Here is a 121,896-nt window from a genome sequence, read left to right as displayed (position 1 = left end):
GAATTTGTAGGCTTTTGGAGGGAAAAAAAGTCAGATTCAAAGAAAAGTGAATATCCTATTTCTTAGGTTGGTATGTAAAAATCCCAGATATGGTTACAGAATGTTGTTTTTTCCAGATCTGAGACTAAAAAAAAACAAAAAAAAAAAAAAGGAATAAAATGGTCATGGTGTAATACAGACAAAGAGGAAGAGTCACAAGTTCATATATGGGCTCTCACTCCTCTCTTTGTCTTGAAGTGAATCGCTTAAACTTAGTAATCAAATCAGCTGCTTATTATCTTGGAGGAGAGGAATGAATGGGGATTCATCTCACACACACGCGCACACACACGCACACACACGGTGCTCTCGCAACAGGTCTTGCTTAAATATACCTCGGATAATCATAACTTGTGAGCAGATCTTCTTTCTTTCCTAACCTGGTCATTCTGCACTTATTTTTGGCCGTTCCCCCACCCACTTGGGAAGGGCTCGGAGAACGGGGCACTGCGCCGCCTGGGGGGGCGCCCCCCCCCCCCAGGAGCCCGGAGCCTGCAGAAGGGCCGAGGCCTCGGGGGCGGGGTAGTGACCGGCCCCCAGTCTGGTTCTGGGCACCCACGGGGCGGGGCCGGGGAGCGGCGGAGCGCAGGTGCCCGGGGCGGGGCGGGGGGTGCAGGGACCCGGCTGGCGGGGCGGGGCGGGGCAGATCCGGTGTGCCGGGCCGGGGGGCGGGCCGGGGCGGGCCTTGGAGCCCCGGGAGCTGCCGGGCGACTTTTCCCTGGCCTGGGCCTGGCGGGACGAGGGAGCCCTCGGGACGGCGGCTGGAGCCCGCGGTCCGGACTCCTGTGCACGGAGCGAGCAGTGCTGCCCCCCGCCCGGGGCAGGCTCAGGATGCGGCCGGGACGCGCAGGGGGCGCGCCGCTGCGGCTGCTGCTGGTGCTCGGTCAAGGTAAGCGGGAGTCCGCGCCGCAGCCGCCGCCGCCGCGGGAGGGACCTGCGCGGGGCCCGGGGCCGGGGCAGGCGGCTCGCGGCTCGCGGCTCTGCTCGGGTCCCACGTGGGCCGGGGCTGCCCGGCATCCAGAGCCGAATAGGGAGAGGCTCCCCGCTCCTCCCCGCCGGGTTCGCACGGGGCACGTCCCGCCCTGTGGCTGAGGCGCCTTCGCAGCCGGGCCCCGCGCGCCCTCGCTGCACGCGCGGAGCGGGGACTCGGGGTGCGCGGAGCCGGCCGAGCCCTGCACCCCGGCGTGGGCAGCAGGTGCTGCCCCGAGCCCGCCCCGCAGGGCTCTTGGGGTGCGGGGGTCCGGCTCCGGGAGGCGGCGTGCACCGCCCCAGCGCGATGCCGACGCGCCCCCGGGAGCCCCCGACGCCCGGTTGCACCCGCGGGTGTGAATTGCGCCCCCGCGTCTTCGGGCTGCAGCCCGGATGTCTCCAAGCCTAGAGGACACAGGAAAACCTAGCGCTTCTTCAACACTTGGCAGAGGGCATTTCTTCCTTCCCTTCTGCCTTCCTCTGATTGTTGTAGCGCTGCTGTCCGACTTAACATCGACTCAGGCCGGGAAAAGTTCCTTTTTTTTTTTTTTTTTTTACTTTCTTGAGCTTTGCCGCTGCCAACGAGAGAATTAACGAAGCGGCACCCCCGGCTGCGGGCGCTGGGCGTGAGGCCCACCCGCCGCCTTTTGCACCAAGTCGTGCGACCCTCGTCCCTGGAGCGCAGCCTCCTCCCAGCCGGGGTGCGCTCAGTCTAAGAACTTCAGCGGGAGGAGGGGCGGGAGAGGTCACGTTCTATGCTGTGGCTTGAACAGCTCTCAAAACAAAAAATGGTCTCTGTTTTTCAAGTGTTTTTACAAAGAAAATAAATATTTCCTAATACATATAAATATTTCGTATCTTCCTTTAAGGGATGTAGCTGAGCTCTCCTTTACTACGGAAGAAACCTAACCCAGAGAACCCTGTAGCATTTTCTCCCAGGCAGAGTTAAGAATAGCGCCACCATCCCCACTCCCAGGAGAAAGGAAGCATCATTAGGTTTTCAGTCTAACCCTTTAGACAAAGGTGCCTCGTGGGTATTCTGTGCCGGTGCCCCAAGAGTCTTTTGAGGGACAACCAGCCCTAACTGAGGAGTTGCCAGTAAAGTTGGATTCACTTGAAAATCAGTCTCTGGAACAGCACAACCTTCCCAAGAACTAATACACATTTAAATCCGAGCTTTTCATCTCTCTTTAATTACCCATTATTAACAGAAGCTATGGAAACATAACATCATTTTCTTATCTTTGAAGTGTTGAGGCTTGTTTTTTCAAGAGCGGTGAGAAATACTTCAGTGGAATGTGTTGCTGCCAGGCATAAAGTCAGGTATAGAGATTTTTAACCTGGAGGGAGTTAATAAGGACAAATCTGTGCAAGAAAGCAGAGGTGATTTGAAATGACATGTGTACAAATGATTTTTTTTATATTTATTCCTTCCTTTCGTTCCAGTTATCTGCACACCCAAGAAACAAGTTTTCTCTTAACTCAGGATGATCATAATCAAGCTCTGTCGTTTGTGATATCAATCCAGGTTCCTAGGGAAGCAATATCATTTTCTGATACCATGAATATCCCAGATTAACATGAATAATTAAGCCTCTAGGTCAGTGATAGCTGAATCTTTTTGGCATTACCCTATGTATGTAAAATTTTTGAGTATTCATCATTACTCTCCACATACACATATAGATGTTTATAAATCATATACAGGTACAACTGTGTAATACCAAAAATGGGAACGTAAAAAGCAATATGTGTGTGTGTGTGTTTATACATCTCACATCCTCTCCAGCATACATGCAACCAATGTAGACACTTAAAACTCTCAAATCTCATTTTAACATTTAGAGTCAAATTTACTTTCTATAAACCTTCCCATGGGTATTTAAGAAAAAGCAGTGTCCAAAAAGAAAAAAAGAAAAAGCAGTGTCCAAAGTTCAGTTTCCTATATATCACCTTGCATTGATCACTTCTTGGTTTAAGTGCCTAGAGTCGTCAAAATGGTAACTGGCAGATGAAGGATGGAAGAGAAAGACCCAAAGGGGCCTATTTCATCCTTAATCTAAACAATAGATACATAGAGGAAAGGAAAATGTAATTTTAAAATGCATGATGGCACTTACATTCTACAGTGTGCTGCCAAGCCACAGACGATCCTCACCTTCTCTCCCTATCTCTGGCACCTTGGCCTAGAGTCACCGCCTCTTTAATGAATACCTTCAAATCCTCTCCCTAGCTCCTGTCAAGCTGTAAATACTCTAATTTCTCTCAGAATAAGTTAATCCTTCTTTTAACATGTAATTTGGAAGCTCTGTCCTCCTGGAACACCCTCCACCTCTGTCTTCTATTCTCCCTATTTTTCTCCTGCTTTCCAGGCAGTTCTTCCTCACTCTCTTTCACAGGCTCATCTGTTTTGCCCAGTCCTAGGTGTTTTGGGTTCCATCCTGAATCCTAGTCTTCATCTTTACCAGTTCTCTCTCTCTGGGTTAGTTCCCCCCTCAAGTCAGGATCTCCAGCCAGGCTTCTCTCCTGGTTCCAGATCAGTATTTTCATCTGCTACCAACAATCTTCACCCAGATGTCAAATAAGCATGGCCTCAATGCGTCCTCAACTGAAGTCAACAAGTGCCCCCCAAAATTCTCTCCCGTATCGTCCACTGTTGTTTACCAGCAGCAGTATTAGCATGAAGATGCTAAAACCAGGAATCTTCTCCCTTGTTTCAACCTCACAGCCCATTTCCAAGTTTTATCCATCCTCCCCACCTTATGCAGCTCTGCCACCACCAAGTTCAGACCCTTACTTTCTTTGCGTCTGGACAATGGTACACTGGTTTTCCTGTTTTTATCTCTTACCCCTCTAATCCATTCTTGTCATTGTCACCAATGTTATCTTTCTGGACACTTAGTTGTATCCAATCAGCCCCTTGCTTCAAACGTTTGGTGGTTCCCCACCTCGTATTGGGTGAGGTCCACATTTCTCGGCAAAGGTTCTTTGCCATCTGGCTGCAGCCTGGCCTGCCCATTTGGGCTTTTCTCTGCTACACTCCTCATGCACACACATAGACACAAGTACACCTACTGCACATAAACACAGACATGGCACACACACCTCAAAGCCATATCTATACACCTGTGTACACCCTTCTGTGTTCTGACTGCACTTGATCAGACCATATTAAGTGCAATTTTCCAGGCTATTCCCTTTGCCTTCACTGCCTTCATGATTTTCCCCATTTCTTCTTATCCCTTTGCAACTCACAATTTTCCTACATTAAAAGAGACAACCCCAGGCAAAATTATAAAGTAGAAAAAATTTTCTTTTCTGACTAAAAGGGAAGTTTGAGATAATCTTTCATTTCTGGGACCAACCCTAAAGTGCCTCTTCCCTCTTATCCTCAGCACCTGTGCAGCTGTAAACCCACCCTTTTAAAAAGTAACTCCCCACCCCATGGCTCTCCAGCTATACCTACCCGACTTCAAGGACGCTTTGCTCTCTTAAGTCCTGGTTCATGAACCTCTGTTTGATTTAAATTCATGCACCAGGGCTCAGGATCACTATTTAAAAACAATTATTCATGCACTTCTGACATGCAGCCAGATTTGCAAGTAATTGCTTAAATATTAGAGCTGTATCTTGTCTTTCCTAACAAATTAAAATTCCGGTATTGCCTGTACCACCTTGTTGTGAGATGACCACCAAGACAGGTATGTTTCAACACCAAGACAGGCAGTGAATGCGTCAGTTCAAATGAATTCCCTCTAAGGTGGGTGATGACTAGTCCTGTCTTAATGTGTTAATAGCCGTGGGCCTATCAGAAGGGAGAGAAGCCTGTTAATGTAAAGAGATGAGCTTCTAGTGATGGAATTTTAGACATTCCGTGAAATAAAAACAAATTCAAGTCAGTATGTCAAAAATAAAGTATTTCAGGAAAGATGGCAAAGGACCAAAATATCATTGGTGATATAAATTGGTGATAAAATCACATTGGTGTCATGTGAATGTTACCACTTAAGTCAAAAGCTTTTGTCTGGACTATCAGCCTTGGGATGTTACTGAAAGATTCAGCACAGCACAAAAGAGGAAGAACCACATAAGGCTGTCATTCTAATTGGCAAGTCAAAGATCGGAGGATTTTTGTGTTTGTTTGTTTGTTTCATTTATTATGGTGACTAATGATTAACCTGAACACACAAGTCCTGAAACAACAATAGATTCTGTATGTGAAAGTGATTCCTTTGATGCCTCTTCAGATGATCCATTGCTGTTTGCTTTGTTCATCCAGCTGTGGTGAATTCCATAATACTAGTATTTGAACATTTTTTTATGGAGTAACCATTTTAGGTAAGGCAATGTGCTAGGCCCGGCCATAGGAAACTTGAAACATGGTCCAGAGAGTTTATAGTCTATTTGGAAACCAGTTCAAATATGAGATGATGACATTGTCTCAGTCCCTGGAAGGTACCAAAAGAGGAAGAACCACATAAGGCTGTCATTCTAATTGGCAAGTCAAAGATCGGAGGATTTTTGTGTTTGTTTGTTTGTTTCATTTATTATGGTGACTAATGATTAACCTGAACACACAAGTCCTGAAACAACAATAGATTCTGTATGTGAAAGTGATTCCTTTGATGCCTCTTCAGATGATCCATTGCTGTTTGCTTTGTTCATCCAGCTGTGGTGAATTCCATAATACTAGTATTTGAACATTTTTTTATGGAGTAACCATTTTAGGTAAGGCAATGTGCTAGGCCCGGCCATAGGAAACTTGAAACATGGTCCAGAGAGTTTATAGTCTATTTGGAAACCAGTTCAAATATGAGATGATGACATTGTCTCAGTCCCTGGAAGGTACCAAACCAATTTCAGACCCTGCCGTCCTCCTTTCTGACAGAAGTCCAGTTATGGGGCCGCCTCTTCCTCTACACAGCTAAGAGAGTGGAGTGAGAGGCAGGGAACCTCGAGCTGTGATTGCACTGGGCCATTCCTGATGGTCTCATACTTCTCTCCAGGGTTTGTGTTAGACATGGGCATGTGACTGCAATGAGACATGGAGGGAGATAGGCTTGGAGACTTTTGGGAAAGAATTTTCATTCGTAAGAGAGACATTGGTTAAGAAACATACTTCCAGGTTGAAATGTGGAGCTTGGGATAACTGTAGCCATCTGATAGCCTTAATGTCAGCTATCTGGAGGATAAAGCCAGTACACTGGCCCAGTGGAAAGACAGAAAGCAGGTCTTTGATATTCTCTTTGAGTTTCTGAATTATTGATATTTAGAGCCATCTCCTTGTGCCTAAAAAAAAATGTGTAATTTAAAACTTGGTTATGTTGTTTTCGTCATATTGTTTTGTTGTCTATGCTTATAATATATATATGTAATATAAGTTTCTATAACATAATAAATATCATTTGGTTATATATAATTAATTGCTAAATGAGTGGTACAGAACTTAATATTGAGTTCAGAGGATGGAGAAATGTCACTGTGATGCATTTAAGTATTAAGCCTCCCCGCACATCTTCATGGGAACAGCAAAGAATCTTTACAGTTCAAATCTACTGTGAAGGGCCTCAAGGGTCAGAGTCCAGTTTTCACCTTGTAAACTGGCTATTAGTGACAATATAAGATAGAAAGTAACATAACCAGGAATGGGACACAAGTCTCCTAGATCCTAGATCAATTGTTTTAGATGCTTGAATGGGAAAGGAGAAGGTCATTGTGTCCAGAACATACTGGTCAAGGTATTCACAGAGGGTGAAAGCTGAGAGTTAGCAGGCATCTGACCCGAAATGGCCTTATAAACTGCAGCAAGAAAAATGGACTATTTAGGACAATTGGATAGTTTTGAAAGGCCTTAAGCAGGGGAGTGACATGATCAGATTGGCTCCTTGCATAGATCACTGGAGGCAGGGAGGATGGTGGATTGAATAGAGGCCATACTGAAGGCCCCAAAAGCACTAAGGATAAAGAACTGGTTCTGGTCTTAGTTTTAACTTAGTACACAATTGGGGGACGATGGTGCCAAAGCTCAGTAGCAGTAGAGAAAGGTAACAGGGGACAGGTTTGTAAAGTAGTTAGGGAGAACAGACAGGATTTGGCAAAAGATTTACTGTGGTGCAGCAACTGAAGGAGAGGAAAAGACTGAGGCCTAGGTTTTGGATGTAGAGAACCCAGGAGCTGCTATTGACTGAGACAGGGGGAGATGAGTAAAAAAGGCAACTTATTATTATAACATAATATACATATTATTACATATAACATAATAATCTAATATAGACATATATAGACATGTTTTATAGACATGCTATGTAATAGCATGTATTATTAACATATGCTAATATAATTATTATCTATTAATCTATGTTAATATGGACATGTTATATTGTACATTATATAATTATAATATATAATATAATAATATAATACTGCTGTATATACAACTGTCTACTACCTAGACATGTGCATCTAGGTTGTTTGAGACATCCAAGTGCATGTCTAGGTAGGAGATAGTTGCATATACAGCAGTATTAGAAGCAGGAGAGAGAACAACAGGGGATAGAGATTTAGGAGTCAGAGGAGACTAGAGTCATTGAAGACATGCCATGGGTGAGTCAGGCAGAGACCAGCAGATGGCTTCGGTGACAACACGAGGGATTACCTGAGAGGGTCAGGTGAGGAAGAGGAGATGCCAGGGGCAGAGGAGCGGTGGGAGTAGTAAACAGAAAAAAGATCGCAGGAAGTGGGGCGCCACACAAATATTTTGAGAGGGAAGAGTTGGTCAGTTGGATCATCTTCCTCACAGAAGTCAAGCATGTTGGACAGCCTTGATGAGGGCAGTCTCCATGGGGTTCCAGGGTCTGACATGGAGAAGACATGAACTGATGAGTCAAGGGTGAAACTGATGACTTTGAGGACTGCAGAGGGAGGCAGCCAAGCTGTGGGCATAGGCACCTCCCCACCCCCCAGTGTGGCTGCTTGGATTGATGAGGGAGCCCTTTTATATATTTGTTTCAGAACAGATTTACCACACTAAAATAGCTGTAATTAATAAGCTTCGCATGGTTTTTAGGGTGTGTAATATGTAAGAGAATTCAAATTCTGGTCCCAGAATTAATATCTGTGCTTTAGTCAGATTTCCTAACAAAGAAGGGTTCTTTGGAGTTATAGGTAGGTTTCTCCAGTTAAACTTTTAGTTCTTTATTTCTATCCAGTATAATAAAGATCCTCAAAGTCATTTCAGAAGTCATAGTCCCATATAACACAGAGAATTAGAGCTGGCTTTGAAAAGCTCTGTTAGTAAAATATTAAGGCCTTTTATTCTGTGTAACTCAGGGTGTTTTCAAAGTGTTTTAAAACATTTTCATTTAATCATATAAATTAGAAAAGAAATTAATGCCAGTGCTTAATTTTGTTAAACTTACAATTAGTTCAAAGTGCTTATATACAAGTATTTTTTTCCAGTCTGTGCCTGCTGACTCTTGTACATATAAATGACACTAACCAGTATAAACTTGAACTGCATATTTTGCTAATGTTTTCAGGTCCACAGAATATTGGGACTGTTAATAGTTTTCAAATATATCGTTCTTCCTTTGAAAGAGTTGTCTGTTCTTGTTGTCCAAACAGTTCACGGCAACTGTGCAATTTTGTCGGTGAAGATTCCTGCATTATTATTCTATGTTCTGAAAGAATAACCGCAATACTTCCTTTTAGGAGTTTAAAGTGACTAGAGATGGTTTTTCTACAGAAGCCATACATAACTCCTGAGCATTGAAAGGCTTTCTGTATAAAAATGAGGTTGGTGTTTAAACAGAGCAATGGAAATAAAGGAGTGATGGACACTGTATTGTCAGTGTAAGAGATTATTTCATTGTGTTTTGAAAAGCATGAGCAAAGCTCTTGTGCCCATGGATGCCTTGAACATTGGCAGTTGTCATTCCCTCTCATTCATTTGAAGGTGGCCTTTGTTTGTCTTTGTGCACGCCTGATCTCATTCCCATGGATACCGTGTCCAAATACAGACTGAATGCAAGCTGGCCTCTGGTCAGCTCAGTCAGATAACTCTATTCCAAACTGTGTACCAGTTACCTTCAGGTCCTGACCAAATAGCTTCATGGACACTTGTTAGAATATGGACACTGAATCTTCTGGATTTTATAACCTTTCTAAAGTCATATTCCAAATGCTACTGTATAAACAGATCTTTCAGAACAATTGACTTAATTTTTCTGTGTACCTATTAACATGGTTGAGGAGAAAAAAGAATAATTTAGTCTTGAAAATTGGGATACTTATATGCAATGTCTATCTTCTTTTCAGCATAAAAATGTAATAAATAGCCTGAATTAAAAAGCCTTAATGAAAAATTAAAAGATGATTAAATAAATAATTTATGTAAATGTCAAAGTGTCTTAGTCCATTTGGACTGCTGTAACAAAATACCACAGACTGGGCGGTTTATAAACAACAAAAATTTATTGCTCATGATTCTAGAGGATGGAAGTCCAAGATCAGGCGCCAGCATGGTCACATGCTGGCAAGAGGCCTCCTCCTGGTTCATAGCTGGTGGAAGGGGCTGGAGTCTCTCTGGAGCTTCTTTTATAAGCCACCAATCCCATCCATGAGGGTGAAGCCTAAGCACCTCTCAAAGGCCCCACTCCTTAATACCATCATCTTGCGGGGGGGGGGTTAGGATTTCAAGATATGAAATTGGGGAGGGGCAGGGGACACAAGTATTCAGACCATAGCACATAGTAATTAAAAACCCCTTTATTATGACAGTATTTAATTTTTGCCCCCAAATTATCAGACATCATTTTATCATTACTTTTTTGTTATGGTCTAGGTGAGATATGACCCTAACCCTTCTTAAGAGTACAGTTTCATGCCTTTGTCTGTGCTTTCTCTTTCTGAAATACTCTCTATCCCCACCCCTATTCCGCACATCATTTATGTGTCAATTTCATTCCCAACCCCAATCTGAGTGTCCTCTACACGTTCATAGCACTTGTCACTTTCTATTTCAAGAATCCATTTACTCAGCTCTAACCCCCATTGATTGCAAACTCTGAGAAGACAGGGCCCATGTCCTTGTCATCTGTGCCCAGTTGAATTCTGTTGAATTGAGTGATGACAGCATGAGACATGTATGACAGCCACTGTAACCCGGGGCAAAAACATTCTAAATAAGGCCAAGCCAAAAACTTCCTAGTTCTTTCCAATTAGAATATGCCAAAAAAAAAAAAAGTCTCTATTTGTTGATTTATCTGAATTGGCTAAAATATTAAAATATTACTTTCATTGATCTTTTTTCTTCACTTCTTTGACAGAGTTTGTTTGCTTTTAAGATATCTCTTCTTTGCCTTGAAATGTCCAATTAGAGTATTGACAAGTAACAAGATCAATAAAAGCATGAGGGCAGTGTAGACATCTTTTTTTCCCCAACGTGCTGTCTGGGTTTCCCTGTTCTGTTCTCATAAAGCTAGCACCCATAATTTAGCTTCAGTTGGACTATTTCTCTTACTGAACACATTCTTCTAAATCACCTTCAATCTTATTTATCACAGTATTCCCAGGACCTGGCATATAGTAAGTGCTCAGAAAAATGACTGGTAAAAAAATTAAAAAAATAAACATAAAATGAACATTCAGATAACTGTGAGGTATATATGTCCATTGAAATACTAAGCGTGACTAATAATTTCAGAATATTAAAGCAGAGTGTTTTAATATCCTTATAGAAAAATGACACATACTAAAATAGTCACCTTAACAGAAAAAATATTTGTATTTCTCTCTTTTGACATTTATAAGTGTGAAAGTAATTTTTATAGATATACTTACCATTTATATGAATATGAACAACTTACTTTTTTTCACTTAATATCTTTGTACATTTCTATATGGGCTTTGTATTTACAGCTTTGAATTAATGCATCCTGCCATATCATGGCTAACTATTGTTTCATTGTTGGATATTTAGGTTGTTTCCTGTGGGCTTTTTCCCCTACTGTAAATAATGTGGCTATAAATATCATTGTGCAAGAAGCTTTTTCTTTCCTTTTTCCTTTTGGACAGTTTCCAGAGGAGGCATTACTGGGTCAAAGATTATGTGTATTTTTTAGCTCTTGTTCCATATTGAACAGTTTAGTTCTCAATAATGTGTGAATTTACAAATTTCACCAATATTAGGTTCTAATTTACTTGCTGTAGTTTTTTTTTTTTTTTAGCTTTTTGTAGTTTGATGGATGTAAGGTGATTCTTCATATTTATTTTAATCTTCATTCTTCATATTCATTAGGGTGCACTTTTTATGTTACAATTTAAAAATGCCTATCTTTTGAAAACTATGCATAGATTAGGATAGTCTAGAATCTAGGCCTGGGACAACATCAAGAGATCATCTAGTAAATGCCTCAGTTTTATAATAATCAGTTTTCAAAATGACTAAGGCCCAAGACTCCAACCTGCAGTGTGTTCTCCATAATTTCAAAATGTTCTTCAGAACTTCTGTAAACCTATTTAACAAACTACCCCTTGGTGACCTATTTTCCATAGGCTGATTATAATCCATTTCACTTGAGGAGTGGCAGTTCTCTAGTTAAGATTTCATTCTTTCAGACGGTTTAGAGGGAGAGAGGATATTCTGTTTACTAGAGCACTTGATTTCAAGTAACTGAATTTGGAGATTGTTCTGGTTAGCTATTGCCATGTAACCCCTCACCCTAAAACTTAGTGGCTTGAAATGACAACCACCATTTGTCATCTCTGATGGTTTCTTCAGTAGGACTTTGGGAATAGCTTGTCTGGGCAGTTCTGGCTTGTGGTTTCTCATGTGCTTACTATAAGAGGGTAGGCAGTTCTCTCTTTGTGTGGCCCCATCAAATGGCCTTGCTATCATGGCACCCTCTGATAGCCTGACTTCCTGCAGGATGACTCAGGGATCCAAAGACATATGTTTCCCCCCCCCCCCTTCCACCAAACTGGCAGAAACCATATGGCCTTTTGTAACATAGACTCAGAAATCATGCAACTGCCTCTCTGCATCAAAGCAATCACAAAGTCTCACCTAGATTCTGAGGGAGAAGACTTTTTTTCTTGAGAGGAAGAGTATCAAATAATTCCCAGACAGATTTTAAAACCACCACAGTAACCTAATCAACTTAATTGTGCTTACAGGGCAGTTCATTGTTTACATCAGAGTTGCTCAACATGGACATTATTGACATTGGGCCAGATGATTCCTTCGGTCAGGGGGATAAGGTGGGGGTGGGTGGAGGTATTGTCCTGTCCACTGTAAGATGTTGAGCAGCATCAATGGCCTTCACCCACTAGATGCTAGAAGCCGCCCCCCTTCAAGTGTGACAACCAAAAATATGTCCAGGCCTTACAAAATACCCATGAGGAACAAAGTTTTCCCAGCTGAGATCCATTACACTAAACAAACATGTATAGATAGATGTACCTCAGAGATCATAAGGCTTCAGCTCTAGACCACCACGATAAAGCAAACACTGCAATAAAGTGAGTTAAGTAATTTTCCAGTTTCCCTGTGTATATAGAGTTATATTTATACTATAATCTATTAAATGTGAGATAGGGGATCCCTGAATGGCTCAGCGGTTTAGCACCTGCCTTTGGCCCAGGGCACTGATTCTGGAGTTCCGGGATCAAGTCCCACGTACCCGCGTCGGGCTCCCTGCATGGAGCCTGCTTCTCCCTCTGCTTGTGTCTCTGCCTCTCTCTCTCTCTCTCTCTCTCTATGTCTATCATGAATAAATAAATAAATCCTTAAAAAAAAGGTGTGAGATAGCATTACATCCAAAAAAGTACATACCTTAATTTAAAAATACTTCATTGCTAAAAAGTGCTAATCATCATCTGAGCTTTCAGCAAGTCATATCACTGACCACAGATCATAACAAATATAATAATAATGGGAAAGTTTGAATCAATATTGCAATATTGATTATTGCAATAATCACCGAAATATGACACAGAGATATGAAGTGAGCAAATGCCATTGGAAAAATGTACCAAATAGACTTGCTAGACACAGGGTTGTCACAATCCTTCAATTTGTTTGTTCTTTTCTTAGATTATTTATTTCTTTATTCATGAGACAGAGACAGAGAGAGGCAGAGACACAGGCAGAGGGAGAAGCAGGCTCCATGCAGGGAGCCTGACGTGGGACTCGATTCCTGGTCTCCAGGATCACGCCCTGGGCTGAAGGTGGCACTAAACCTCTGAGCCACCCAGGCTGCCGACAATCCTTCAGTTTGTAAGAAACACAACATAAAGCTCAATAAAGTAAAGTGCAATACAACAAAGTGCCAGTATTGAGCACATTTAATGTTCATGGCTTCATGGAAGAACTCCAGCCCTGAAGAGTAAACTAATTGCCATTTTTCCCAGTGACTTTGCATATCACAGGCAAACTCTTCCCTACCTTTCTGGGCCAATGGGAGGATCAAAGGGGATGATGAATGGCAAAGTAATTTGCAGACTGGAAAAGTATATATGATGCTGTTTTTAAAATATCCATATACTTGGTATTCATCCATTTTTATCATCATCCATTTATTGAAGAGATCTGTTTTAAGGAACATTTATGTAGTGCCTGTCCTGTGGCAGCTGCATCAGACCCTGGGGGAATTGGAGGATTCAAGTCATCCCCTCAGGAGCTCTGCTTTTCATTTCTAAAATCACCTGTGGAGGAAAAGGGTAGCATCTAGATCCTTACTGATTATAAAATTTAACACTCAAAGTCCTTCAGAGAAAAATTGCATTTTTCTTTCCTAATGAAAGCAGGAAGATGTTATGCCACTATAATCCAAAAGCAGTTGTAAAGGTCATCTTATGCTTTTGGATTTTGCACTACCTTTTTTCTTTTTTTTTAAGCAGTATAGCTATAAGCCAACCATCATAGTGCTTAAATCTGTGTATGATATATGGTTATTTCTAGAGGGCCGGTAATTTCTAAGTTTACTTGCTTTGTGTTTTTTTAGGAACAGAAGAGGACTTTCTACATTATTTCTGCATTTTTGTCCTCTTATCATGAAGACAATGCTATTGAAAATGAGTTCCTGTGGTTGTGTATGTGTTCAAATTATCTAATGTAACCTATGACCATTTTTCATTGTCATACGTATTCTAAGTAATGATTAGCTACACTTTAGAGTTTGAAGTCTGTTTTCAAAGTGTAAAGTCAGGATCTGAGTAACCCCACTTCCTGATTGTGTTACTTCCTGGAGAATCCACCAACTGATAATGTTTTCTTGGCTTTCCTGGTATACTTTGAGTATGCCTCAGCAAAATGGAACAATGTGTCGTCCCCCTACCTAATACACATCAACTCTCAGAAACTTAAATGGAAATTCAGTTAGAATATGCTTTTCATGATAGAGGTGAAGGTGGGATCACAAATTAGTATGCCTTTATAAATTTCACAAAAATTGTGCTATCCTTGGTAATATATAATGACATTAATAGTGAACAAAACACAACCAACGAAATCAGCTGTCTTTACTAAGTGCTCATCATTTACTAGGCACTGGGTCGAAGAGTTTTTTGGTTCTTTTTTTTTTAAGATTTTATTTATTTACTCATGAGAGACACAAAGAGAGAGGCAGAGACATAAGCAGAGTGAGAAGCAGGCTCCCTGCAGGGAGCCTGATGCAGGACTCAATCCCAGGACCTGGGATCACGACCTGAGCCAAAGGCAGAAGCTCAAACACTGAGGCATCCAGGCGTCCCTGGGTTGAGAGTTTTAAATGCATTGTCTGATCACAATGAGGTAGATTTATGTATTATATCTATTTCACAGGTGAAAGCTTATGTAGGATGAGAAACTTGCACAAGGTCACAGAGCATTCACACCCTAAGTTCTTAGGTACTGTGAGATACTATTAGACTTGCCCAGCATGTGGATTTTTCAATTTAAAAAAAATCCTCATACTTCTAGCAATGGCATACTTCTGCTACTCCATCACCCTCCCAAAATAATCCACCTCTTCTTTATAGGGTTCACCTATAACTAGATAAAAAACAAAGTTAAATGTTCTCTAAAATTCTTTATTGATCTCCCATTATATGTTATTCTTAGAGAGAAAGGTGAAACAAGGGGCACCTGGGTGGCTGAGTGGTTAAGCATCTGCCTTTGGCTCAGATCGTGATCCTGGGGTCCTGGGATCAAGTCCTGCACCAGGCACCCTGAAGGAAGCCTGCCTCTCCCTCTGCCTTAGTCTCTGCCTCTCTCTGTGTCTCTCATGAATAAACAAATAAAATATTTTTTTAAAAAAAGAAAGGTGAAACAATCAGCAGTTTCTTGATTCAGTTTATTGACAACCATGTCTTGGACATTCTTATGAATACTGAGGAATATAGCAGTAAACAAAATAGGCAGATTCCCTATTCTCAGGGACAAAATAGATTTACTATTAAACAAGAGAAGCTTAAGTTTCAAGGACTCTCACTCTGCAGGCACCTTCCGAAGTGTCTACACAGCCTGACATGCAAAAGTTGAGGTCATTGTCTCTTTTGTACCCTAACATAGCATGTTTCAACAAAGATGTCAACAACAAACTGGTTGAGAAATGTCACCAATTCAAAGGTTTTCAGGATTAATCCTTGTAAAGAAAACTTGAGGGAACTTAAAATATTATAGCTCCTTTATGATACTGGAAAACAGTCCTAAATATTCACATGACATTACAGATAAGAGATATAAAAATGAAAAGAACTCTTAACTATAAATAATAAATATTTTTCAAAATTCAACTTACCATCCCTGGGCATCTGGGTGATGGAGTTTGTTGAGTATCCTACTTTTGGTTTTGGCTCAGGTCGTGATCTTGGGGTCATGGGATCAAACCCTGAGTAGGGCTTAAGACTCTCTCACCCTCTGCTCCTCCCCGCCCCCCCTTCTAATTAATTAGTTAGTTAATATTTTTTAAAAAGATTCAATTTACCATGCCAAAAAATATTGAATACTTTTTAGGCAATATGATTTTATAAATTGTCAAATGAAAAGGTCATTAAAAGGTATAGAGCCAAAAACTGTAGGAAAAAGATATTACAAAAGTATGTTAGACAATCAGTAAAGTGTATATTGTTTTTTCAGGTTTTTCAGCTTTTAAAAGTATGTAATTTGCTAGGATTGCTTTTCTCATCCTAATTAAGTATTGTTTTTAAAAAAATATTTTATTTATTTATTCATGAGAGACAGAGAGAGAGAGAGAGAGAGAGGGGCAGAGACACAGGCAGAGGGAGATGCAGGCTCCATGCAGGGAACCTGACGTGAGACTAGATCCTGGGTCTCCAGGATCACGCCCTGGGCTGAAGGCATCACTAAACCGCTGAGCCACCTGGGCTGCCCCTAATTAAGTATTTAATACCTGAATTTTGTTTCATAATTTTGTAATTTTTTCCTTAAAGAGTCACTCTGCCCTAAATTGTAGAATTTTCAATTCCACAAAACTTAGATCTTCCTGTATAGATTCTAATAAGGGAGGCAGACAAATACAAGAGATAGATTTATAACATGTGAGGTAGTGATGCCTCACTAGGGGATAGAGATTGCTGGACAGAGGGTGATAAATAGGCAGTTATTGTTTTACATGGGGTTATTTATTAGTTATCTATTACTACATAACAAGTTACCATGCAGGCAATGACTTAAAATAATATACCTTTATTATCTTACAATTTCTATGGGTCAGGAATTCGGGCCTGGCTTCACTAGATGCTCTGCATCAGGGTATCTCTTAAAGCTGTACTCAAGGTATGAGCTAGGGCTGAGGCCTCATCTAAATGACCAGCTAAGGAATGATCCATTTCTGTTCACTTTGATTGTTGGCCGAATTAATTTTCTCTAGGGCTGTTGTACTCAGGGCCTCAGTTCCTCTCTGGCTTCCACTGGAGGCTGCCTTGAGTTCCTTGCCCTGTGGACTTCTTTGCTTTATCAAAGACAGAGAGCATCTGCTAGCAAGACAGAAGTTACAGTCTTATGTAATATAATAACAGAAGTGATTTACCCCAAACTTCAATTCTATGTTTTGAATCTCCAGTTCTATTGGTTTGAAGTAACAGGGAAGAGAATCACACAAAGACATGAATAATAGGAGATGGGGATCATTGGGAACCCCCTGCCCATCACAGGTAGTGAGGAAAGACAGCTCTGATGGATTGATTTTTGATGCAAACAGAAGGGCAGTGAGAGTGAACATGACCCTTTTTGGGAAAAGAATATTCCATGCCAAGGGAATGAATGCAAAAGGCTGGGGATCAGTGTGTTTAAGGAAGAGTCAGAGTCCAGCTGAATTGGGCTGAGAGAATAGGCCAGGAGGTAAGACACAGGTAGGGGAGAAAATGATGACAGCTCTCCAGGAGAATGAATATATGAGAAGAGAGGAGTAACATTTCAAGGCAGTACACCACAATAAGAGCTGCAAATGGTGAGTATCAAGGAAGTTAGAAGAGTGTGGTGTGTGCAGGCTGGAATGGGAGGGGAAGAACCAAAGTTTATAGAGAAGTGGCCTGTGAACAGAGATTTAATAGAGGAAATATTCACTTCAGTTATGCCTGTTATTTCCATATATTGCCTCAGGATATGTGAGGCATATCTTGTTACTGAGCAAGTTATTCAGCAGGCATTGACTTGCTAAATGCACAAAAAAATGCTATTCTGTGTGTGAGAGAATGACACACAGAGAGAGACAGAGAGACAGAGAGAGAGGTGGGGGGGGAAAGGAGAATTTCTTCTTTCATAAAGAGGAAATTTAGGAATAAAGTGTGAAACTAGAAAGTGGATTGATAAGTGGGTATTCCCAGTCCTCTTGGCCACTAGGAGACAGTGAGTCTGCCAGATGGCATCTTTATGAAAAAAAAAGAGAGAGAGAGAGAGAATCTATCGAGTTATCAAGAGGCACTAAATCATAATAAATGAATTTAAGAAGAATTCTGAAGATGTTCATAGCCTATAAGATCAAAAAATATGAAAGGATCTCAAAATCATCTAACTACATGCCACAGTAGCCCAAGACTTGATGCAGTTACTTTGTCAGGAAGAAACTTGGATTTATTTTTTCTACAAAAAATATGAACTTTATATGACATAAGTGGAATTAGTGTATATCTCTCCTGTATTTGTATATGCACATATATTAATTGACAGAATTATCTTTCAAACTCAGAATAGTAAATTGAAATTTTCTGATATAATCTGATTGTTCCCTGTCTTAGTCTACTGGGGCCACTATTAACAAAATATCACAGACTGTGTGGCTTTAACAACAGAAATTTATTTTCTCACAGTTCTGGAGACTGGTCATCCAAGACCAAGGGGCCATCAGAGCTGGTTTGTGGTGAAACCTCTCTTCCTGGCTTGTGGACTGCTGTCTTCTTATTGTGTCCTCACATGGCCTTATCTCAGTGATCACACAGTGAGAGAACTCTCTGGTATTTTACCTCTTATATGGACACTGATCTTATCAGATAAGGGTCCTACCCAATGTCCTCTTTTAATCTTAATTACCTCCTTAAATGCCCTATCTTTAGATATAATCACATTGAGACTTAGGATTTCAATAGAGGAATTTGAAGGGATGCAATTTATCTATAAGGCTACCCCTATAGCCTTAATATTCTATTAATGAATTTATCTCTGGCCATGGAATTGATGCACATGTTTCTTTAATATGAACACAGAGTAATTGCTAAATAAATGATACATGCATACACTGTTTTCTTTTTTCTTTTTTTGTTTTTGTTTTTTTTAAAGATAGACACAAACCATGAGGCAGGGAATTATTACTCAGATGTCAGCTGGAGTCTCTCTGCTTCTTCAAACTGATATAAGACTCCTTCAAATTTCTATTCCACCCTTGTAGGAAAATACAATGCTCTCCCAAGATTTCTCTGAACTCTCAGGAGGTATCCATTTTCATTGTCATTCAACCTCCAACTTCCCAACTGTGGCGTTTTTGTTCTCCATTCTCTCAGGTCCAGTATTTGATTGCACCCCAAGTACAAGCTAATACATTAGCCTGTTACTGTTTCATTGATGCTGACAGATGACACAAGATAGATTCCTGAGTCAGAGACAAAGAACGTTATTACCACACAACATGCACCATGCACATGAGCGTGTTTACATAATTAACTCTTTTGCTTCTCCATGAAGTCGTATGGGGACTATGTGAAGGGGTCCAAATGTATGCCTGCATTCACACTAGGTTGCATTACAAGAGAGGAACCTGCTATTTTACAGCAAGAAGTCAGCAAACTTATTCTTTACCCTGGAGAGAGATCTTACCTCAACCATCAAGGCTGCTCCCTGTAAACACAACCCCGAGAAATGGCCCAGGTAAACAGCAGTTAGGATCTTACATTCTTGGCCTACCCACTGTATGAAGCTGACTGCTGCCCCAAGAAAAGATATGTCTACATCCTTGCCCCCCAAAATCTGTGTATATTACCTTATTTGGATAGAGAGTCTTTGAAGATTATCTTGTGGAGAGTGTTGGTAGAAACATGAATATTGAAACTGCTTCTGGTGAAGTTCTCAAGAAAGAAATGAGAAACATGCTATTGAAAACTTGAGGGAAGGTAATTCTTTTTACGGTGGCAGAAAATGTGGACTAATTGTGCCCTGTAGTTGTGTGGAAAGCAGAACTTTCAAGCAATGAATTTGGATGTTTAGCTGAAAATTTTCCCAGCAAAATGTTGAAAGTGATGCTTGCTTTTTCCTTGCTGAATGTAGTAAAGTGCAAGAGGAATGAGATAAATTGAGAAATTCAGCAAAACAGAACAGTACCTAATGATGAGACACTCTCAGCCTATACAGATTGCAAAAATGAAAGTTAATATTAGGAGACTCATTGTTAAGAAAGTGTTGTTCTAACGAAAAGGCCAAGGGTGTGGTTGGTAAACTTTGCATAACAGATTAGGCATGTGATTCATGGATCCTCACAACCATCTCAGCAGAGGTCAGCAATAGAGATGAGGTTATCCAGGAAAGGTCTGTGGAGAACTCTCTTGTGTAATGGCGCAGAACCCCATGATGTACACAGGAGACCTATGAGCTTTTAGGACTATTGTTTCAGCAGCAATGCTGCCACCTTGGACTAATGGGACAGAGAAGTAGAGGCCAGTAGAGCTGTTGTAGGCTCAGGGGACAGAGCCTTGAGCCACAGAGGATTATTCTCAGGCCCTTAAACCTAATGGAATTTGACCTGCTATGTTAAACTTTCTTGGTACCTATGACCCATCATTCCTTCTAATTTCTTCCTTTTGAATTGGAAATGTCAGTCCCATACCTGTTACACCACTATATTCTAGCAGCAGACAACTCATTTTCAAGCTTAGACTTGAAGATGGAGAGACCCACAGATGGAGAGAAATTTCGCCCCACAACAGACCAGCCCTGGAGTCTCACCTGTCCCTGATTTAGATAAGAGTGTTTCTCCTGGTCTCTTAAGCACAATTTTCCTGGGAAATGTGGCTTTCCCCTAAGAGCGTTCCCCAGGGTCTTGGTGATTGCTAGAACTTCCTGCTGCCCCTGCAATCCCTGGTTCACTAACCTATGCCTCTGCTCCTGGCAGTCCCCTGTGGCTTCTGAGGAGGACCATTTTATATATCTTTATCTAGATTTAGATATAGATATAATGATTAATTTGGATTTTTTTATTGAGATGTAATTAACATGACATTAAGTTACTTTCAGGTGTACAACATAATGATTCTATGTATGTATGTATTGTGAAATGATCACAATGAGTCTAGTTGATATCCATCACTACATGTAATTTTTTCTTATGATGATAACTTTTAAGATACACTTTCTTAGCAACTTTCAAATATACAATACGATGTTTTTAACTGAACTCACTGTGCTGTGCATTATATCTCTGTGACTTATTTATTTTTTAACTGGAAGAGTTATTAGGTTTTTATTTACTGGTTCGCAGAGCTATTTCCCCCCTAAAATGCCAGCATACATCTGCAGGAATGGGCCAGAGTATAATCTGAGCATCCTAGTTAAAAACACCATGCTCTTCCCAAATCTACCTCCTGTTACTGACCTTGAGTCTCTTCTCTTAAAATGAATTTCTTCCCCTATATTTCCCTGGACCTTTTTGCAAATGAACCCCTTCCATGAAAAGTGGGCCCCACCAGCCCTTCAACACATGTAGACATTCTTAAATTTTGCATTGACCACACAAATTAGACCCTCCTTCTGCCATCTTTTACTACAAACATGGGTCATTTGGAAGTCAATAAACTTCCCCTGACAAATTTTTGTTGGCAAATATAGAATGATCTGTTTTGTTTTATACATTTATTTCTGCTCTTGTTTTCAAAAGATTTCTTTCCTATCTGAGCTTCACTACATTTGAGAACAAAACTGGATTAACTATATCTAATCCCCAAACATATATTTCTCTTTTGAATTATCTCATAACTTAAAATTGGGTTCCAGAATAAAGTGGGAGAACAAATTTCATATTTGCTGAAATTAATTCTTAAATTATTAAGACTCCCCAAACATCATTTTCAGAGATGAGCAGGAACTCTCAGGGCAGGAGGTTCTCTAAAAATTTTTTAAACGAATGCAAGAAAAAATAATTCTATATTAATCAAGGTGTGCTTATCTATCTGGTTTGCCTGTGGATATTAAAATGATAACAAGCCAAGTTATAATCAATTATTTTGGGCATAGAGGAAATGAGTTAGACTTCCAGAGGATACAATGCTTAAATTTGCAGTAAATTCCAGTGAGATTCACTGGAATACTTCGACTGAATTACTGTCAACAAATGCACATCAAGGTCACCTTTGATCAATACTTTGAGTTTGCTGCACTGTTATTGTATTCACAGACATTCACGTAAGGACACAAAGGGAAGATTTACATTTTGGGTAATAATATGTCCCTGGCAGGACAAAGCTCAAGTCACCTTGAAACTCACTATGTCCAATGCAGAACTGCAAACATATAAATTAATAAAACAATCTATGATTTTCTGTGCCAATTTTTTTTATCCCCTCCTCTTCTCTTTCACATCTCTATACTGCTGAGCAGGATGTCCCTTGTGCCCTATGACTTTTGCCTTTCTCTTTATATTATGAATTTCAGCTTGTCCTTCAAGGTCCAGATTAATTACCACCTCTTCTGTGAAGCCTTCAAACTTAGATTTACCCTCTTTTCAACTTTTGGTTCAGGGTTCTTTGTAGTTCTCTGAAATTTAATATTCATCCCATTATGATGTAATTTTTTGGTTGTCCTCAAATTATCAGGAAGAAGCTCAAAGACAGTAGAGATCTTGTCTGTTTTGTGCCAAGCATTTTCTAGTTCCTGAAGATATAGCAATGAACAAAAGGGCTAGATAAATATGTTTTGAATGATCCATTTACTGGATAATTCAGTGGGTACAGACATATGGGCTTGGTTGTAGGGGAAGGGATAATATGGTTGTTATTTTCCACATTAGCCAGTTAAGTTATGAGAACAGATATAGAAACATATTTCTATGCATAATGGGACTTCAAAGAAAGGATAGATATTGAATTAGACATAATACTTACATCAAATTTACATAAGCTAATTAGTTATCATAGGCTAAGTGTGAAATGATGACATTGTTAGTGAGTTAGTTGTAGGTATGTATTTAAAATGATATAAGTGATCTTCTGTCCCTTAAACTTCCCTATATTCCAAATTATCATTGAAGAGCATATTAATTAAAAATTCATTTCATTCAACAAATATACTAGATGCTGAGATAATAAGAATGAATAAAAGAAATAAAATCTGAGCTCTCAAGGAGTTTAGGTCTTACTAGGCAGGAAAAGACACAAAATAATGCAGATACAGAAGATAATTTCAGATAATTAGTGCTGGGATAGTGGTATATTAATGAAGTAGAGTGTTGCTGCTAGAGAGAAGAGTCAGGGGAAGTCTCTATGAGGAAAGCAGAGACCTAAATAATGAATAGGTGCCAAGACATAGATGCTGAGTTGGGAGGAAATGTGGTAGGCGGTGGGTCAAGCAGTTGCTAAGGCCATAAGCAGAATGAACTGCTTGTGCTCAAAGGACAGAAGGAAAGCTAGTGTGGCTGGAACATAGTGACAAAGGAGGGTAGTAAAACTGAAGTCACCAATAATATAAGGTCAGATAATGAATAACATTTGAAACCATGGTAAGAAAATTGGATTTTATTCTTGGTGCATGGATAAGATACTGGGATATTTCTATGACCAAAGGAAGCAAGAACATAAAATAGGAAAAGGACAGTCTCTTCAACAAATGGTGTTGGAAAAACTGAACAGATGCATGCACAAGAATGAATCTGAACCATTTTCTTATACCATACACAAAAATAAACTCAAAATGGATGAAAGATCTAAATGTGAGATCTGAAACAATAAAATTCCTAGAAGAAAATATAGGCAACAATTTGTTTGACATCACTGTACAAACATTTTTCTAGGTATGTGTCCTCTGGGAAAGGAAATAAAAGCAAAATTAAACTATTGGGACTAAACCAAACTAAAATGCTTCTGCACAGTGAAAGAAACCATCAACGAAACAAAAAGACAGCCCACTGACTAGGAGAAGATATTTACAAGCAATATATCCAATAATGGGTTAATATCCAAAATATATAAAAAACCGAGAGGGTGCCTGGGTGGCTCAGTCACTTAAGCATCTGCCTTCAGCTCAGATCATGATCCCAGGGTTCTGGGATCGAGTCCCACATTAGGCTCTATGCTCTTCAGGGTGATTGCTTCTTCCTTTTTCTCTGCCTACTACTCCCTCTGCTTGTGCTCCCTCTCTCTGTCAAATAAATAAATAAAATCTTTTTAAAAAATCTTATAAAACTCCACACCAGAAAAACAATCCAATTAAAAATCATCAGAAGACACGAACAGACACTTCTCCAAAGATGACATCCAGATGGCCAACAGACAAGTGAAAAGATGCTCAACATCACTCATCATCAGGGAAATGAAAATCAAAACCACATTGACATACCACCTCACACCTGTCAGAATGGCTAAAATCAAAAACACAAGAAACAACAAGGGTTGGTGAGAATGCGGAGGAAAAAGAACCCTTATGCACTTTATGGGAATGTAATTTTGTGCAGCCGCTGTGGAAAACAGTATGGGGATTCCTCAAAAAATTAAAAATAGAGTTACCATTGACCCAGTAGTTCCACTACTGGTATTTATCCAAAGAATACAAAAACACAAATTCAAAAAGATGTAAGTACCCCAATGTTGCAGCATTATTTACAATAGCCAAGATACGGAAGCAACCCAAGTGTTCATCAATTGATGAATGGATAAAGAAAATGTGGTACATGTGAATATGTATATAATATTTGAAAAAAATAAATGAATAAATAAAAGACACTGAGATATTTTTAGCAGAGAAATTAAATGATCTGAAATGATCTAATTTATATTTTTGAATAATAGTTTATATGCATGTATTTACATGTACTTATGTGTGACATACATATGTATGTATAACATGTATATATTAATGTAATATATAAATATGTATTTATATGTAACATATATAAATTGAAATTTAGCTGCTAGATGATAAAATGAATTCCAATGTGATTTTATGTCATGTGATCTGCTGAAGTCTAATTAATAGTCTAATTAATCAAAATGACATCATTACAGTCATATGTGGCCTTTCCAGTGTTAGATATTAGAAAAGTAGGGGCATTTGACATCATCTCCCCAAGATTTTGCTGGTATGTTGGAGCTTTGGTAACATATTTAAATAGCATTTATTAAGTTCTGCACCATGAGGTGAAGTTAAACTGGGTTTTTTTTGTTTGTTTTTTGGCTGGGTACAGTATACTTTATTGATGATACATGACAAGGTAGGGCTCCCCAAGCCCCTCCCCTTCCTCGGGGTCTGGGATGTAAATTGGAGGTCAGGAGATTCTCAGTGTGTTGGGGGATTAAGTTGGGGCAGGGACTCCCCAGCAGCTGAGGGCCTCTCTTCCTCTTGTTCTTGCTGGGGCTGGTGGTCCAGGAGGCCCTTACTCCTTGGAGGCCATGTAGACAATGAGGTCCACCACCCAGTTGCCGTAGCCGAATTCATTGTCATACCAGGAATTGAGCTTGACGAAGTGGTCATTGAGGGCAATGCCAGCCCCGGCGTCGAAGGTGGAAGAGTGGTGTCACTGTTGAAGTCACAGGAGACAGCCTGGTCCTCAGTGTAGCCCAGGATGCCCTTGAGGGGGCCCTCCGATGCCTTCTTCACCACCTTCTAGATGTCGCATATTTGGCAGCTTTCTCCAGGCGGCAGGTCAGATCCACAACTGACATGTTGGGGGTGGGGACACGGAAGGCGATGCCAGTGAGCTTCCCGTTCAGCTCAGGGATGACCTTGCCCCCAGCCTTGGCGGTGCCAGTGGAAGCAGGGATGATGTTCTGGGCAGCCCCTCGGCCGCCACGCCACAGCTTCTCAGAGGGGCCGTCCACGGTCTTCTGGGTGGCAGTGATGGCCTGGACGGTGGTCATGAGGCCCTCCACGATGCCGAAGGGGTCATGGATTACTTTGGCTAGAGGAGCCAAGCAGTCGGTGGTGCAGGAGGTGTTGCTGACAATCTTGAGGGAGTTGTCCTACTTCTTGTGGCTCCCGCCCATCGCAAACATGGGGGCATCAGCAGAAGGAGCAGAGATGATGACCCTCTTGGCCCTGCCCTTCAAGTGAGCCCCAGCCTTCTCCATGGTGGCGAAGACCCCAGTGGACCCCACAACATACTCAGCACCAGCATCACCCCATTTGATGTTGGCGGGATCTCGCTCCTGGAAGATGGAGATGGCCTTCCCGTTGATGCCAAGTCTCCCGTTCTCAGCCTTGACCGTGCCATGGAATTTGCTGTGGGTAGAATCATACTGGAACAGGTACACCATGTAGTTGAGATCAATGAAGAGGTCATTGATGGCGACAGTATCCACTTTGCCAGAGTTAACAGCAGCCCTGGTGACCAGGCACCCGGTAGGGCCCGATCTGTCCACTCTGCCCTTCACCAGCGTGTCTCCCGCCGGGCTGACCCTGCGCCGGCAGGTGCGACTGTCTGTCCAACAGGAAGGAGCCCAGAGCCTGAAGTTAAACTGTTGATTGAGGGCCGCCTGGGTGGCTCAGTGGTTGAGCATCTGCCTTCCACTCAGGGTATGATCCTGGAGTCCTGGGATCGAGTCCCACTTTGGGCTCCCCTTGGGGAGCCTGCTTCTCCCTCTGCCTGTGTGTCTCTGCCTGTCTCTCATAAATAAATAAATAACATCTTTAAACTGTTGATTGAAAACACTCATGTTCTGAATGTCAATTCTGTTTCCATGATTAATTTGCTATGTTGTTTTCTTCTGCATTTTATTTCCTGAAAAATAAGAAGGAGCAGTGGTACATGTGAAAAATAGATGTAAGAGAAATTTTGTGAAAGTACAGCCATGTGGATTTTGCTATAGCGTATTTCAAAATTGCTATTTGTCCTTCTATTGCCAGCAGACCACATTTCTAAGAAATAATGAGCCGAGCTCTCTTGAATGAACAGATCCATGGTGGAATGACTTTGGCACGTAGAGAAGCACAGTAACTACCTTAAGTCCCCCAAGCTCTATCGCGGGCTTCATAATGCTCCGGCCACTGCGCAGAATCAGCTCCCAGGACTATGCAGCACAATGAAGAGCAAGTCCTCTTCTCTCAGTCTTTCAGTGCCTGAAACAATAAATTTATGAACTGTGTGCTTTCATTGCTGCCCAGAAAGTGGGCTATTCTTCCGTGAAAACACATATTAATAGATCGTGGAGGTCAGTTTTAAAGAACCCCCTCTGCCTTCAGTGTCTGCAAAGATAAACCCTGATGTCAAACAGCATGAAGCGCACTCCCATCCCCACAGACAGCACTAGTATCCACGCACGGCTTGCTTTCTCTAGAATGAAGGACTGACAGGCATCAGCCTCACTCCTTCCCCTCTTCCCTTTCCATCACAAATAAGGTTTTTCAAAAAAAGGCTCTCAGAGCTTTAGCCTATCAAAGTCTTTGTTGTTTGTGAAAATGATTATTGTTTCTTGAGACTTCAGAAAGAAGCATCAAAAACCAAAACCACTTTTGACAGTTCTCAGTGGAATAAAAGTGATAGGACACCATCCCTACATTTTCATCCTCAAAAATGAGCTCCTCTGAAAGAAAATGATGTAGTTTTCAAGGAGCTGTGATTTTTCTTCCTCCTTTTATGTAGTCAGCAGTGCTTTTCCACCATATATTTCATGCAGAATCCATGTCAAAAATCTTCAGGGGAATTTAGGAGAAAAGGTAGATAGCCTTCAGCCTCTGCCCTTGGGCAGCTAGGAGTCTCATTGTGTTAGGAAGGACAAAGAGAACTGAAGTTACTTAAGAGTCCCTAGAGGTAATGTGGTTTAACAATTCAAACTTGAAATCAGACAGCCCTGTGTTCAAATTCTTCCCTTACCCTTATTCCTTTAGACTTGTATGACATGCTGATCTCCAGAAACCTTAGAAATCTTGGCAAAACAAATGTAATATTAATCATCTCCTAGGGATGCTATGAGGATGAATGAGGTAATGAATCATGCATAGAAAGTATTGAGCATGGTACCAGAGCCCCAAATAAGAACTTAAAAAGCATTAGCTAGTGAAAAAAAAAAGCATTAGCTATTATTTCTTAGTAAACAGTAATAAGGAGAATAAATGTTATATAAAACAAATTTTTAAGTGGCCCATGAGAATTATATTACAAACTTATATTCACAAATTGTAAATATGGACTATGTTTTCATTTTTTTTATAGGCATTTTAAATTGTTGTATGGCATACAATGTTGGTCTCCTAGAAGCAAAGATATTTTCCGGTCCTTCAAGTGAACAGTTTGGCTATGCAGTCCAGCAGTTTATAAATCCAAAAGGCAACTGGTAAGAATATTCTCTTTATGATTTCAATAAGAATACTGTATAAATTTAATATTCAATTCCAATTACTTGTTCGGATTAGTACATAAGTATAGTATTAATAGATAGCCCCCAAATATCCTTAAATGATGGCTCTTTCCTTCAGAGTTGATAAATTTGAGATTGATAATTAATGAGATGGTGTAATGGTACTTTTTAAAACCTAGATAGAAAACTTTTCCTAAATATTTTGTAGTACATTTATTGTAGTAGTTTTGACCATTTAATTAATGGATGGAGGGATGGAGGGAGGGAAAGGAAGGGAGGGACAATGGGCTGGTGGATGAATGGATAGATCGATAGATATATAGATAGGTTTGTTTTCATTTCTTATTCTGTAAACAGGTATCCACCATTGAGCTTTTGTAAATGGTCAACTAGCTAATGCTGCCTCTTGGCCAGATGGTAGAATTTTCTCCTAAATTTTTTCCTTCAGCAAGGCTGTATCTACTGGGTCATTCTAAGTCAATCTTCCCTCCTCTGTGTGGCACAGGATTCTCAGAAGACTTCATGCAAAATTTACAGTTAGCTTTCTCTAGTGCATTTTTATCATTTGTTTTTGCCTGAAAGTGCACCTGGTTTTTTAATGCTGTGTAATGGTTACATTTAAACCATGGTTACATTTATATGCACTATCTTCATGGATATGGAAATATATACCCCCACAGCTGGTTTAAATTTCTCATAGAAATAATGAAAATAATGTAGGGGAATTCAGATGATTCTGAAAGTTGTCTTTAAGTTGAAGAACTGTAGCTCCTCCCTTGCCAGTCCTGCTGTTCACTGGTCACAAGAGTCCTGCCACTGGAACCTTATCTCCCTGTTGCAGCGGAAGGTTCCAGACTTACCCTATAGCTTGCAAAGTGGATCCTTTAGCGTTCTTTCCAATGATTGAATGGGCTATTGTTGGCTTATCAAGTAAAAGCTATAATTAATAGTATTTTTTCTGTGTGAACTTATGTTTGATGCTCAAAAATTAAATTTAAGGAAACATTTAAAATCCAGATTATCCACATTTTGAAGCATGCCTATCTGTGTGATAAGGAAATAAAATGAAATTATCACTCAAGAGGGCACTATGTGTCAGAAGGCATCTTGAAGGAAGTGACTCATGAGGTGGGTCTCAAGGGGAGGAAATGAATAGTCAGGAGAAAAGCATTAACTAATATGAGGAGACTTGGAAAGCAAGGTGCATTGCAGTTTGTCAGTCATTTGGAAGGATAAGAATGGTCTGGTTAAAAACCCAAAGAGTAGTAATTATTGACATCGTTTGGGGTATGAGAGCACATGTCTAACAATTATCTTATTATGCTTTGTTAATCATAAACTGTAGTCAAGAGCGTAGGAAGATGTTATGGTTGGAATAGTTTGACCTTGGAATCTAGCACATAAAGTTGCTGATGACCCACAATTTTACATGTCCAGCCCCGATTCTTTCCTGAACTGTAGATACCCAGAACAACCATCACGGCATTGATGCCTACATACCAAACTTAACATACCAAACTTAAATAAATATTTGAAAAATAAATAAATACATAAATAAATAAATAAATAAATAAATAATTTGATTTTCTGTACCAGTGATGAGACCAAAAATCCTTGACTCCTCTCTTTCTGTCACCTCCCCCCATATCTCATCCATTAGTCAGTGCCATTGATACCACCACCAAAATACATGTGATAACAGACTGCTGGTTAACCCTATCTTCCCTGCAGTCCCTGCTCAAACCAACGTGAGTCCTTGCTGCAACCACTTCTTAACCCACCTTCTGCTTCCCTTCTTACCCCTCAGGACAGGCTCATGAACGCTTAAATACATGATTCAAATAATGTCACTCCCTAGATTAAAACCTTCTGTGGCTTCCAACTGCAATTAGAATACATTAAAATTATTTAAAGGATCTTCCATGATCTGGTCTCAGTGTACCTATCCTGTCTCATGATTTACCCCCTCACTCTTGCACCCCATGAATTGTGTCTTCTGTCCGTCCCTTGAACACACTAAACTCATTACTATGTCAAAGCTTCTGCAAATGCTTTTCTCCTGGAAGGAGAAGTCTCCCCAGGATCTTCACTTGCTTGCTTGGTTCCCGTTGTTCAGTCTCTGCTCAAATGTCTTCTCTTCATAGAAACTTTTCAGAGCATGTCTACCTAAATGAGCACTTCAGCACACCTCGCGGCCATTCTCCTACCTTCTGTGTAAATTTATTTTATGTAGATTAGTCATTACTATCTGAAATCACCTTTGTCTGCATGCTCATCGTCTGTCTTCTGCCCTGAAGAGACAGAAGTGCATTGTTTTTTTCCAGTGGCATGTACTCAGAAGCCAGAGTGCTATCTGGCACCAAGTTAGGGGATCAATAATTATTTGCTGAATGATTGAATGAAAGCCCTATTTCCAAATGACTCACCTGAGGTACTCCATGAAGTGAACTATAGTAGTTTGACTTAAGTATGAGCTGAACAAGACCTTTGGAGGGACTCTGAAGTTCTGTTTCATAAGTGTGGCCTTGCTGAGGATAATCTGCAATCAAGCTTGAGGTTCTTTTTAAATGACAAGGTAAAGATTGTTCTTTCCGGGACAAGGTATATCTAAAATAAAGAGCCACCATCAGTAGTAGATGCTATTAGAGATGATAAACCCATCAAGGGTTGGAGGGCAACTCAACTACTGGCCACACTGCAGGTTGGAAGTTGAATAAGACAAACCAGGACAAAATGTTGACAGGGATCTAGCAAGCAGAGTCCCAGGAAAGTGAGAGGCAGCCATACATCCTTTCTCTCTCTACTATTCTCTCTGAGCATACAAAACATTGTTAAAAGATGAATGTCTTAGCAACTATGATAAGATTCTGGTGCTGATCAGGTTATGTCCAGACCAACGACACGAGACATTCTTAAGTCCCTCTGTGGCCTTCTTATGACATTCCTGAAAGATGTATAAACACAGGACAATTACTACTGGGAAACAAGTCACCGCTCTGTTATTGGCTGGTCTAATGCCTTTAACTCCAGTATAGAGCTTTCTGGTAAGGTGTAATGTCAGGCTTATCAAGGCCTTACTTCCCTCAAGCCTGTCTATAACACCAGCTGCTACGAGCGTACCCTGGCACACAAGAAGAGAAAGGCTTCCTGAGAGGCTAATCCGATGGCAGGGCACAGCTGGAAGGAAAGAGAGCCAAAGCCAGCCTGGCATGCCCGTCTGCCCTTCCACCCTGCTGGCCTTGTTAAAGCAAAGCAGCAGAAGAGGTCGAGTCATGGACGTGATCTGCGAATCCACCACAGGCGGAACACAGGGTGAGGTACAGCGTAGGAAACGTCGACCATACCTTTAAGGAGTGTGGAGTAGAGCCAAAGAGGAAGATCGATATGTAGAGCTTGCAACCATGAGTAATACCAGAGATATAGTAAGGGCCAACCCCAGGTGCTTAATAGCGCTGGTGTTCCCTCAGTGTCACTAACTGTATGATCTTACTGTGAAGAGTTCATTTTTTCCTCCCACGGCCTGGGACACTTGACGGACAAGATTTGCTCCTGGCCCCACTCTCATGAGCCTGGCCCTGCCAAGGTGCCTGGCTGCAGAGGTGCCTGGCAGAGGCAGCCAATGGCTTTTCCCACTTGCTGGAGCAGGCCACAGCTAGGACCAGCGGCCCTCACGGCTCTCAGGCTCAAGGAAAATAGTATGAAACTTGAAATCCAGAATCGCCTATTTGTTTTGACGATTGGCACTATGCCGGTCTCCACTCCTAATTTATGAAACTGCACAGACGTTATAGAAGTAGCAGATGTGAGAAGGACTGTTTAAACATTAACTTTCCTCCTGATACTAATCAAGTTAGCTTTGGGCACAGAAAGTGGGATTACTGTGAATTCCTTTAATAACTGAGTCTTTTTCTCTTGGATTTATATAACACACACACACACACACACACACACACACACACTCACACACTCTTTTGTTTTCTTTACTCTCTTACTGCTTGTTCTGAAGCTTTCTTTGACTTTCTTTACCATCTGTATTGTTGAGCCCCAACTCTATCTCTCAGCCCTTTCCTTCCTTCTGACAACTTGCTTATGGCTCTAGTCTGTTTTCTTTTTTTTTTTTTTTAGTCTAAGTTTTCTTAAACCATGCTCCTTATTTTTCAAGTACCGCTTCAACTGTTCCATATGTCCCATGTTTCTTTCCTTTAAAAAAAAAAAAAGATTTTATTTATTCATAAAGGACACAGAGAGAGAGAGGCAGAGACACAGGCAGAGGGAGAAGCAGGCTCCATGCAGGGAGCCTGATATGGGACTTGATCCCACGTCTCCAGGATCACACCCTGGAGTGAAGGCAGCACTAAACTGCTGAGCCACCCGGGCTGCCCATGTCCCATGTTTCTAAGAATTTATAGGCGTAGTCTACACTGGATTGTACAAGAGCCTAACAAAATTATCTTGATGCTTTTGTTTGTTTTATTTATTATACTTTTACTGCACTGTGGACTTTTACTCTGGAAATAGTAGTGATGTGGCTTTGAGAATTCTAGAGTTTTTTTTAAGTCTCAAATAAGCTATCTATAGGCAAGATTACCTCCCAAGCAGAGCAGCAGTGTGCCCCTCTGTAAGTAAAGCTGTGGTCTGCTCTCCCTTCAATGTCACTTTGAGGCCTCCATCATACACACAGGATGTTCCAATGTAGATGATGCAGTTCTTATCAGAAGCAATTATACAAAGGATTGAGATATGTTTAAAGTCATTTCCTGGAAGCTTATGGTGCTATGTACTGTCTCTGTCTAATCCGAAGGCCTGCCGCATGAATAGTCTGAGCTCATTATATGACTCAAAAACCTTAGAACAGTCACTTGTGTAACCAAAACTGTCTGGCAGTAAGGGGTATTTCCAGTGGAAGAGATGTAATTTCTTGTGTCAGCAAGGACTAGTGCATGCTTGTTTAAGAAAAGAAGAGAAATATAATGAACATATATTATGGCCAATAAAAAATTCCATTTATATATGAGCTTATATTATAGTTCTAACTTTCTAACTAAGAAAAATATGAATAAAGCTCTAAGTGTGTTACAAATGTACCAACTTGTCTATAGGATATATGGAAGAGAATTTTAGATAAATAAGAAACATTCAATTCAATACACATATCAAAGATTATGTCATATATAGGTTGGAATAACAGTATTTGGTATTTACTGATATTTACAATATTTAAAAGTACTGAGGACTCTTTCTTTGCCAAATGCATAATGCTCACAATGGCTGTATTATTACTCCTTTTACAAATGAGGGGACCCGGACTTAGAAAGTTTAAGTAGTGTGCCTAAGATTACAGAGCTAAGAAGTAATATGCATACAGTAGATTAATGCAAAACAAAGATGAAATGTTCCAAGCATACATATTTTTTTAAATATCCAAGGAGGAGAGTGGCAGAAAATAATTGGAATTTATAAAAAATATTAAATTATAATTGTCATATAAACTTTATAAAGTAATATCAACTTCATTCAGTATTTTGAATGAAAATCTCTGTTACAAAACAGCATTGCATGGACAGAGATGACAGTCACCATCTATCTTTTCATTCTCTCATAGATAGATATTTGTCATATTAGGAGCCAGAGCACAAGGGTTTTACCCTCAGCTTCCCCACTGCTAGCTGGGTGACTTAGAGAAAGTCTACAACCTCTCTGGAGTACAGAGAGGGCCATCCCTATCAAACTGGAATGTTTTGAGCACCTTGTGAAAGAATAAAAGTAAAGCACTTCACTGGTAAAATCCAAATAAAATCTGTAGTTTAGTTGAAAAAAAAAAAAAAAAGGTAACGTACTTCAAAAACAAAAGTGCTCTAGGAATAAATCTAACCAAAGAGGTGAAAGACCTGTACTTAGAAAACTATAAAACACTAATGAAAGAAATTGAAGAAGACTCAAAGAAAGGGAAGGATATTCCAGGTCATAGGTTGGAGGAACAAAGATTGTTAAGGTATCTATACTACCCAAAGCAATTTACACATTTAGTGCAATCCCTATCAAAATATCAACAGCATTCTTCACAGAGCTAGAACACAGAATCCTAAAATTTGTATAGAACCCCAGAAGGCCCTGAATTGTCAAAGCAATCTTGAAAAAGAAAAGCAAAGCTGGAGGCATCACAATTCTGGACTTAAAGTTATATTACAAAGCTGTAATAATCAAAATAGTATGATATTGGTACAAAGACACATAGATCAATGGAACAGAATAAAAAATGAGAAATAAGCCCACAACTATACAATTAATCCTCAGTAAAGCAGGAAAAAGTCTCTTCAACAAATGATGTGGGGAAAACTGGACAGCTACATGCAAAAGTAAGAAACTTTCTTACGTCATATACAAAAATAAATTCAAAACGGATTAAAATCCTAAATGTGAGACCTGAAACCATCAAAATCCTAGAAGAGAGCATAGGCAGTAAGCTCTTTAAGCCATAGCATTTTTTTACACAGCTCCTGAGACAAGGGAAACAAAAGCAAAAATAAACTATTAGGACTTCATCAAAATAAAAAGTTTCTGTATAATAAAAGAAATCATCAAAAAAAACAAAAGGCAACCTACTAGATGGGAAAAGACATTTGCAAATGACATATTTAATAAAGGGTTAGTATGCAAAATATATAAAGAACTTACAAAACTCAGGGTGCCTAGTGGCTCAGTCAGGTAAGCATCTGACTGTTGATTTCAGCTCAGGTCCTGATCTCAGGGTTATGAGTTCAAGCCCCACTTTGGGCTCCAACTGGGAATGGGGCTACTAAAACAAAAACAAAAACTTATGGAACGCAACACCCCCCAAAAAAATCCAGTTTAAAATGGGCAGAAGACATGAACAACTATTTCTCAAAAAAAGGCATCCTGATGACCAACAGACACATGAAAAAGATATTCATCATCACTTACCTTCGGGGAAATGCAAATCAAAACTATTATGAGATATCACCTTACACCTGGTTAGCTAAAATCAATAGCATGAGAAACAACAGGTGTTGGCAAGGATGCAGAAAAAGGGGAACCCTCTTGCACTATTGGTAGGAATGCAGACTGTTGCAGCCACCGTGGAAAATAGTATAGAGGTTCTTCAAAAGGTTAAAAATAAAAGTACCCTATGATCTAGTAATTGCACTACTGGGTATTTACCCAAAGAATACAAAAACGCTAATTCAGAGGGATGTGTGCACCCCTGGGTTTATAGCAGCATAAACTGCAATAGTCAAGACATGCAAGCAACTCAAGTGTCCATCTATTGACGAGAGGGTAAAGAAGATGTAGTTTATATATAATGGAATATTATTCAGTCACAAAAAATGAAATCTTACCATTTGCAATGACATTTTTGGGTGATAGAGAGTATAAGGCTAAGTGAAATAACTCAGAGAAAGACAAATACTATGATTTCACTATCATGTGGAATTTAAGAAACAAAACAAATAAGCAAAGGGAAAAAAAAGAGAGAAAGAGAGAGAAACAAATCAAAAAACAGACTCTAATTATAGAGAACAAACTGATGGTTACCAGAAGGAATGTGAGGGCAGAGGGTTGGGTGAAATAGGTGATGGGGATTAAGGAGTGCACTTGTGATGAGCACCAGGTGTCATATGGAAGTGTTGAAACACTATATTATACACCTGAAACTCCTATTACACTGTATGTTAACTGACTGAAATTAAAATAAAAACTGAAAAAAACAGAAATAAACTATATCCAGTTTTTTTAAAAAAATGAATAAATTATATCCACTGTTAAAAAAAACAAAATCACTATGCATATAAGGAGGCACTCTCCTTAGCACTGTGTAAAAATACATAGGAAGAAAAATCAGGATTTTTAATAACAAGTTCCTCCCTACCTCCCTCCACTGCCTGTTTCTCAACCAGTTCTCATCTGTCATCTATTAGCTTCCATGCATATTGGATTAGCTTCAGTCCATTTCTTCTTCTTCTTGGCCAAGAATGCTATTCTGATCCCTTTTCCAAAATAATCATGTCTTTGTCTTTCATTATGGCCTTTAAATATTAGCCAATATCATCCTTTATGTCTTTTTCCAAAGATAAAATTCTCTTGCCATTAGGTTATCCTGGCGGTGCCATTTAACATGCTTACTTTGTTTATTCTCAGGGTTTGCTTTTATTTTAAACCCATGACATATAATTCCTTTTTGTTCTTTCATTCCATTTTATTTTCACTAACTTGTAAGAGTCCAATTTTTGATTTTGGAAAGGCATTAGAAGTCTGACTAGTCTTACACTTTAAAAACTTATATTCTTATAAATATTATGTTATTGCCATATAATTAAACTATCACTCAACACTGTTAATATAGGTGTGCAAAATGGCACGTCTCCTATCAACAAGAACCTTCTCTAGGCAGACAGTAGGGGGAGAATAAATAGTGAACCAAGTACCTTTTAAAACCCCACGGACCACCCTGGTGTTGATCCACCTATATTTGTTATGCCATAGTTGTTCATTTCTTTTCCACTAAGTTTAAATAATCTGTATGGCTAAATTTTTCCATGGTCTCTGTTATCATAAGTAAAAAATCTATAATAGAAAAGGCACTTTAAATATCCCCTGCTTTGACTTGCTTCTCCCTTTGCCCCTGGACACAAATTTGTGTGTATACCTACAAACATACACACACACACACACACACACACACACCCATCTTTTGTGACTTGCATCGGGGATAGATCTGCTACTCCCAAATGTCTGGAGACCTTCAATGATCTGTGAAAATTCTCCATGCCTCACTAGCTTGTCTTACAATTTAAGCTTTCCACTGTGTTAACGGCTGAATGTCTGTTCCTGGAACAAAGTTCATTTACACAAGTGAATGGGGCTAATATATGCACACCTTCCTGGTGGCCAGTTGTTTGAAACTTTTCCACTGGGCTGTATCCAAAGAGGGATTTGAGGAATACAAAGTGGCACAAGTGGAAACTGTTTAATTTGTTTATGGCCAATAAGATGGGCAAATAAGGAGTACTTCTCTAGAAGAGTTCTAAGCAGAACTTACTATGATAGAATCAGAGTTTTGGAATGAAAGGACATGAGTGCAGATCTAGACTTTGTTGCCAATTAGACAGTTAGACTTGGTTTTTATAGGAAAACAGGAATAGTTGTAATACTTGACCTCTATAAGGATCAAAGAGAAGAGTGTACATAAAAAGTACTTTATAAACTGTTTAATTGTTTATAAATGTTGCTTTTCCATATTTTATCATTAATAAAACAACCATCTGCCTTGTTGAAAGGTACTATCTCAGAGCTTCAACTTATAAAAATGTGGTGGTCTTAAAATCATTCCTTCCCTTCCAAAGATGTGGGAGTTATATTAGCACAAGGCTTTAAATTGAATATATCAACTTTTGGTTTTAACTCTAGGAAAACCACGTGTTGGGTGAGTCAACATAACAGAATCAGCTTTTATTTGATTCATTTGCTTCCAGTGCAAAAGCTAATTTCCAGGCTTTTTATGAAACAGAACAATAGGCTTAAGATGTTTTAGCAATAATGAGGTTGGTGGACTCCACATCAGTGAACTGAAAGACCTTGAGGGTTTAGCCATCCCCTTATTTAAGGAAGCAATCTGGCAGCCGAAGGAGTCAGAGGTAGCATAATGAAGCTTAGAAACTAAAATTGCCTTTCAACACATGCCAAAGGGTTTAGCAATTAAATTTTTAACAACAGTATTTCTCAACCAGGAGCTAAAAATGAATTATCTTTATCTGTCTTCCTCCTTCCTGAAGACTTGATGTCTTCACAGGTGACTTCTTTGCATCATAAACTCCTTTTACATTACAAGCAGGAAGCAAGTACCCATAGAGAACTCACAAGACCCCTTGTGATTTCAGTGACTTGGAACTAAACAACATAAGGAATAGTATTTATATTTAGATACTATAGACTTTGAAATTTCTTACATTAATGTGTACAATAAGCTTCTAATCCTAAGTAAAATATCCCCTTGGATGTCTGATAGTATCTCAAACTTAAAATACCTCATACTGAGCTCTTGAGCTCACTTCATTTCAAAATCTTGCTCTATTGATAGTATCCCCCTTATCTGATCATGACCACTGGTTTCCTTTAGTTTCTTAGGGAAGAAAACTTGGAGCCATCCTTGACTGTGTGTGTGTGTGTGTGTGTGTGTGTGTGTGTTTAAAAACTGACCTCTCAAGAAATCCAGCTGACCCGACCTTCAAAATATATCTAACATAAGATCACTTCTCACCAGCCCCGTAGGAGCCCCCAGATCTTGCCTGGATTTTGCATTTGCCTCTGAAGTGTTTTATCTCTTTCACCTTTACCCTAGTGCAATAATTCTCAACAGAGCAGTCTTCAGAATCCTACTAAAATATGTCAGATCACATCACTACTGGGCTAAAAACTCTCCAATGGCTTTCTCATGTCACTCAGAGGCAAAGCCAAATTCTTAGAATGTTATACAAATCTTATGCGATCTGGCCCCATTACCGATCTGACCACATTTCTTCCCACATTCTTCCTCATACACTGAGGTTCGACCACAGGGCTTTTGCACTTGCTGTTCCCACGGCCTAGTAATCTTCCACCAGAGTCTTATAGTTTACTCCTTCACCTCCTTCAATTCTTTGCTTAAATGACACCTTCTCAGGGAAGCCCTCCCTGACCGTTCTAATAAAGATGACAACACCCTCTACACCACACTCCCAACTATCCTCATTTTTCCCAAAAATCACTGATCACCATCAGGATATGTTTTATTTACTTATTAAGTTTTATTTTCTATCTTTTACCACTAGGATGTAAGCTCCAGGAGAACAGAAATTTTTGACTGACTTATTCACTGACGTATCCCCAGTGCCTAGAATCAAGTCTGGTGCATAGTAGGTCTGGACACCATGTACAGCCTCACAGGTTGCATACTTAACAAGACCAGAGCACACTATTTATATGGAAATGGTATCCCCTGGAGTTGTGCAAAATTTCAGCCCCACGGGATCTCAATAAGCGATTGTTGAATCAAAGAAAACATGTTTTGCCCTACTATTTTAAGTACACCTCTGTCAGTCATCTCTAGAAAAATTGCTAGCATTAAAGGAACACTTGGGAGAGTTTATAGACTCACAGACCAAAGGAAGATATTTATAACAGCCCCTGGATTGTGGGTTTAAAACTACCTACACCACCATAAATACTGTTTACTAACTAAACAAAGTATTTTGAATTCCACTGGAGGTGGGCAAATTGGCTATGTTTTGGAACTCTACATAATCACTATTTCCCCCACAAGATAATTGAACAGTAAGTGTTATTTTAAGTCATCTTGGAAGAATTCCCAGTTTCACTGTATGAAAGAGAGTTTATATCTTGGGATTTTATTTTGTTTTGAGAATCAGCACACACGATTGTTCATGCAACTCTTTTGTCTGGTTGTGATTAAGTTATATCCATTACTTCAAAGAAGCTTTACCATACTTAGCAGGGTTTACTCACTAACCTCCACCTTTGTAACATTCTCTCTTGGCATGTTTCTTCCTGTTACAGCTGATTACATAAGATTTTGTAAATAAATATACCAGCCTCCCTTGTCTTCCTCTCTGATTAATGTAAGAGTGTCACAGTTCACTTGGAGTAGCCACTGGTGATGTCATAGCCTTTCCTTATAAGGGTGAATTGTCAGGAACCACAATTTCACTGGGCCTTTGGGTAGAAGTGAGGAGAGTCTACTGGAAATGTTGCCAATAAAGGAGTTAGCAATGGTCTTTGAAACATTCTCTGTAGTCACTGGCATGACCTGTAGGCTACTTACTAATGTTGTTCATCATGTTTAAAGAATGAGTCATATGTGATGAGGAGGACGCCCTTGTTCTTAACCAGTCACCAAAATGATCTGGTTTTCCAGTGTTATCTATTGTTTACTGTGTTATGAGTTTAATATGGCATAATGCTGCCAGAGATTCATATGTATTCTTTGAGAGAATTACAAATACTCTCACATCCTTTTTATTGAAAGGCACACAATTGTGCAGATGCTTCTTTTTCTCTCTTCTTTACATTTGATTAACGTAGGAGGCCACAGCTCTCACAGCAGTAGTGGAGATGTCATACCCCTTCCTGAATGTGAGATTATCAAATCCTGAATGATTTGGTGAGGTTGAATGAAGCAAGGCAGGGGTGGGGGGAGCAGCCAGGGAACACTGAGACAATAAGAAACAGCAAGTAGCCTTGAGATTTCTCATTAAGAAATAGGTAGCTGTGGATGCTTTACTGCTGAAGGCTCTAAAGAGTAAGATGGTTAAATTAGATGAGAAACACTTAAACTTTTATCCTTCAATGTGTTCCTTGAGGATGGATGATGAGGATAGTGAGGAAAATGTGTACAATAGAGGTCCCCCAAATTACCACATTTAGTACTATTTGAATATAATCTGATCTTACCTAAATTATGAATAGTACAGCCTGGGCCCACAGAATGGATGTGCTCTTACAAGATGACCTTGGCTGGTGTCCTTCCAGCCCATAGCCTCCTTATATACCACACAGCCACACCCTCATCACGGTAGGTGTGGCCTAACCATCAGTTTCCAGTACTTGATTATTCTGGAACCCAGCCCATTTGTCCAGATGGTTTTCCCAATCTGGGTCCTATGCCAGGCCCTCTTGCATCTAAGAAGAAGGAGAATAACCTGAGGGTTAAGCACCTGGGCTTTAGGATCAGTTATACTTCACTCTCACTAACTGTGTGAATCATTAACTGTCTTTCAAAATACTCTGTATTTTCCTCTTTCCGTGATTATTCATACTCTTCCTCTGCTGATAATGATGACTGCCACCTTCATCCATTTTTGCATCCTCTGATCATTTTAATGTTTGTTCCAGAGGTGAATGTATTCGTATCTTTCTGTTCATTTGTATTGTTATTGTTTTAGTTGTTATATATTTTAAACAGTTTTACTAGGTTTAGTAGATAGGCATGCACCTTAGTTTTTTTTTTTGTTTGTTTGTTTTTTTTATGATAGTCACACACAGAGAGAGAGAGAGAGGCAGAGACATAGGCAGAGGGAGAAGCAGGCTCCATACACTGGGAGCCCGACGTGGGATTCGATCCCGGGTCTCCAGGATCACGCCCTGGGCCAAAGGCAGGCACCAAACCGCTGCGCCACCCAGGGATCCCACCTTAGTTTTTTTTGTTGTTGTTTTGTTTTGTTTTGTTTGTATCCACTGTAGCATTTCATGTGAGGCACATGTTGTTTAATCAATCATGACAAACTATTCATACAGAGGGCTTATGAAAGAATTTAAGTTTAATCTAATCTTCCAACCTTGACAAGGAAAAAAATATTGAATCAGATATGCGTCCTTAGTAACTGGATGCTGCTGAGCAATTAGCCTACTAAAGATTCTAAAGATCAGACTGTTATATGGGCTCTTCCTGTCAATTCTTCTGTGACCAGAGATGTTAGATGAGTATTTCCACCCGGAAACCCTTAGTGTCTAGTTGGAGAAGTTCTGTAGGCAATGAAACTAACCAAAAGGGGAAGGTGAGCACCAATCTCCAACCTCTGCATCCTGTGTTCTGGCTACAAACATGTTACACGTAAGGAGAGCTCTACAGTATATTTGCTCTATTTTTGCTAAGAATCCTCTTATATAGGCAATAAACAGTAAAACCACTTAGATAACTCATATGCTAAGTAAATTAACATATGAAAGTATGAAAGTATGAAATTTGTAAATTAACGTCTGAAAGTAAATTAATATATGAAAGTAAATTAACATATGAAATTAACCTAAGTAAGTTAACATATGAAAACACTTAAGATGAAAAAAGTTCTCAATAAATGTTAGTTTTTGCTTTTGACTTTAATATTGTTTCATTCTTTAAAGTTGTGCTGACTATGATGGCAGCCACTAGCCATGTGTGGCTACTGAGCCCTTGAAACGTTAATGTCCTCCAGGTACGAAATGCACACTGAATTTCAAAGACTTAGTATGGAAAAAAGAATGTCAAATAGCTCATTAATAATTTTTATTTATAACGATTGCATACTAGTTTGGATATAGCAAGTTAGATAAAATATATTATTTAAGTTAATTTCACTTTTGCTTTTTATTGTATTAATGCGACTACTAGAAAATTTAAAATTACATATGCAGATCACATTTATGGCCTGCATTCTATTTCTATAATGTATTGCAGATATTCATCAAGAATCTCGATCAGCTAAGAGAAAAGGTAAAAGGACAAATTATAGTTGAACAAATATGAACTATTTTCTTATTAAAAATTGAAATTAAATGTGGGGAGTCTTTTCATTGTTTTGTGGTCAGTTTAACCTTTAAGAAACTATAGCTAACATTTATGTCTAATAAAAAAATTCCTATTTCTAGGTTACTGGTTGGTTCACCTTGGAGTGGCTTTCCTGAAAACCGAATGGGAGATGTGTATAAATGTCCTATTGATTTGTCCGCTGCTACATGTGAAAAACTGAATTTGGAAAGTAAGTGGTAATTAGCAATATGATTTTTTACAAATAACAAGATCTCTTTTGTTATAAATATAACTAAAAATAACAACAAAATCAACCATAGTGTGTCTTAAAGAAATATAGATAGCTTTTTGGCCTTTATATCTTTAGTCATGTGGGATCGAATTGTATACAAATTTCCAACACAACTGAAAGACCTAATGCATGGGAAATGTACTGCCTCTTGGACCATCTACTCCTAGACTGTGGACCAGTTTCCATCAATGGTTAGGATTATTTTGCTGATTATTTACAGAAATCTAAGCCCATCCATACCTCTCTCCCTCCTCCAAACAAACCATTCGGTATAGACCTGTCAATACTAGTGTTGCATTTAGAGATGCTGAGAAACACTGTTTCTAGTCTTGTGTAATTGATTGCATTTGAATAAAAAAAACTGTCACTATTTGGAATATTTTGTAATTGTTTGGAATTGCTGTTTTACTTATCCGTATCTCAGATGCTTTCTATTAATGCAAAAAATTATCAGAGGTGCAAGACTGAAAAGCTAAATAGGTCATATTTCCATGCAGTATTTCCCAATGCATCTAAAAAATTATTCAACTGAATCATCATCATCATGAAAAAATAAAACTGCACTGAGGAGTTCTAGAGTTCTGAAAAACTAAAGTATGGATTAGGAAAATATGGTGTTAAGAAATCAAGGGAAAGTAGAGATTCAAAAACAGTGATTAAGACTTAGAAGTAAGGGCATGTGTCTTATATGTCTCTGTATACTTAATTTCTAGCATCATTTCTGGCATATAATAAGAGCTTAATAAACATGAGGTGGAAGGAGTATCAGTGCTATCAAATGCTGCAGAGGTTGAAGAGTATGAAGACTGAGTACAGATCATAAGCTTATATAAGGAGATAATGGGGGAACTAGATCAGTGCTCTCCAAACATTTTGAACACTCATCTATATAAAACATAAGTAAGATATATGATAAACATATATACATCTATATAACATTTCTAAAAATAATAAAAATATAGACATTAAGGGTGAATTCTCAAAGGTTTTATTATGTAGTTTGAATATTTTATCACCCCAATGAATCATATCACCTCTAACTTTTGAATACTCATGTCAATGTATATATTTTTTATTTTTAAAAAATTATATGCATGTGCTGACGTATTACTAAATAAAAATAAATTTAAAAGAATACGCATTGGTGTTATATATAAGTGATAAACCACTAAATTCTAATCCTGAAACTAATTATTTATTTATTTATTTATTTTTAATTAAATAAAAACATGCACAGAGCAGCTCCATCATTTTCTTTCTGCACTCCAGCAGATTATACTTTGCAACTATCTTGCCTAGAGTATGAATCTAGTAGTGTTGAGGGGAGAAAATAGGTCACAAAGAATTCAGGAGCATGTGAGGCTATAAATAAGTTCTATGAGTAAAGGTAGGCCTTTGTTTCCAGAAGTTGAAGAGTGCAGGAGAATTGGGAAAATAGTTCTGTAGAGTAGCAGGGTTGAGTGAAGATTTTCCTCATAAAAAGAAAATTATTTTATTTGTAGGGAGAGTAGAAGGAGGTGATGAAAGGGAGTAACTATTAGTTAAGAATAGAATTAACTGGTTGGAATTAACATCACTGGTCCATGAGAAAATTAGTCTTAGAAAAATTACTCCCTTCTTGAAGACACAAAGGAAAGAGAACAAGGAAGAGTTCCAAGAATGACCTTTAGATAAAGGTAATAAAACAATCACCCTGGATCAAGAGAGATAAAAAAGTTATTTAAAAAACCCCAAAACATTGCCATTAAAAGTGGCAATGTTGGCTTGGCAGGGAGTTGAATAAATAACACTATTGAAGAGAATTGCATAAATAACACTATTGAAGAGAATTGCAGTGTTCCATAGCTCAAGAATGGATACAGTGGATGACACCCTAGTTCAGTGGAGGAGAGGAGGTTGGGGAAGTATTTATTATTTTACACAGCTAGTCTCAGGATTTCCATTTAAAATACACACTCACTAATGCTTTGGGACAGATTCTACTGTATGGCATTTTGGGGTAACACTTTAAGGATATATTTTTTTCTGATCCAGAATAAAGCATTAGATGGAGTAGTCGTGACCTTGGAAAGAGTGGGTTGACAAATTGGAGACCAAATAGTATCCTCAGACATGTTTCTTTGGGCAGCACTTTGTTTTTAAAAAAATTAAATTTAAATGCCTATAAGCAGACACCACTCTCTGATCCCTTACATTCTGTAACCTCACACATTTAAATGTACAAACTGCTGGATCACTGAAGGCCCCTCAGTTTTTCACATCTAATTATATAATGTGAGCTTCTGGATATATGACACTAAATTCAATGCTACACATAAACATGAGTGTGGGGGAGGGGGGAATTTAACAAGTTTAAATAAATGATTCACTTTTTAAAATCTTTTTCCCTTTGAAAGCTGCCACAAGCATTCCCAATGTTACCGAAATGAAAACCAACATGAGCCTTGGCTTGACACTCACAAGGAACATGGGAACCGGAGGATTTCTTGTGAGTGTTTACCTTTCAAATTCTCATCCAGTTCAAGAAAGTATCAAGTTAGTGTCTTCTTACCACCCCACCTATCAAATCAAATCTTGACATTTAAATATTAGAGTAAATATTAGAGTTTTATAAATGATGCAAAGTGGATATCCAACTTGAAATACTGTCGATGTATAGAATTCTTACGATATTCAGCAAAACCATTGCCATAGAACCTCCTAGAAAAAAGTAACACAAGGAACACCAACTCTTTGCCTTTGGAAAGTGTGCTTAACATTTGTTGATAATAGCAGAATTCCAGGCCTTGTTTCTCCTTGTAGGAATATTCGAGATAGTTACTGCTAATTCCAAGAGTGGATTTCAAAGCTGAAGGGTATTCCTGTCTTTAATCCTTTCCTATAACTATTGATGACCCTGATATCATTTAACTCATGACTTGGCTCTCATCTTATTTCAGGTTAGTATTTACTCTCAGTCTCTAGAATGCTGTGAAAAGACATCACAAGTCAGTGAGATAGAATACCTTCTTTAACAAGTGCTCTGGGGACAATTAATTAGTTAATAACTTGTATATCCAAATATACTTTCAAGTGAATTAAAGAGTTCATATAAAAAACTGGAAGAAAATGGAAATTTTCTGATGGAAGAATTTCTGAGCTTAGAACTAACAGAAGAAATAATATAGGAAATTGTTGAAAAGATTTGACTATATAAAAAAATGAAAACCATCATGTACCAAAAAAAAAAGTTTTTAAGGCAAATAAAAACCCAATCTTACTGACATTTCCACCAGCTCATAGATAATCCTAGTTACGTTGCTCTGTTAAAATAAACATAGAACACTTAATTTAACTCTACATTAGTTATGCCTATACCATTGACATATTGACTTAAAAGCCTATTGTATAACTGAATTATTCTAAAAATATCAATTTTTAACAATGTTATTCTATTTTTACTAGTAGATATTAGTATTCAGACATTGGTATTCAGACATCTGGTATTGCTTATAATATGTGTTATTCAAAGCATAAATGAATATTGCAATGAATCTTCATGGTTTATGATATTCTAAAGTCTTTTTTTTTGTTTGCTTGTTTGTTTTTAAGGTTGAATAAATTCAGGAAGAGGAACATTGAGATATAGGGATTACAGAATGTACTTCAAAATTCTTATTGTGTAACTCCAGATAAAGTAAATTAAAAATTGCTAGAGAACCCAAGAGATTAACTTAATAACCAACGTAGCAAGCAGAGAAGAAGGAAAAGGGGAGGGAGGGAGAGAGAAGGGAAAAAAGAAAGAAACAAAAAAAGCCAAAGCTTCCTTTACATACCTAAAAGGTCAAAATCTTAAGATATTCTTAAGAATTATGTGGAAAAGACTGACAATCATCACATTTAAAAAAAAAAACTTATTAAGCTCTGGGCTTAAAGCAGGAATGTAGTTCTGGCATTAACAATTGGCATTCTAATTTCAACTTCTAAATGCTGTTTTCCATTGCTTTAAAAAAAGTCTTGAATACTTCATGAGTTACTGTTTTTCAAGGTGATTTAAAAAACAATTTGGGGATGGGGATATAAGAATCAATCATTGCTATCCATTATTTGGTAAACTAACCAAAGGCATCAATTGTGATTTTCCCCTAATTGGCAAAATGAACCAGTTTTATAGGGGAAAAATTATGGCTTATTCATTGAGATGAAATATGAACACAGCTGCTTTTCCTTTGAGCAACCAACAATTAAACTGGGTCAAACAAGTTCCCTTTTATTCTTCCAATTGCTTTTTGCAAGTTCACACTTTTGTGTTAAGTTTTAATAATTAATCCACAGCTTTACAAAATCTTAAACTTTGTAGACGCCCTTTAAGATCTAGTGTCCTTTTACATCTGGCAATTTTAATATTATTTAATGTAACATTTCCTGTGCAATTTAATCACAACTTAAGCAGGAGTTCTTGGCATTCAAGGGCTGCTGAAAAGGAGAGATTTGAGGTGGGGCTAATGGGAATATTAAGAATTGTAGTGTGTCTGATGTGGGCAGGGAGACAAGTGCCAGCCTGGAATGACTGAACATTTTAGGAAATACAAGTAGGGAAGATCAGAAGTCCTCAAATAAATACTTTATAACAAAGTTAAAACTGGCAGTTCATGAGCCTCATTGTGTTTGTTTAGCCCAGAGAGTGTGGTTTTTTTTTTTTTTTTTTTTTTAACTGGCTTTTCACAAAGCATTTGTCCTCTCAGGCTCTCCCTGAAAATGTGAACGAACTGTCAGGGCTGGCAGTGGGCAGGGACCTGCACCTGCATGTGAGGCCCGAATGCCTCATTCATCACGGTGTCTGTACCAGCCCAGAACATGGCCAGGGTCCCGCCTGACCCTGGGGCTTGTGGGCTTCTGGTTTCTGCTGGAGAGTATGACTGGTAGCCTAGAGAGAGCATAATAGTATAGGTGAAGAGTATAATCTCTGTTCAAGAATAACCACAGCGATGATGCTGTCTTGTAATTATGTACCATTTGCTATTTACCTTGCATTGTCCTAAATGTTTCATATCTATAGACTCATTTAGTCTTTACAACAACCTTAAAAGATAGCAGGTATGATTATCCTCCATTACAGAGACAGCCCCTGAGGCCCAGGCCCTGAGAGACCAAAGATGAAGGCACATACCCTCTTTCTCTAGCTTGGTGGGTGACCAGAGGGCTCCTCCCTGCACCCTTCTTTCTCCTGCCTCCCGCCCCTTATTCCTCCCATACTTCTCACTCCTCTGTCTTTCTGAGACACTTCCTCTCAGAGGCTTTATTGGTCTGTTAGTTTCAACCGCTGACGATTCCTAGGATCCTGTAACATTATGGAGATGATGTCTGAGTTTCACAAATGGAGCAGTAGAGGACTAAAATTTTCTGTATGTTTTGTCACTGCTCTCATTTCTTTGAAGACGTGTGGTCCCCTGTGGGCACAGCAGTGTGGAAGCCAATACTACGCCACCGGTGTTTGTTCTGATGTCAGTCCCGATTTTCAGATCTTGACCAGCTTTGCACCTGCAGCCCAGAGTAAGTGATGAATATGCACAGGTCTGAGCAATGCCTCACATGAAGGGGGAAGGCGGGATTTGTCAAGCACCCCCGCCCCTCAACTCCTCAAGTCCATTTTACTTTGTGCCATTTGTGTGAAGATTGACTTACCTATGGAAACCTATTTTTTTCATCTTTTCCTGTGTAGCTTGCCCTTCCCTCATAGATGTTGTGGTTGTATGTGATGAATCAAACAGTATCTATCCCTGGGAAGCAGTAAAGAATTTTTTGGAAAAATTTGTCCAAGGCCTGGATATAGGCCCCAAAAAAACACAGGTATGGATTTGGATAATACCTACACTAACCCACAGCTTTCTTTCTGAGAAAATATTATTAGATATGAGGTCTTAAGTTTTACATTTGTCAGATCCCCACATTAAATGCATTTAATGGTAATCCTAACAGTTAATTGAAACTTGTATTACATTGAGTTGTTCTATGACTTTGCCCAATGCTGGTTTTTGAGCTGTGAGGTTTCTATTTCTGACACAAGCATCAGATATGGGATATAGAATTTTTTGTGCATGAGAGAGAGAGAGAGAGAGAGAGAGAGAGAGAAAGAGTGGGGCTGAGGAGAGGGGCAGTGGGAGAGAGAGAGAGAGAATCTCAAGCAGGCTCCACATCCAGCATAGAACCTGACATGGGGCTCAATCGCACAACTCTGAGATCATGATCTGAGCTTAAATCAAGAGTTGGACACTTAACTGACTGAGCCACCCAGGTACCCTGGGATATAGCATTTTAATCCTCTTTAGTTGCTTATTTTTCCCTCCTATAACTCATGAATTTATTAATATATTTTAAAATCCAGTATGTATTTTTTCTTGACAGCCACATGGACTAATAATTTATTTTGTTTACTGTTTGCTAGTAAAACAATTGTCCTTGAATTCTGGGATTTTTTTTAATAAAGAAGTCCATAGACAGCATAATCCTGTCTTTTATTATTTTTAGTGTTTTATCATAGTTTATTCTTCCTTTTTTACAGAGGACAAGTCTTTTCAATAATTTTGTTTAGCTGTCTGTGTTTTAATGAGTCTTTAATTTGCTCTTTCATCTTCTTGAGATACATTCAAAACTCAGGAACAGAAACTTCCCACTTTCATAAAACTGAATAGCATTTGTTGTTAAATTTCGGGTCTTTTTTCTTTCTTTCTTATTGGATTTGCCATTTTATGGGTCATTCTAGTTGTGGAAGCACATTGAACCAATATCAACAAGGACCAGTTCATAGTTACCAGTCTATGTTCCTAGGTTGTTCCTATCATCCGATGCCTTAGCATCCAACATCTAGTAACAATTGTTGTAACATTTCCCCTAAATACTCTGAAATTTGATTTTCTGCTTTCCTGTACAATATTACAAAATATGTTTTCCCCATTGACATTGTTTTTCAAGAACAAAAAGACAACAATGTCCACTGAAACTTTGGAGTTTTCACTGTAGGATTTTACCAGAAAATTCTATGAATAAGACTAGGTATGGGGCACCTGGGTGGCTCATTTGATTAAGTGTCTGACTTTAGCTCAGTCATGATCTCAGGGTCCTGGGATCAAACTCAAGTCAAGCCCCATGTCAGGCTCCATGCCTAGCGGGGAGTCTCCTTGTCCCTCTCCTTCTGCTCCTCCTCCAGTTTATGCTCTCTCTCTCTCTCTCTCAAATAAATACAATATTTTTTTTAAAAAAAGATTAAGTATAGCACTGATCTCTGTATAGCAGAATGTTAAGGCCCATCATAAGAGAATTTTTCATAAATATCTGCTTATTTTATCTGTCTCTAAGTGGATTATCCCCAAAATGAGATCTGCTGTATTTAATAGTTTCTTGAATGGAATTTATGGCCTTCCTCTCCTTATCTCCCTTCCCCAATGCATCCTGTTCATCTCTAGAGGTGCTTTACACAGCCTCTTTTTTCTTACAACCTAAATTTGAACTTTCTGCAAGTCCTAATATAATACATTTCTTTAAGTCTTCTATTTGTCATTCCCCTTTCTCACACAGAATTTCTGGGGCTGTCATGGGAGTTACCAACATCATCCTCTCATATTAGACTTTAAATCTGTAGAGTTATTTTTGATCCTTTCCTCTTTCTCAAATCTTCCATCCTATCCTAAAGAGAGGGACCCAGCAATATCATATTTTTCACATCTTCCCAGTGCCTATTTGATTGCTTCCTAGCAAAAGTAGCTGATTGAACTCAGAAATCCTTGCCCCTCACATCTTCCTTATATACTGACCTTTGTTTTAGAGACCTTTTTATCACTGATCTCCTATTGCTACTTCCTGTTCTGAAAGCTACCCAACACATAGGCATAGAGGTGATTTCAGTACTGAGAACAAGGGTGCTAATAGAAATGTTTGGCTTTCTTGATCTAAAGGATCAGGATATATACTCCAGCATCTTGTTCAGAAGTTGTTGTCTTCAGACCTTTCAGATAAGACTCTCTCTAGTGGCATTTTCTCCAAAGGCCAGAAACTTCCTGCCCACATGCTCTTATAGCAGCTTTCTTCCAAGCATACTGAAATCTGTGATTAGAGGAAATCCAGAACAATAAATACGTCCAAATTGACTGTGTTGATTAGCTTACTGTTTTTTTTATTCAAGTCTAATTCTTTGTTTAATATGCATTTATTCTCAATTAATGAGCTATTATCTTCCATCTGTGACTGCTTATAATTGTTTGCATGCTTATATCCATTGTTAATTAGAAAATTTATATCATATTAATCTTATTGTTATGAACTTTATTCTAATATTTATCCATATTAAAATATTATGACAGTGCTTTAAAATCTATTACCAGATAATCTAGAACTATTATAGTTGAAAATCTATAACTATTACTCTTGAGAACCAATTCATACCTGAGAGGACATCATTTTGCTTATCAACAAGTACTACTGTTAAATAGTGACAGCCTCTAACAAAGAAGTCATTATTCCATTGGAAGAAAAATAACTATTCTTAAGAACAAAATTAGAAGTCGTTCCCTTATACTATCAGCCCAGATCCAAATGCACTTTTGATTTGATTATATTGGTTATTTAGAAACTATTTATAACAATGACAAATCTAATGAACTTCTGCTCTCTTGAAGGTGGGGTTAATTCAGTATGCCAACAAACCAAGAGTTGTATTTAACCTGAACACTTTCAAAACCAAAGCTGAAATGACTGAAGCAACATCCCAGACATACCAATATGGTGGAGACCTCACAAATACATTCAAAGCAATTCAATATGCAAAGTAAGTTATGATGACAATAACCCAATATTTTGATAAAATAGAAGTGCTTATAAGTAAGAAAGAAGGAAAAAAAGACAAAAATGACATACTTGGTACCCACTCTTAAGTCAGTAATGAAGAAGGAAAGTTCAAACCTTCTGTCACTTGAATACTTTGAGAAAGCAATAGGAAATGAAATTTTAAAATCTTTGATTTCTAGAACTTTTATAAGATATTCCATGATTTTTTAAAAAGATTTATTTGAAGTAGATGAAACAATGTTAAAAGACCTTAGGTTAAGTAGGAAATGGAGCAATCTGCAATTATTTGTTAATATTTATCAAGGGCACAGATGACTTGAGCTAATGGAGCACTTCATGCATATTAAGAAAGGTCATAGAATCTTAAATGTTAATGACCTAGGAGTCTGAATTGAATGGAATGGGTTCATTATGTTTATTACATCCAGAGCAATATGAATGTTACAACTATATAACACTCTTAATTTTTAGCCCAGTTTCTCTATTTTCTCAGCACTCCTGCTTTTATCTTCACTCTGTTTTAATCATATACCTTTAAAAAATGCTAAATATTCTCCTATTGTTATTTTTTTTAGATTCTCCTATTGTTAAATAATAAATGAGAACAATAACTTCACCTTCCCTTAAACCTACTTCCCGCTTTTGTCACTGTGTTGTGCATTTCTTCCTTCCACTACCATATCCTTGAAAAATTGTCTTTACTCCCTTCCTCCACTTCCTTGAAACATATGGCTTGCCACCAGGTAAACATGGCTCTCTTCATCAGCCAGTAACCCAGTGGTCCTGCCTCAAACCTCATCCTCTAGCTTCCCTTACCATTTGCTGCTGAGGAGCACACACTGCTATTCCAGCCCCAGTTGCCATGACATCAGAAACTTTTAGAATCACTGCCAACATTTAGTCAACAGTTTTAGCTCTTTAGTGTCTCCTTTTCCTATTTTTTCTTCACTAAAAGTCCTCTTTTTTTTTTTTAATCTCCCTTTTCTCTTAGGCCTTGTCTTCACTCTCATAACATCTGCATTAGCCCTGTGTAGGTCACTGCATTGCTATGTGGTCTGCTCTGAACTCTTTCTGAAAATTCACACAGATATCCAGCTGACACTGAATATCTTAAATTTGGAGTGTTGACTCACTTATCAAATTCAACACATCCTAAACCAGCCTCATTCTTTTCCTTACCCATGCTCATGACTTTTCCATTTTGATTCGTGCCACCACCTTCCCCCCACCCTCTCAGTCATTCAAAGTAAGCATTTGCTGGTTTTCTTTATTCATTCTACTCTTCCTTAATAGTACACATCTGGTCAGTCACCACATCCTGTCTTTTCTATTTCTGCATTTCCTATTGTATTCTTACCTCCTTTTTTCTGGGTGTATATTCTAGTTGCTGTTTCTATCAACTGGTGACTTTCTCTGTATGTCTCAGAAGTGAATATCCTATAAGAGAAGATATGAATGGTTTGGTTAATCTCTGTTGTCCCTATTGAGATGTCCTTTTGGGATATGCTATCTCACAGGAAGCTGGTCAGTTGCCATTTGGCAAAGTGCCCCTTATGGTCTGGTAAGCTAGACTCAGAGGAGCAGTAGGTTGACATAGAAAATGGCCTAGAAAGAACTACAAACTGCAGAGGGACTGTATTTTCAGCAGGAAGTATAGATGCGCTATTTTTCCCTGAAAGGAGCCGAGGGGTAAGCTCTCCTCTCAGAAAGAATGGCAACTGTCTGTTAAGATGTGACTTTCTTTGCCTTTTCAGAACTTTGGTTTTCTCTCCTGTGCCATCATCTCACTCTTACCACTAGTTCCCAAGCTGGTAGAAGTCCTTCCATTGTTCAGAGAATCACCTAACCTCTTACACTTTCCAGAAGTTAATTCCCTTTCTTTATCTTTTTTGGGGGGGGGCAGGGTGAGGGAGGAAGGATCTGTTTCTTTATAACATCAAATAGAATTCTGACACTCTTTTAGTAAATCTTGCCATTTTCCATTTATCCTATTTCATGGAGTGCTTGTGGTTATGATATAATATTCCAAGACCTGAAGGTAATCAGAACAAATGAGGCAGTTTCTACCCTCAGAAATCTTATAATCACACACGATGAATTCTAAATATGTCATAAAGAGTATAATTCACTCAGCAAATATTTAATGTGAGTACTGTATTCAAATTTTTCTGGTGACAAATATGAAATATTTTTCTATACTTCTACATTCTGCTATGTAGAATACAGGAAAGTTATAGGGAATAAAATGATATTCTCAGTTTAAACATGTTGCTATTAAAGTGTCCCTTACACATTCAGATGAAAATATTCAGCAGACATTGAATACATAAATTTGAAATAGGAGAATGAGTGGAAATAGATGTAGACTTTAAGGTGTCACCATATAGGTGATAGGTAGTCCAAAAGAGTGGGTGGCATTTCCCAGAAAGAATGTCCAAGAAGAAAATCCAATAGACAGGGAAAAAATTATTAGACAATTGGAAACCCATCTAGAAACAAAATAAAGCTGAATCCCTGAATCACTCCTTGAATCAAAATAAATTTCAGCTACACCAAAAAATTAAATCTAAGAAAATGGAATTATTAAAGGACTATGAGAAACTTGTGTGATTAAAGAAACAAGTCTTAGAAATAAGAAGTTCTTTTAAAATACCATGTCAAATATAAAGACACACATAAAAAGCTAATGAAGTTGATGTCAAAATATACAATTTTGGGATGCCTGGGTGGGTCAGTGGTTGAGCATCTGCCTTCGGCTCAGGGCATGATCCTGGGGTCCCAGGATCGAGTCCCACATCAGGCTCCTTGTGGGGAGTCTGCTTCTCCCTCTGCCTATGTATCTGTCTCTCTCTCTCTCTCTTTGTGTGTGTGTCTCTCATGAATAAATAAATAAAATCTCTTTAAAATATATATATATTCAATTTCTATACAGGAGTAATAGAAGTAATACCACTAAAATTTAAAAGATTAATGAACTGAGAAAAATATTTATGATATATATGACAAAAGATCATGTTCTTGACTAACAAAGATATCTTACTAAATAGAAAAATTAGAAAATAATGAACAAAACAAAGAAAAATGGGCAAAGGTAAAGAAAAATCAAGAGTTCAGAGAGAAAAAAATACAAATGGTTAATAAACATAAAATGCTTCTTATCTCTTCATAATGAAAAAATGCATATTAAAACAGTTATATATTCTCACTTATCAGAGTGTCCCTAATTTAAAGTTTAATAATCTTCATTGTTAAGGAAAGGATATGGAGAAACTTGCATTTTTTTACATTATGGTAATATAAATTGGTAGAAAATTTTATTTTATTTTAATGTTTTTTAAAGATTTTATTTATTCATAGAGACAGAGAGAAGGGGGCAGAGACACAGGCAGAGGGAGAAGCAGGCTCCATACAGAAAGCCTGACATGGGACTTGATCCCGGGTTTCCAGGATCACACTCCAGGCTGCAGGTGGCACTAAACCACTGCACCACCACGGCTGCCCTGGTAGAAAATTTTAGAGTTCAATTTGGCAATATCTTTCAAAGTTTGAAATGTATAAATCCTTTGTTCCAGTAATCTCACTACTAAGATTTGATCCTACTGATACATTTGGAAAAGTATGCCAAAGTCTATACATAAGGACATTTTTATGGCATTACTTATAAAATTCAAAATAACCTAAATGCACAATCATGGAGAATTGGTTAAACTATGGTTACCCCCAAATAATGAAATATTATCCAGCCATTAAAAAGGAGAGCTTTGGGGGCACCTAGGTGGCTTAGTCAGTTAAGCATCTACCTTCGGCTCAGGTCATGATCTCAGGATCCTGGGATCAAGCCCCACACCTGGCTCCCTGCTCAGTGGGGAGTCTGCTTCTCCCTCTCCTTTTCCTCTTCCCTTCTCCCCTACTTGTGTGTTCTTTCTCACTCTTTCTCTCTAATAAATAAAGTCTTTAAAAAAAGGGAGAGATTTATATGTGCAATATGGAAAGATTTCCATCAAAATGAAAAATAACTGTATAGACCATGCCCCCATTTTCATGAATATTTGAGGAGTAGACTATGCACATACATCTGATTAAATGATTTCTATAAGGAAACAAAGTGATAAAGGTGGTTACCTTTGGAAAAAAAAAAAAGGTGGTTACCTTTGGAACAGTGGCTTGATGTCACATTTTTCTTTTCTTTTTTTTTTAAGATTTAACTTATTTATTCATGAGAGACAGAGAGAGAGAGAGAGAGACAGAGACACAGGCAGAGGGAGAAGCAGGCTCCATGCAGAGAGCCTGACATGGGACTCGATCCTGGGTCTCCAGATTCACTCCCTGGGCCGAAGGCGGTGCTAACAATGCTTTGAAATTCTTTTACCAAGTATATTTCTTACTTTTTAAAAAACAATTTCATATTGAGAAAGTAAATGCAGATCCAGTGAGTAAAACTGGTGATAGGACTGAATATCTTTGCTCTGTTGATTAATATTAATGAATTTAATTTTCTCATCAGAAAATAATTCTAAGGATTCTTGATGTAAATACATAAACACACATACTATGGAAACTATGGAAATTATTGTTAATGCCACGTGAGATTTATATATTTCCCTATAAGCTGCAAATAGAATGTAGGTAAATATGTCACCAGACCTGACAGAAATTTTAAGTCACAGTAGGTCATGTTCAAAGAAGTTAGTTTCACATTTATATTTCTAGCCAGAGGTCCACATACTAGCTTCATCTTTTGATATTGAGTCTTTAATCTTATCTGCCACAGAGATTTTGCTTATGCAGCAGCTGCTGGAGGACGACCAGGTGCCACCAAAGTAATGGTGGTTGTAACTGATGGTGAATCACATGATGGTTCAATGTTGAAAGCGGTGATTGATCAATGCAACAATGACAATATACTGAGGTTTGGCATAGCAGTAAGTAGATTTTCTTTTTAGTTGTCTTTCAGTTGATGGGTAAGTGCTGCTTTATAGCATCACTTCCCAAGACTGCACTTTCTCATTTGCTGCTCACAGCTTTATAGAAAAGATATTCATTCTGTCTCTACTTCTTGCTGATTTTCAATCCTGTTGACTAAGGGGGTGTGGATTTAATTTTCCAAGGGCTCTATTGTGTTCAGAAATACAATACTAGAAAGTGCTAGTAGGGATATTAGAGTACAGTAGAATGACTCCCCCCCCCCCATTCCTCTGTTTTCAAGGTTCTTGGGTACTTAAACAGAAATGCCCTTGATACTAAGAATTTAATAAAAGAAATTAAAGCAATTGCCAGTATTCCAACAGAAAGATATTTTTTCAACGTGTCTGATGAAGCAGCTCTATTAGAAAAGGCTGGAACACTGGGAGAACAAATTTTTAGCATTGAAGGTAAGACAACTCCATCTTTCAAAAACTTTTCTCAAGAATTCTTGATTTTATTGCCGTAATCTTGCTCTATTAATGTTCACTTGCCTATGCCTTATATGAAAAGAACTCTTATGACTCAGTAAGGAAAACAGGCAACATGAATAAGTAGTTTATAAATGATAAGATACAAATGGCTAATAAAAATAAGAAAATATTCCCAATTTCAGTAATTATTCTAAATTATAAATTGAATCAATGTCACTTTGTGACTAAAAAATAATGAAGATTAGTAACATAAGCTTGGAGATATTATGGCGAAGCAAAGAAGCTCATACAGTCTTGATAAGATTATAAATTGTATAGCTTTTTGGGGGAAAGTAATTTAGTAATATCTATTATCATTGTAAATAAATTTACCTTTTAACATTGCATAGTTTTTATAATGATAAGAAGTTTTACCTTTTTATACTGTTATATGATTTCTGAAATTCTTGAATTCATTTACAACAAATGTGTATACTTTTAAAATTAGAAAAATATAGTGAAGACTTTTAGTAGTTCATATTTCAAGGAAACATGTTATTTACCAGATCTACAATAATATACTTATATGGCCTTGGAAGGTCTAGTCAGTGTATAAATACCACATGTTCAAGAAGTTACTGTATAGCACACATTTTCCAGTTGGTAAAAAGTCCCACATGGCCCAAATTCTGATAGTTAACCCAAATAGCTCTCAGCAACAAAGAGCCTATTTTATTGAGCACCTACTATATGTCAGGTCCTCTTTCAGAAGCTGGGTCCAAGGGCATTGCATAAATTAAGTAGTAAATCCTCAGTCTTATCTTCTCCTGGTTTTCCACTGGAGACTTCTATCCAAAAAATATTATTGCTTCTTTAAACCTCCAGTGGTGCTTCTAAGTTGTTGAAAACATTATCAAAATCTAATGTGCCCTGAGATAATATAAAGTTATTTGTCTACCTGTGGTATGACTTATGCTTGTTTGTGGTGGTGTGAACATGAATAATCACAGTGCAACCTAGATGATGATTAGAAATGATTTTGTGCCTTATCTGCTATTCTGGATTTTGGGAAAGCACTGCTCTACATTATTAAAAATTATCTTGGGACACCTAGCTGGCTTGATCAGTGGAGTGTGTAACTCTTGATCTCAAGGTTGTGAGTTGAAGCCCCATGTTGGGTATAGAGATTACTTAAAAGTAAAATCTTTTTAAAAAATATCTCTTCTCATCCTGGGTGAGTTATTACATCTTCTAAACAAGTAACTGTATCATATAGTTTACATTATATATATCACTCTCTATATCAAAGTGGTAGTCCAGGAATTTATTCCTTTTTTTGAGAAGATTAATGAAATACAACCACTTTGACTGCACTGTATGGAAAGTGAATATGAATGGAGTCCTACGATTTGAGTGTCAGAGGCAAGCACGTATGTAGAAGTAGGACAAACTTCCCTATTGGTAAAATTCCTACTCAGTCTTGAAGCCTGGATCCTGAAACCCAACCCAGGTACCTCTGTTTGGTCTTCGCTACACATCAACTGTCTGGCTCTTCCAACTGCATCTGAGATGTGTGTGCACTTATTAGTAACAATATTTAAAAGCTGAAAATTCAGTTTCTTGGCTGGTAATAATAACTTTTTTTTTTAAAAGGCCATCACTTCAGTTTTTATTTTACCTCATCCCCTTATGTTTTTAGTATTAGGATCATCATGAGCATACCAATAAATATATGAATGCATATTAAAAATTAACACCAACTTCAAACACTACCTTGGGAGTATCGTGGGTTGTTGTTAACAACAACAACTTTGTTGTATTTCTTAGTGATTTCTCCCTCCCAGAATTTGCCAGCTCTATATTCTTGAGCAAACATCCGAACATTGTGGGTATATGTGGTTGTGTATATATATGCATATGTACATGTGTGCATGTATTCATGTGTGTATGTGCATGAACATGTGTTTGAAAGTTGGATTTAAAAATTAACAGTGATAGAATTCTTGAAATGACCATCTCCCAGGTACTATTCAAGGAGGAGACAACTTCCAGATGGAAATGTCACAAGTGGGATTCAGTGCAGATTACTCTCCTCAAAAGGTGTGTATATCAGATAACTTCCAGCCATGCTATCATTTGGCTGAACACTACTAGGCACAGTAGCTTAATATATAGAATGGAAAAAATAGCCATCCAGTGATCAACTGTTCTGATTCCCAGTCATAGTCATTCAGTTTCTTTGTGCTGATGATTTATCATCTGAAAGATGAAGGATAATAATGCCTTTTCTTTCCTGTTTCATGGGGATTTTTTTATGGAAAAAAAAATGATAATATGCAAGAAAATTATGAGTGCTCCAAGGGACAGGTACTGTATTAATTCAAGGGATTATCATTGCAGGAATTTCCTTTAAATCAATTAACTATTGGAGAAGTTTATTAAAAACACAAACTCTAAAAAAAAAAAAAAAAAAAAAACACAAACTCTTAGGGCGCCTGGGTGGCTTTGTTGGTCAAGTGTCTGACTATTAATTTTGGCTTAGGTCATGATCTCAGGGTCTTGGGATTGGGTCTCTCTCAGTGGAGAGTCTGCTTGAGATCCTCTCTGTCTCTCACCCTCTCCCTCTTCCCACCTCCAGCTCGCATCCACACACGCTCACTCGCTCTCATATAAATAAATATTTAAGAAAGCAAAAAACACAAACTCTTGTCATCAGTGCCACTGTTGAATTCTAAGCTGCTCGAGTCTCTCTCTCTCTTTTTTTTTTAAAGATTTTATTTATTCATGAGAGACAGAGAGAGAGAGGCAGAGACAGAGGCAGAGGGAGAAGCAGGCTCCCTGCAGGGAGCCTGATATGGAACTTGATCCCAAGCCCGCAGCAGTATTACACCCTGAGCTGAAGGCAGATGCTCAATCGCTGAGCCACCCAGGCACCCCTGGAGTATCTCTTCTAAGTGCAGAGACAGAAGATAGCTGAAAAAAAGTGAGAAGTTAGGGACCATGTGAGACGGTCCCTAAGCTTTCTTAGCCCAGAAAAATCCATTCTTCCTTCTAATAAACACCCACCTCCTCCTGCTCTGATTCCAGCTCTGCTCAGAGTCTCAGTGGAGTAGCAGAGGGATACAGAGACAGGTGACACTGGAAACGCTTAGGGAACAGTATGAACAAAGAGGATTTGATTGCCAGAATGAAGGACCAGGGATGGCATGGTTTTTTTCCTCTCGAATAAAAGATGCTAATTTTGTCTGGATCACCAATCCTTAGGAATGCTCATAAAAGTTACGGGATTTTCCCTCAGAAAGAATATTAATGAACCCACACACGGAGAATTTTAACACAACTTCCTGAGGTTTTTGTCCACTTCCTAAAGTCCCTTCCTGCACCCCTGATTCAGAGTCCCAAGTTTATGACAATCATTCACATAATTTCATGGTCTCTAGTCCTCAAAGTGGGACACATTTTCTTATTTGCTCTATTTTTAATAGGTTATATTTTTCTATCCAAAATCCCTATCTTTGATGTTTTCTAAGATCTAAGATCAAAAACTTAAAAATAATAAGTCCCATCCCAACAAACCCTGCCTTCTACAATGACTTACAATTTTGACTATGCAGGTAGGACTTTGAGTCCCTCCAGAGCAGCCTTTCCTTGATTGTGCACCACCCCCTCCTGGCGTGACCTGACCAATGGGCCTGACCAATGGCTCAGATTGAACATCACACTGTATAGTTGGTTACCTTTTGTAGCGGTGCTATTTTCCTATTGAAAGGATATAGGTATCTATAGCCTATGGGATAGGAAAGAGATGATGGAGAAACGTCTGAGAAGGAATCAAGAGGAAAGAGGAAGAATGTTAAAAATAGAATAGATCAGAAGAGAGCCTCCCACGATGACATGCCTGGATAGCAGTGCAGCCCCACCTCTCCCCCTCTGCCAGCTGCACTTCCTATTTCTCAAGCATGCCTCACATCCTCCGCTGTGAGCTTTTCTTACAAATACGTGAGGTTGGAGGCTCACAAGTGTTCAGCATTTGCAGATGTGTGCTTTTGAATGGGAATTGGAAGATGGCTATCTGCTCCTCCTGTAGTATAGTAGGGATTTATCTATAGAATCTATCAAGGTAACATGGCCTGGGGGAAGGCTTGTTTTCCAGCGCAAAATTTATTAAAACAATTTGGACATATATCAACATGCATTGATAAGCATTTTACTTCATCATTTTCTCCTTAAATCTAGACCATTTATTTCAGTCTTTTGCCTACTCTGCATTCTTGTGCTTTAAAGGTAGTTTGTCTTCATGATCTTCATTTTTCAATTATTTTAGGATATTCTGATGCTGGGTGCAGTAGGAGCTTATGGCTGGAGCGGGACTGTTGTCCAGCAGACATCTCATGGACATTTTATCTTTCCTAAACAAGCCTTTGACCAAATTCTGCAAGATAAAAATCACAGTTCATATTTAGGTAAGGCATAGCAGCATTTGACTTGGCAAATTTAAGTTCCCTTCTTTTTAAACTGGCTCCTTGCTGAATCTCAGGATCGGTTCAGCAAAACACTTGAAGTGTCATATAGTGATTATATTTACTACACATGTTTATGTTGCCTCTTTGAAAATCAGCGCTTATCCTAAAACTGTTTACTGATACACTGTATTACACCTGCTGATCTCTTCTGGTTATTCAAGCAGCTGTGATTGTGCTAAAATGGAAGTCATTTCTAAAAGCCAATACAGTAAGTGGTAGTCTTATATTACTATAGAGTTCTTAGTCTTTTTGTTCCTATAATAAACAGCTTGATTTATTGGTCTGATTCTGATCACCTACTATGGGACAGTTCTTGAGCTCCTGCCTGAGTTCCTGGCAATTCTATTTACATCCTTCCAGGGGCGTCTGGGTGGCTTATTTGGTTGAGTGTTTGACTCTTGATCTCAGTTCAGGTCTTGACCTCAGCGTCATGAGTTCAAGCCCCGCATTAGGTCCCATGCTGGGCATGGAGCCTAACTTAAAAAAAAAAAATCTTTCCAACAACCCTTTGAAGAAAGTATCATTACCCCATTTTACCTTTGAGAGCCAGTGAGGTTAATAACATTCCCAAAGGTAAACAACTCTCAAAAAAAAAAAAAAGTGGCAAATCCAGAATTTGAACCGGGGACTGTCTGACTCCAAAATCTATGTTCTTTCCACTATGCAACATTGCCTTTTAGACTCATGTAGTTATTCATTCAAGAAATACTTGTTCAGTGCCAAGTTCATGAGTGGCCGATGGGACAACCCAGAATCTAGGGCCTGCTTTAGATTTAGGTATCCCACCCAGGCCAGGCATGCTGCCAGTCAAAGGACAGGAGCAGTTCATCTTAGAAGAAGGAAGATGTGCCCTCTTTCATATGCCTGGGCACACTAGGAACTGTGCATCCCCATGAAGGAGTGCTCACAGCACTGACTTCATCATTGGCCCTGTCTGGTTCTCCCCTCTGGCACACTTTAGATAATCAACAGGGAGCCCTCTGGCACAGATGGTAGCACTTTAGACAACTAGTAGTGAGCCTCTGGCATACAGATGGCACCACTTTAAATAACTACCCTGTGATGTCACCGCCATGCCTGTCACTCCATAAGTGCTGGAGATGAAGGTCTGAGGAGAGGTGGAGAATAGTTGCTTGTTGTCCTGGGTTGCCTGCCTGCCTGCCTGCCCACCTGCCTGCCTGCTGGATTGCCCTTGTCAGTAAATTACCCTGAATAAAACTCTGTAAATGATATAGAGTGGCTTGCTTTGTTTTTCAGAATTAAAATGCCTTCTCAGCCTGGAGGATTCATTACTGACCCTCCTCCACCTTCTAACACCACCCTGCCCAACAAAAAAGGACCTCTGGTCAAGTCTACTAACTTTGCCAGCCATCTGGCTGAGCTCTTCAATAGTACCTACTCTGTAACTCCTTTTCTCCTAGGTTACTCGGTGGCTGCAATTTCTACTGGAAAAGACATCCACTTTGTTGCTGGTGCTCCTCGGGCAAATTATACTGGCCAGATAGTGCTATACAGTGTTGATGAGAATGGCAATGTCACAGTTATTCAGGCTCACCGAGGTGACCAGGTAAATTCCATCGTGTAGCAGGTGAAATTACTCGTACAGACAATTGGGACATAGGAGTAGGAGTTGATAGAACTGGAAGCTAGCATTTATTGAGTGCCTACCCTGTGGCTGGTTCTGTATTTGAATATTCCTTAAATCAATAACTGAGTGATGGGTATTAAGGAGGGCACTTGATGTAGTGAGCACTGGGTGTTATATGCAACCGATGAATCACTGAACTCTTCCTCTGAGACTAATAATACATACACTATGTGTTCATTGCACTTAAGTAAAATTTTAAAAAATAGTCCTTAAATCTTCACAATACTGAGACCTACCACCCCCTTGGATGAGCATTTACTGAGCATTTACTGAGCATTTGCTGAGCATTTACCTTCCTAAGGTCAAATAGCTTTCATGGGGTTGAGTTGTCACGAAAACCCAGTCCTAAGTATCCTCAAAGCCTGTGCTGTTTGGTCATATCCAACTGTGTATTTTTGACTCTCCAGATTAATAATACATGGGTTTTATTTAGTCCTAATGACAGGCACCTCACCACAGCTTTGTTGGCAAGCTCCTACCAGGAGCCAATGATCTAGAGGAAAAATGAGAAGGAAGCAGTATAGCATTGTCAAGACTAAGCTACTACATCTGGGTCTGTCAAGGTGTTCTGTGGCTTTAAGGTTTCTAAAATTAAAGCAACTCTGTTTTCTGCCACTTTCTTCTCAGCATGACTGTTTGGTAGTCAGAACCTATGATAACTCCCACTCATGGCCTACTAGAGCAAAGACCAGCCAACAGAATCCTATTTCCTTACTAAGAAGATTTGACCCATGAGCTTGGCACATATTTAAAATGGGCAACCCTGATCTCTGACAACCAAGAGAAATTTTCTGTCCTTGAGTCAGAGAAACCAACTATTTAGATTTCCCTTCTCCAGGATTAAGTGTGATCCTACTGTGTCTATGGATCTTCCAGGAGTAAGAGGACCTGAGTCGTTGACTTCCTTGACCACAAATCCGCTTTGGTCACATATTTTTCTCTCTTCTTTAATATTTTAAAGAAGGGTGCTTTTTTTTTTTTTTTTGAGGAAAACAATGACCGTGTTATAGAACGAATCCTTTCTTACTCATTTCTGAATCCTGAAGAGGTATTCATGTAGGCATGCACTGAACAATCAGCTCGCCAGCCTCTCTTGCTTCACTCTATCTCACCTGATCATCTGTCCCAGTCTATGGGAGAACGTCCCTCCTGTCCAGCATCATGCCACAGATACTTCCATCACAATGCTTGTCCACTCTTCTCCACCTAGAAAACTTCTTGTTTTTTTAAGATGCCATTTAAATAACACTTAATCTTAGTGAGCTTTCCAGCTCCTCTGCACTCTGCTCACACAGCATTAGCCCTTGCCTCTACTATAACTTATCTGACTACGCATGCACAGACATTTGTCCCACTTCCCTCTTCCCTTCCTGCCTTTCTCTACAACACACCTCACAGACCTTCTAAGTGTTTCATCTTTAAATGTGGTCTTTGACCCCACACACACACACCAGCATCAGAAACACTTAGAGTACTTATTTAAAATACTGTTGTCTGGATTGCACCCATTCTGAGTCTCTGGAAATGGGTCTCTGGAATCTGGATTTTAAAGATACATTCTTAGTGATTTATGTGCACGCTAACTTTGTTTTAACAACCAAGTGTTATATCATGATACAAACTGAGAGGCACTAGGTTATTCATCTTACTGTTTCTAGCACCTTACAAGTAGGAAGCACTCAATTCTTGTTTGTTGAGTGAGTAAATGAAAGTACAGTGTAACGTTAGGAGTGTATGAGTCCTAGAATTCTAAGGTTAATATGCTCTATCATTCCAGATTGGCTCCTATTTTGGCAGTGTGCTGTGCTCAGTCGATGTGAATAAAGACACCATTACAGATGTACTCTTGGTGGGTGCACCAATGTACATGAATGACCTAAAGAAAGAAGAAGGAAAAGTCTACCTGTTTACTATAACAAAGGTACTATCACAAGGGTAAAGAAAATTGTTAAACTGACTTAGTTTAATTTCCTTCAGTATTGGTAAATTAATCTTCATTTTTGCAGAATAAAGAATTATTTAATGATCATTTTCATATGTAGTATGGTTTATATTTCATCACTTTGAGGATGTAACCATTAATTTATAATCTTAAAAATCACATTAAAAAGCATAACCTTTAGAGAAAGAGCTAAATGTATGGTGCACTGCTGTTTTCCATGAAAGGTCTTTGAATATATATTATACAAAGTCAGTATAAATGCACATCATTTTTGAAATACATGCACATCTGTATATTTTCCAAGTATCTCCTTCAATTTTTCTTCTTTACTGTAAAGAGATCATAATACAGAACAAACTATCTTGTTAACATTTTACAGTGAAAAAGACAAATTGTACCAGGGACTTTGCAAATGTTTGGATGCTTTCTACGTCAGTTTGTCAGGAAATGCTGTTGCTTAGTTAGGCAGTTAGGCATGTATACATGTAGCTCTTGGGATTTTTAGTTCTTGAACATAAAACTTCGCATACTCTAACTAGACGGAGCTCTCTAAATCAATGCCCATAGTATAATGATCTTGGAGCTGAAAACTGGAATTAAAGGCACAAGTTGACATAGAAAATTTGAGAAAGGATGGGAAAAAAGGGAAGCTGGTATTGATAGAGTAAATTTTACATTTTGCTGTTGTGATAATTTGTTCTACCTTATTTATTTAAATGAATGTAAAAATTAGCTCTCAAACAGAGGCAATTAAAACAATTCTAAAGCAGGGGTGCCTGGGTGGCTCAGTTGGTTCAGTATCCAACTCTTGATTTTGGCTCAGGTAGTGACCTCAGGGCCAGGAATTTAAGCCCCAAGTCTGGCTCCTCGCTGAACAGATTTTTCAGATTTTTCTATATACAGCATCATGTTGTCTGCAAATTGTAACAGTTTAATTTCTTCTTTACCAACATAGATGCCTCTTATTTCTTTGTGTCTGATTGTTGTGGCTAGGACTTCCAGTATCATGTTGAATAAAAATGATGAGTGAACATCCTTATTCTGTTCCTAACCTCAGAAGGAAAGTTCTCAGTTTTTCCCCATTGAGTATATATGTCAGCTACATGTGTTTCATATATGGCCTATGTTGAAGTATATTCCCTCTAACCCCACTTTGTTGAGAGTTTTTTTTATCGTGAATTGAGGTTGAATCTTGTCACATGATTTTTCTGCACCTATTGAAATCCTAATTTTTATCCTTTGTTTTGTTGCAGTGATGTGATTGATTGATTGATTTGTCCCATTTGCTAGTATATGCTTTTTTTTAGTATTCTCTTATAATCCTTTGTATTTCTGTGATATCAGTTATTACTTCCCATTTCTGATTTATTTTTTAATTTGGGTCCTCTTTTTTTTTTTCTTGAATCCAGCTAAAGGTTTATCAATTTTGTTTATCTTTTCAAAGTACCAACTCTATTTCATTAATTTTTCTTTTTGTTTGTTTGTTTCTAAGTCATTTATTTCTGCTCTGGTCTTTTTTTCCTTTTCTTTTTTTTTTTAATTGGAATTCAATTTGCCAACATATAGCATAACACCCAGTGCTCATCCCGCCAAGTGCCCCCGCTCAGTGCCCATCACCCAGTCACCCCAACCCCCCACCCACCTCCCCTTCCACTACCCTTGTTCATTTCCCAGAGTTAGGTGTCTCTCATGTTTTGTCACCCTCACTGATATTTTCACTCATTTTCTCTCCTTTGCCTTTATTCCCTTTCACTAATTTTTATATTCCCCAAATGAATGAGACCATATACTGTTTGTCCTTCTCCGATTGACTTTTTTCACTCAGCATAGTACCCTCCAGGTCCATCCACGTCAAAGCAAATGGTGTGTTATTTGTCGTTTCTAATGGCTGAGTAATATTCCATTGTATACATAGACCACATCTTCTTTATCCATTCATCTTTCGATGGACACCGAGGCTCCTTCCACAGTTTGGCTATTGTGGACATTGCTGCTATAAACATCAGGGTGCAGGGGTCCTGGCGTTTCACTGCATCTGTATCTTTGGGGTAAATCCCCAGCAGTGCAATTGCTGGGTCGTAGGGCCAACAAGCACATGAGAAAATGCTCCACATCACTGGCCATCAGGGAATACAAATCAAAACCACATTGAGATACCACCTCACACCAGTGAGAATAGTGAAAATTAGCAAGACAGGAAACAACAAATGTTGGAGAGGATGTGGAGAAAGGGGAACCCTCTTGCACTGTTAGTAGGAATGTGAACTGGTACAGCCACTCTGGAAAACTGTGTGGAGGTTCCTCAAAGAGTTAAAAATAGATCTGGTCTTTTATTCTTATTTCCTTTATTCTACTCTCCTTTGATTTTGTTTGTTCTTCTTTCTCGTTCCTTTAGGTGTAAGGTTAGATTGTTTATTCGAGCTTTTTCTTATTTCTTAAGATAGGACTGTATCACTATATTCTGTATACTTTCCTCTTAGAACCACTTTTGCTGCATCCCAAAGATATTGGACTATTGTATTTTCATTTTCATTCATCTCTATGTTTTTTATTTCTTTTTTGACTAATTGCTTCATTGACCTATTGGTTGTTTGGTATCATGATGTATAGTCTCCATGTTTGTGTTTTCTCCTTTTTTTTCTCGATATATAATAACTTATTTCTAGTTTCATACTGTTATCAGGATGCATGGTATGATTCCAATCTTTCTAAGTTTCTTGAGGCTTGTTTTATGGCCTGATAGGTGATCTACTTTGGAGAATGTTTCATGTGCACTTGAAAAGAATGTGTATTCTCTTTTGAGGATGGAATGCTCCATGTCCATCTGGTCCAATGTGTCATTTAAAATATTGTTTCGTTATTAATTTTTCTGTCTGGATGATCTATCCATGGACGTAGTAGGGTGTTAAAGTCCCCTACTATTTGTAGAATCATAAATTTCTCTTTTTATTTCCATTTATGTTTGCTTTATGTATTTAGATGCTCTAGTGTTGGATGTGTAGATATTTATAATTGTTATATCCCCTTGTTGGATTTATCATTATGTAATGATTATTGTTACAGTCTTTGTTTTAAAGTCTATTTCATCTGATATAAGTATTGCTACCCCAGCTTTTTCTTTTTCACTTCCATTTGTATGATGAATGTTTCTCTGTCTGTATGTCTTTAGGTCTGAGATGTGAGTGTCTTATAGGCAGCATATAGATGGGTCTTGTTTTTTATTCACTCTGTCACCCTATGTCCCTGGTTGGAGCATTTAGGCCATATACATTTAAAGTGCTTATTGATAGGTATGTCTTTTTGCCATTTTTAAAATTTTCTAGTTGTCTTATTATTCCTTTTCATTCTCTTTGTGATCAGTGAGTTTCTATAGTGTTATATTTGGCTTCTTTCTTTTTTGTGTGTCTATCATAGGTTTTAGGTTTGTGATTACCATGAAGTTCATATATAGCATTCCAAGTAAATAGCAGTATTAATTTGATGATCATTTAAGTTCAAAGACATTCCAAAGGTGGTTCAAAGGTGGCAAATGGGAGAACGTTTTTCTTTTCTCCCATCTCTTCCCTGTTACTCCCTTCTCTACATTTTATGAGTATGTTATATTTTACATCTTTTATTCATAATTTTCTTATGTCTAATTATGACCATTCCTCTCCACTTAAAGAAATCCCTTTAATATTTCTTGTAAGGCCAATTTAGTGGTGATGAACTCCTTTATCTTTCATTTGGGAAACTTTATCTTTCCTTCGAATCTGAATGATAATATTGCGTGGTAGAGTATTCTTGGGTATAAGGTATTTTTGTTTGTTTCTTTGTTTTTTCCCCTTTCAGCACTTTGAATATGTCCTGCCACTTTCTTCTGGCTTGCAGAGTTTCTGCTGAAAAATCAACTGATAGGCTTATAGATTTTTGCCTTCTAAGTAACTTTTTGTTTCTTTCTTTCTGCTTTTAAGATTCTCTCTTTATCTTTAAACTTTGACATTTTAATTACTATGTGCCATGGTGTGGACCTCCTTGGGTTCATCTTGTTTAGAACTCTCTGTGCTTATTGGACTTAGATGTCTATTTCCTTTCCTAGGTTAGGGAAGTTTTCAGTTATTATTTCATCAAATAAGTTTTCTCCACCTTTCTCTCTTTTTCTGGGGCCCCAATAATGCAAATGTTTGTTTGCTTTAAGTTGTCCATGATATCTCTTAACCTGTCTTTTTAAAAAATTTTCTCTTTCTGCTATTCAGCTGCTGTTTCTCTCCATTACCCCATCATCCAGGTTGCTGATATATTCTTTTGCATCCTCAACTCCATTGATCCCCTGCTATTTCAGCTATTGTATTCTTCAACTCTGATGGATTCTTTTTAATATTTTCTATGCTTTTATTGAAAGTCTCACTGAGATCTTCCCCTTTTTTTTCTAGCCCAGTACCCTCACAATCATTAAATTTTTTATCAGGCATGTTTCTTATCTGTTTCATTTAGTTCTTTTTCTGAGTTTTTTTCTTTCTTTTGGAGCATATTCCTCTGTCTCTGCATTTTTCTTGACTTTCTGTATTTCTATGGATTAGGAAGAACAGCTAAGAATGGTGCCCCTTTGCAGACTATGTGTGCTTGATGACTTTTTGGCTGGCTGGCTGGAGCTGTGGCTGTTTTAGAAGTTACTCTTCTAAAACTGTGGCTTTTGTGGGGGCTCCTGGGTAGCTCAGTCAGTTAGGCATCTGCCTTTGGCTCGGGTCATGATCCCAGGGTCCTGGGATCGAGCCCTGGTACTGAGCCCTGCATTGGGCTCCCTGCTCCACAAGGAGTCTGCTTCTCTCTCTTCCTCTGCCCCTCCCTCTGATTGTGCTTTCTCTCTCAAATAAATAAAATCTTAAAAATAAACCGTGGCTTTTTGCAAAAAAAGAAGAAAAAAATAAAATTGGAAAGGAAAAAAAAGAAGAAATAAAACAAGACATTTTTAATTTAAAAATAATACTTGCTTTGCTTTAATTAAAAAATTTAAAACAGAAACAAACAAACAAAAAAACAAAAACCCTAGATTCCACAGCTTATTTGCTGTGCCCTTGGCACCACAGAAGCTGGTATGGGCCTATAGACCCTGGGCTTGGCTGATGTTGCAAGCATCCTATGATGACTGGACTTTGCCATTTATAGGGTTGGGACCTGCCTGTTATGGCATCTGAACCCACTACTTATGGTGTTTGGACCGTGCTCCAATCTGGGCTATAGAGGTAGATGAGGAGAGAGTGTTCCTACCACTCCTTGGCCCTTTTAAACTGTGACTTCTTTTTTTTTTTTTTTTTTTTTTTTTTTTGTATCCCAGCATCACTGACACTGGTGTGGGCCTGAGGACCTTGAGCTTGTTGAGGTCAGTGAGGTCTCACTGAGATAACCAGATCTGACCAGACCCTGCTCTGACCTAGGCTTTTAAGGTGGGATGGTAATAATGTAAACCAATCCCTCTGACTTGGAGGGCTTTCCCTGTTGCTCCTCCACCATGTGGCAGAGTTCTAGAGTTGCCTCTTTTAAATGCTAATCGCTCTTTTTAAATTGTGGCTTATTTTCTGTGCCTAAGGACAGTGGAATCTGTTCCTGCCCTCTCAGTCCTCTGCATCCTCACTGTGTCAGTTTCCCTGTGTTACTTTGTCTTCATCTCTCTTGGTGTTCTCTTGCCATTTTCTCTGTCTGTGGTTGTTCAGTAGCTGTCCAGTCAGCCCTCAGTACTTTTTCAGGAGGAATTGTCCTATTAATAGGTGTAATCTGATGTGTTCCAGGCAAGAGGAGAATTCAGGGTTGCTGTCTTGGATCGGAACTTAGTGGTCTCATTTTCTACTTCCTATACCATTATAATTATGCCATTGTTCAGTAAGTTTTAAGGTCTAAAATTTTTTTTTTAGTTTTTATTTATTTATGATAGTCACAGAGAGAGAGAAAGAGAGGCAAAGACATAGGCAGAGGGAGAAGCAGGCTCCATGTACCGGGAGCCCGACGTGGGATTCGATCCCGGGTCTCCAGGATCACGCCCTGGGCCCAAGGCAGGCGCCAAACCGCTGCGCCACCCAGGGATCCCAGTTTTAAGGTCTAAATTAAGATATTGTGTTTTCTGTTGTGTCTCTACCTTAATTTTATTCAAGATATTATATTTTTATCAACAAACTTTAAATCAAAAGTTTTAGAAAGAAGTAAAGATTCTAATATTAAGGGGGAAAGGAGACATAGATATGGATAGTGTGGTATGTAGGTGGTACAGCCACAGTAAAGAGAATCCATCCCTTTCATCTCAGTTTGTGAGCACATATCCTTTGAGCTTACTTGCTAGAATTCTCATTTATAATTCTCATCCTAGAGAATTTTGAAATCAAGGTTTGAAATCTTGCCTACTTTTAACAGTTTACAAATTGGTTTGAGCATCATTTGCTGTGAATTTTCAAGGTGGAGGTTGGAAAGTTTGCTTTAATCATCCTTCTCTTCCCCCTTGCAAGGGCGTTTTGAATTGGCACCAGTTTCTCGAAGGCCCCAATGGTGTTGAAAATGCTCGGTTTGGTTCAGCAATTGCAGCTCTTTCAGATATCAATATGGATGGCTTTAATGATGTAATAGTTGGTTCGCCTTTGGAAAATCAGAACTCTGGGGCTGTGTATATCTACAATGGTCACGAGGGCACCATTCGCATGAGATATTCCCAGGTAATCCTGAGTTCCATAGTGATGCATTTACATGTGAGTATCATCATATTAGAGCTACCATGCAGGTAATCTGACCCATCCCACCTAGTGTAGAACCTTATTCATTCACTAAGCAAACATTTAGTAAACCTCCTGTTGTGTGTCAAGCACTGTTCTAGGTTCTGGAGATGCTGTAAAGAACAGGACAGATAAAATTCTGCCCTTTATGGATCTTACATTTTTGTGGAGGAGACGGGGGGGGGGGGAAATAAGATAAGTGATATAAAGTGTTCCAGATCATAATAAATAAGGTATTTTTTTAATTTAATGTTCAGGGATGGGAGTTATTAAGTACTTTAAAGGGTGACCAAGGGGCCTCATTGATCAGGCAACTTTCCATTAAAGTCATGAAAGATGTGGGCTAGGAGAATAACCATGACCTGAGCTTGCTTCAAATCCTGCTCAGTCCACTGATCTGCTGCTGCATTGTGATTTTTTTTTTTTTATGTTAAAAGAGTCATGGTGATGACTTGGTGATTTTCTGTGATGATGTGGCTGCAAGAATAATAAACAGATGAGAAAAGCTGTGATTGAAAAATGAATGGAATTTTGTGGAGAATAAAAGAACCTGAGAAGTGGCTATGTAGAGAATCTAACTATGCAATGTAGAAGCTCCCTTTTTTTCTATCTCAGTTGTTATACATTATCATTTCATGTAAAACTTGCTCTTACAGAAAATCTTGGGATCCAATGGAGCCTTTAGGAGCCAGCTCCAGTACTTTGGGAGATCTTTGGATGGCTATGGTGATTTAAATGGGGATTCCATCACTGACGTGTCCATTGGTGCCTTTGGGCAAGTGGTTCAGCTCTGGTGAGTCAATTGAAAGCCAGACACAAACTAGCTAATTAAAAAGTGACCTGCTAAGTAGAGCAGATAATTGTGCTGAAATTGTGGAAATGCTACCTGCGTTCTAGAAGACTCCAGGACAATTATGTGTCATAATTTATGTGTCAAAGGAAGAAAAGTATTTTTCCTTACAGGAGAAAAAAAAATATTTGCTTACCATTGCTATCACCATTCTCTATATGATGAGCAGAAAAAGGACATAGACGAGACAGAGCCTTTGAAATGGTATCCAAGATATTTCTGAATATTATCTTCCAAATAACCTTACCTCCGCTCACAGAAAGGAAGCCTCATGAGAATGCCCTAAAAATACTGAAAACTCAGACCACACAAGTAAAGTGTAACTTCTCATGTGGTTATGAAGTAACTTTTGAAATTATTAGTCATAAACAAGAAGCCATTATTTAGGTTTAGCTGACTTCTCATTGACCTCAGTAGCAGTTGAAGAGCAAGAGGGAACAATAAGGAATTCAAGGGCTGTGATTCAAAGACAAAGACAAATATATTGGTTGGAATTAGAAAGAAATTGAGAATTAGATTAAGAGTCTTCCCCCACCAAAAAAATATATTTCATTCGTTCATTTGTCTCTGTTGAAAAATGTACTTTAAATGTCCAAATACTTCAAGAACAGAGAAACATTACATATTGGTGTATTGTTTCTGAGTTTCATTAAACTATTTACAATATTTCACGTGTACTTTTAAAAGATGAAATGCATTGGTTTTTTTTTAAGATTTTATTTATTTATTCATGAGAGACACAGAGAGAAAGAGGCAGAGACACAGGCAGAGGGAGAAGTAGGCTCCATGCAGGGAGCCCGATGCGAGACTCGATCCCGGGACCCCAGGATCACGCCCTGGGCTGAAGGCAGACACTCAACGGCTGAGCCACCCAAAATGCATTATTTTAGGTGTATCATTTTAATGAAAACTTCACGTGGGGGGAAACTCACAGATCACACTTAAGACTGACAGATTCAAAAATATATTTACTGAATAAAATCAGTTAAGAGTATCATGCCATTAGAAAAATACAAAGTATATGGTGGCATAGTCACAGAACTTTTTTTTTTTTTAATTTCTAAGAAATCCTACCTTTCAGTGAACATCCCCCTGTAGCCATCTTGGTAGGCTTCATCCTTCATAGTCAATATAATTGCTATACTGTGACACTCCCTTTTTTTAATTTTAAAGATTTGATAAGTAATCTCCACACACATCTTGGATTTTGAACCCACACTGCAAGGTCAAGAGTCACATTCTCCACTGACTGAACCAGTCAGGCACCCCGATACCTTTTAATATAGCCAATGATGGCCAGACTTTTTTCTTTGAAAGTGGATTTGATTCTTCAAAAAGTCAAGACACATGGAATCAGATCAATTTATTGAGGTATCAGTCAAGCTAGTTTTATGCCATTTTGTGGTCACATTCCTATAAGGTGCAGAGACTGGATTTTCTGGGAAACTTGCTAAGAATAATTTCTAAAAAACAAGTTAACAAAATCATTTCAATCAATACCACCATCTCCAATGGGATAAAAGATGCTCTTAAAAGATATTAACTTACAGAAAACATTCACTTGACATTTTAGTTCTTGTAGGTTTGAGAACATGTTGTTAGATGTTTTATGACTACTTATTAGGGGGCCTTGTAGGTATACAATTAACTGACAAAATAATTTTTCAATTGACTCAAGTCCTTTAAAAGATGATACCTGAAATTAAAGAAAAAATGTTTTCTGCGGTGGTACTTTTCAAAGCAGTGAAATTACTAATTACTACCTGCTGCTCTGTAAATAATGCAGCATGTGCACAAGGATCGTTATGATGAAGTACAAAATTTTACTGACAGAGGAACTAGGAGAACATGAATTCTAACTCTTCACTTGCTATTACTCAGTAAATTGATAAGTTACCAAATATCTTTGGTTTCAGACTTTTTCATCAGAAGGGAGACAATATTTGTTCTATTTCACAGGAGTGTTCTAGGGGCAAATGAGACCATGTGTATGTGAAAGCTTTCCAGATATATAAAGGGCTGTGCCAGAGTCAGAGGTCTTTAGCTCCCTGCCTGAGAGGCTCCTCGGCCATTTTCTGGTGTCAGGCTAGTTGCCACCATCATATCATGGTCACATACCACACATCAAAGAATTGTTGCCAACCATTAAGGGAGGCAACAGGGAGACAGCCTCGGCCATGCTCCTCGGCCGCAGCCACACCCACCTTGCCATCTGCTCTCTCCCTTCTTTTTGTGAGAAGAGCAAATGTCACTTTCTATAGCTGGCAAAACATGGCCAGGACCATGACTTTGTACTTCATTTGCAAAGAGATTGTAAACTCACATCCTGCACTTACACATGCATTACACACGAAAAAAATTAAATGTGGATTGGGCTGGTAATAGAGTCACAACACAGAAGACATAATTCCTACCTGCCACTTTAGAGCTTTCATATATGAAATACTGTTCAAGTGCTTAGATTGTGCAGAGAATAATTTGATAATGCTGGCCCTGGGTCCCTTAGGTGAAGGTAATAACATGTACACTTGGCAGTAACTACCTACTTCCATTTATGTCTTTCAGGTCACAAAGCATTGCTGATGTATCTGTGGATGCTTCATTCACACCAGATAAAATTACTTTGTTCAACAAGAATGCTGACATAACACTCAAGCTCTGTTTCAGCGCCAAGTTTAGACCTACTAAGCAGAACGATCAAGTGGGTGGGTTGACCTGAAGTAATCTGTGTGGAGATAGGTTTGCTTGTAGAGTCTTAGTTGTGAACATAACCTACACTTTGGGTTTATAGACCAAAAGAAGGAAGGGTCTTGCAGACATTTAAATTGACACACATTTGAGGTGTGTGAGAATGGTTAATTACGCATGGAAGGTATGGTTAGATCTTCCCCAGTTGTCTCTAGAAGGTAACATTCTGCCACAGAAAGTTACTGTCTCTGTGACCTAGTCTCGGGCTCTCCCAACTCTATCCAAGTTTCTTTACCCATGGGTTCTTTACCTCAAATCTTGGGCACACACGGATGATACTAGTGTATGCCTATATTAGTATAGGCATAGTATAGTATAGTATAGTATAGTATAGTATAGTATATTAGTATAGTATTAGTATAGTCGGTTATGGCATGATCTAGATACGGTGTGTTCAGCACAAGTACCAAATATTCCTATTCTTGAGGAATTAACATGCATGAAATAAGAGAAAATATAAAACAATAGGTGGTTTGTGCCCCAGTGTTTAAAATGCTCTAAACAATCCAGAGAAGAGAATAAAAATCTGAAATGTGTTCTGTCAGCAGGAAAGAGTAAGGAAAACTGGACAAATGTCACCAGGAATTGTCATCTCTCTCTCGGACCAGCTGAGTCCCCTTTCAGGGTGTGGCCAGGTCCTTCCTAACCACCACCCCTCACTTTCATCTCTCCTGTTCCAGTGCCTGCAGAGCATGGCAATGGACTTAGTACTTGATGCAACACAGCCTTCTTTCTCTTGCTGTTTTTTTCATGGGTTCTCATCCCCCTTCCATCAGATTTTGGCTCTAACCTTCAGACACCTGTAGTTCCTATAAGTGATTCATTAAGCGGTTAACAAACCAACTTTAACCTGCCCCTTTATTTCCAGCCTTTGTCATGATTCATACCAAGAAATACATAGGTTAAAATCCTAAAGCAGAAGTTAGATCCACATCTTGGCATGCTTTCCATGGTTTCCTACTTTTCATATCTATCTGGCATTTTTCCTTTCAGGCTTTCAAACACTGACCCAACTCTGAGTAGCACATCTCACGGCTTGCCTTGTAGCAGGTGCATTTGAGTAGCCAGGAGAGTTGAGTCAAAAACCATTTCTGTATAAATACTAAGTGACTAGATGTGATGCACAGCATGATGACCGCAGCTAACAATACTGTGTTGTATATTTGATGGTTGCTAAGAAAGTATATTTTAAAAGTTCTCACCATACATATAGATATACACACAGAATTGCAACTGTGTGAGGTGATGATCTGTTAATGAACCTTATTGTAATCATTTTCTAATATTTACATATATAAATTAACATACATTGTTACATACATAACAATATGCATTGTATACCCCAAATTGATACAATATTATATCTCCAATACATCTTTAAAAAGCTGGGGGAAAAACATTAAGTGGCTAGTCTGCCTAAAACATTAATTTGGGAAATAGATTAGTTGGCAGAAATGGCTGGCTGGTTAGCTCTCCAGGCCTGAAAGCCTGGATTTATCCCCTAAATCTTCCTCTTTTTGATGGGGCTTCAACCCTTCTCTTGCTATAACTTGAAAGCAGCTTTCTGACTTCAGGGAATGTCCTTCCCTGGGCTTCCTTTCCATTGGGCACCTTTTCCTTGATGTCTTCAGGTCCACACAGACAAGCCAGTCATGATCCTTTGTCACTTAATTGCTTGGCAATAAAAGTATGTAAGACAAGAATCCCATCTTCACAACTTTGTAAATTTATAAAGCATATGGTCTTTATTATTTATTGTATCAGGTGTTCACTCTGGTTTAAAGTTAATAACCCCCCCCAAAATTAGTATATTGCTTAGGAGGCTATCCTTTTCATGAGACTACTTGAGAAAAATGAACTAGTATTACCATGTGTACTAACTATGTCTGGCTGTGTTCACCTTCCTGTCATTGTGTTTCCTTTGTATTATTTTCCTCATTTGTTTTTAGTCCATTTGATTCACTTGCATTTTATCTTTGTTAACTTCACTAAGTCATTGGAGCAAGAAAAATTATCCAATATCTCTAATAGGTATTTTAAAGGTTATCTGTAGAATTAATCTATTTTGGGAGTCTATTCACCTTTAAAATCTTGAAAAGAGTAAAATAAGACGGAGTAAGGCCAGATAAAGCAGCTGATGCTTTGAATATCATCAGATCACCTTCCTCAGTTTTGGGCAGCAGACTCTAGTTAAAGGCTCTGATACTTTGTATATTGGCTACTGGCATCAATTTTTATTGCATTTTTTTTTCATTTTCATTTCCCTGGGTTAGTAGTAGTATTCTGTTTTTTTTTTTTTTTCTCATTTTCATTTCTCTGGGGTAGTAGTTTATCTCTGTTTTATAGATGAGGAAATGGAGGTTCAAAGAGGTTGCACAAATTGCCTAAAGCCATTGAGCTCATAAATGGTGGAATTAGAATTCAAACCAAGTATGTCTGATTCCAAACTTATGACTGCATAGTTGCGTGCCTTCCCTTCATATAAGCATCTAGAGTGTTCTCTCAAAGTATGTCAGTTAATCCTCAAATAGCAGTTAATCCTCACAACTGCATGGAAGCTGAAAGAACATGAGTTCTGATTTCAAAATCACCCCAGTTTTATTTCTGACCATGCTTTGTGAATGGAGCCGGTTTATTTTACCCCTTTTATTCTATTATCTGAAAAATGAGATAATATCCATTTTCCAGGTTGATAGCAAAACTTTTATAAGGTAACATATGAGAATGTGTTCAATTGCGGGCACTCAGTAACTGCTTCTTTATCATATCACCATGTTAGGGATGATGAAACCAATGCTTGAGGAAGTGAGTAATTTGCCCAAATTCACTCAGTAGATTTCCTGGTGGCAAATCTGCTTTGCTCCACACTGCTTCAAACCATGCTTTGAATCCCATCTGTCTGTATCCACAGTCACCTACATCATACCAGAGCCTGAATTACAAATGTCATGGTTGGTCACTGCTCACAATGCAGTGTAAAGACTGTTTTTATATTTTCTCAAAGTCCTTGAATTCACCCAGTAAGATACAATAAGGCAGGGATGGTTTTTCTGTAAAGGTTTATTTGTAATAACATTTCTTTATGATTTTTTTTCATAGCCATTATATACAATATCACAATTGATGCAAACTTATATTCATCCAGAGTAACCTCCAGAGGTTTATTTAAAGAAAATAATGAAAGGTGTTTGCAGAAGAATATGCTCATAAGTCAAGCACAGAGTTGCGCTGAGTACACCATCAACATACAGGTGGGGCCACAGTCCTCTTTCCTCTTTTCCTCTGAGTAACTAATGAATGGTCTACGTCTAAAAAGAAAACTCGGGAGTTAGAAAATGCTTGCCCTTCTAGTTAATGCTTTTCTTGTTTAATTTTATGGGGGGAAATAATATTTTTTCTGCTAGTACATGGTCACATTCAATGAAAATGTTACTAGTATGAAATTTTATTTAGGATTACAACTGAAAGTCTAAAAAATGATATTTTTAAAGAAATCTTTAAGATTTCTTTCTTAAATGTTTAACAGGATGGGCTTTTAGTAGACAGTTTTATTTTAGTATTTTCTTATCAGGGAAAATTTTTATTTTCAAGCTGCTAAAAGGACAATTCCAATTGTGATTTCCACTATTGGATTTAAGTTAACATAGGTGAAGGATGAGGTAAAAATTATTTGCTCCAATCTTATGCCACAGTTACTATAGTTGACATGAGTTTTGAAAATCTCACAAGTAGGAAAAATGCTTCTTGAAGGAAAATTTCCAACAGGAAATGGATTTTATAAATTATAGGACTATTTTCCCCTAGGAACTATGTAATGGTATTTGAAAGTGTGATTTCCTCAGGAAAGCATTTTTAAAAGAGCTGCTTAAGAACTTTCCTAGAACATGGTTCTCAGAGTTTAAGATACATAAAAACTGCCAAGAGAACTTTTATAAAATGCATATTCTGGGTTCCCACCATCAGAAATTTGGATTTGAAGGTCTGAGGTATATGCCGATTTAAGGAGTACTCCGAGATATTCCTGATATTAGATGAATGATACAAAGTTCACATCTCAAAAACTACTAAGTATGATTGGGAAAACAGAGTTAATAGAGGAATTAAAATCAATTGCATTGCTTAATTTCTTGTTCATGTTTAAGGAGACTTACTTATGAAGGCCTGGACCTTTTTGTCGTTAAGATGCACAATTATCCAGATTCTTTAAAGGGCTAGAAGCTGGATCTCCTTCTCTCCAATTTTTGTGCTAAGTCATAGATCAAATGAAACATGCATTCCATTCTGGGGGAATGAAGTCAGCCAAGCTATTGTTCACACATAATCCTTTTCATGCTGATGTGTGCTGTGAAGTTCTTAAGAAGGCATATGTGCCTTGGGTCAGCGAAGAGATCTCATTCGGTTAAGATACACCATATTGGATATCAATACTAAGCCCATCCTGTGTGCCAGCCTTGCAGCCAGCTAAGGAAATCTATCTAATTTTGTAGAGTGAGTTAGGTTTTGACTAAAGAAGGGAGTTCTCTTGTCATTGCCCAGTAGCCAGCCCTGAGCAACCTTCCCCTCTCAGTTACAATATTTCCTCCCAGAAATTTGGTCAGGATACCTAAGAACTCTTAAGTCTTGGTGGTAGGAACTGAAAAGACCTAGCCAACAACCCAAGAGCTGTGTACTGACAGGTCTTTTAAATATTAAAACTGGGCATATCCTCTAAATATTCATAAATTGTGTATGGATAACAAGATTTCTGGTGAGCTCAACTAAGAATTGCTGCTTCAGATCTTTACTGAACCCCAAGTCTCTAAGTGTCTTGCTGGTGGAGAGGCTAAGAACAGAATTAGGACAGAAAAGAAGAAGCAAGAGTCTTGAGAATTCAAAATGAGGATATTCTCCATAATTGAGAGGGGACTGTGTTGTTAATTGTGAACTCATTGTGGTCATTTTCTTGTTTGGGAACTACCGTGCCCTAGTAAACTGCCTCACTGTGTCTGTGTGTTTAGAAGCCCTCTGATGTTGTCAACTCTTTGGATCTGTATGTGAACATCAGCCTGGAACACCCTGGCACCAGCCCTGCCCTCGAAGCCTACTCTGAAAAGGCCAAAGTCTTCAGTGTAAGTGTGGTTTACCCTTCCTGGAATTCAGACTGGCTAGGAAAGCTTCATAGTCACTGCAGTCGTGTTCAAAAGCTACCTAGGACATAACTTTCAAATTGTTAGTTTTCTAAGTGAAATATGTGTAAAGTTCACCAACATGCAAGTTCCATGAAGGATGGAGATTTTTGTCTTCTTCACTGCTGTATTCCCAGACCCTTGAACGGTGCCTGGTCCACCATAGGTGTCCAATAAATATTTGTTGAGGAAATAAATAACCATAAAGTTAAACACCTTGTTCTTACCACCTTTAAGAAATGTAACAAATAGCTATGTTCTCTGTATCCCTCCCTACTTTTATCACATTCATCTTCATCTTGCTCCTTCAGGCAAATCATCACCTCAAATTTTGCTTTTATTGACGCTTCCCTTCCTATGTTGCTAATCATGCATATATTCCTAAAATATTGTGTAGTTTTGCATGGTTTTGAGCTTTATATAGATGGAATGATACTACATGGATCCTTCCACAATGATTTCTAACTCAAGAGCACATGTGTGGGATTATTTTTCCTTTTTTTGTAGATCCCTTTCTACAAGGACTGTGGGGATGATGGAGTTTGCATCTCAGATCTAGTTCTGAATGTCCAACATCTGTCAGCTGCTCAGTAAGTCTGCTTTAGAGCTCAGTGTAAAGTGTGGAAATAAGATACATTGATCACTTTATTCAAATGAATGTTTATGGAGATTTTTTCTATGAAAGAAACATCCATAACTAATAAAGACCCTTAAAATCTGAATTTTAATTTCTACCATCTATAAGGGGGAAAACAAGAAATCTAAAACCATTTGTATTGGGATGGTTCTTCTCCCTGCAATGTAATTAAAATAAGTGAAGAAGAAAATCTAATAGCATTGACTTATTTGTTGTCCATATCATTTTACTATGAGATGATTTATTAAACAACTTTCTCAGTCCTCCAAATCTAAAGTTTTATCTTTTAATTTTTTAAATGAGTGAAGTATTTGAACACTGACCTTTGTAACTTTAATAATTCTTTTTTCCTTTTAACAGAGATCAACCTTTTATTGTCAGCAACCAAAACAGAAGGTTAACATTTTCAATAACCCTGAAAAACAAAAGGGAAAGTGCATACAACACTAGAATTGTTGTGGATTTTTCAGAAAATTTGTTTTTTGCTTCCTGGTCCATGCCGGTAGGTGGTAACACTCTGAGCTCACTGCTCTTGTGTTTTTGTTGTTAGTGGCCATCTTGCTCACACTCACATCCCCGAGTCCTGTATGCTGTCTGAAGAAGCACCTGACTTCTGGGTGTGATCAGTCCTAACTTTGGGGGCTCCCAACTAGTTAGACCACATGAGAGTGTAGGCTGATTCTGTAGCGAGCCCAGTTCTGCTTCACAGCTTGGTCAGTTTTTCCTTTGCCCTAAGTCTTGGCCAGACACTACCATAAGTCTTCTCAAGCCATCTGTGTGAGGAGGCTGCGTAGTGCCGCACAGATACTTCAAGCTGCACTTGCTCTGAGAAATTCGAGTCCCATTGCCCAGTCCAAGCTTTGTAACCACAAGTCTTGCGACTGCCAAGATGATGCATTCCAGCAAGGTCAGTTAATCATGTTGACTCGATCACTATACCAGGAACACACTTGGCCATGAATGCCCCTCTGGCCCCTCCCCTGCCACCAAGCAATGAGAGGGAGAAGAGGGAAAAGCTGAGATTTCCCAAATTCACTACTTGATAAAAGGATTAAAAATGGTTCCATCCAAGTTAAAGTCAACACGAACTTAACAGATTTAGTGTTCTAAATCTATTCTGTCTTCGGTGCTTCAATTTCCTGTGCCAAATGAGAACTTCTTATTTTAAAAAGAAAAAAAAAAGCACCAAGGAGAACTAAAAAAGATTCTTTAAATTATTTAAAATGCAAACACCAACATATGATTTTGTTTTCTTCTCTCGAAACTACAAATTTCAAACACATTGAGAGAAAGGTATGTATTAAAGACAGCATTTCTGAATATTGGATTGAAGTTATTTTGTGCTTCTGAAATATAAGAACTAGGATTTACTTCTGGGGGGAAATTCCAGTATTTGACCTCACTTTTGGCTCATTGGGTGTCCTGCTTGGCAATAAAAGTAGTATAATAGCTACCTGGATGATCTAAGATTTTCAAGTCTTGGGGGACAATAAATTACTTCATTGTGAACCAGCTCTGCTGCTAAAATGCCCCTGTGGTTTATACATCTCTCAGCATGTATGTGCTCACACATGCACATGTGCACACGCACACACACACATGCACACTATATGCCAATCAGTCATTGTTTCCTTGGTCTCTTTTAGGTTGATGGGACAGAAGTAACATGCCAGATTGCTTCATCTCAGAAGACTGTCACCTGTGATGTAGGCTACCCTGCTTTGAAGAGGGAGCAACAGGTACAACTTCATTACATTCTTAAATCCACACTAGCCCCTCCTTGGCACTCATGTTCATTCACCACCATTCCACCTTCTTCGTTACGTAACACCATTTGACAGGTATCACAAAATAACTAGGTGAATATTTAAAGGAAGTTTTTTAAAAATCTGAATGTTTTAAGTTATTAATAAAAGTGAGATTTCCTTCCCCCTCCATGCAATTCATTTCAAAAGCATATACAATAAGGAGGGGTTTCCGTTTTGTTTTGTTTTGTTTTCTGAATACATTGACCAACACTGGTCAGAATGCTGTAGAAAGCCACAGATAGTATATGTTAACCCCTGACAAGCAAATTTCACATCGGCACAAAACTTTCCAATTCTGACACGTAGATATGCCTGTGATGTGATGATCTGCACATGTCACTTGAAAGGTGAACCCTCTGATTCTAAAGGTGTGGCAGGCTAAATAAAGCAAGGTGGATGAACAGATATTATACAAGTGTAAAAGCTTAAGGCATATAAAATTCACAATCAAACTGGAGTGAGTTTACTTTTCTGGGGAACTTTTTGTTAATTGGTCCCTGAGTATAAACCATCCTGGATTAATGAATTTTAATTTTGTGCATAGGTGACTTTCACTATTAACTTTGACTTCAATCTTCAAAACCTTCAGAATCAGGCATCTGTCAGTTTCCAAGCCTTAAGGTAAAACGTAATGAAATCATGAATTGATGATAGGTGAGCTTTAATAATATTCCTCTTTAAGTAGTTTCCTAATGTTTGTTTCAATAGCGAAAGCTATGAAGAGAACAAGGCAGATAATTTGGTCAACTTCAAAACTCCCCTGCGGTACGACGCCGATATTCACATAACAAGGTGAGTGAAACAGTGAGTCACCTGTGGCCACTGAGGTCAGTTGGTTTGTAACACATTTGGCTCAGGACTGAAGAAATCCTCCATATGTTCATTCTTAACTGGAAAATTTGAATTAAATATTTCCCCCCTGTCAACTAAAACAGAAACCCAGGGATGCGTCAGTCCTTAGGAGAATCTTGAGTGACTATCTGGGTTTACAGACAGAGGGCAATATCAGAAAGCCAGAGGAGCAGCCCTTCTGCCCAGGCCACAGTGAGAGTCCTCTGCAGCCCTTCAGAGGAGATGCACACTTTCCCAAGGGGTCAAAGCAGGACTCCCCGGGCCCTGAGGAGTTGCCACCACTTTCTTCTCCATATCGGCTCCCTACCATCCACATGAGCACTCAAGCAATAGCCCCATCTCTAAACACTGAAGTGCCAGGCACAACGCTTTACACATAGTAGGTCCACCACAAATATGACATCTAGTCATGGAAAATTAGTTTCTGGGTGGAAAATTCCTGACATAACATATTAGAGTTTTTTTCCCAACCAACTGGAAATGAGGCATTTGCCAAAGGAGATCATTTATGAAGAAATGCTGTATTCTCTTTTTTTGCTTGGCCAGAGCAAGCATAGCTGAAGGCAGTGGAAATAGGATACTGGTTGGTACCAGCTATCTTGAATTGTTCAGCAGGGCAGGTGTCTTGAGAAGTAGCTACGTGGAACACCATAGGCATGAATAGGGTGATGCATCACCTTTAACTCCCATCAAGAAATGAGTTAGGTTCATGGGTGCAGACACACTGGAGCACAGCTATGCAGGTACACAGGCTGAAGGTGATGCTCAACCCCCAGCCCAGGAACCAGAGTTCTCCATTTAGTGAGGCATGCTGGGAGCTTCTGAGCACACATGTCCTGTGGTATATTGCCAACAAGCCATGCTGCAAACAGTGTTTAGGGAGAATGGATTTCTCTGACTTGCCACATCACCCAACTCCTAAAAGCATGGAACACAGGTCATGCAGTAGATCACTGAGTAAAAACAAAAAGGAAAATGTGTCATTATGTCTAGAGCTCAAGATATATGAGCAAAGATGAAAGAATCCTTCTATATCAAGTGAGCTGCAAACAGCCAAAGCAGAACAAAATATAGCACAAGTCATCCATCCCTGAAAAACTAATCACTAACTGCAGATTCCGAAAGGACCCATGGTGCTAAAAGGATTGAAGGCCAATGCATCCAGAGAGATTGATATTACCACATTACCTGTCTTTTCTTCCTATCTACATTGATTCTTATCATAAATGCTTTTTCTTAATACAGCCTTTATAGGATTCTACTCTGCACCATGGCCAATATTTCCAGATACTTTAACATGAAATAAATATAAGATTGAAGTGAGACTTCACTTTCAATAAGGTCTTAGCTCTATATTTTTGTGATAGTATACTGGATTTTAAGACTGTCTAATGCTCTTTAAAATATACCAAAAAGGGTTTTTTTTAATTAATATGGAGAATTATGATGTATAAACACTAAAAATCCTACTATCCAGATAGTTCCTCTTGATGTTTTTGTTGTGTTTTGTTTCTTTAAAGAAAGACATGGATATAAAATCTAAAACACTATAGAAAGATAGACAATGGAAAGCGAAGTCATCCCTCCCACCCTCTGGCCATTCCAGAGATGACTTCCCTATTTTCAGAATATCTTCCAGACTGGAGGTTTGTTCATCTACCAGGATATATGCATGTAACACACTCACACACACACATATTTACCCAAATAGAATAATAAAATCCTTCTCTAACCTTGCTTTTTATGTAATCTTAGATAAGTTTTTGTATCAGGACATACAGATCTAACATCCTATTCCTGGCTGGATCATAATTAATGTAACCAATTCAAAATTAATGAGATATTTGGTTGTTTTGCATATTTATTTTGTTAACTATCACAAGTACTATAAAAAATAACATTTTTGCAATTTTTTTGAAAAAGTCCTACCCAATCATTGAATGTATCCCTTAGCAACCATTTTGATAAATGTGCAGTTATATTATGTAAATATTATGGGTGGAAATCATGATTGAATTACTTCTAAAATAGGAGACCCCTGAGGATAGCTAACTGCCTATAAATACATTGATCATGCACACTTAAGTAACTTAAGGAAAACTTAAGTAACACATGGAAAAATGTCAGCTCTCTTTAAAATGCAAAAACAGAGCATACTAATTTAGAAACTGACTCTTTTTAGGGGCTCATACAAAGGTCTTTTGGAAGGTAAGGGAATAATTCATGCATATACGGCCAGTCTCTCTGTTTTGAATTCTCGTCAGCATTCCCATTTTCCATGTAAGGCTGACAAATCATTGTTTCCTTTCATCTACATAACCTTGACAAATGCCACATCTATTTGAGTCTCCTAGGACATATTTTCCTTCTGAGAATTTGGAAAAGTTTGTGGGTTTTCTTTTAAGTATAAAAAAAGACAGGAGTTCCATAAAGAAGCCCAAAAATTATCTCAGAAAAGATCCAGTTCAATTTTTTTTAGGAAATAGAATCAACATACTAGAATTATGATAAATTGTCCAGGGGGAAGAAATATTGCTTTTCAGACTCCTATTCCTGCTACTAACCCCCCTACAGTCCCAGTGAAGCTATCCTGGTTGGAATCCAGCCTCAGCCTTAGAGATGAGTGAGGAGCATAGGGAAGGGTGTCCAGCTATGTTCCAGTCTGAGTGGTCCTGTGGGGATTCCTCTGACCTGGTCCTCACTTCACTTGCAAACCCTAGTTGGCAACCCCAAGCAAACAGATCGTATCATCTGATACCTCTATGTCTAGTCTAATAAAACCTCTAGGTCAGTCATCATAAACATGGTCCCTACACTAGTCATGGAAACAGACTGACCAAACTCAATTCAAACCAAAGCATTAGAGTTGGTTTGGAACTAGAGAAGGATAGGGAGAAGGAATAACAGGGAAAATGTATGCCCTACTTTACAGGCATCCAGTATAAAATACTGCAGGATCTAAAACCCAGCACCCTATCATTGCATTTCAGCCACCCAAGTGGAAAATCCTCTGGCTTTTAAATCCATTCATCCAATCAACAAGGACTAAGTGTGCACTGCATTAACATGGCAGCCAGTATATTAGCAATCTTGAGTTCTATCAGTCCTAAAGTAATATATTTGTACTTTTTTTAGAAACTTTACAGCTGGTAAATATTTAACAGAGAATCTTGCAGAAAGATCAGGAAGGGAAATGTTTTTAAAGGAATTTGTTTTAGCCTTGGAAACATTAGCCTATAAGTAGCATTTGTTTTCATTAGGTTTTTATAACTAAATATAAACTTTTACTTGTAAGATGAGCTAGAAGATATTTAAATAAAAGAAGTATTATGCTTCAAGAACAACAGCAAAACTAAAATATTTGGCTTTACAAACATCATCCAACAGATCCACCAACATAAATTTTTATGAAGTCTCTTCAGATGGGAATGTTCCTTCTATCGTGCACAGTTATGAAGATATTGGTCCAAAATTCATCTTCTCCATTAAGGTTAGTAAGCCTGTCATAAGAATACTAAATCAAGGGGGCACCTGTGTGGCTCAGTCATTTAAGTGTCTGGCTTTGACTCAGATCATGATCTCAGGGTCCTGGGATCGAGCCCCGCCTAGGGGCTCATCAGGGAATCTGCTTCTCCCTCTCCCCCTGCCTGGTGCTTCCCCTGCTCCTGCTCTCTTTCTCTCTCTCTCTCTCTCTGTCAAATATATAAATAAAATCTTTTTTAAAAAATACTAAATCAGGAAGAAAGGAAGGGGAAAAAGGAGAGCAGGAAGAGAAGAAAGTAAAAAGTTGAAAGGTACCAGTGGTTCTCAAACTTGAACATGCATTAGAATCACCTGGGGGAACATTAAGATACATGTCACCTGGCTCCATCCTCAGGGTTTGATTCAGTAGGTCTATGGTGAGACTAAAAATGCGCATTTCTAACAAGTTTCCAGATGTTGGTGGTGCAGGTGCTATACTTTGAGAACCACTAAGGCTCAATAAGTAAACAGTTGGGTTTTGTGCATAGCTATGTGTTCTGGATAAAAAAAATAATTGATTTATTTTGGAAGCAAATGTTCAACATTAATCAACAAAGTATTAACATAATGGTATTTTTCTATGGGCAAAAGTCTCTGGAATATAATTAACATACCAGTTTATCATGGGGAGATCACTTTTATTTGAGAAACCATTTATATACAAATATCTTTCAGTAAGTTTACATTGGCTATTAGTAAGCAATTATAATCTAAAGGTTATCAATTATATAAAAAGAAATTTGTGAAAATGGCTATTTTATAATAAATTATTGAAAATTTGGAAAGTAAAAAGAATTCATTCACTACCTTAAATGAATACCTTTTTTTTTTTTTTTTTTTTTACGTTTCCTACTAGTGAGTTACATGGTTATAACCCTACAATTTGGTGATTTAAAAAAGAAAGAAATCTTTAAAATTCCTGATTTGTGATTCTGATACTGGAATTTATAACATGTGGCTAGTATTTAGCAACTACTTCCTTAATAGCATATTTAATCAGTTAGTAGTAACAAAATAACATTCATAGGGTATAATAAGTTATCAAATATGTTATCTATATTAACTCATTTAATTCCCAGGTTAGTTACAAAATTGGTGGGACTATTGTTCGTATAGTTATTTTATTTTTAAGATTTTATTTTTGAGTAGTTTCTACACCCAATGTGGGACTCAAACTCACAACCCCAAAATCTAGAGTTGCAAGCTCTACGGACTGAGCCAGCCAGATGCCCCCCTATGGTTATCTAAAATGTTAACAGCCAGTATAAGACTTGAGCATTGCCCAGTTAGAACAGACTCCCCACCAATAAGAACAGATGCTGTACCTGCACACATCCACTAAGTTACTCATTATTTTTGATTTACAAATGAGGAAAACTAAAGCATATAGAGGTCAAGTATCTTGCCCAAACTACACTGTTAGTCAGGGACAGAGTGGAATGTCAGCCCTGGTAGCCCAACTCAACAGACAGTAAGTGTCTTTAACCAACTGCTAATTCACAAATCATTTACCAGTTTAAATTGTAAATGTTAATTTCTCCATGAAGAGGTGAGACACAGAGACCTGGGTGTGACTCTAAAGTAACAATGCTTACTTTCCAATGGACTCAATCTTACCACTTAATAGTCGCCCTCCATTAACAAAGACGTTATTGAGCATTTCCTTGGCAATAGGTGCATGATGTAGCAATAACCAGAATGTTTTCTTCCATACTTCACAGGTAACAACAGGAAGTGTTCCAGTAAGCATGGCATCTGTAATCATCCACATCCCTCAATACACCAAAGAAAAGAACCCATTAATGTATCTGACTGAGGTGCACGCAGATCAGGTAAGGACAACTGAATTGCCTATAAAAGTGTGCACTTCTGATATTTCAATACAGAAATATCCCATGAGGTTGTGGTGATCATGTCTGATATCATATGGATGGAAAGATGAGAAGATTAATGCCATGCATCCTGAGTGCCAATTAATTAGCCATCAGTTTCATATTAGAAGCAGGATATTGTTATAAGGAAGCAATTACAGATGGCAGAAATTATTCCTAAAGCTCTGTTTTGGCCAGGTGAAGATCTGATTCTGTTAGAGTCCTGTTCTTAGAGTAGTCGACTGGGAAGTATGAGGTTGAACCCACCATGGGAGACTAGTTGGTCTATGCAGCCACAGTTAGTAGCTGGTCTTTAAGATGTCAGCCTGGGCTTTCACCTGCTAGTGATCAACCCTGGCTCCTCATTTTTATCAGCTGTTTCCAGCCCAGGCCCAGGCCCACTCCCATTTACTCAAATCAGAATCTTCAAGACGAAGGCTCTAGTACCAAAGATTCCTTAAAAGCCCCCACCCCTAGGTGGTTCTAACATGCAGCCTGGATTGAGAAGCCCTGTCTAGCCAAAACCCTTGACACCGGCTCAGCCTTAGACTGGCACTCAGAGCAAATTCTACGGTAGCGTTACTCCTGTGATGTGTATAGGTGACTACAGGAAATCAAAATTTTAAAATGTTCCACAGAAAACCCTGAATTCAGTCAGTCACAGCCTATTATTTCAAACAGTCTTCTACGTATCAGGCTGTAAGAACCAGTGCCACCCTACCAGGTTGCATCAGGGACATTTGAATATTTCAAAGTTTACATTAGTAATTACAAGAAGTGTGGCAGGTTCAGTAATGTGAAAGAAGCCTAACAATCCCTCCTCCATCCTGACATGTGACCACAGGATTTCCTAACATGTTAAAAGGAACATCATAATGATTTTGCTTCCTGAAATTGATTTTATGTCCTTCTTTATAGGCCGGTGACATCAGTTGTAATGCCAAAATAAATCCACTGAAAATCGGACATACATCTCCTTCTGTGTATTTCAAGAATGAAAATTTCCGGCACATAAAAGACTTGGTGAGGATAGGTTAACGGGGTGACTTTGGGTGATGCATTATTTGTTTTACCTGGAAATCAATGCACTTCTCTGCTCCTATCACCTCATATTATAGATTTTTCTTGCTTTGGCTTTGATGGCCTGTATGAATTAAGATTTCGAAAATAAATCCTCAAATCTAGGTTTTGGGATTATTACTTATGCCAGTAATGTAAAAGTACTGGATTTCATGAAATCAAAAGTATTCCATGTGAAACTACTGTTTTGTATCAGGCACTTTGCAAGCATTGCAAAGAACTGAGAGGGAACTGGGCAGGCACTCTGAAGGGGAAATGCCTTGCATCCTTCATCCACATAATCACTGAGGTCTTATTTAGCTCCTAAGATGCTTCTCCGGCCACCCTTCTTGGTTTTCCAATATTTTATTATCTCCTGCTCCAGAGTGATGTGCCTTTCTTTGAGAAAGAGGCTAGTCTAGCATCTGGTATGATGCTTAGCATATATTTCTTTTAATATTTCCCACTTCTAGCTTTCATGGTTTCTTTTTTTTTTTTAAGATTTATTTATTCATTCATCCAGAGAGAGCAAAGAGAGAGGCAGAGACACAGGCCGAGGGAGAAGCAGGCTCCATGCAGGGAGCCCGATGTGGGACTCGATCCCGGGGTCTCCAGGATCACACCCCAGGCTGCAGGCAGCGCTAAACCGCTGCGCCACGGGGGCTGCCCGATGCTTAGCACATATAAGTACTCAAATAATAAACATTTAGCAAACAGTAACCCTAAACAAACAGTAGTTCTCCTCTAAGCACGACATGGAAATTCTGGTTTTCTTCTATTGAAATTATTTTATTTTGTGATGGATCGGGGTGTGGATATAGGAAACAGAATGAAATAGTTTCTTTTTTTATGGTCTAATTACAATGTATGGCTTAAATCTAAACAGTAGTGCATAAAAATGCCCAGGAGAAACTCATCTCAGGGTATGCCAAAATATACCTCTGAGCATTTTCCTTAATTTGAAAATACTTTGATTTTGTAAAAATGGCAAGTGTTCACTGTGAACATAAAACACAAACAACAAACTAAAGTCCTCTAGAAAGCTAATAGCCAACCACTCAGTATTGAGTGAACATCCTTCTCTATACCTCTAAGAATTAACCACATCTAGATATATGTATACTGTTATATAAATAGACCATGCCACCTTTTTTATTAGGTTAATATGTCATTGACTTTTTTTTAAAAAATAGACTTTTTTGGAGCAGTTTTAGGTTCACACAAATTTGATTGTAAAGTACAGAAGTTTCACAACTACCTTTTGCCCCCCACATATGGACAGCCTCTCCCACTCTCAAACCCCCTCCCACATCAGAGCAGTACATTTGATGAACCTACAGTGGCACATCATAATCATCCAAAGCCCATAGTTTATATTAGCATTCACTCTCAGATGTCATTCTATAGATTTTCACAAATCTATAATAACCTGTATCCACAATGATAGTATCATACAGAATAGTTTCACTGCCTTTAAAACTCCTCTGCACTCCACCGATTCATCCTTCCCTCCTCCCTAACCCTTGGCAAACACTGATTCTTTTACTGTCAATTTTTTTTCATCTAAGGAATGCACCTTTATCAATTATGTTTAAAGACTAAATTGCAGGGGCACCTGGGTTGGCTCAGTGGTTGAGCATCTACCTTTGGCTCAGGTCGTGATGCTGGGGTTCTGGGATTGAGTCTCACATCAGGCTGCCTGTGGGGCACCTGCTTCTCCCTCTGCCTATGTCTCTGCCTCTCTCCTTCTCTCATGAATAAATAAATAAAATCTTTTAAAAAGAGGCTAAATTGCACTGCACTTTGTGCATGTATATTCAATAACTTATCTAACTAGTACATTGGGGATAAAAATGAATTATTTCGTAGGGGGGGTGTTTTTACTCTCAGAAATAGTAATGCAATAAACAGGTGTGATATACTCCTCTCCACGCATTTCCAATTATCATCCATAGAGATGGGAAATGGCTGGGCCAAACGGTGTGCACTTTTTACCTTTTGGAGCATTAGTGCCACAGTCTCCCTTCTCATGAGACTGCCTATTTCCCTAAGTCCTTCCCAGCACGGGGTTTTATCTTTGTAAAATCTTAGCATTTATTTTTTAAGCTCATACTAACTCTTTCCTTTTATCCTTGACTCCAACCTGAAAGAACTGCAGAACTGCTTCATGTAGCAATGTTACCTGCTGGCTGAAAGACCTCCAGGTCAAAGGAGAGTACTTCCTTAACGTGTCTACCAGAATTTGGAACGGGACTTTTGCAGCAGTAAGTATAAGCTTTATTTGTTGGGTTTATCAATAGTAACGATGCATAAGGCTTCACTGTCAATAAATTCATACCTGTCAACAAGTATTCCGGCTAATATCAGCAATGCCCAAATGACTCAGAGCGATTTTTACCCTGGAAGACAATACATTTCTGATCCCTTTCCAAAGCTTGCCCAGATTCTGGTTGTGCCTCAGAATCACTGGGGTGCTTATAAAGCATTAGCTGCAGAGACTCCACGATACCCTAGTATATCAGAATCTTTGGGACGTCCTCAAGATCCCATGCTGTCCTGGGGAACCATGGGTCACCTAGTTTGTCTTTGTCCTCATGCTCCTGATATTCCTGACTTCCTAGTCACTTCTAACATGACCAAATCCAAGTACAGTCTGTCTCCATCCTTGAGCTCCCAGCTAATTGATTGATCTCAGCTCACCATGTAGATGAAGCCAACATAAGGATCCATCTTCCTATATTCAAACCTTGGAGCCACTCTGCTCTCCTGTTTTACCCTTTCCCTGGTGAAAGCCCGGGGTACATACACTTTTTTTTCCCCAGTCCTTCCAATCTCACGAAAAGTTTGAAGAAAGTGTCAAAACTATGTCAGTGTTTTTTCCATTTGGCAGGTGTGACTCGGCAGTAGTCATATCTGCTTCTCGCAGAGATTTTGGTAGCCAGAATCTCAGTCTGGCATGAAAAATAGGACGGACAGGGCTCCTTAAATCTGCGTAAGTAGCTAGCTATTCATTTTATCAACACTGGCTTTGTTCAAGGCAGGAAAATAATTAGTCTGAAACTTCCAAGAGTCCTTGTGGTTCTTGTGGATTTTTTTTTTTAAACAGATCATCAATCCTCAAGGTGCCAACCATCTATACTCTATTCCCTATATTCTAACCATTTCATGATCTCTCCAAGAACCCCATACCCTGCCATGGAGTTTTAAGATTAGAGAACTAAGTTCTCTCCAAACTTGTCCCTGGAACCAAAATATAAGCAATATTCTTGGATAAAGACATAACAGAAAGAGGAATAGTGAAAGGCAGGGCGGGGAACAGAGAAGTGGGAGAGTGCAGGAGTGAGGAATTGGGTTTTCTTCTTGTCTGTGTTTATTTTATTGTTAGTTATGTTTGGTTTCAAGCCTTTCAGATCCGTCTAAATCCTATAAGATGGGAAGCATGCAGAGAGCTATACCACCATCCCAGCTGATGCAGTTTGGCCAGATTTCACCAGTTGGTTCTTGTCTCCTTGGATTTGAGGAACAAATGTTTTCCTAGCAACCTTTGCCAGCTGGGAAGGAAAACTGGCTGTTGGAAATCAAAATGCAATCATACTAGCTCTGTAAAAAGCATTTGGGTTTTCTTGAGTTTGTTTAAAAACTACATTATTAACTGTTAAGACTTTTAAAAGTACCTTCCCAAAGGTGGTCAGGAGCAGCAGTTTCATTTCTGGGAGTAAATTTCTGATGACGTGTATTTATGCTTTTTCAATGGTTCTGGATAAGCTGGAAAACCCCCATGAGAATTATCTGAGTCCCACACATCTTCCTCTACCATAAAAGGTCAAATATTTATCCCCACCTTGTTTCCAGCTATTTCAACAGCCAAATGGATGTTCTCAGGCCACCTAGGAGATCCAGTCTGAAATACAACTCTCATTCCCTGTATTTGAGTCCATTAGCATACTTCCTTCACCCTTCTTCTGATGCAGTGCAAGTGTACATGTCAAGTAATTTCATCATAAAGTGATTGCTCAGGCCTCCAAATCAATGGCATTGCTGGCTGCCGTTTGTAAGGCAAAGCCTTGCTGAGTGCTAGCAGGTGTGTTACTTCACTCTCCTGGGTATGTGTGGTGTACCTACCACTATAAACCCTGCGTAATATCATGTGCACAGCTGTGCAAAGGGGCAGGCTGGGAGGATAGATCAGTGTTGTCAAGAAATTTTAGTCTACAGGGACTATGAAAATAGCATCACTTAATTGCTATATTTTTTAAGGAAACCATTATCGATACTGTGAATGTTTCCCCAATAATATGTGTTTAAGACACAAGTGATCAGGCTTAACTTCTGATGCAACCTTCCATCTTGAGAAAATTAAAACTAATCAGAGACTGAGCTGGGGGAAAGGAAATAAACTGCTCATTTTTTGGATATGTATTTTCTTTCTGGCTCCCAGATATGATTTAGCAAATTACCTCATGAAGTATGTTGAAACATGTGCCTTGGTAACCAGAAAAACTGAATCCTAGTAGCCAGAGCATATGAAGGCAGTTCTTAAATCTGGGCATTGTACGCTATTTCAAAGTAAGCATCAGTCCCAACACTTGCTTTACGCAAATAAAATATGCATCAATAATGTATCCACCAAAAAATGATTATTTTTTCTGTAGCTAGATCCAGGAATACATGTAAAGTTATATTATGTGGTTACTATTAACAACATAAAATATGTGTCCTTCCTATATGCCTGCCCCAAATCCAGTAACTTTTTAAATAGAAACACTTAGATTAGGAAACCTGAAATTATTAATCATGGCAGCATGACAAAACGTTCAGGGTGTCTGCTACTGACATGTATAGCCCAGTTTAAGTATACTTTTACTGTTTTTTTTTTTAGATTTTATTTATTCATGAGAAACAGAGGAGAGAGAGAGAGGCAGAGACACAGGCAGAGGGAGAAGCAGGCTCCATGCAGGGAGCCCGATGTGGGACTCGATCCCGGGTCTCCAGGATCACGCCCTGGGCTAAAGGCGGCGCTAAACCACTGAGCCAACCGGGCTGCCCCACTTTTACTGTTTTAATTAGATCTTCCATTCCATTATTTGGCTTGTTCAGATAAATATATGAAACAAGCTTGCAATTTTCCCTCACGATGCAAACATTATAAAGTTTTAAAAAATCTGAACCATGAGCTTTCCCAATTAAAAAACTTCACTTCTAAATCCTTGTTTTTCAACCCTGTTTTCAAGTTAGAATTACCTGGAAGTGGTTTTAACCTGCTGATGCCTGAACTTCAGCCCCTAAGTTTTGGTTTAATTTGCTCTTGTGGCCCAGGTGTCCACACGTTTTAAGTTCCTTCAGGCACTTTCCATGTGTGGTCCTACATGTAGCACCAATTTAGGAACACAAAGATTCTTGAGGCCTCATAGGTGCCATTTGCTCTTGTCATTTTCCACAAGGAAATAAATAACATGCCAATTTTTTTTTAAAGATTTCATTTCTTTATTCACGAGAGACACACAGAGAGAAGCAGAAACATATATGCAGAAGGAGAAGCAGGTTCCCCGTGGAGAGCCTGATGTGGGACTCAATCCCAGCACCCCGGGATCACGACCTGAGCCAAATGCAGATGCTCAACCACCAAGCCACCCAGGTGTCCCAACATGCCAAGTTTTATGTGTTAATTTCTGCCAGGGTAAAACATATTCTTTGTTCTTATGTTCCAGTCAACTTTCCAGACTGTTCAGCTGACAGCATCTGCAGAAATCGACACCTATAACCCTCAGATATATGTGATCGAAGAAAACACAGTCACGGTGAGTGCATCCTATCACCTCAGTGAGCACTAGTCTTTTGACAGGCATTCACTTCTGAAAACTAAAGAGTAGTGGTTCTTCTCACCTATACATCTGTACCAGCATCTTAGAGAAACTCTAAAAACCTGAGGTTTGTTTTTCGTAAGGCTTGTTGGCAAAGGTGTTGGCTACCCAAAAAGAGTTCACTGATATGCTCATCCTCCACTCCCTCTACCGCCCCCAACCGATGTTGGCAAAGCTGGATCAGAAGGGACAGTCCAATGGAAGGCACAACGAAAGGGGCTCTTGTCTGTGGCTCCCTAGTCCATATCCCTACACCAGCAGCACCCACTCTTCCTTTCTCTTCTTGCTTTCACAGAACAGTCTAGATCTTAGGCTATAACATTCAAGTCATGCTTATTTGAATTATTTATTTTTTAAAGATAAGTACTTAAGTATGCTTGATAGGGCACTTATTAAAGGGTTTAAGTATTCCTTATAGCTAGATACTGGCACTATGTGAAGTGTCCATTCATTAGTTCTTATAGTCTAGAAAACTATAAATGTTCTCCTTGATTTAAAAAAAAAAAAAGTCTAACAAAGAAATGTACTTTCAGAGAAAACAAAGGCTCACTGTGCTAAGGGCTGGCACAGGACAACTTTCCTTTGCAGTGAACTCTGCTTGGAATATGCCATATTTAGATATAGCAGGATTTCCATGCTCAGCTAATCAGCTGGCAGAGCCCCGAGCATTTTCCTCCCAATGCTTTTGTTAAAAACTGGAAGCCTCAGTTTAAGACTCTGTCCCCAAGACCAGCCTGGCAGCTGGCCTTAGTCCACTGCTGGAGCCATTAAAAAGCCAATGGCCCTGTGAACTCTGGACCTCTCTCAATACTTGGGAGTAGGACTCCCCGCCCTGGTGTCCCACTGGTCTCAGGGGAAATGATTCCAAGAAAGGATGCTGTTCGTCCCCTGGCTTAGGACCCTCAGCAAAGGCCCACACCCTCTCTTCAGAGGCTGGGGCATGGAAAATCAGAAATGGAGCCAAAGGAAATGTGGACTTAAAATTCAAAGTATTATGAACTTACCAGTACTATAGATATTTTAAAAGTTCATTTTAGAAAAATGTACTGTTCAGACTCTCGGAACATCTGAGACTTTTTTTCAGAAACCACTATTAATTTCAATTTTTAATCAATACATTTATCCAAGAATTTTAATGACAGCTTTAGATTTTTTTTCTTGGTATTTTCTTATCAATACAGATAAATAACAAAAGCCAACTATAGTCTATGAAAATATATTTTGAATCAAAATAATCTGGATAATTTTTTAATAATATTTGGAATCCACGGGAATCCCTGGGTGGCGCAGCGGTTTGGCGCCTGCCTTTGGCCCGGGGCACGATCCTGGAGATCCGGGATCGAATCCCGCATCCGGCTCCCGGTGCATGGAGCCTGCTTCTCCCTCTGCCTATGTCTCTGCCTCTCTCTCTCTCTCTCTCTCTCTCTCTCTCTCTCTGTGACTATCACAAATAAATAAAAATTTAAATAATAATAATAATATTTGGAATCCAGATAATAGATTAAATAAACATATATAAATATATATCCCAATAGGTAGCTGAGTGATCCTTAAATTTATTTGAATCCCAGTCCATTTAAAAATCTAATACAAAAATTTTTATATTCACGGATCCCTCTGGATCCATGGACCCCAGACTAGGAAATTCTGGAATGCAGAGTACAGGTTTGACTGACATTAAGCAGCGGACTATATGAATTTAGTTACTTTATTCCTCAATTATAAAGCCTTATTTTAGCTTTTGAAAATATAAATGAAAAGAAATATAATTACCAAAAGGCAAGACAAAGTTCAGTCCAACTCATAAATTCTGCGATGAGAAGCAGATCATCTACCACTGTAGTATTAAATCAATCAATAAATTAGGTTCTGAGGACTGGTTTTGCCCAAAATGCAGCTCTTAATATTAATACACTTTATAGAGGAAACAGTAGTGATTCTTTCTGCAATTAAAAAATATATATATATATATAATCCGTACATAAAAGATATCATTTTACCATTAGAACTCTTAAGGCAGAAATTCTATTACAAGGTCACAAAGATTCCCAGGAAGTGGGTATAAAGAATTACAAGTAGCCTCAAGGAATAGTTTATCACTGAAAAGGTTAGCTTGAGCCCTAAGCTGTTACATCTACTTTTTAACAATCCACATCAAGTACTCTTGAGAGTTAAGTGAAACCAATATTAAGGAAACTGCTGTTGCTTAATTACAAGGGATCTGGGTGGTTAATTTGTTTGGTCTTTGACTCCCCTCTCCAAATCTGGACTCCAAATGCTATCACTTGACGATGAGCCTCTATGCCCAACTTTGAAGTTCCTATCTCATAAATAAAGCATCGGAGGTTGTCAGAGGTGACCTATCCACCAAATATGGACACAGTTAAAGGAAACTAGAAAACTTGTATTCCTTGCCTGTAATTTGCAGAAGCATTTTCTCTCATGACATTTAGTTGAGGAATGAGATCATGAGTGAGTCACATCACCTCTCTGGACCAGCATTTATAAAATTGGGAGAATTTGACTAGACCACCTCACTTTTTCTGGGTGCTACAATTAGTTAACTCAACTGTTACATATATACATTTACAGATTCCCATCACGATAATGAAACCCCATGAGAAAGCTGAAGTACCTACTGGAGTTATAATAGGAAGCGTAATTGCTGGAATAATTTTGCTATTAGCTCTGGTTGCAGTTTTATGGAAGGTAAGAAAATTTTCATGTTTAAACCACAGAGTTCCAGGACGCCTGGGTGGCTCTGTGGTTGAGGGTCTGCCTTTGGCTCAGGTCGTGATCCCGGGGTCCAGGGATGGAATCCCACATCGTGTTCCCCGCAGGGAGCCTGCTTCTCCCTCTGCCTATGTCTCTGTGTCTCTCATGAATAAGTAAAATCTTTACAAAAACAAAAACAAAAAAAAACCATGGATCTCCTAAAGACATCTGCCTTGAATTTCCTTTTCAAATGGTAACTCTAAGTTTCATAAGGTATCTCCTCCATCATAAGAGAAAAGGAAACGCAAATTTATTTGCAAATTCTCACTTATGTCCTTGAAGACACTCAGTAAAGATTTTATATCCTTGGTCATGGTCCCTATATACTTTTATTTTTTTTAACCTGCTTTACATCCAGACCTCTGTTTTCCTTCAGCTGCAAATACGTAGACCCTGGGAACTATTAATTCAGTTCAACTCTCTGGGTATTATTTCCTCTAAGACTATGACCTAATATCAGCTTAGATCCTAATGACCTAATAAGCTGCTATTAGGTCATAGTCTGTACCCCATCCTCTTCAGAGCCCCAGGGATTCCCAGAGGTGCTTTAGTGGGCGGCCAAGGGGGGACAAAGACGCCATAACTAGCCCATAGGTGGTAAAATTTTTACATCATCTTACAGCTTGGCTTCTTCAAAAGAAAATATGAAAAAATGTCCAAAAATGCAGATGAGATTGATGAGACCACAGAACTCAACAGCTGAGCCCCGGCCAACTCCCTGCAGTGCAAGCTAGCAGCACCGCAACCCAGGGTTTGCGATTCGCATAAGTGGATTTTATTTTTAATCCCAGTGTTTAATGTGTAATTGGGTAAACTAGCCTGTTATTTTACGAAAACTGCAGGTCAGTTTGGAAAGAAGAAATTGGGGGATTGGGGGTGGCTAGAAGTATAACGGGTAAAAGATTTATTTTATATTGGGGGGGAGGGAAAGTGATCTTTCCACTGGCTGGTCCAGAGTTTACATTATAACGTGCATTGTGTCAGAAACATGAAATGCTTCCAAACATGAGAAGTCTTAAAGAAAAATATACCCTTTCTTCTTAGATTTGGTGGGGGGGGGGGGCACTCCAACCATTGAAAGTGATTGTTTTTAAACAGTAACAACAAAAGTGGAAGGACCTGACATAGATACAGAATTAGTTTGGATATTGATGTAGAAAAAAAAAAAAAAACAGGTCTTCAACTTATGCTGCTCATCTAAAGCTGCCACAGGTTATTTCAAGTGATAATTTTGTTAATAAAGCAGGGTGAAACTTGCTGTTGTCAGCCTGGAGCTGCCTCCTCAGTCCCTTGTTTGGTAGGACGTACTTATCAAAACATGCTTGGTTGGATACCTGGTAGTAACCCAGGGTATGCTTCCTAGAGAAGAAACCTCTGTTTAAGGCGGGGGGTGGGGAGGGTAGTTTTGAAGTCAAAGCACAAATTTTTGTTTAAAATCTTTAATATCACAACACTTATAGTAAAATCCTAGCTGCTAGAGGATGTAGGAAGTTTCCTTTCTCCTTCAGGATGTCCACCTGACTGATGTGACTGGATGGTAGGGACCTAGTTTGAATTTTTGGAAGAGGAATAATTTCTTTGCCATCCTTCCTCCTTCCATACTAAACCACTCTCCCGCCTCCTGGTGTGCCTGTCTTCCAGAAGCCACCTGAGGCATGCCTTTCTCTCCAAGCAATTCAGAGTTAGCCACCTTCCCTTGGCCCTCGTCCAAATCTCCCATTCGTTGGAGCAGCTGCTCTACACCAGGTGTGAGGAAGAGAAATCCTCTCACATATTTACATGAATAATCCCCTTGACTCCAGGGAGCTATTTTCATTTACTGCTAAACAGGTAAGAAATATAAGCCAGAGTTAATTTCTAATTATTGAAGTTTAGACAGTGTAAACAAGTTTAAAAAAGCCTCAGGAATTTGCAAGCAACTACAAGGAGACATTGAAAACCACCAAATTAACAGGTACACCCTCTGTGTTTGTGTGTTGTTGGAGGACTTATATGTCCAGAATGACTCCCCCCGGGCAAGTTTGCTCAGTAGGTAGCTTGCTACATCCCAACTCCTGAGACATTTGGTCAGACAGGGATGACATGCACTACTAGTCCGTATTTTAACAAGCATCCTAGTCACTGATGGGAATGAACTATCTTGGGAAACACCACCGATTTCTCCTTCTACACTTTCTTTTGTTTCTGAGCCCATACATTCTCCTGGAGGGAGAAGGGCCCAAGCAAAGCCAGTAGAGGGTTATTTTATGTCAGAAACTGCAAACCTAAAGCTTTGGTCAAGTCACTTGGCCTCTTTACACTGCAGTGTCCTCATTATAAAATAGGAAGGAGGGATCCCTGGGTGGCGCAGCGGTTTAGCACCTGCCTTTGGCCCAGGGAGCGATCCTGGAGACCCAGGATCGAGTCCCACGTCGGGCTCCCGGTGCATGGAGCCTGCTTCTCCCTCTGCCTATGTCTCTGCCTCTATGTGTGACTATCATAAATAAATAAATCAAAAAAATTAAAATAGGAAGGCTGTGTTGGAGCTCAGCAGCAATGCTTCTAGCTTTAAAAGTCTATGATCTGGATTTCCTATAACTAGACAATCCTCCAAAAACCTGACTTTGAAAACAGGTCTATGCTTGTGTGCCTCTGGCCCCAACAGCCTTCCTGGCCCCAACTCCTATAAGCTATCTAGAGCTACCTGCACTGTTTAGTGATTTATTTTGTATTTGACAAAGCAAAACGAGGGGAAAAAGTTAGCCATAAAATATCAGGGGTTTGTAGCAAAAACACAGTATCCTCTAGATGGGCTAGAGCCCAATTCTTAAAACAGCTGTGTGGACACTGAGTCCAAAACTTCTTTTAAAAAGAGTGGAGGAAAAACATCACTAAGTCGATAAAGAATATTTCATAAACCATGTAACTACTGTATACATAAACACACTAGTTCTTCAGGGTGCTATAAAAGAACTCCAACAGGTCTTTCATCTTATTTTGCCTCACCTTTCTTACTGAACTTGGTCACATACCCACGGTGAGCAGCAGAGTCTTAGCCATGCCACGGCTTAGGTAATCTACCTTGTTGGCATTGTCTCCATGAAGTAGTTGTATTACTATAAACCAAAAAATTAGCCACTTGTCTCTGTACCATTTATTACACTAGCACAGGGTTTCTCAGCCTTGGCACTACTGACTCAAGGGCCTAGGTAATTCATTCTGGCAAGGGACGACTGTCCTTCGCATGATAGAATGATTACCATCCCTGGCACTTCTAAGTTGTGACAATCAAAAAATATCTCCAGATGCTGTATCACGTCTCCTGGGAGGCAAAATCCCCCCAATTGAGAACCCTGCTGCACTATAAGCGAGTGCTCTAAGTACACAACTTCTGTCATCAGATCACAAGTTTGAGGCAGGGGCTCTAATGAGTATTTCTCAAGCCCTTTTAAGCAAAGGCAAATACTTATCCAAGCAATTTAAAGAAAAACAAAATCCAATGCTTGAAAAAAAGTTATGTATTCCTGTTCAGCCATACTTTTAAAAGTATGATATGGGGTCTAAAAGATACCATCTTAAAGTTTCCATTTCATAAATGGCATATAGACAAGATCTGTAGAATGTAATTAAAAACAGAGTTGCTTCATGCATAGCTGCCCCACAAGCCATTTGTAAAATACTGTGTATCATTCATTTTAGCAGCAAAAGGAGAACTCCCAACTGGAAAGAAATTTTTCTGGCTGGCAGTGTTTTTATAAAATAGAAGTTATCTATTAACTGTGAAAACTAAAACCAATCTATCATAATCACATAAGTGATTATACTAAAAGTTATTATAAAAGGTATAAATTTATAATGTATTTATCTATTCTGATATACAGCTATAAGTTAATATATTTAAAATCTCATCAGTTAAGATATTAAATAGAAAGCAAGATCCCTCAAACTGAGCACCCTGGCCCATCTTTGCTATTTCAGTTTGCACACAGAAAATACCTGCATCCACGACTATTCAGGACTCTGCCCTTCATGTACATTAATGCAGATCCATTTTAAACAATTTTAGAGACTAAACATCTAGAGGTAAAAGATAAACACGAGGGTAAAGTTTAAAATAACTTTAAACCTTAAATAATGAAAATGTAGCCATATGTAAATATAAAAAGATGGTTTCATCTGTACCAGGTTTATCTTGGCAGATAAAGTCAAAATAAAAATGTATATATATTGCACAACTATGTTAGAATTGTATATTTCTTAAAGAACAATGGTCTTGGTATTTTCTTTCATGTAAAGTATAAATCTTTAAGATGTAATAAGTATATTTGCTTTTTGTAACTGGTTTTTGCCTTTTTTTCCCTCTCCTCCAAAAATATAAAAATGTATGCATGTTCATCAAGTTGCACATTTCTGAAAAACGAACTGGAAAAGTAATCAACATTAGTATGAGAAAAACTCAACTATGAAAATCAAAAGTGTTATTTAATTGTAAACCACTCTTCATACATCAATAAATTAAAATTGTTTTAAAAACAAAGCTACATTACTTTGTGGAGTTTTAATTTTATGGCTCGTATATTTCACTGTATTTATCTTACGCACTCACTTTGCTTCTGAACATGTTCAAGACTCAATGTAAGAGTGAGGATGTATCTAATCCTACAGTGGTAAGATTACACTAGCAGTGACCACAGGATGTTTTGTAAAAACCTGAAACTACCTTCATGGTTTAGGGACTAAGTATAAAACCTAGATTCTAAATGTGTCCACACATAGCACTGCATCACCTGGAAGCCTGTCACAAAATGCATACTTTAGATGCCATCCGGAACTACTGAATTTGAACAGGATGTTTAACAATCGCTAGATGATTCATACATTACATATTAAAGTTTGAGAAGTACTGCTCTAAACACAATTTATCTCTTGAAATAAAATGTGTGCTTGGAATAGAGAGGAAAAAAAAAGTTACTCCAACTGTTGGAACTTGCCAAGGCACTCATCTGCAAGGTTTTCTTTTTTGTTTTTGTTTGTTTTAGTAGTAAGCAGGAGGGTTTAAATACATTAAGGATTAAATATGCTGAAGTTATTATGTGTCATCAAGCTTACTGACATTTAAATTACAGTTAATACAAACAAAGGTTGATGGCATGTGTTTCCATCTACAGTGATGCACAAACATCTCCCATTCCCAGATCAAGTGATCTTTCAAACACCCTCAACTCTGCCCATCCCAATTGTGGTGAACTAAGTTGTAAGAGCAGCTTACTGCAGAACTGCCACCAGTTAGTGTGTCTGGTATGCATCATAAACTTCAACTATGAAAAAAAAAGAACGTTAGCTCTATCACAGATAGATCTATATATTAAGGCCACAATTTTGCCCCAAATTGGAAAATCTTGTATTTACTCATTTTTTAAAAGTAATTCCTCTTACTATTCTACGTCAGTTTTTAAAAACTATAAACAGCATTTTTAAAAATTCTATCCTCATCCTAACTCCTTAATAAACTCAGATACTAATTAAACATTGGAAATAATCTTATTCAAAGTCAGACACTACTTTTCATCGAAGAGCCACTCCAACTTAACTTAAAAAGGCTAACTATATTTTACTTTTTAGTTCTATGCCAAAGAAATGGACTGGAGTGCCTGGGTGGCTCAGTCTGTTAAGTGTCTGCCTTTGGCTCAAGTCATGATCTCCGGGTCCTGGGATGGAGCTCCACATCAGGGTTTCTGCTTAGCAGGGAGTCTGCTTCTCCTGTTCCGTCTGCCCCTTCCCCCTCATGTGTGTGCGCACTGTCTCTCAATAAATACAATCTTTAAGAAAGAAAGAAAAGTAATGGACTAAAAATTTGACTCAAGTTGCTCTTGCTGTAGCCCTGGCTCTACTGCCCTCTGCTGGGTCAGCTACCAACTACATCACAAATCATTCAGGCCTTAAGAGACCTCTCTTGCAAACTCGTTGCTAGTAAGTAGCTAGGTAAGATGTCAGGATGGGAATTCGGGAGGGACTAGAGGGGAAAACCTGCCCACTCATGCAGTTAGCCTGATACCTTTACACAACTGTGAGCGTGACAACTACACATGTTTAGGTGTATTTAATTGGGGGCACAATTCTTAACACCAACATCACTTTTCAGTGCATGGTGGTAGCTAAGGCATTGCACTGACCTCAGGAAGTCCATAGTCTAAACTCGTAGATATGGTATATCAGGTAGCATAAAGGTCCACAGCAAGACAGAAGGCAGAGTAAGGGAACAGGATTCCAGTTTGAAATAGGATAGTCAGAGAAGGCTCTCTGAGGAGATAACATTTAACTGGGGGCTGAAATAAAGTGGGGAAATAGACTGGAAATATCTGGAGGAAGAGCATTCCAGATAAAGGTACAAGTAAGGACCCTATGACAAAATAAACTTGTTACACACCAGCCACAGCAAAGAGGGTTCGGGGGTGGGGTAGGGGCTGGAGCCCAATCACAGACTGAAGGCCACAGTGAGGACAGTGGGTTCTAGGATGGAATTAGCTCTCAGAAGGCTCCAAGGAGGATGAAGTGACCTCAGTGGGAGATAGAAGAATGGCAGCGGGGGGACTGTCAGCAGGCCACATCAGCAGTCCAAGAGCAGTGGAGTGGAGACCCAGCAGCAGAAAACCAAAGTAGCAGCTGGATTCAGACATCAAATCTGTTTTCAAATTCTCCATTAAGTTCATTCAGGGATCTGAGGTCAAGACTCAAAGTACTGGCTTCTTGACCACTATTCCTCACAACAAACCGAAATATATTGTGACTCCAATATCATTACCAAAGAATGAAAATATTCACAAAATCACAAAATACTTCACTTGTTGACCATCTATTACTTTAAAAAAATCCTTTTCATTTTGCTTACTGAAAAATACTTAAAATATAAGTAATCTGAATTTCCTACTTCATAGCATAGTATGTCTACCACAGGCATCTTTCCTCACATGTAAATTAGACTTCCGTTTTTTCCTTAAATTACACTTCTGTTTTTTCCTTACAGCGTTTCCTGTATCTCTGGTTCCTGCAAAAACCCTCATCCCAGACACACACTTATTTTTTTTCTCCCTTTTGTCCCACTGGTGTAACATAAGAAGATATTGTGCTTCAGTAAACTATCTTAACTTCTGGAGAAGAAAAATCAAAATGTGATAAAGGCAGTTGTTCACCAAATTTAATTTTAGTACTCTTAAAAAATGTGACTTAATCATCAGTTGCCCAAAAACATTCTTTGTTTCTTTTCCAAGATGATGATGATTCTTCATACATTTCCTGAAAAACAGAACCATAACAGGTTCAAAACAGAGTGAATTCAACTACATCTGAAGAATTCAGGTAAATGAGTATCACGTCTATTTAAATCTGTTACTCTTCTAACAATCCAACACTGAAGGTAGAAAAATAAATAAATATGTTCCCTATACTTAAGGACTTCCAATCACGTGGGAGAAACAATAGACAAGACAAGGCACAACCAAAGAATAGAATAAACAATTCCATCTGGGACCATGTCAGGGGACAGCCTGAGCAAGGTCATGCAGGGAGGATGGAACCTCTAGTTTTAAGCATTTTTTTTTTCTTTCTAAACACACCTACTACTTCAACATTTCTAAATATGCCTTTTTCTGTATATTAAGGCTATCATTTTGTCCCAAATTTAAAAATCTTATATTTACTCATTTCCATAGGCAGAAGGGGGATTTCCACTAGGTGTGAAATTAAGTGACCACACATCTAATTCCTAAGTAGGTTTGGGCTGCACCCTAGTGACAACTGCTCTGTGAGTGTGGGCCCCATCCACCTGCCTACATCTTGCCTAGATCACCAATGATCTCAAAGTACAGATGGGACTAGAACTCACAAGAATTTAGATACTTCTTGGAAGGGAGGGGAATAAAAATGTATTGTTCTTTCTTCTCACTCTCCTATCAGATTCTATTTCTGAGGGACAGAAATCTAAATTTGACTTTCCTCTGAATACCTGTACACACTTCTCAACCTCCTCAGGCAGAAAAGTAAAACAGAAAGCTCAGCTAGCTCTCAAAGTGTAAAAATGAGAGAATGTCCCAGCTCCTGCTCACTCCCTTATCCTGGGCGCCTACCTTCTTCATCTGCTATCAGCTAGCTAGCCTTTCTTCCTCCCTGGTAAAGAAAGTTACCTCTGCTGCACAGGCTCACAACTCAATGTAGGATGCCCTCCCTACCCCACTCTAGTCAGGAAACTGCCTCAGGTAGTCCATCAACATTGTGGCAGCTCTGTTCATAGCAAAGCCACCATCTATCTGAGCTTCACTAAGGCAGTTTTCTCTCAGATACCCTAACTTCAAATCCCAAAGTATACCCTTCTATGAAAGGGTTTCATTTTTTATTCAGAAAACACGGTCCCTGAATTTCACAAGCCCTTTGTCAGAGTCCCATTTGCTTATCTCCACTACTGGCTGAGGTGGTAGGCTCCTGGGAAAGACTCACCTTCTGGTCCTTTGCTCTGGCCTTCTAATCTGAGCAGTTAATTCAATTCATTCCTCAGTTTTGCTACCAGCCAAAATGCTGTGGGTAATTCTAGACTCTTGAGTGCAATCACAAGTTTGAGAATTCAGAACAATCCCACCGTTGTTGGAAGAAATTAGGGAGTGGGGTCTTCTCACCCTTCAGAATGTCCTCTTTAACCAGAGATTTGCTCTTATTGACAGATGTATTGGCAGAATATGAGTTAAAATTTCCTATTTATATTTTAATATCCATTCACTATGCATTTTCTTAGAAGAGGCAATACCCCACCCTTTTCTTTTCCTAAAAAGAAATTCTAGAATGTTCTTTGCTGTTTTGCCTTGAAAAATCTTTTTAAGCTATTGCCTAAATAGCCATGCATTATTCCCACTCAGCAAAAGAAATTCAAGGGAATTCTAATCCAAAGAAAATGAATTCGTACATGAACCAATGGAACAGTCCAGACCAGGAGATCTAGTTGTTACCATCTAGTGAGGCCTAATTTGTGCCATGCATTCTTTGAAGCATGTACTTTTCAGGTTTAGCAAACCTTGGAAAGGAGACATTACATAAACAGCCTATTTCACAGATAAAAAGAACATGATTCTATACAGTCAGGGAAGACCCATGAATACAAGTTCTATACGTAACCTTACTCCTTATCTTTTAAAAATCTATGAGAAAAATCATGTTCAAATGGCAACATTAGATGTTCTCTTACCTTTTTCCATATGGGCACCTTGGCTTTTAAAGTATCAATGGCATAGCTCACAGCCTGGAGGGATGAGGCCCTATGGACCGAGGACACAGCAATGATAACGCTCGCTTCTGATACTGGAACTAAGCTTTAACAAAATGAAGAAACCAAAATGCCATCTCTTTTGAATCTAGTTAAGTAATCTACTGAACAGATGAAAAAAAATTCCAGTAAAGAATTCTTACAACATTCAGTTCTGTTTTTACATAAATTTCCAGATTAGTTAAAAAAAAAACAGTAATTTATCCCAACTGCACTCAGCAGAGGGGATGCTGAGGTTGTAGCTACTTTGTTATCATTGACCCACTAGACCAGTCTGATGGGCACTGAGAAAAAGGCCTACTGATTCTGATTCAAACAAGGCACAGTGCCAGGTAATACCCAGAGACACAAACTTACTGCATGATGAGTATAATGTGGATTTTAAAATATCAAACAGAAATAAATATAAAATAATTGATAAAAATTATAATTAATAATAAAATAGCAAACTAATGGAATATAACAGAGATGGAACCTCAATTGTTAGGTTCTTTTTGAAGCCTGGAACTCCACTCTTTTTAGCAGTACGAAAAGGCAAACTAATTTAATAACATTCAAAGGCATTTACATTAAAAAAAAAAAAAATCTACTAACAGACTTGTCATACAAACTGAGTCCAGACTATGAAACAATTCTTAAAAAGCCTTAAGGACTTTAGCACACATTAGCACTGCTGTCTGTTTACATTTGGACTTTGTTACAGCATCAGCCACTCTCCAAATGTTACAATGCAACACACAGCCCTAGAGGCACCCAGTGTCTCCACTCTGTGGGCCAGAATAATTCACAAACCTTCCTTGCTTGGTAATATAGGATTGCTATGGAAGGTTCTAGAATCAGAATCAGTACAAAAATGGGAAACAGCAGCAATTAACTTTTAAATTGCTAAAGAAAATCATACCCAAGTCTATGAAACACTGCTATGTGTTTGACTGGCCATTTCTGCCTAATGTCACTACAGATCTTTCTGATTTCATTTTCTGCCATCGGTAGATATGCTTCATATTCTAAACTAATGACTTTTTTCCCTTCAAAGTTGTTTCTTGTAGTCCCTAAAAAGAAAACAGAAAGAAAAAGAAAAATATTACAATAAGGTTTTTCCTTACAATAGAAGTAACATATTAATAGAAAAGAGGATTATTTTTGAATAGACAAGAACATAACCATTTGTCTAAAAATTGCTATCAAACTTTCTCAAAACAAAAACTTGGTTAGAAAAATAAAAAAAAATTATCACAAAGATAAGGAAATAAAATGACACTGATTAGGCAAGTATACCAAAAATATTCATTGGACAAACCAGGAAGGGAAACATGCTCCTAGGATTATCATTAAGTTAGTATCATCACCATATTTCCCCTCAATATTTGGAAAATACAGAATTCTCCCTGCTAATAATGACTTCTAATCCTGCCCTTCAAAGCCTTTAACATATGCTAATTTGAAGATTACTAAAACAAAATAAGAACTAAAAAAATTTCTACCCACCACCATGGGTAATCTTGGCTTACTGTTCTCAGTATCTTTAAATCCTCTATTAACACTGAACATGGGAAACACTAATTTTTCCTGTCTTGTGCAGTCTACAGATAATGTGAAAATGACAACTCACCTACAAATAGGGAGACTGCACCACAGAGTGGAGAAATCACCAACTGTGAGACTTCATCTACAGAGAGTTTCTCAGCAGTGAATTTTATTATATCTTTAGGTTTCTCTTCAATTTCATTCAGATCTTTCCTACAAGATAATAATAAACCTTAACAATAGTACTATAGGCAAACACCCAACGTACAGATTATGTTTCAATTTCTGTTTTTTGTACATTAGACCTGAGAGAATGATAAAAAATAAGCAGGTGTAAAATTTTAGCAAAACTCAGCATATTTGTATATATCCCTAATGAATCAAGCACGATATAAAGAGGAATTTACCATTAACATGATCACTTAAAATATAATCTATCTCATATGCCACTTTATGCCAAATTTTTGAACTGCTGCTCTTATCTTCCAGCATGATATGGGTCAGACATCAAAATCTCCATGCACATTACCTCTAACCACTTCATGTCCACACACCAAACCTAGAACTGCCTTTTTCTTTATCCAAAAAGGAGAGAGGGAGAACAGAAACCATGGTGACTCCACAGGAACTGGGCTTATTTCATACTGGACATAATCCCAGTTAAGTAACTGAGGAAATAAGGAAATGAACGGTGTGCCTACCACCAGATGTCATACAAAGCCCTTTGCCTTGCACTTCTCATTTCCTTCATCATGCATCTATTACATACTAAGAGAACAACCCCATGCACTAGACAAGGACCAGGGAACAAAAAAATCTAGCTCCTGCCCTCAGGGTACCTACACAGGAATGGGAGAAGCAAAGCAATAAAGAAAAATTATAAATAGGAGTAACTTATCAAAATAAACAGCGTTCAGAGACAGAGCATGGGTGCTAGGGGAGGGGTTGTATAAGAGGGTCAAGGAATGCCTGTCTCAAGAGATAGTATTTAGAGGTGAGAACTGATAGATAAAAGAGCAGTACTGTAAAAAAAAACAGGGGAACATGCCTGTGATCTCCGGCACAGACAGAGAGAACGGCAAATAGAAAGCCTCTGGGACAGGAAAGTCAGAAGTGTGCTCCAGAACCTACAGGGAGGCTGGAACTCAGGGCTCGAGGGAGAAAACAGATGGGCTGAGACTGGGCACGCAGGTTGGACCGAGCAGGATGAGGAGTCTGTATATAATCATAAATCCTGCAAGATTTCATTCACATTGAAAGACAAGAGAAAGAAGGCTCAGAGCAGTTAAGGACTCATCCAAGGTGATTCCAATCCAATGTTCTCTTCCCTATGCTTCCAGCTACTAAAAAGAAAGAAAAGCATAAATATTCACATTCCACCGGATTATAGGATGTTTCAATCTTCTGTACACACCACCTGAGTTTCTTACAATAACTTAACAGGTAATCCAAATGTGGTCTATGGTTTATGAACTTCAAACCATACCAAATTCCACAACTCGATTCTATAAGGACATGGATTCTAAAACCACGTTACAAATCCTGTCAAACACTTTCTAACAATACATAATGCAGTTGAGTAATCTTCCTAATCTTTCCAAAGAACACCTTTAATCCTCTCTCTCTCTATCTCTCTCTCTCTCTCACACTCACACACACACACACACCTTTAATGGTAGCATACTATTTCTGAATAAATTCCAAACTCAAAAAAATGGCATTTTTCTAAAATCATGGTGGTGATATGGTGACCAGTTTTTCAGTAAAACTGAGATACGTATCTAACAAGAAACACTTATTTCCAAATTGTAGGACTAACAAAGATCCAGTATTTATCAGTATGATGGGCAATTTGCTTCGCAATATATATTCTTTACTTTTGGGGCCACTGCCCTCCAGCAGACTAGAGAAAAAAAAAAAAAAAACAAGTGAAAAAAACAAACTGGTATCCTTATATGTTCCTTTCTTCAATGAAACCAAGGTTTTATCATTGAGTATAGTATTTACTCTTGATTTGGGAGAAAAGCCCTATCACATTAAGAAAGTTTTAGTTCATTCTTTAAAAATAAAAAAAAAGTTTTCGTTCATTCTTAACTTTTTAATTAGAGATAATCATTAATTTCTACATGATTTGTTCTTCAGTTGACAGTAAATTAAGCCTTATTCTCTCTCTCCAGACTATACCAAGAGATACCCTTAGATAAAAACTATGCTGTTTGGGAAGATGCCATGGATCTCAGAGCTACCTATTTCTTCATACCTGGAAAATGGTAACTTTCTTGTTAGGCACAGTGATCTTTTTTACTTCCTGGCTGTGTAATTTTTCTATATTTCTCTGTGCCCAGGAGAGCTTTTATCCTGTAATAATACACATATTTGTGAGAAAGTACAGAGAATCCAATAATCTGAATTCAAACACTGGCTCTGCCACTTATTAGCTGTGTGATCATAAACAAGTCTTTTCTCGAATTTGTTTTCCTTTCTGCAAAATAGGAATATTAATACTCCAGGATTCAGCACTGTGCCTGACACAAAATAAAATTTCAATAAGTCATTTTAAGTGGAGAGAATGAACATGACAAACTGACATAAAACTAAACTGCTTACAAGAGAACAGAAGTAGAGGTAATACGCAGATTCGTGTTAAGTGTGTCTGCATCAATTCTTCTATTATAGCAATAACTACTGGTGCAGACAGACTTACAAAAAGCATATACTTAAAGCAAATCATACACAAATTGTCACCTATGTGATCCACTTCCACAAAATTGATTAAGAAAAATATACCTCACACACCTAAATGGCTCCAGAGCACTACCCTCCACTAATGGGGGGGATGATGGCAATTTCATCTCCTGACTGAAGGTGGAGGAGCTGATCTCCAAGCTCGACATATTCTTGACGGACAGCAAATATCACCTGATTTCTGACATCAGCCAATCTAAAGGGGAAAAAGTATAATTAAAAGTATCAATGTTGTGTTTAGACCTCAAATCTCTTCAGCTACAACAATACATTAAATATTACATTATTTCATGAAGTGCCATCTGCAAAGTTACTAATTAAACCAACTTATATTATGCAGAGAAAATACATATCCCCTCAAGAACATACTTATTCACCACAAAGAACACAGTAAACTGCTAACAACTCTTTAATAAGATTTATGTTTGGGGATTTAAACAAACAACTCTCCCATCCTCAAAAAAAAAAAAAAAAAAAAAAAAAAAAAGGAGTCTAGACTATGCAATATTTAGATTGGGTCAAGAAAAAGAGAACAAGGGGTGGGGGGGGAGAAATTTCCTAATTGGTACATGCCCTTCCCAGGAAATCTTCTCAGCATACAACCAAACTAAGTATATCTCAGAATTTTCCCACAAGACCAGGTATTTTCCAATAGGTAAAAGGTTAAAAATAAAGCAGGACAGAGGCCCCACCTCATTTCATGGATTATCAGGGTACTTTAAAAGCAACTCAAAGGGGCAGCTGGCTGGCTCAGTCCATTAACCACTCGACTTAATTTTCCACTCAGGTCATGATATCAGGGTTGTGAGATCCAGCCTCAGGTCAGGCTCCATGATGAGCACAGAACCTGCTTAAGATTCTCTTTCCCTCTCTCTCTGCCCCTTCCCCACACTCACTCTCTCTTTAAAAAAAAAAAAAAGCTTAAAACATATGAAATCAAGAAATAGTTTTCCCTTTAAACCAACACTGTGGAGTATCTTTTATGATGCACTAAGACTTCCAAATCTATACTGAGTTAAGTGACACAATTAATATTCCTGGAACCCCTTCAAATAAGCCATAATTATACCTTGTTGCAAAAAGGTCTTGAGGTAGGAACAGCAGCAGCCAATTAAAAGATTTTCAAGAACCAGAAAAAATCAAATATTATGAAAACTCAATTCAGCAGTAGTAGCTAAGGTTTGTGAGCTTTCATTTTTCTGTTAATCTTAGAAATTCCTAGTTTGAGTTCTCCAAAGAAGGGGCGGAACATAAAATTTAAAGCACAGGTCTTCAACCTAATTTATAACAATTCCATTTAATGTCATAAAAATGAGGAACCCACATTTTCAGTATTTTGTAAATTATAAAAGCAAATACAATCATGTCCCTTTGGCAGTATTCCAGCTCACTGTAGTTTTTCTTAGTAAAATATCTTTAGCCTTCTTTAGGAAATTGTGTATTTTTAGACACCAGAATTTATTAGTAGTTCCAGAAAAATGTCTGACCCTTTTTGACATTAAGCACGGAAATAAAAATTAGTTTTTTTTTCTCTAATCATTTCCACACTTTTCAATGTTTAAAAAGTGTTAATCATATGCATTCTACAAAATTTTAACTACCCAGGATGTCGTGCTTCTATCTCATTCCACAGCTGCAATGCTTTTATTTCTTGTGGAACAGAAATGGTCTCCGAGCGAATCCCTGCTATTTCAGCACTTTTTGCAAAATACAACACTTCAACCTGAAAAGGAGAGAAAATGCCTTTAACGATAACAGTAATAGACCTTATCTGTCTCGGTGGGCTTTCTTTCTTTCCAATTACTTTTTATTTATTTTTGTGAAAGATTTTATTTATTTATTCATGAGACACACAGAGGGAGAAGCAGGCTCCCCCTGGGGACCCCGATGCTGGACTCCATCCTGAGACTCCAGGGTCAGGGCCCTGAGCCCAAGGCAGGTAGGTGCTCAACCACTGAGCCACTGCAGGCGTCCTTCTTCCCAATTACTTTACTCAAAGGCAAATTTTATGAGTTAGAGATAATTAAATCGCCCACAAAAAGTTGGTATAATTGCAAGTTCAAATGTTGAAAGCTCTTTGTTTGGAGCACAATTCAGACTAATCTCCAAGCCTGCCACAACAGAACCTTAACGGTATCTTCCAAAAGACCACGAAGCTGTTCTTGACACAAAATGACGGCACCTTTTATAAACACTGAAGCAGGGAACTAATGTCTGAGTTCGGAGAGAAATTACACAAATAAAATAACCAAAGAGAGAGAGAGAGAGAGGACACGTGTCTCACGGCTGTCACAGGACCTTTGATTCCTGTCCACATCGCAGGGAACCCGGCTGCCAAGGACTCGGTTATGCAACATACGAACCCGAACGTTTGCAAAGGCAGGTGGGCTTGACAACAGGTTCAACTGGTATTTCCTAGAACACACCTATTCCGTCAGCCTGGTACCTAAGAAATGCGGGCAAGTGAACTAACGCACCTGTCGCTCGCCGTGCAAATCATTCTCTACCAAACAGTCAAGGGGTCTGCACATAATCAAGAGTTTGCAAACGTCTCCAGGAAGCCCCTTTTCTTCTCGGGGACTCGGGAGTTAAACGCATGGGCTTGGAAGCTGTCTCTGCCAAAACGCAGAGCCAGAGAAGCGCGGGGGCGGGGGCGAGGGCGAGGGCGAGGGCGCCCTCCGAGGCCTCAGCGGCCGTCACCTCGGAGACCCCGAGCTCGCGGGGGGCCCCGCCCTCCCGGCTGCGGCAGCGCCCAAGGGCGACGCTGGGGGCGCTGGGCGCGGACGTCAGGCTCGACGAAAGTCGCCTCGGAGCAAGGCCGGGCCTGTGGAGCGGAGGAAAGGGGGGCCGATGCGACCGCGAGGGCGCGCCGCCCTTACCTGACACCGCAGCACCATCCCGCCGCGGACCCCGCTCCGGTGTCCCGGCCGCGGAGGCGGAGCAAGGTCGGCGGAGTGCGCAGGCGCAGCCCCTCGGCCTCTTCCGCCCGCGCCCTCGCGGGGCCTGCGCAGAGCTCGCCCCGCCCCGCCCCGCCGCGCCCCGCCCCGCCCCGCCCCGCGCAGGGTTGCAGCCGCGGGGCTTCCGGCTGCGCACCTGCTCCGCGCGAAGTTCAGGGGGTCCCTCGCGGGCGGGGAGCGGCGGGAGCTCCCGCTCTAGGTGTCACGGGCCGCGGGGAGGCCTGGCAGCTCGCGTCCGCCTTCTTAGATGCGGGGACGACGTGCGGGAGAGGGGACACCGGGCCGTCACCTGCGTTCCGCTCCGCCGCTTGCTCACCTGTAGGCTTGCCCTTGACGTCCCGTGTATGGTCGACGTCCCTCAAAGGCCGAGTGTTCGCACTGTGTCAGATTTACACTTTCTCGGTTCACTAGCTGCTCAGGAATTTGTCCGATTGCTAATCTATCCATCCAGCATTTCCAACTTTTTATGAACAAGAACTCTGTTTTAAATCGTTTACAGGGATCCCTGGGTGGCGCAGCGGTTTGGCGCCTGCCTTTGGCCCAGGGCGCGATCCTGGAGACCTGGGATCGAGTCCCATGTCGGGCTCCTGATGCATGGAGCCTGCTCCTCCCTCTGCCTCTCTCTCTCTCTCTCTCTCTCTCTCACTGTGTGACTATCATAAATAAATTTTTAAAATTTTAAAAAAATTGCTTACACAGTTTTGTGGATATAAGCCAGGCATGCTTCCCCTTGGAACTCAGTGCTGATTGGGAGACAGTCGTAACCCATAAACGTTAAGTCCGTGTACTAAAATGCGATACTAGAGGCACATGTGACATTTCATGCAAGTGGTAAGGGAAAGGTGGCTGGTCCCCTGAGGAGTATAGGATGTCTTCACAGAGGCATGCTTGAGCTCAATCCGCTAGATTGAGGAGCAGGGGATGTCAGCGTGAGGGTAGGGATGAGGGAATTTCACTAAGGTGTGCCAAGCTAGCGGGATATCAAGCAGCATTATGAGGTCACAGAAGGGCAAATAGTTGGCAGAGTAGACATGACCCCTGCAAGGAAGTATTGGAAATGAGGCTAGATACCAGGTAGTAGCCCGTGGCAAGAAAAATGGACAAGAATTGACTGACACTGACATATATTTTTGTAAAGTTGCTTAACATCAAGGATAAGGAATTATATTCACAAACAGGAAAGCAGGGGGATGATGACAACAGCCTTAGACTTCTCTGTGAGATCTAATGCCAGAGGATGGTGCAATATCTAAAAGCGACTAAGAACAAAAGCATGACCCAAAATGTTACATTGGGTGTAACATTTGCCAAGGGGGTGTTGTAAAAGGCCAATGGCTAATACTCCTAAATCTGCAAAACCTCAAAAAATGCAATATTCAAGAGCCCTTCTTATAAAATGTTGTCAGACAAAAATCCAGTCAATCAAGAGAGTAATCAAACTAAAAACTCAGTAATAAAGAAGTTAATGGTAAAAACAAAGAAACTGAAGATGAGATTTTAATCCATTTAAATTTTTATAAAACAAAGACAATTGTGGGATTATGGTTATGGAATAAATGTAAAATAACATTGAAATAATAAAAAATGGTTATAGAAACTGCCCCAAATTGGAACATGTAGTTACAAAATACAACTCAAGCCTCTTAGTATTTTTCCATAATCTTGTTTCTTAATTTTAGAAGGATCTTTTAGGGGCAGCTATGTCTTATGAATAAATAATCTGATGATTTGTAATTCCTTCAATTATTTTGTTGTTAAATTCAAGTAAAAGAAAGATCTAAAAAAAGAAAAATAGTACAAAGTATAATTGCATTTAAAAATTATATATATATAACTTTAATGCCCAGAGAAAAGGCATGCAATAACATTCACCAAATGATAATTGTTACCATATCTAGGTAATGGAATTATAGATGATTTAAAAAACATTTTTGCTTTTTTCTTTGAAAGTTTCTGTGCTGCTTGATTTTTAGAAACCATTTGTTTATTCTATAAATATTTATTGAGTATTCATTGTTATTTAAGCACCAGGGACACATCTGTGAACTAGAAAAGCAAGATCCTTGCCTCATGGAACTTACATTCTAGTTTGGAAGACACTATATGTAAAACAACAACAGCAACAAATAAGAACAGTTTGTGATGAATGCTTAGAAGGAAATGGGTAGAGAAGGAGCAGGATGCAGGTTTGTGCAGGGGGAAATGAACATCGCCTGACCTGAGCTGAGATCTGAAGGATGAGAGGAGCCAGACTTGTGCAGTGCTGCAGGAAGAGGCAACCTGGCTTTGGGTAGGAAAGACTCAGCATGTTTGAAGGATTAAGAGAGGTCAGTGTGGCTGAATGTAAATAGTAAAAATAAAAATAAAAATAAGAGAGCAAGTAGGAAAGCAAGCCTGGTGAGATGATTTTGAAAAGAATAAAGGGAACCTGGGAGGTTCTGAAAGCCAAAGTAGATTTTCACTTTCAGTAGAAAGCTACACACAAAGACACACATGCATACACATGTGTACACACACATGCACTTTTGAAGATATGATTCTGAATCTACTCTGGGCCATTTTGAGGAGCTTGAGCACAAATAAGTCTAAAAAGGAATCCAGTGAAGCCTTATCCATGGACTTTTTAATTGTGTGATATAATAAATTCCTTACTTTTCCCAAATATTTTCTGCCATAGTTTTTCAGCTATTAAATAGTATCTAGTATTGTTGTCTAGTATAAGTTGAAGATTATACTCATACTATGTTAACAAATGGAAGGAATATATTTCAAGTCTCAGTCCATATGCAGGCCCTTATTATTAAGTGTAGTCGAACTTGAGAAAAGTGAAAATCTCTCTCTCTGAGGAAATCTCAACTGTGTGGTGTAAGATCTGTAGACACATGGCTAATGTCTTTAATATATTTTGGGTGGTATTTGAACTCCTCACTTAAAAAATGGATAATACAACAGTTTTTTTTTTAACTAGCTCAGCATAAACTCTCATCCGGAATTACTCATTTTAACAGGTTGCCCAAAGAATAAAGAGCTTGCCAGAGTGCCTTGTACCTTGTAGGTATGCAAAATATTGTTGATGCAGTTTTGCAATTGAATGAAATTATTTACAAAATAACACATTTTTCTTGTGTAATTTTATTCATTGGTCGTTTTCAATGAAAACATGAAAACCAGGATACACTAGGTATACATTAGTTTATTCAAAGAAATGAAAATCAAAAGAAACACGCCCCCTTGTGGTTAGCTATTCCATTTGCAAATCCTTCACCTAAGTGGGAAGTAAATACAGAAGAGGTTTTTTTTTTTTTGCAAATGGTCAGCTTTTCACTAACCATATTCTGAAGCCAATATACAATCTTCCAGTTTTGGATGGCAGAGAAAAATTGGATCTCAAAATTTCATGTCTGCATAATCTAAGATAAGCACACAAATAGATTAAAGAAAAAAAAAACAAACAGAAAAATACACCACACATGGGTTGGTGTATTTTTATACCAATAAAAAAATACAATTACACAAAAGTTTTGCTGACCCCTGAGGTACAGAGAAGGAAGCATCTATAGCCTGAGGGCATGGCGTGGGCTGAGTAAAGTATTGGAAGAGATTTTTCTCAGCTAGGTCTGAGAAAAAGAAGGAAAAATACAAATAGAAAATACCAGGCTCTTTTAAGGAGCATGGTGTGGGCTCTAGAAAGCTCTTACTATTCCTTAATATTCTTAATATTCTTAAGAGGGAGAACTTAGGAAAACAAAAACCTGAAAAATCTTACCAAAGGAGAGTTGGTGACACAGAAATCTTTATAAAAATAGGAAATAAGGAAATATTTCCCTTCAGAAATAAAAAAAATTAACTTGAGGCAGTTGCAAGAGCAAGGAGAGGCAGAACCCAGAACCCTTAGTGTCAGCCTTGGAAAAGTCCTCTTTGCCTTAAAGGTGCTCACGAAAGGAGTCAACCCCACTTATCACATCCCTGTCAGCAATTTTAGAGTAGAAACAACAGATGCCTGAATACAAGATAAGACCACAGGTGGTGCTGCCTCTCCTTAAAAGTGGCAAAAAAGTCCCATATTTCCAAATCCAACTAGAAGTGGAGGAGGATCTGAAGCCCAAGTTTATCCCTGGATGTAAAGGGATATAACAGATATTATGAAGTTAACCCAGATGAAGACCTTTAACTAAAATACAAAAGAGAACAGATCCTAGTTTGGCCAACAGAGGCTGCACACAGACCTAGCTGAGGAAAATCTCTTCCAATACTTTACTCAGCCCACCCTATGCCCTCAGGCTATAGATGCTTCCTTCTCTGTACCTCTGGAGTCAGCAATCCTTTTCTGTAAAGGGCCAGATGGTAAATATTTAGATACCCCAAGCCTGTGATCTGTCACAGCTACCCAGCTCTGCTGTTGCACCATGAAAGCAGCCAATGACGCTACGTAAATGGCTGTGTTTCAATAAAATTATTTACAGAAATAGGAGATGGACCCATTTGTAGTATGTGCCATATTTGCTGACCCTCCCAGTATCACTCATAAAATAAAGGAAAGGGACAGAGGTGGAGAAAGGGGGAATTCAGCCACATTGTAATCAGCATAAATGCATTTAGACAAATCTTTACATGTTAAGTATCAGTGAATTGAGAAACAGAAAGTAAAGTATAAAAAAGGGAAAATACATGTCAGCAAAAATTGATTAAAACTAATATGAAAAAACGGGACATAAAATATAAATACATTTTAATTTAAGAGGTAAATACTACCATATAATAAAATACCTTAGGGGCAGCCCTGGTGGCGCAGCAGTTTGGCGCCGCCTGCAGCCTGGGGTGTGATCCTGGTGACCGCGGATCGAGTCCCACGTCGGGCTCCCTGCACGGAGCCTGCCTCTGCCTCTGCCTGTGTCTCTGCTTCTCTCTCTGTGTGTGTCTATGAATAAATAAATAAAATATTTTTAAAATTTTTTAAAAAATACCTTAGGCCTGGTTCCCCAGAAGCACAAGCTGAAATGAGGACGCAAATACACCTGTATTTATTAAGGAAATGATCTTAGGGAACTATTGGTTAGGAAGTGGGGGAAAATAGGGATAGGGAAGAAACCAAGCGTGCAAGAAACCAATTTCTGGTAAAACTGCAGCATAAAATAGATGAGAGTGTCTTATTAAACCTGGCAGGATTGAACATGTATGTTTACTTCTTCTCCCTCTGAAAGTATGGGGAAAGGAAGAAGACATAAACCCATAAGGTTGAGAAGAATAGGAAAAACAACTGAAGAAAAATGTTGGAAGCTAGACAGTAGATGAGACATTTCCAGTTCTGGTTATGATTGAGTAGCCGGATTGGGGCTTACCTTCTCACAAAAAAATTAAAATCTGGAAAGATATATCAAACAACTATCTGTACACACTGGATTGCATTGAGGGAAAGAAAGCGCATGTGGTAAGCCTCACCTTCATTCCAGCTTTCTCTTTAAGGGTATTTTTCAGACCTTGGTACAGGGAAAGAGACACCAAGAGAGAAGGCAGATCGGAAAGAAAAGAATGAAGACAAGATATACTGTGCAAGCACTAACCAAAAGAAAGCTCATGTGACTATATTCACAAAGAACAAAATGGGTTTTAAAGTAAGAACTATAAGAGATAAAGAAAGATATCACATCATAAATTAAAGATCAATTCAAGGAGCGCCTGGGTGGCTCAGTTGGCTAAGCATCTGACTCTTGAAATCAGGTCAGGTCATGAACACAAGGTTGTGCAATTGAGCCCTGAGTTAGGCTCCACTCTGGGTGAGAAATCTGCTTAAGATTCCCTCTCTCCCTCTGCCTCTGCCCCTCCTCACCCCCCAAAAATGGTCAATTCAAGAGGAAGGTATAACATTTTTAAATCACTATATACCAAATAAATAAATAAATAAATAAATTAGTTAAAAAAATGAATTAGTATATACCATATAACATGGCTTTAAAATACATAAAGCTAATATTGACAGAACTAAAAGAAAGATAGATAAATCCACAATCACATTTAAATCCACAATCCCAACTGTGATTGTAGATTTAAACACATGTCTATTGATACATGTCTATCAATTGATAGACAAGCAGACAAAAAATCAGTAGGAATAGAGAAGATTTGGATACAACAATTAATCAATTTGATCTCTCTCTCATTGACATATAGAACACAATATTAAATAACTGCATAATTCTAAGTTGAGTTTTTTTTTTTTGGTACTTTGAAGCTGTTTCTCCATGGCATTCTAGTTTTTATTTTCTCTTCTGTTACCTTATCTTTGTTTCTCTACACCTACTGTGGCTTTTTCTCCTCTCTGTCTGTGTTTTTAAGATTTTCTCAATATCCTAAAAACTGTTATTTCATGTATTTTGTCCACTTTTTCTAGCTGTCTCAGTTGGAAGGGTAAATATTGTCCATATTACTCATCTTAGCCAGAAGAAGAGGCTTTTCCATAGCATTTTGGAATAGAAACTGGAAAGATACATTCCAACTTGTTTCTGGAGGCATAAGCTTCTGACTGCCTAGAGTTGTGTGCCTACAGTGAGGGTTGTGACTGGGAGTTTAGGGGTCAACCTAAGTATAGATTTTAATTTAAAAATCCTGT

The 121,896-nt window shown here is 38.7% G+C and overlaps 2 protein-coding genes across 11 annotated transcripts; one reads left to right on the top strand and one right to left on the bottom strand.

Moving 5' to 3' along the window:
• Window positions 1-702: 702 nt before the first annotated feature.
• ITGA2 (integrin subunit alpha 2) lies at window positions 703-103,290 on the top strand. The gene is made up of 30 exons (XM_072824637.1): window positions 703-928; window positions 27,849-27,969; window positions 42,412-42,521; window positions 44,981-45,072; window positions 48,002-48,116; window positions 48,286-48,413; window positions 51,236-51,384; window positions 56,176-56,326; window positions 56,611-56,776; window positions 58,803-58,879; window positions 61,104-61,242; window positions 62,724-62,869; window positions 64,728-64,871; window positions 71,366-71,569; window positions 72,283-72,419; window positions 75,042-75,181; window positions 78,324-78,475; window positions 80,222-80,332; window positions 80,897-80,979; window positions 81,387-81,528; window positions 82,673-82,765; window positions 83,379-83,455; window positions 83,543-83,626; window positions 87,074-87,176; window positions 88,930-89,040; window positions 89,998-90,102; window positions 92,289-92,402; window positions 95,847-95,936; window positions 98,592-98,708; window positions 99,397-103,290. Exons 1-30 carry the CDS (start codon window positions 871-873, stop codon window positions 99,475-99,477), a joined length of 3,540 nt encoding a protein of 1,179 aa, XP_072680738.1. The 5' UTR covers window positions 703-870; the 3' UTR covers window positions 99,478-103,290.
• A 2,636-nt stretch (window positions 103,291-105,926) lies between these two features.
• On the bottom strand, window positions 105,927-115,887 carry MOCS2 (molybdenum cofactor synthesis 2). 10 transcript variants are annotated; one of them, XM_072824646.1, is made up of 7 exons: window positions 115,606-115,887; window positions 113,934-114,055; window positions 112,384-112,528; window positions 109,673-109,800; window positions 108,962-109,112; window positions 107,983-108,052; window positions 105,927-106,046 (listed from the first exon to the last, which is right to left on the bottom strand). In XM_072824646.1, exons 3-7 carry the CDS (start codon window positions 112,479-112,481, stop codon window positions 105,978-105,980), a joined length of 516 nt encoding a protein of 171 aa, XP_072680747.1. In that variant the 5' UTR covers window positions 112,482-112,528; window positions 113,934-114,055; window positions 115,606-115,887; the 3' UTR covers window positions 105,927-105,977. The 10 variants fall into 10 exon arrangements, with proteins under 10 accessions (XP_072680747.1, XP_072680739.1, XP_072680741.1 ...); XM_072824638.1 differs by having other exon boundaries at window positions 107,983-108,106; window positions 112,375-112,528; window positions 115,606-115,819; XM_072824640.1 differs by lacking the exon at window positions 115,606-115,887 and adding an exon at window positions 115,212-115,336 and having other exon boundaries at window positions 107,983-108,106.
• Window positions 115,888-121,896: the final 6,009 nt, after the last annotated feature.

Source organism: Canis lupus, chromosome 4 (assembly GCF_048164855.1).
Source record: "Canis lupus baileyi chromosome 4, mCanLup2.hap1, whole genome shotgun sequence".
Taxonomy (NCBI): Eukaryota; Metazoa; Chordata; class Mammalia; order Carnivora; family Canidae; genus Canis; species Canis lupus.
Note: the sequence above shows the minus strand (reverse complement) of the source record. Positions and strands in the feature narration are given on the sequence as shown.

Coding starts and splice junctions, on each gene's coding strand:
- ITGA2 (XM_072824637.1), top strand. CDS start 871: ATGCGGCCGGGACGCGCAGGGGGCGCGCCGCTGCGGCTGCTGCTGGTG. Junction 64,872..71,365: donor ACCTGTTTACTATAACAAAG/GTACTATCACAA, acceptor CCCCCTTGCAAG/GGCGTTTTGAATTGGCACCA. Junction 98,709..99,396: donor TGGTTGCAGTTTTATGGAAG/GTAAGAAAATTT, acceptor ATCATCTTACAG/CTTGGCTTCTTCAAAAGAAA.
- MOCS2 (XM_072824638.1), bottom strand. CDS start 112,481: ATGTCGAGCTTGGAGATCAGCTCCTCCACCTTCAGTCAGGAGATGAAA. Junction 109,801..112,374: donor GAGCCATTTAGGTGTGTGAG/GTATATTTTTCT, acceptor ATTATCTTGTAG/GAAAGATCTGAATGAAATTG. Junction 106,047..107,982: donor AGGTGCCCATATGGAAAAAG/GTAAGAGAACAT, acceptor TCTGTTTTTCAG/GAAATGTATGAAGAATCATC.